The 141,931-nt window shown below is 49.2% G+C and overlaps 1 protein-coding gene across 1 annotated transcript; it reads left to right on the top strand.

The window, feature by feature from the left end:
• The first annotated feature begins 74,139 nt into the window (after nucleotides 1-74,139).
• On the top strand, nucleotides 74,140-141,259 carry MYT1 (myelin transcription factor 1). The gene is made up of 24 exons (XM_075166751.1): nucleotides 74,140-74,259; nucleotides 98,349-98,449; nucleotides 106,416-106,470; nucleotides 108,342-108,372; nucleotides 111,738-111,800; nucleotides 112,589-112,836; nucleotides 113,875-113,922; nucleotides 113,995-114,741; nucleotides 115,367-115,501; nucleotides 116,917-117,007; nucleotides 118,599-118,712; nucleotides 120,146-120,360; nucleotides 122,907-123,112; nucleotides 123,815-124,084; nucleotides 124,827-124,981; nucleotides 127,421-127,483; nucleotides 127,707-127,775; nucleotides 131,924-131,986; nucleotides 132,562-132,645; nucleotides 136,547-136,768; nucleotides 137,353-137,444; nucleotides 138,374-138,477; nucleotides 138,592-138,735; nucleotides 140,191-141,259. Exons 1-24 carry the CDS (start codon nucleotides 74,235-74,237, stop codon nucleotides 140,329-140,331), a joined length of 3,486 nt encoding a protein of 1,161 aa, XP_075022852.1. The 5' UTR covers nucleotides 74,140-74,234; the 3' UTR covers nucleotides 140,332-141,259.
• The last annotated feature ends 672 nt before the right edge of the window (nucleotides 141,260-141,931 follow it).

Raw genomic sequence — 141,931 nt, 5'->3', positions numbered from 1 at the left:
GGACCCGGGGAGCAGCTCCTGGCAGCTTTGCTACTTGGTTGCCTTAGATGTGTATTTCACTGGTCCGTGCCTCAGTTTCCCCATGTGCAAAACAGAGGTAATTTGCTGCCTTCCTTATCCACGCACTTTGACATTTACTGGAGAAAATAACTGTAAAGGCAAAGGAATGATCGTTTCCTGGAATACACCCGGGTCTTTTCAAGTCTCTTCTCTGTATTGCCTTGGTATCACACAGATACGATCCTCACTGTAGAAAATTGCCGTAGACCCACTGAAGTCATCGGAGCTGTGCTGGTTCACAGGGGCAGAGGAACCAGCCTGTCTCCGCTTGGTGGTTTATCCAGTGTCTGCTCAATGCATCCTGCGTGAGAGCTGGTCCTGCCCGACTCCAGGTGACACATGTCATGGCTGGAGCTGCATTTCCTCTTCAAATTAAGCTGGGGCACGCTAAAGGCACATGGAGCTGTGCCCAGGTCCGTTCCAGGACAACCTCCCAGGGCTGGGGTTTAGGAAGAGGCAAGCACAGAAGGGCAGGAATGGGAAAGGAGAAATAACTGGTAGAAAAGGTGCAGGGGCAAGTATTACATATTTGCAGGCTGCACGGCCTCAGGTAGAGCATCATTTGCTAATCCTCCCAGCCATGGGAGAGCACAAAGCCGTGCCGTGATGCTCCACTCCCGCTCCCCCTACACCAGGGCGGCAGCCCCGATGTCAGCCAAGCTCTACGTCCTCATCAGCTGGCCCGACGGCAGCCGGGTGATCAACATCGAGAACATCAAGGAGCCCCGCAAGCCCTTCCACCTCTACACGGTGGGTGAGCAGGTGCTGGCCCGCTGCCCCGGCTTCAGCGGGCTCTACTGGGGGATGGTGGAAGGCATAAGTGGTGAGTGACACCCCTCTGTCCTGGGCTTTGCAATTTGGGGCTGCTCAGGAGCAACCTTTAGAGAACTGAAAAGTCCTCTCTTCCTACAGAGCATAAAGATATTTTAGAGAAGAAGCTGCTGGAGGATAGAGAGCTCCTGGAGAAATTAAGTGAGTAGGGTCTTTTGAAGATTGCACCTTTCTACCTCTATTGGGCTTTTGGGATGGGAGGATGCTGAGACCACTGTAGTCCTGGCATAAATTTCTCAGCCCTACGACCAGGGTAAAAAGCACTGTGCGGGAGGTGGGAGATACACGACATTGATACCCTGTTGCACATCTTGAGTATCCGCTTTGCTTTCAGAAGAAGAACCAGCCGTTCACAGCATGATGCCACCACAGCCAAAAAAATCCAGGAAAACCTTCCCAAAATGGGCCCCGGGGAATGCACCCAGGAAATACCATGGTGACAGGACTTACCCTGCCAAGCCACTGCTGAGGGTGGCCGAGGCCAGCCTGCCCCAGGACGCTGGCAGCTCCTCCATCATCAAGGAGAGACGTGCCCTGGGCAACACGGCAGGAACTCCCCGCTCACTGGCAGGGCCCCCCCACCCAGCCAGCGCCTTCACACCCCCATCCACGTTTGTCACCATGGCCATGCCGGGCACTTCCCAGGGTGAAGAGGACAGGGCTGGTCCAGCTACCAGAGGTAATCGTGGTTGTAAATTAGGACATTGGCTTTTAGCTGTCTCCTGTCTCATGCTGAATGGCAGGTTGGGATGGGGACCTTCAGAGCTGCCGGGAGACCTCTGCTTTGCTCCAGGGCTGTGTGTGCTTTCTCCCAGGGCTACAAAGGTTAGAGACAAAATTTTCTGGTCCTTTCCACGTGGGAGATCTCCTCCAGGAGGGCTGTCTAAAAGGAGATGCCTGTATGATAGCATATGGTGTCTGCTCTACCAGGTACCAACTCTTTCTCCTGGGCTAGGAGTTCTTTCTTCACAAGCCAAAAAACAATCCAACCTGCCTGAATAACTGTGAAATACCCAAATCCTTGTGTCTCAATAAGCCAAACCTTCTCAGATTTGCCTATTTTCCTGCTTTTCCATCCACTACTACATACATTAAATGCACTTATAAAAATACACTAGCGCATTATTTACCTGCTGACTACTAGCAGTGTCCAGAGACACATTGGCTCTGCTTGCCTTGCCCACTATGTCTTTTGTGATGGAAACAGAAGAAGCCCTTAAGATACCACCTTTTTTAATAACAAAATCCCTGTTGTTCAATCCTGGAAAGAATGTCTGGATCACTCTGTTTATGCAAAGAGAATAACATGTTGTCATGCAATCTACCAGGAGTGCTTAGATAATCTGTTCTGGAGACAGAGGGATTCAGGACCTTTCCACAATCTGTTCAGCTTGTCTCCCATCCCTGCCTGTAGATTACATTGCCCTGCCAATGAAGAGGAAGTCAGATGGCATCTTGTCCCAATGCCAGCAACACATCTGTCTGAACAGGTAACACTTGAAAGCGCAGGGAGGACCCCGAATGTGTCACACCATACATATTCATTTCATAGTGTGGGTCTGTCCGCTCTGTTTCCGTGCCCTGGTGGTGCTCACTTTGAATAGATGCTAATGTAGATTTAAACCCAAAGCGCAAAAGAGAACGGGAGTTTGCGTGGGTACATACTGCAGAGCAACTGAGTCCCTTGTGCTCTGGAGCCTTGATCCCTTGCTGGGTCAAATGGCAGGTCCCCCATCTCTGTGTGCCAGGGCTTGCTCTGCGTGGAAAGGGGGGTGCACAGGAGGTTGTCCACATGAAGAATCATTGATATTTCCTTTCAATCCATTTTCTTCTTGCTGTAAATGAAAACAGAATTGACTTTGCTTTGAATTACAGATAATTCTCATCAGGAATGAATATGAATATGGACACGAAGCTTCTTGTGGCAGTGCTTTTTAGCTTGCTTGTTTCTTCCAGCTGTGAAGAGCGAAAGCTTGACACTTTGCAAGAGACGGATGACTTCGAGAGAGTTCAGAAAAATTTTGGTCCTGGTGAAATGGAAAGGTAATTAGCAAAAGAAGGCACTTGTTCTTAATTGTATTTTTCCTCCTCACTACAAGAAAGAGCAGTGAGACCACAGCTGGGTGACAAAATGGTGCAATTTTAGAACGAAGAGCTGCTGAATCTCTGTATAATCAGTCAGGTGTTTCTTTCTGATTGAAGGGCTTGAAGTCAGAGATGCAAGGAAGGCTCTAAAACTGCAGAAACCGCAAAGCTCTTGCCTATAACAATCAAAATGACATCTATCCTGTTTGAACGTGGTTGTGTGTCGCTTGCTTTATTGTCTGTTACTTTGATGACAAGTATCCAGTGATGAAGTAGCTGCTAAGGACAGTTTTCCTGCAAAGAAATGGGTGCCAAAAAATCATGTAATAGTACTTGCGTTGTCATTTCCCACGTGTCTGTTGTTTCATACCAGAAATATGTGCCTCCTGGGACTTGCAGGACAGGGCTTTTATCTTTCCTTGAAACTGAAAAGAAAATTAAGCATCAAAGTCTCCATGCATGCATGACAAGGTGGGATTGAGGGTTAAACTCCGAACATTCCTGAGCTACTGAAAAGTCCAGACCATGTCATTCTTCTCGCCTGCCTTGCTCCTCAACCCAGGCATAGCTGGATGGGCTGACACTCCGGCAGAGAACTTGTCCTGCCTCTGCTTGCAGGAGGCATGTAATCACTGCTTGGGTGGAGGTGCTACATCCTTGAGCAGTACCCATGGTGTGGCCATGGCGTCTTCTTGCCTTTACGTGTAATCTTAATTTTTCAGGGTGGAGAAGATAGAGCAGCTGGAGAGGATGGTGTTGGACCTCCAACAGGATGTCCTCTCTCTGAAGAAGAAGGTGCAGAGGCTGGAATCCCTGTCCTTCCAGGAGGAACCCCACCGGCAGCCATGCGAGGTGGTGGAGCTCTTCAACGGCTACACCAAGGAACAGCTCAAAGAGACCATCCGGTTTGACCAGAAAATCAGCACCGCCTGCAAGACACTGCTCTACAAGCTCTTCACGTCCGACTACATCCAGAGCCACTCCATCACGGGGCGGAGGGGCAATACTTTCCGAGAGGCGAAGCCCATGATGGATGAACGCTGCATCAAAATCATTAGGGTGCTGTTGAAACAGAAGTTTGGAGATCACCTCAGTGACACAGTGATCACGGAGAAGATACAAAACGTGCAGAAAGCCTTGAGGCAGAAGTTTAAGACAGAATGTCTCTGATGCATGGGGGACTTGGTGTCTCTTCCTACCACGCTCATCGATGTACCTGAGCAGCCTTCCCAGAAAAGACGAGTCTGATTTGCCGCTGTTGAGCTGATTCCCCCGCCCAGAGCCAACCCAAGTGAACCACGCACTAAACACAACACAGACCTTTCACTGCCAAACCTCTCCCGGCATTAATCAAGCGGGAAGTTTGCCCAGCTTGGCTAGGTTTTTGCACATCTGCTAGCACTTTACAAGTTCCTTTCCATCCAGTCTGTGTGCAAACCTCACTGCGGGGTGCATGTCATGATCTCTGGGCCGTTTTGATGGACATGCTCAAAAGCTTGAGGGTTCCTGTTAGGTCCAAGTATGGGTCAGTAAGTCAGCTTTGTTCCACCTTGCGGTGGGTTAGGGAGAAAGATTGGTTCTGGGGTAGGGAGCCCAGCTGCAGATGGGCTTTGTGTCACCCAACACGACTTCTCTCTGCATGCCTGTGGTTGCCTCCTTCTGCCTGCGGCACAATATTTGCTCTCTTTGCTCCCAGTGAATGTGTTTTACAACGTCCTGCAGTAACAGAAAGGCAGACTCATTAAAACAATGCCATAAAATCTTCAGAGAAGGATAATTTCATTTTTTCTTCTGTTTTAATGTAGCTGTATGGAAGAAATGTCTGCACTAACAAAAATCTGCTGAACAAGAGAAGAAGTGGTCGCCCATGGAAATTACTTTACATTAATTTTCCTTTCAAACCCAGATTATTTCATGGAGAAATCCTGTACATTTTCATGACATAAGAGTGGGGGATGGAGGCAAAATGTGGCCCACTGTAGCTACACCTTTCCTTCAAAGACCAGACATATTATGAACACAGTCACTATAATTTAAACACAGTATTTATATCTTAGTTAAGAAATTTCAGGTACAACCAGGGATTTTGCTGTGTGAGAGGCTATAGAGAAGGGCTAGAAAGACACGTCTTCCCCTACATAGTTTAGAGCTGGAGTTGGAGTGGGTTAAAAGTGTTTTTAAAACACTTACTAAACCCACTTATATTAATTATTAATATTATTATTAAAAGAATAAGATGCTGACACCGGTCCACCTAATAGAAGTGTTGCAAAATACCAAACATTCCCTTTTAAAGAGGCTTCTCAGACAAGAAATTGGTTTTCCAAGTTTAATTTTTAAATTATTCAGGAGAGGAAATGTCAGGTTCTTTGCATTAATCAAAACAATTGTTTCAATTTATATGTTTTGTTCTGTTTTCAAGTATTTAATTTCTTCACAGCTACAGGAGAAATAATAATGCAAAATAAATGTATTGAAAAACAAGGAGCTGTTTTGAAAGAGAAAAAAAAAGGAAATGTGTTATTTTCAGAATTTTCCTCCCCCCTCTGCCTTTTTTCTAGTTGAAAAACAAAATCATTAAACTAGGGTTAATGTTATGAAGCATTTTGATTTTGGTGGGAGATATGCTTGCCAGCATTTTTGGCACTATTCTCATCAGATGTATTTAACAGTCATGCTAAATTGCTGTAGCCAATAACTAAAGATAGTCCTTCTGTTTTCCCAGTGCAAATGCTTTTCCTAGCTCTATTATGCAAACATGCCAGTGATGATTTCTTGTTTGTATGGACCTTGTCTTCAGCAGCAGCTGGAGCAGGTCTACTGTGATCACTCGGAGCCAAGAGTGAAGCCAGTCCTTGAAAATACACTCAAACTGAGCAGAACTGCCCCAAAACATCCTCAGCGCAGAAACACCCCTTAAAATACAGCTGCCTTGACAGAAACGTTACCTTCCCGCTGCAGGCAAGACCTTAGGTTGGTATCACTGCTCAAGGAAACACCCCAGGAGATGTTTTTAATGTTGACTTACCAAAGAGAAGATGGAGGAGGCACCAATAGCCTTATTCCGTGGGCGCTTGCTTTGGCATCAGCCCTTGGGGCTTTTGCACGCCTTCCCTGCAGATTCTGCTTCTCATTCCCCCAGCGACATCGTGCGCCCTGCAGCCAGCAGCACGGCAGCAGGGAGGGATGGAGAGGATGGGTGCCTCGGACCCACTCCAGCGAGGGACCACCGTCACCTCCTGCGTGACCGGGGCTGAGTCCAAGCTGTTTCCCTGGGCACTCATTTTCGCCTTAATCTTCCCTCCTGGTGCTTCATCAGATCCCTCGCCAAGCTGCAGCCTTGAAAGCCAGCTCACAAAAGTTATTTATTAAAATACGTGCTGCTGCTGTCCTCTCCCGCCGAGTCCCCTCCGACGAGCTGCAGATCATTACTGCAAACGGAGGGAGAATAAAGTCCGAGAGGATGAACTTGCTGCGGGGAGCGACGGCTCCTGAAACAAGTCGTCTCTAATCAGCTCCTCTGGAAGCAGATGAGCCGGGTGACCTTTCTGCTTGAAAGGCCCTTTGGTGGCTCCCTCGGAGGCAAACTTCACAGTCTAACACGCTTACTGGTATTCAGCGAACGGTCCCGGGAAGCGGGGCCGGCGGCGTGGGCTGATGGATGCTCCCCGGCTCTGTGCACAGCACAGCCACCGCGTTAACGAGCCAACACTCCAACAGGCCCTTCTCGGCAATAAAAGTTGTCCTTAGCTGCTCTCGAATGCTTTGATTCGGCGGAGCGGGCTGAAGAAAGGCAACGCAGGCGGCTTTTCGTTAAACTTCGTTTTTAAGGTATTTGTGAACAGGAGGCAGCATTTCCAGGCTAATTGGGAGCACTCGCAGACACCGACGATCAAACGTCACCGCGAGGATGCCGATGCTCTCACCTCCCCGAACTCCAGCTCCGGCTAATCAGCCTCGAGAGGGAAGATCACACAGTGCTGAGATGTGGCATCCCTTCGGGGATGAAGGGGTCAGGGAAAATAGAGGAGGAGGGTTTATGCCACAACCACTTCACTTGGGGATGTTCAAAGCCCCTGTCTCTCTCTAAGTGACGAAGGGCAGCTCCATTGAATTGCGTTAACCTCCCGCTTTAAAAGAATTACTGGGAGAAGCCGGACAGGTCTTTCTGTTGAGATGAATCGCTCAGCTGAATCTGCAGCATCTTGTTAAAAATGATGCTCTTGTTCAGCTTCCGGGCTCCCTGGGTGCAGGAGGACGTGGGCAGCAAAAACTAGAGTCAAAACTCAGGGTGGTCTTCAAGGAAGTTTTGCAGTTGGTTCAAAAGCAAGCGGAAATGGGACTTGTCAACCTTTGCAAACACAGGACAGACCTGAAGCATCCAGTCCTCCCTCCTTTCAGCAGGAGCCAGAGCAGCAAGGCTGTCCTCAGTGGTTTGCCCGATTCAACCAGGCTGTGCAGCAGCTGAGCGTGGACCTTACAGGGCTCGGGGGCTCTCTGAGGGTCCTTGGTCCCCAGCACCCCAAAACACCGCAATGGGGCACTGCCACCCACCGCGTGGTTACACCTCATTTCCTTAAGAGGCGGCTGAAAGCTGTGCATTACTCACTGGCAGCAATGCTGCCGGCAATACACAGGTTTTTAGGGAAAAACGGGAGCCCTCCCAGCCTGCTGTGTATCAGCCTTTACACTTCAGCTGGGCCACAGCTTGAGACTTCTGCGATTTCCACTTGCGGAGGTGCTGCTGACGGGATTGCTGACTTCAGGTGGGAAAAAAACCAGCCAAAACAAAAGGGAAATTCTCTGGTGCTTAACCCCATTTATTTCAATTTTAGCTCCTTGACTCTGCCAGGGGGATTCCAGCGTCCAGCACAGGCAGATTTTAATTTGCCTGTTTCTTGGCTCATAAGAAACGCACACCGCTAAGTCTCTCAAGATCCGCACCGTGTGCATCCCTTAGAAACTGTAACATATTAGTTTAAGGAAATCATGCAAACTGTGAGTATCTGTTAAAGAAATAAGGTTAAAATGTAACTAAATCCCTTCTTGGGTTTTAATCAAGGCTTACAAAGCCTGCCTGCCTTTACATGAGTCCCAGGCAGCCGCCGCCGAGGCTATCCAATGCTCTGAGCTTGCTCGATGCGCTTGGAAAAATCTGATGCAGAATTAGTGGTGCGGCGGGTGGTGGAAGTGTCTCGTGCTCGTGGCTTCATTTGGTTGGAGATCCTCTGTCACACAGCTGGAGGAATGGGGATGCGACCTATAGACAGCTCAGCTGGGGGGAATTCATTCCCAGATGAATATTAAAAGGACAAGCCTTGGTCTGTACGAGCTTGAAGCTGTGTGCCACCTCCTACTGACATTCAACACGCAACTACTCGGTTTCACGAGATGTTTTTTGTTCTGGTAAGTCTTTATCTTATTTGGCTTCAAAAAGACAGTGAAAGAGAGAAAACACACATAGAGATGTGGCCACAGAGCTATATGTGTGTATTGCATTTGCACTTCTGGAACATTTTTTGACAAAAGTAATTTTTTAATCATTTTACATTTTTCTTGAAAGCATAACTGCATGTTTTTTTGAGAGTGCATACACATACCTGGTAGGTGTGCAAATATATCAGATTTTATAACTTTAAGCAATCTTTCACATCTCTACTTCAGTCACATATTCATTACACATAATTTTTACGTATTTCTCTGCCTGCAGTACATGATTACATTATTCCGACTCATATCTCTCTGTCTCCCCCATCTATTCAGAGTCAGATGGAACTGGGGAGATTGTTATTAAAATACAGAAAGCGTAGAAATAAAATTAACCACAGCACCAGTTCTCTGTGTCCTGAATACACTAAGGAAATAAAAGGGCCTTCCACTTCTAATGAAATCTGGATATGAATTGCCTCATAAGAACTTAAATGAATTATATTCAGAGGCCAAAAAGAGAGAAAAGAGAGAGCTCGGAGCCCACTGGCTGCAGGATGACTGCTCTCGTTGCCTTGATGCGCAGCACATGAAAGCTTCGGAACCAGGTGTGATGTTCTGCTCAGAAAGTGAGCTTCAGGACTTGATGAAACATTTGAGTCACAGGTCCACAGGTGGTTAAAGCCCCTCCCAATGAAATATTAATCCCTGAGGTTGCCGGAGCTCTTCCTGCCACCTCCTGAGGGCTCAACCATCGCTTGGGTTCTTGCCCAAGCCTCTTCGTGGTGGAGGAAGGACCCTGCAGTGGAGCAGTGGCTTCTCAACCCCCTGCTTGCCCCACTCTGATCCTCCCAGGGGTATGGACATGGTTCCTCAGCTTTTTTGCCTTGATTCTGGAAGATGAGGGCTGGTGAGGAGCATGCCCCAATTCATCTTCCTTGTAAAGCCCCAGTGTCCCCTTGTCAACATGTACTTGCTGTCCCAGGACATCACTGTCCTCGTGAGGTGCAGTTTGGAGACGTATTTTCTTTTAATCATATGTTTTATTGGGTGGGGTTTTTTGTTTGGCACAGGGAGTTAGCCGGAGTGAAGGGGACTGTGTGCCTAACTCAGTAACGGAGAAATTAGCACCCCACAAGCCTAGGACTGCATGGTGCTTATTGATTGTTTCTCTTAAATATAAGCATTGTAGCTCAGTGTCAGGCATCTGAAGGAAGAGGAGACTGCAGAACCGATGTACTCCTGGTAATGAATAATTGTTAAACTCCAAAGGAGTTTATTATTATTACTATTAATTCTAGTTGTACCCTGTCCAGAGACATGGAATGTGGAGATAGATGAGTTCATGACCTACATATTACAGGCTAGATTTTATCCTGCTAATATGAGAAAATCGACCATTTCTAAGTGAGAAGACTGATAAAATCACTGATTTCAGTGGAGCAACATCATTGCTATTATTTGTTCAACAAGCTCACTGGAATTGTGCTGGAGAAGGGTCGAATCCCTCTGCTGTGTATCTTAAATTCAGGAGTTTGCCCTCTGCTTCCCGGAGGCAGGAGGGAAACACTTAACACCGTCCAGCATTCACCTTTGCTTGTGGTCAGGATTTCCCCTTCGTGCTAACCTGCTCCGGCACAGGTTGGACATCTCCCCACCCCATTTGTTGTCCCCCTGAGGTTTTTCATACCCTGAAGTCAGGAGCAATTGCCAAAAGTGAAGGAAAGCCATAGAAACCCCCCTCCAGCCATAGCACGGGTGGGCCAACAGTCAGAGGTTTAATGTCCTTCCTTTAAAGTGGTTTGGACCAAGAGTAAAATACTGTCATGATGTGGGAATCCCACTTTTCGTCACACTCCCAAAATCACTCGAGCGTGTTCCTTTGTAACTCGCCGTGTTATGGAAATGCCCTGAGCAAGAGGACTCATTCCTCTCCTGGAAAATAAAAAGCAAAACTCGCTATAAAACACCCACAAAAAACGTCTGCCATAATTTGTGCAGACCAAAAGGGAGGTGCAAACTGCTCTCTGCTTTTTGGGTCTTTGTGCAGCATATTTCCTAATTCTTTCTTGAGCTGAACCAAGAAGAAGTTGAGTTTGCTTTCTACAGAAGTACTGCCTTTCCGCTTGGAGATGTTTCTGTATTTCTTGGCTCAGAGTGCAAGAAATGAATATGAATGTATTCATGACCCTTCCAATGAGACCATTAGGATGAAAAATGCAATCAGTCAGTTTAATGGCTTGTTTTGGTAGAGGAATTTTACAGCTTATTGTAGTCTTGCTGTTAATCCAGCTAATTCCTATTTATATAATACACACTGCTGGTTTAGTTTTTGCTCTGAGGAGTGGGCTAGGAACGTTTATTTTCAGGAGGGAAAGCCATTCCTGAGAGACCCAGCAGCCCCAGGGGCAGACCTGCTTTCTGGTGAATGATTTGAGAGCTGAGACGGTCTGTCCTGTATTTTTTCTGTAATTCTGCAGGCCGTGACTCGCTCTCTTGTGCTTGCACAGCTTGGAGGGCTGCCTTTACGAGGTCACTCGCGAGCCAGCAATGCCAACCCGAGTACGGTGGGCATTTCCAAGGCACTGAAAGAGGGTAGGGACCTAACAGCACCTGCAAAGCTCACCGATGTCTATATTGTTTCATATGTTTTCAAATACTTTTGAAAACCCCGTGGTTCTGAGAGCCAAGTCCACACTGCTGATACAAGAAAATGATCGTTTGCAGATTCTGATGTTCAGATTCACCCACTTTTATCAGGAACTCGCAGCAGGCTCAGATCTGGTCCCATGTTCATTAAGTGAATGTAGAGAGTAAGGAGGGATGGAGAAGAAACAATCAATAGTGAAAAACCTTGTTTGCAGACAGCTCCAGGGGTGAAGGTTTATTTCCACGCTCTCTGCAGTTGAAGGCTGATGTTCAGAAGTGCTCAGGGGTAACACGGAGCTGCCTCTGACCTGAGCAGCTACCGGTGAACTGTATTTTGCAGCTCCTGGATGCTCCAACTTTCCCGGGGTCCGGTGCAAAGTTGGTAAAGTCAATGTCAGCAACGTTAAGTATCTTCTGCTGGTAGAGTTTAACTGGATTTGAACCTGGACCAAGAGAGCAATTCAAAGTCATATCTACACACTGTTCTCTAGGAAAAATAACCCACTAACCCTGCCTGCCCCTGCAAAACTGTATCATAAATCTGGAGTAATCTTTGACGACAAGTGGCCTGGAAAGTGGGAAAGGAGGAAGCCCATGTTCTCTTGTGAGAAGAAAAATAACTTAATTCTTGATTAGGAAAGACAGCAAATGGAGGCACTTCCAGCTGCACGGACATTATCCTGGCATTGCCTATTAAAGTTAAATGCCTAATAATGACAGTTACCATGAATTAGCTACAGAATATGTTTTATTGTGTTTCGTCGCCCCTAGGGCCAACATGCCAGAAACTTCTAAAGAGAATAAAAACACAGAAGGGGAGGTCTCTATACAGGCTCATTTTGAGTTTGTAATGCCTGGTTATTAAGAATATCACACAGTCAAAAAATCACACATGATACCCGTATGGTACAGGTTAAACTTCAGCATGCTCTGGCTTTATAAATAAAAACATGGACAAGTGGATGGGTCCCCAAATGACAGACTGAAACTTACCTGAGCACAGGAATTGGTTTTTTCATTTTCTAGGCTGAAAACTGGGATGATGATTTCGGTTAGCCACTGAACTGTCAGCTCTTCCCATCTCTCTCGCAGAATGCCAATGCAAGGTCCGATTTTCATTGCTGAAGTCAGTGTGAGTTTTGCTCAATACCTTCAGCCACCAGTTCAGATCCAAGGAAAAAAAGTTATCAGAACTCAGCAGGATTCAATTTTCAGTCCCCGGATTTCAGTTTGACAACAACAATCCATAGGAAAAATGCAAATATGATTTTTCCTGCAGACAGAAATGAGAGAGGGTGCTGAGAGCTCTTGTGTCGTTTGATCTCTTTAAAGCCTTGCCTGCAGAAAGTGAATTGGTGACATTCTGCTTGAAATGTGCTGGATGCATTTACAGGCAAGGAGATGAGATGAGTAAACCTTCCTCAGCATGGAATAGCCTCCCCCAGACCTTCGTTTTTATCCCCTTAAATACAAGGGTGAGATTTTTTCCTGGCTCATCTGTGGATTCACTCTGTGTACTTCTTGTTTAGCGATCCACTTCACCACAGAAAAAAGAATCAAAGAGGTTTCAGCTCTTTCCCTTACCTCAGCCGTATCTGTCTTATAATGTTAATGAGTGATAATGCTTCATGATTTTTTTCACAGGCTATTGCTGCTGAAAATTGCTTTGGTGCATTGGGACTCTTATTCACTGGGTATATCAAGAGCTTTCTGCAAAGCAGAGGAATAAAGACCAAGGAAACGTTGTGGCTAGAAATCCTATAATGGTCTGACCTTTATCTTGTCTCAGAATCAACTTTTAAGGAGCAGGTCCTGTCCCCCCTCGCCAGGCGCGTTAGGGATGAGCAGCACAGCTCGCTCCCTCCCTCTCTTACCCAGCGCACGATAACTCACACATCCAAAAGGCAACGCTTTCCATCCAAATTGAGGAGTTGTTGGGAACTGGACAAAGCTTTTGCTTATCATGATTAACTAAGCTTAGATCTATAAAATAAAAGACTGAAGAGCATATTACCTGGGGTGAAATTAATTGTGAAGAGAGGCTGGGGCAGCTCTGTGGCTCCATCCTGCAACCTCCTCACTGCTGCTGTGTCTGGCTCTGGCTAGGGGAGGGATCTCTGGGATTTGGGTAACGGATATTTCTTTGGAAATGGTGGTAGCTGAGGCATGAGTGCAGCCAGGAGAAATGGGAAGGACTCTCTGGTGTACCAAATCATTTGTCTGGAATGAGTCTGCAACAGAGCAAACCCTCCCCTCAAGGCTCTAGTGAAGAAGATGTTTTGTATGCGGCAGCGTTATCCCCAGCACGGGCGTCACCGTGGCAGGGAGACGACGGCCAGAGCCTGTGCAGGGAGAAGAGGGGAGATCATTTCTGCAATCCTCTTGCCTTTCAATACAAACCCAGCAAGTCCTCCACACCCCCCCTCATTGCCCCCACAGCACTGGCACGTGCATATATACATAGGGACACTGGGATTTCTGTCCCAGAATCTTTGGCTCCTTTCAGTTACTTCAAGTCCCCAGTTTTTGTAGTCCCATGGGGGACTTGAAATAGCAGTGACTGCACAAGTGAGGCTCTACGGCCAGATTCAAACCCATCATGGTAACCGGTGTCCTGTAGGTGTTGTCAAAGCAGTGAGAAACAGAGATGGCATCACCGAGTGCTGACTTTTTTGTCTTCCCATTTTGGCACTGAGAAAATGGTTTTGGCCTCTCCTGTCCTTCAGCGTCTCCCGAGGGGGCTGGACGCAGCACTGCAAAAACAAAATGAGAGCTGTCTAATCCGTGGGCGAGGTGTAATATCTTCACTGTCGATGTCCATTTGGAAGGACACTTTAAGGCAGCTTTATCCCAAGCTTGCGGGGGCACTGGCTGGGCTGGGAGGCAGGGTGTGGGTGGCACCGGGGATTTCTAGACTCACAGTGTACTGTTTCTGAAGAGATAGCAGCTCTGGGTATTAAATAGCCTTTAAAGGAACAGGAGCAGCTGCAAAACATTTTTGTAGACCAAAGGTGCAGCTCTGGCAGCACTAAATCTGAAAAGTCAACAAGCAGATTAAACAGTACGGTTTAGCTCTTAGAGCGGAGCTATCCAGCCTGAGGCTTGCCACTGAAATTGGATATGAGAGACCATAATTGAAAGGAAATCTGGTATTTCTAAATCTCACAAGGTTTGGAAGCTGCGGGTGAACGCAGACTGGGTGATGGTGTGCATATGTTGGTGTGTGTGTGTCCATCCTACAATGAACCACTTAACCTTTCTTGTAAGCATCCACGGATCATCTTGTTCAATATTACCACAGTAATTAGCACTTGCTTGCATCAAAATCTAGAATAAGCTTATTAATTATTTACTACATCTACTTTCCTTTACTTTGCCCGTTTGTCTGCGTGGAGAAGGGTGAGTGTGTGTCTGGTTTGGGTTTTTGGTTACTATTTTTTTATTATCTCATGCAATGAGTTCTTACATCCTACAGGTGACCAGCTTTTACATCCCATACTTGGAGAAACGGTGCTTTGAAGTGTCTCTCCTCCATCATCTTTTACCAGATTTGGAGTCTGGCCTTGGTCAGCACCGTCTAAGGTTCAGTTTAGCCTCTGAATATTGAAATACTCTCACCGAGGTTTGGGTTTCTGTGGAAAGTCCCAGCCCTGCTGTGCAGGCTGTGTTTAACAAAGTGGATTCCAGCACTTCTTGCCCACAGTGGTTTTCGATACCACATAGCCCTGCACGCGTCGAGGTGGATGGATTTCTGGATGAAAAAGCACAGCTATGAACCGAAGAGGTAGAGCTGGAACCAAACCCCCGTGGCTAACTGAGCTGCTGGCTGCCAGCTGGACAGGAGATCAGCGGAGAGATACACCACAATAATTGTACAAAGAATGGAGACACTTGTTGCATGTGGAAATATGATTGGAAATGTCACTGCATACCCATTCTTCAGGGAAACGGCAGGGCAACAGCGAATGCTCTCCCTTTTCATCTACCCAGAATAGAACAGATTTTGCTCAAGGTGCCAATCTTTATTTCTCAGAAGCAATTTTACTCCTCCTTTTTTCCCTGGACATGAATGCATCTGTTTTCTTTTGTTATTCAGAAAAAAATGAGGAAACAAACCCTCACTTATTCCCACTGTTCAACTTTGATAAAACTATAGCTTAGAAAACTCTACATATTAATGGTGTGAATCACTTAAGTGAGGTACATTATGTTTTCAATTTCCATGATGCTTTTAGTGTAGGCAACTTATCAGGGGCTGCCGTTTAATCTGTTGTAGCAATCTTGAACATTAAAGCCAGGTTATTTCACAAAGGGATGTATTCCTTTCACTGGGGAGGTTAATATCACCCATGATTATATTTGACATTTGGGCCTGGCATATTATTTTTCATACCGTGTCTGAACGTAACTACCCGCTCTTCGCATGAACAGTGTTTGAAGTGGGTACATTTCAAATATCTGCACACATCCATAAGTGTCATCCTAACAGCCTCATCGCTGTAAATAAGAAAAGACAATTTAATGAACAAAATGGGGAGGGTGAATTCAGGAAATGAAATTTTCTGTAGCGGGTAAGCAAGCAAAGGATAAATATCATTGTTGTGCACGCCTGCTGAAGAAGCTACAAAAGAGGAGCGGGTGCCGTGCTCCTTGGAGGAGCATCTCCAGAGCATCGTCACTCGAAATCATCCCTGAACAAACACTACTGAAATACAGCTGATGTGCAGCTGGGCCTCCCAGCTTCTTGCAGAGGTTCCTTTCATAATACGACCCACAACGTGGCTTAGAGGTCCGCTCTCACCGAGAAACAAGGATGTATTTGAAGAGACAGGTCCAGAAGCTGATGTCTCTGAGCAAAGTTTCACGTCCTTCAAAGGCAATGGACTCCGTCTGGCTGTCAGCGCAGGGCTGCTTGAGTATGAGCCTAAGAGGACTCTTCAGAGCTGAAGATGGAAAAATTACCTTGAATCTCAGTGCTGGCTTGGTGAAGATGGTAATTTTCAGATAGGGTAGCTGCCTTTTATTTAGCAGTCAAGGGAGCCTGTGTTATGGACATCAATGACTCATCCATGTCTCTACATGAATAGATCTGCCAACTTCAGCTGTTAATTCTCTGTTTGAACCCCACTTGCTCCCTTTTGTCTTTGGTAAGAACAGGCTATTGAAGGTGAGGATCTAAATGCCATTCTTGGACACAAATAACTTGGGGAACTTTCTGCCACAAGATCTTGGCAAGACCTAGAGCTGAGCAAGATCTTAACAAAACCAGGGCCTTTCTACTTAAAATGGCCCTCGCTCTTTGGTCCCGTTGCTGTCATTAACTAACTGTTTGTAATGTGTGGAAGCCAGCAGGGCCTTGATGTAGCCTTTGGATATCTTTTTTAAAAAAACAACCTTTGGTTGTTTTTTTTAAATCACTGCTGTCCTATTTCTGGCTTTGTTTGTTCAGCCTTAGAGCCTTAGTTATGTCTTAATGAACTGTGAAAACAGAGCAGTGGACTGAAAGGGAAGAATAGGACATGAGGAGGCAGCAGTTCAGGAGAGGGGAAGAGTAAGTGGAATTAAATTACCACCGATTTCTGAGGCATGACAATGCATTAGTGGATTTCATGGAGGATTCAAACAACTGATCTTGAAAAAATTCTCTTCCCAAAAGTCCACGTCATCAAACGTCATTTCCACAGTCCCTTCCTTTGATTTATGTTCAAAGCTAGCTGATAATGCTCCCATAATGTTTTCTGCCTTCCTCCTTTATCTGTTCCTAACATTGAGATTATAGTGGAGGAAAGACCCCAAACAGCAATGGCAGCAACTCTACCCTTCATTTAATGCAGTGCAGGTAATTTGAGACAAATGCGACTCTGCAGGACCACAATGTCAGACCTAAGCACCAACAAAAGAAAGAATACCCAGTTTCCAGGCTCTCTGAGCACTGCCTGGGTAAAGACACCAATACACGGGATCAGAGCCAACTGCCCTTTGCTACCTAGCATAGCCCAGTGCTCCTGGGGGAGACTGTTGGATAACAGAGGGTCTCCTGCAAGTGGAAGCCCAACTTGACAAATCTGAGTAGAGCTAATCAAAACGTAGAGCTTCATCAAAATGAAGCCATTTGGATTAATTGCAAAACTCCCTGAATTCAACAGGGCTAGGATTTCAGCCTGAAATTCCCCTGTTACTCTTAGATATATATAAATACAGTCACAGAGTCGTAGAAAATGGGGCTGGGAGAGGGCATCAGGATATCACAGAAATCCACTCCTCCACCTACCTATATCTGATCTATCATTTCCCATCTCTTTTCAAAATCTCATAAACTTGGAGACTTCACCGTTCCCCACGCAATTGGCTCCATCGCTTCAGTGTCCGTACTACTAGGGAGGTTTCTCCAATACCTAACTCCTACCTAGTATGGGTTAGGGGAGCTCGAGAGGTGAGTTCAGGGTACAGATAACCTTGCCTATCATTTCAGAAATAGTAGAGTGGAATATTTTATGTTTTATGAGACATATCTTTGGGCTACCTGATGGCTTTCTATGCATCAGCCCAAAATTTTTAAATACACCTGTCTTCACCTGTGACACAGCATTGCCCAAACAGAGCTGCTCATAGAGGAGACCAGCTCCAGTCAGGGGAAGCCCCTTTGTGAAATGCCCCTCTGGACCCCCTCTCCCCTCCTCTTGTTCCCAAAAACATACGCATCTGCATTCAGACCTGGTTCCAATGGGGATTAGTGTACTTATATTGTGGGTTTTTTTATGATTGCAATTTTGTTTAACATTGCCCCTGAAGAGCTCTGTAGTGTTTTTCAGAGCTCCAAATACAAGAGCTCCTTGAATCTTTACCCTAAGTGTTCCTATTGCTGTCGGGAAAGAATATTAGAAGAGCGTGGTCCTGACTTCCACTCTCTCATTTGGAGTCTGTGATTCATGTTTTATAGCATCCCGCTCCCATTACCGCCAGCTCTGCTTTCCTGGGGTTCGTTCTGCAGCATCTCATACAGTGGGAGGACTAATGAGTTTTTATGTCCCATGGGTTTGTATCCTTTATCCAATATCTGTCTCCTTTTATTTTGGTAACCTCGATCCTGTATCCTGCCCTTTGGCCATCCTGTCTGGATGAGACAGGGCAGCGGGAGGCTGCTCTCCAGCTGCACGGGTGCAGACTGGTCCACCAGCATATGCTGACTGGCCAGGAGCACGTTGCCAGCAGAACATGCAAGGGATGAAATTTTCTGGATCGTTTCATTTGCTTTACTCAGGCCATATCTTTCATAAAACTTATATCTGAGACCCTTCCTTCCTCTCTTCTAGCCATCCTTCCACCCATAACTGAATTATTTTAAACATTGGTAGTCAACCGAACATGAGAAGCAACCAGATCAACCAGCATGGTTGCATAGACCTCATTTCGTTTGGAAATCAGGATAAAAATCCAGTTGCAAGGATTTTGGAAGTGCAGGGAGGGGATTCACCAGCAAATGATGCTACAAATAATTCCTACCAGGGGATGCTTTGTGAATGCCATTTGATTAGAGCTTGTCAGCATTGTGGGGTGGAACAGCTGGGCTTGTTAATGAAATGCCTTTTCTATCAACATGCAACTATTTTGCAAGGCAGGATTATTTTAAACAAAATAATTATTTGTGAAAAAAAGAAAAGATTTCTCTAATACCACAACATCTGATTGTGCTATTAGGGAGTGAAATGTCATTTTGAATGGACTTTTCGGAAGGAAACTGGTTATTTATGAGCATACTTCTTAAAAAGAGGTCAGAACAATTGTATGAATTGAAGAGAAACTCATTAATTTTTTCTCTCCCTTCTTTCTGCCAGGGCAAACAGCTGCTCTCAGGCTGTGCTCAGCATGGACCTCTCTGCAGACCGGCAGTGCCATTGCACTGGTTGCAGGCTACACAGATGAAAGCTGCCATCGCTCTCCTCGTTAAGGATGGTCCCCAGAGGAGAATGAGCCCTCCAGCCTCAAAGGCAAGGATGGGACTTTCCAGTAGGTGGCAAAACCATCAACTGGATAAGGCCATTATTTCATTTCAAACTTACTTGGTTAGAGGAGGAGACTCTTGAGGTGGTAGTGAGCTAGGAACATCTGAGAGTCTCCAGTGCTGGTGACTTCCCTGGGTTTCTGTGCTAGAGCTGGGGGGCTGGCATTTCCATCTAGGGGGTCCAACACAGGAGCTTTCCACCCATTCATTTCCAACTGGTGCCACTAGCAAACTCTGTCATGCTCCACCACTCCTGCTGCAAGGATGAGCTGGTTCCCCGTGGATCCGTGCCGAGTCCAGTGCTGCAGGGGCACAGCCTCCTCCTCGGGCATCCTGCCCCCCCTCTAGCTGCTGATCTCAAAGCAGGTCGCTATTTTTCGAAGTGCTTTGGTGAGCTTTGCGATAGTCATGGGCTGAATTATCGAGAGGCCGGACTCTGCTTGACTGAGCCTTCCATATTCTGGGAAATGAGATGAACACTGGCATAGGCTTTGCTTTGCTAATTAGCACACAGTAAATGAGCTGGCATCCTGTGCAACAGGCACTGATGATGCGCTAACGACACTGGCTGGTTTTGCCTAACGATAACTGGGATCAGGGCAGGGATAACTGGGATCAATTTTATCAAACATCTCTCCTGCATAAAACTGTCTGGCATGGAGGGGGCATGGTGGTGAAGCGGGACATCACCGCCTCGTGAAACCACTTCTGAATAGTGCACTCCAACCTCATTCCCAGGCCAAGAAGCTGTAGGATATTTTTACCATGGACATGTGCAACAGGAACGGACACTTTCAGGCTGTGGTGTGGCCTCTGCTTGTTTTCTCCCAAGCCGGCCCCAAAACCACCCCAGAGTCCTGATTGCTCCCACCTCTACCAAACAGATTTGTGCTCAGCTGCTGGGGCTGGAAAGCGTTCAGAATCATGCCTGCAACTCATCTTGCAGCACGAGTGAAGCCAAAAAGTCTAGTTAAAGCATGATGGAGGAGAATGGTCCTCACAATTCAATTAATGCAAGGATTGGAGATAAAAATCCAGCATAAAATGTTATGTACATTTGTACAGATGGTAGTTACTAGGTAGAAAAATAGCGTAATGATGGCACTTTCTCTGAGAATTAATATAAGCCCGTTTAATTGCCCAGGGAGAGTTGAGGGTGAGCGCGTGTGCTTAGATCTTCACACTGGCTTTTATTTTCAACTGTTCAAACCCAGCCCCACTTTAAACTGTTTTTTGTACAAATAAGAGTGAAAACAACAAGTCCTTCATCATGAAGTACAGAAACATTATTCTTCTCTCAGGCTTCTTTGTAAGTCATCACATATTACGGCTGCAAAAGCAAACACTAGTCTACCTGTGTGCGCGCTAAATCATATTAAGCTCCTATAAAATACAATTCTTTCCCCACGGACATGAAGTACTTGCTGAGAAGCTCAAGGATACCATGAATTGACCAAAGAAGTGAAGGACTTTACATTTTGTTTTAAATCTTTCCTTTTTAAATCCACCAAATTGAAGCCCTGTCACTCCCTGCTCAGAGCCATCTGCTTCCTATTGCTGGTAACGAAGGCCAGGCTATTTAGCTTGAGCCTCCAATTTTGCTGTTCATTATTTGCTGGCTAATCAGAGCTGCTTCGCTTGGGAAAATAACTGTTTCCATGTGCAAGCCTGGCCACAATGTGCTTCGCTCCGGCTGCTTGGCTGCTGTGTGTGCATGACCGCATCCGTGTGCCAGATGCAAACAGCTGTGAAACCTGCGCTGCACAAATGCAAGTGTTTTCCTTTTGGTTATTCCCTTCCTTAATCCTGGCAGTTTGGGTCTTTGGTCATCTGTGAGATGTTCCCTGTGTCGGGTCCTTGGGGCTGTGCGAAGGAAGCTGGGTTGAGTGACCCTGTGGACGCAGCGGGGTGGGGTGAGCTGTTCCCCGAGGTGAGAGCTGGGGTTGCTTGGGGTAAGAGAGGCAAAGCCCAGGCTGGGTTTTTCCTATGGGGAGAAAAGTGTGAGCAAGCCACATATCAGGCTTTCTCTTCCAGCATCTGGCAGTGCAGCCCCATCTGAAAGCTTGCTGGGGTCTGGTAAGCAGATAAGGCAGATGGAGAAAGGGAGATGGAAGTTCCCAAGGGAGCAGTACCTCAGGAAAAAAATTGTCTGTGCTCAAAAACTTAAGCTTCCTCAGTATTTCAGGGAGGTGATGGGCTTTGCTTTATACACAACTGGAAATCCAAGCCAGAGCCAGGGTCCTGCCTGTTTGCTGCCAGGCACCACAACTTCAGTACAGACAAGACTGATATCTCCTCATCCCACCTTCACCGACCAAAGAGGAATGGTCCAAAGTCTTCAGGGCATCTGTGCTAGCAGCGCTGAGGGGAAACTGAGCCTTGGATCCTGCCCTCCTCCTGCCAGGGCATGGCTAAGCTGGGCTCTTCCCAAAGCGGAGCTGGTCCCCGAGCTCCTGCCTCCATCACCTTCTTCTCTGGAGGGCTGGATGGTTCCCCATTCTCCCAACACTGACCCCAAGGGCTGGATACACAATTTCAGTCTCTCCCTTCTTCTTTCCTCCCACCTTTGGCCACCACTTCTTCCCCAAATGCTGGGGCAGAATGTTAGGATTATAGATTTCTCCAAGAGAAGAACAATATTTTATAGGTGTAATTTTCACCATTTAAAGTCATGCTGCCACAGGATCAATAATTACCTAGAAGCAGAAATAGTTATAATCTGACACGCTAAGGTTTTATTCAGCTAAAGGAAAGCAAAGATGTTTGTTTTGGGGATTGGTGGGTGTTTACTGGGGGGTGGTGGCGTTGGTTTTGGTATTTTGTTTGTTTGTTTTTGGGTTTTTTTTGTTTGTTTGTGGTTTTTTTTTTTTTTTTTTTAAGATCTCATCTCTCTGGGCAGGGACCAGAGAAGCTTATCTGGATCTCTCAGTGTTTCTCTCCCCTTGCTTAAGGACCTTGTAATGACTACACATGAACAGTCTCTGCTGGAGGATTTTGTAGCTGCATTCAATCAGCACTAATAATTATTACAGCATCTATTACTTCTATTTAGGTGGAAATCTAAAAAAACCTAGTGCTATAACTCAGACTATGTCCCCTCTTTTCCTCTGAAGCCTTGTACGGTCCCTAAGGCAATGAGGACAAGTGCATCCCAAGATCTGTCTGGGTGGTGGTGGGGCCTGAAAGGGAAATAAATACTTGAGGCTTGTGTAGGAGTTACCAAAACCACCATTTGGTACTTTTTTTAACGAGGCTTTGAGATGAGAGGCAGCTGAAGCACAGTTTGGGAGCCTCTTTTCAAGGCACGTTTGGGTGGGTTGCGTGATGGCTGCCTGCCTCAGCTTCTCCTTTGGGAGAAAAAGTGCTACTAAAAAGTTATTTCACATGAAGTAGGGGGTGAGATATGTCAGTCTCCTCGTCCTGGTTCAGAAGCCTTATTTGTTGGCGATGACAGCTTTGTTTTGCGCGGACGAGCGTTTATTGACTGTATCAGACAAATTCAAGCAGGAGAGTCCTTGGAGGCATCACACCCAGCAAGGAGGGCAGATATCATTTTTTTTCCTCTTGTGTTATTCTTAATCCCATCAAGTCCTAGGAAGGGATAGAAGCAGATAAAACTTTTTCTGTATGCAGCAAATAGACGTTATTAGAGCAAGCTGGAAATGGTACCTTCTCGCATGTCAATATTTGACTGGAGGTGATGTGGGGGCGGCATCGATTGTGCTTCGGCTTTGATGCATTGTCACTTCAAAGCACAAAACTCCCCGAATAGTTCAGGCTCTGTGCAGATGTTGGCAGGTGATTATAAATCCATGCAGAGATAGGAAAAACCAGTCTTTGGGGAGAGCTTCAAAGCTGAAGCTGAGAATATTGCAAATGTTATGAAATATTTCAAAATCTGTCAAATAGGAGCTCTGCTTTCAAATTAGGTTAAGGAACACGTGGGCTAACTTTGTAAGACTCTCCAGCTCTTCTTGTGGATTATGGATTCTCTTTTAATCTTTAAATAGCTGCGGAGTTCTTTTTGTTTTCAATAAAAACACCACACCTCTAAGAAACCTGACAAAAGCAAGTGTTTCACCATCCGTTTAGTCTGAAGACAACTCCCAAATGACTGCATTTAGTGAATTACACAGAGTCTTTTACTAACACAAATGGGCAAATAGGTCTAAGGAGGGGTTCTCAGCTTGCCCGCATGGATCCTGCATCACTCCTTGTACAGGGAAGGAATTGGTCCCAGGAGATGGCTGCAGGGAGACCACAGCCTGCTCACTACTGTTGTCCTCTCCATCACCTCCTGTTTTGCTCCTCTTGCTTATTCACCTTCATATTTTCAGCTCGAAGTTTTCCCAGGCAGGAGAAGCATGCTCCTGCAGGAATGCTGTGCTCATGTGGGATTACTGGACACGGAGCCAGTCATGGGTAGACATTTTTTGCAAATTTGTTTGCAAATTTGGCAGCTTCAGAGAATTAATTATTTTTAAAAATTAGATTTGAATGGGAGATTTTAATTCTTGTAAAACAATCAAACCCCTGTTATACGTTCACAGTCCCAGGATAGTTTTGGACAAAGTTGCTGAATCACCACACTCATCAGCCTCACAGGAGCAGCGGAGACCTTAGAGGAGCCTGGACCTTCTTGACCGATGCATCTTCAGCAGAGCTTCTTCCTTACTTCAGCTGCAAATCACCCACCTTCCAACATTACCCACCTTCCCCAAAATATATTCCAAGTGGCCTATTTCTTGCCGTGAGTCACACCTATTAACGCTGCTTTTTTTAATTGCCTCTGCCCTCCAGCCAGATGCAGCACCCATCGAATTTTAGTCCTATGAGTCAGACCACAGATTTTTGACAGGGAAATATTTATTGCCTCTTAGCCGGCGTGGACGCCCGCTCCACGCGTCCCAAGGACCAACACGTCTGCTTCTGCTCTAGCTTCATTAGTGGTGTCAGTGTAAAGATATGAACAGCTTTGGACTTGCAGGGAAAGACTTTAGGCAGCGTGCATGACCACAGCCAACAGCTCCACTAATTAAAGCGTAGGGAAGGACCGACTGCTAATGGAGTGCCAAGTCAAACACTTCTGTAGCGTTTTTTTTTTCCTCCTTTTCCTTTCTGTACACAGAAAAAAAATGAGTGGGCTTCTTGAACCTCCTCGTTGTAAGCTACTGTGTAAATTGCTTAAAAACCTGTCAAAATCAAGAGGAAAGAATAATAATTTTGATGTTCAACTGCATGATTTTTTCCTTTTAAACCAAAGCATTGTTTTAAATTATTTCAACCATCAAAGCTTATTTAGCAGAGATTAAAATTCAGAACGAGTTTAAGAAAAGAAAAAGAACCATTTAGATTGTTTTAATTTCAGTTGTCTTTGTGGGAGTTAGTGCAAATGAAACAGAAACATTCATTTGGGTATCAGTGGTGCTAGAGAGCAGAAAACTAGAATTTGAGCCTAAAAATCAACACGTACTTATAGAGCCATGATATTTTGTTTTGCAGGAATCCTTTATTTAAAATACTTATAAAGCCCAAGACATTACAGAAATAATGAAAAAAGAAATATCCTGCTTTATAGCAGATCTAGGCCTGTGGAAGTAGATACTGCTTCTTCTGAAGGCAGTTTGCAGCATGGGAACTTTAGTTTGATCTTTGCATTAGCTTGTAAACCTGATCTTCTCTAGGTACCTTCTGTGTATTTAGGCATCTACAGATGGTAAGCAAGGGTCATTGTGCAGAAGTGAATGAAAAAGCTCATTCGGGATTTCATTTTGCAATAGTTGCTGGATTTCTTTTCAGTTTCTCACAGCAGTGAGTCTTGCACTTTTCCTGGGTTTCCAAAATGAGTTCATGAGACTTCAATATGGGAAACCATGTGAATCGCTAAAATATAATATTTGCTGATGAGTTTCTGTTGTAAAGCTTGCTCGCAGGCTGCGAGATGGACAGAAACTCTGAAACAACATTTTCCCCTGATGGCTGGTTGCAAACAGAGAGGTAATAAGGGTCAGCCTTATTGCTTTCCCTGCCTTCCCTCTGCCTGCTGCTTGGAGAGGTGGGGAGGAGGTCCTCAGAAAGAGCCTCTTAAATCTCACTCGCAACCAACAGGTTCAGGAGATCTGCAACAGGTTGGTTGATGCTGGTACATGAAATGACATTTCCTCGGCCCCAGAGGGGAATTGGCTGTGTGAGAGGGTGCGGTGTTTGTTCAGCAGCATCAGAAGGTTTCTCCTGAAAGCCCCTCGAGGAGGGTTTACAGCTCTTCCCTAGGGATTTCCAACAGAAAGAGTCATTCCCATCTCACCTTAGCCAAAAGCAAGCAGCACTAATGCTCGTATTTCTGTTTAAATTTCATACTCTCTGTGCAACCAAGGACACACTTCAGCGATGCACGGCGGCTCCGCTCCCCAAACACCCTTGGCTGGGATCCTGGGAGCAGAAACAGAAAACCAGTCACGGTCCTCTCTGCATCTGTGCAGCAAGGAGCTCACAGCTAAGATATACCATCCGCAGACATTCAAGTGTTAAGATGCACAGGAGTTAAGGCAATATTTACAGTGTAAGTAAAGTATGCAAATGTACTGGTGTTCATGCGAGTATGCTAACAAGGCTATGCAGAATGCAAATCTGCAGTGGGTAACATTAACATATCATGTATTTATACTACAGAGAAACCCCAGCAAGCATTTCCCTCCACTTAAAAATTAAAGCCTTATAAAGGGGTAAAGGAGAAGAAGAGCTCAGCAGGAGGATGGGACTCAGCCTCCTCTTCCTCAGCCTGCCTTGAGCATAGAAACCTGCACTGTGGGAGCTGGGGAAAGAAAGAAGGCTGGATCAGGTACAGGTAATTAATGAACGAACTCTCCTCTCCCTCCTCCTTCCCCACCCTATAAGTGGCAGAGGCCTGGGAGGGAGCAGAGCTGCTTCTAGAAGGGGTCGGGGTGATGGTGAAGCTGGTTATTTTGTAGAGATTTTAGCCAGGGCTCATTTAAGTGAATACAAGTCAGGGTCTAAGGGACAGAAGGTTTTTATTACTGCTTTTTCTGTCTTGAAGTGCTGCCTTTAAGCCACCAGGAAGGGCTCTAAAAGCCTCCATGGGACAATAGGGAAAGCAAAGCCTCTTCTCTTCTGAGCAGTGGTAGGGTGTTATTGTGCAATCAGGTAACGCTTTAAAGGGTTACTTGGTGTTAAAAGTCAATATTCTGTGCAGTTTTCTGCTGGGGAAAAAGCATTTTATGGGTTGTTGCTACAGACTACTACAGACAAAGCCCTGCATTCGCATCTGGAGTTGGGAAGGTTTACCACTTCTTCTCTTGTCCTTTGTCCTACAAAAGGAAAAAGAAAATTAAATAGGGACTATTCATCCTAGTGGAGAAAAGTGAAAGGGTCCCTGTTTTTCCTTAGGGTTTCTCTGGAGTTAATCATGGGATTAGCTAATCCAATTGCTCTCGGAAGGAGCAGTAATTTGGGTCTATGCAGCCCATTTGCACAATACTTGTTGCTAATATTTGTTAGAGGGCAGTGTCTTTAAAAAGATGGTTTTGGCTTTGGTTCTGTTGATGCTGACCGGTGTTTGATATCTTCCCAGACTGTCCAGATGCAGAGATCCCTGAAAAAAATAGGTCTTTATCTGAGAAGAGCTTGATTTCTCATCAAACAAAAAATGGTCCTGAGATGAGCGTTCCCACTCCCGGCAAAATGCAATGCCACCTCTTTGAATTTTGTGTCAAGGCACAGCTCTTGGGGGGGCTGTACGAGGAAAATTTCCCTGAGAGTAAGCTGGAAAAGTTTTTCATCCAGAATTCCATAGAAAAGTATTCACTATTTTATTCAGTGCTAAAATTTTTGCTTCTTAAAATCTAATTTGATGGGTGCATGCATTGTCCCAGCAGTGAAAAAGCTTAATTCTCTTAAATTCCTTCATTTCTCCAAATAATTCTTCTGTGCTTTGCGTGTTTTCTAACAGCCCCTACTTTACCAGCCTTTCCAAACAGCTCAATGAATAGGTCAGAGCCCCTGTAAAGCAGGTGATGGAGATTACAAGGACAACTTCACCGTCACTGAGACACAGGTAGCTCAGAGAAGGAATGCAGCATCCCTTCAGCCATGCACCGCCAGGATGCCTCGGCTGCATGGGACCGCAGACTGAAAAACATTGATGCAAACAGAGTTTTGGGGCTAGGGGAGATGTGAGCAAGGTGGGAGGCAAGTGAGTGGACTGCAAGTTGGCAGGAGTCTGGGTACAAATGTTGCCATGGAGCTTATAAAGAATCCAGTGATCCACCTACTTGCTATGGAAACCAGAAGCTGGATTCGGAGGATGCACGGGGCGGCTGTACCTGAAACCCGCGCCCAGGCAGCATACAGCTGGGGAAGGGCTCCCGGAGCCGGGCTTACAAGGCTCGTCGGGTTGAAATTACAGATCTCTGCTCCCTGCGAGCAGAGCACAGAGACCTGAAGGAGCCTCCTGTGCAGGGAAAATGAATAAATCCACCAGACTGAAGTCCCCATTGTAAAATATTCTTTTCCACCTGGGTATATTGACAGCCAGAGCCCACAGGGTCTGTGAGCAGCCCGAGGATGACAACCAACAAGAAACGGGGGAGCAAAATGAGGGAAGAAAAACCCAGTAGTATTTTCTTGATAAAACTTAGTGCGGATGCTGCATGGGAGTCAAGAGAAATAAAACAAGCAAATATAAGGTGCCATGGGAGGGTAGGGAGAATTGAGCATTTTTCTAATCCCTGAATTTGACAGCCAGTTTATATGAAATAAGCTCTGAAGGCTCCTGCCTTCCCCAAGGTATTTTCTTTCTAAATAGATCTATAGATACACTAATTAGCCAAAGGAGAAGCACAGGAGTTAATCCCTAATCATGTAAATATGTTGTTTCAATTAATTAATGCACGTGGCACTTGTGCTTTAGTGATAGGCACCCTAAGGAAAGACAGACATGAACGAGAATAATCACATTTAACAGTCTACTCCCATTTGTTCCTCCAAACATTAATGGTGTCAAACCTTCCCATAATCTTTCTCCATAATTCATTGTTGCTTGGCAGTGCCGTGTTATAAATTAGCTGGAATCACAGGCTGGAAATGATAGTTTTGGAAAAAAAAAAGAAAGCGTTTACTTGATGACTCAGTGAAGGGATGTAAACAAGGGAGAAGAGAAGCACTGTTTTCTGGGTTGGCTCTCGCCCCACGTGTTTGGGAATCTCTGCCCTCTGGGAGGGTGCTGGAACCAGCACCCTGTGGATGGGTGTGGGCTGGAGCCGGGCATCTACTGTTTGGGTGCTGATGGGGCTTTGCCAGTCTACGTGCTCAGCCATGCAGGGGGATTGCTAGAGCAAGTGGAGAGACTGGGAGGAAGAAAACAAGTCACCAAAGAGTCTATTTTCAGCCATTAAAAAATTCTGCCCTTAATCAGAACCTTATCGACCTTCTTAAAACAGCTCCCCAAGCCACGTCCCAGCCTCGTGTGAGCGTGGTAAAAGAAAGATCCAATTTCTGCTGTTTTTACCAAAGGGTAGCGTTTCAGCTCAGACAGTCACCGCGGAGGACAATAAACAGGACATGTTTATATAAACCTGAGGGGACTGTAATGTCCTTTCCATGCTGTTTCTGAGAACTGGAAGCACCGCATCAGAATTAAAAGCCACTTTGTTAAGGAAAAGGCACAAAAGGAGTGTGGAGCAAGGCAGGCGAGGCCGTTCGTGGTGTGGTGAGGCGTGGATGAGCCCCGCAGAGCAGCCAGCATGGAAAGGGGCTCGCAGGCAAGTTCTGGCTCCTTGGAACAAGCTGGGTTTTCTATTGGCAAGATAAAAATATCCACAAATGGTACGACAGAGGCATCTGCGGAGCCAGCAATTACCTCTTGGACTAGGCGAAGGCTGCTTTTATTAAAAGACAGGACACTGCCGGGTTTGTCTGACGTCTCTTTGGAGAGGTGGGATGTTCGCAGAGGTTGTTCTTATGTGGCTTTTTAGAGATTTTTACTGACCAGCAGCAAACATGCCTTTATCGCAGGCTGTCTTGTTGGGGTTTGGACTCCAAGGTGAGGGATGATGCTCAGGGTGGAGGATGCACAGGTTGCACAGAGATGCAGGAGCAAAGCCCTTGAGGTGATGGTGGGACCTGCAGTGCTCGTGGTCCACAAAATCCTTCCTGCTTGTCCTGACAGCAACAGCATCCTCTGCCATGAACACCCCCAGTCTGATGGTACTTCTCCAGCATAAATGCAATTATTTGAAAGAGTTGAAGAAGAAATTAGAGAAGAAGCAGGAGTCGATTAAATAGCAGTGGCCAGTGCGTGGCACAGCTGTGAAAGTGGGGTTTTTTTGTCCTTTCTATCACATGTAGCTGGTGGACAGGGCTGAGAGCTCCTGAGGAGCCCTGGGGCAGTGGTAGCCCCGGGAAACTGAGGTACATTTGCTTTTGGCTGCTGCATACCCGACTGCAAGGTACTGCACAGCTCAAGAACGGATCAGCACAGCTGTTGAATTCTGGTTTTGGAAAGCTCTTTGGAAACACGCTGCCCGAGGCTTGGGGGCAGCGCTGGGGGCAAACGCACTTGGAGCTCTTTGGCTCCATGGGCCAAATCCATCTATTATAAATCACAATTTGATTTTTTTGACCCTGTTTTCCCTTCCTTTCCTGGGGCACTCGCACTGCTGCTTCCTCGAAGGCTTTCTTCTCCTCCTAGAAAGCAGGCAAACAAAGCTCTTCACAAATCGGTCAGAGGTTCACAGCATTTCTCAGGCTGGTGAAGAGGAAGGGTTTGCAATAACAAATCGTGAACTTTGCCCTGGCTCCGCAGCATCGCAGTGTAAACCCTTGGCCACAACCCGCGTTGGCCGAGCTGCTGCGGCTGCCTTGCCACCGACACCCGCGGTGGTGCTCACTGCAATTAGAGGTTGATTTTCTCAATTCATCAGGGGAAAAAAAAAGAATTCTGTGTTTTCTGTGACTTTTTTCCCCTCCGGTTGCTACGGTAACTGTTTTGTCAGGCTGTCAGTTTGGGTGTTTGAGTGAGGGAAGTTTTAATTTTGCCTCAGCAAATTAACCCGTTCCTTTGAGTGCGATTTCCTTCAGTGGAAAATTCCTGCTGTAGCTTCCTATTGCTTTGGAGAACATCCTTAGTAAAGATCGCATCACTCTGATTTCAACTCAGAGCATGAAACCTTTCATCTGTCCATTTACTGGACTGACTGCGATTCATTTCTCTCTTTTGAAGACCCATCTCCAAGCTTGTGCCCTGGTGGTTATTTAAAACCACAGTCAGCTCTGAAACAAGTCCTTAGTGATAAAAAAGACTTAAGACCTATTGAAAGTAAGTGGATTGCACGGGAAAAAAACCACAGGTCTGCTCTGAAGTCCAAGGACATCAGTGAAAAACCACGTGCAGGAATGTGCTGCTTTACCCAAACGAAACCGAACTTGTCTCTGCCCAGCAGTGAGCAATGGTTAACCTCACTGGCAGCGTAGGACCACAAAGGACTTGTAGTTGCAATTACTTTGCAGCTCTTCCTAAAGTGATCAAGAACTACATCAAAATAGGCTGCCTTATTTTTTTTTTCTGGCTTGTGCTTCCTCCTTTCAGACTGTTTTGAGCGTTTAATTGCTCTGAAGCTTAGAAGCTTAGTGTTAGTCTCCTGCTGAGGTGTATTCACGGCCAGTTTATTGCCATTTGTTTAACTGGACTGTGGCAGGGCGGCTCTAGTGAGGACAGGAAGAAATTGCCTGTTTCTGAACAGATTGGGAAGGAATCTGAAAACCTAATATTAGATGCTGAAAAGAGAGGATTTCACTCCTTGGCCTCTCCGAGGAGCCCTCCTCACTGCGATCCCTCGCAGCCACGGTACTTCCCAGCCACCTGCCCAGTTCTCCGTCTTTATCAGAGAAGTTTTCAGAGGAAAAAGTGGTGAAGGTATGAGCCCAGCGAGAGAAGGCATTTTTATTCACAGAGTAGCAAAGCTGAAAGTCAGGAATTCTGCTCTTGTGGGGCATTGCATGCTCAGCCTCAGGGCTGAAATCCCAGCAAAATCTCCCCCTCAGCTCTGGAGCACTGTTATAATTTATTACAGCAACTCTTGCCTGTTTGAGAGTTTGCATTTTCTTTCCCAGTTGACAATTCCCTTGAGTGGGTTAAGAATGTCCTAATTCTTTCCCAACAAAACTTTCTTAGAAACCTCAGTGCAGACAAAAAATGTGGAGTTTTTGTCTTTTCTTTCCCCCTACCTGTGCCAAAAGCCCCAAGGACTATTTCTCCTGCTTTCTGAGCAGCCGCACACCTAATTTACACCCAGTTTCCAACTGGGAAAAGCTGAAGCAGCAAAGCAAGGAGCCCCTTGCCATCACCAGTATTTCGCAGGGCTCCCCCCGGGTGCAGAGCACCCAGGACCCGCGCGTTTTCCAGGAGAGCTTGGTGCATCCTCTCGCACGGCGTTTCGGCAGCCACCGATGAGCGATGGAGCTCTGCCACCTTGTGGGACTGTAACCCTGTCGCTTCACCGCCTGGCACCCAGCGGGTTTCATACCCAAAGGGTCCCTTTCCTTACCTTATACCTTATAGAAAGTTCAAAAAAAAAAAAAAAAGATGCGACACATTGGAAAACATCACTACAAATCCTTTGATTGTGGCTCAAAGATCACGGGGAATATGCCTGATGCTGGAAAGGTACAATTTCAGTGCAACCTCTTGGAAGAAATGTGACATTGGTATTCACCCCGGGGCTCTTCCCTGATGGGTTTGTAGTACTCTCGGTGTTCCTGTGCAGGATCCCAGGGGATGTGAGAAGCGCAGGGCAGGGTCTGCAGATCAGGACTGGAGGGTATGTGGTATCTTGAGGTGCTTGCTGGTTTTGGGAGGTGGCTGCTGGCCAGCCGAACCCCACGCTGATGCAATGCTGTGGCATCGTGGGGGGTACCTGTGTGCTGACCTGGAGCTCACACCGCCCGTGGGCAGGTCTAGCAGTTGCCTGCCTGTATCTCCCTCTGCTTCTTCTCCAATGGCAGAGGCAAAAATGAAGATAGCTCCTGCTGTGAAATGCTGCCCTTCTCAGGGGTGCAGCCAGCAGCAAGTGCTGCCCAGCATGATCCTGCCCTGGAGGTGCTGAAATGAAGGTAGGGTGAAGATGGGGGAGATGGATGGGGTCCTGCACTGGATGTGAGGATTGACAGAAAAATGGGGCAGGGAGTCCCGTCCTTGGGGCTCACATTGTGGGGAATGACGGGGCTGGGAAGGACCCTCGCGTGAGCTGTGGGCTTTGCAGGCAGGTGGCCGTGGTGGATCTGGCTGCTGGAGGGGGCTGGAAGCCGGGTTCAACCCCCGTCCCCCAGCGCTGCCGGGGCTGCCATCGGCCAGCGATGCCACTGCGCGGCCCTGGAGGAGCCGGGCAACCCTCAGCCTCACCCCCCTTCCCTGCCCACAGCACCCCCCTGCAAGCAACAATTAGCATTAATATTCAGATTGCCTTTTTGAGCCTTGAAAAGACAAATAAAGGGGAAAGAACTAGCAGGGCTGCTGAGATTCACTAATTGGCACTTCCTTCCCTTGCCCGTCTGCTCACTTACAGACCGACAGCGCTTTGAACACCAGTATAATTGAATTGTCAAGTGGCAGGAGATACTTAGGTGGCCGTGCCTGGCTCTGCCGTTGTTCGTTGTAACTTTAGTTACACGAGTGTGCTGCTGGCTCCAAGCTCCACAGACGTGGCAAGTTGTTGGTCACTGCTAGCACCAAGCACCACTGCTGCAGCCCTGCAAGGGACAGGCTGCCACTCAGCCATGTCCCCGAGGCGTGAACTTGTCGGAGCTGTGCTAACTGTGCGTGGGAAGCAACGCCGGTGCGATGAAGTTTCATTTCAAGGTTCAAGTCACTATTGTGTATTTTGATCTGATGCTTAATCCGTGGGTCCGAGCTCCCACTTGAAACTCTGAAATCTCTTGCTGCTGGAAGGTGGGAGGACCCTGGGCAGGAGATGGAGGTACAGAAGCAGGACGTCAGGCTTGCTGATATCTCCAGTTTGGTTTGTCTTATGTCTTTATGTACTGATTCTTTTTGCCAAGGTAGTTTTGCGATAAACATCTGCTAAAATCTCTCTAAGAGCACCAAAGACAGTTTTGCCTCATAAATGCCACTGAACTGCACGTTCAGGAAAGCACACGAGCTCTTCCTTGGAGCCATCTCTAGCCTTCTCCAGCAGAATTTAGGCAAGTGCTTAAAAGTACATGTGCACGTTCTAAATCAGGGCCAGAGAGGCTAACATTTCCAGTGAGTGTGCAGAATATGCCGCCTTCTGCCTTCGCAGGCTGATGGAGAGGGGCGAGCTGGAGCTCCCTGTGCCCACCTCGGTCACGGGTGGATTTTTAGAAGTCCTCAAATTCCAGCAACCCCTCAGAAGTCCCTCAGGCTTTGAAGATTCCTTCATCCCACATATAGGATGCTTCTGATGATCTGTTAGGGAGTTTTATGAATCTGATCTATTGGGCAGCAAACAAATACTCTGTGGCAATTATTCTGAGATAAAACCGTATTTCAGGAGCAGCCTATCTGCCCTGGGAATGACAGAGATATTCTCCCATTTCGTCAAGTTCACCACCTGTGAAACTTTTCAGCAATAAATAGTCATGAGCTGCTATTCTGGATGCATATGGTTGGTTTCAGAACCATGTGACAGGTTAAAAACAAATAAAAATAACCTTTCATATCAAAGAATATGTTTCTGATCTCTGCTGCCTTCCGCCTACAGGACTTGCAGGAGAATAAACTCCTACAGACTTGATTTGCTTTAAAAGAATATAGTTGCTAGATTTGGAAGAAAGCAAGCTGTTCTGATTTTGTTTAGGTGGTTGCTGTTGTTTGCTCTGCTTTTTTGGAAAAGGGATGAGTCACCACCTGAAATCGGTATGTTCTCATAAAATGTTCCCATTTGACCAAAAAGTCAACAAAATTAATTTCCAACCAACTGTAGACAATTTGTGATATCAAGTCTCATTTGTGGCAATACGGAATATAAAAACACTTCCCTCCCCCCACCCCTGAAGGAACTGTAATTCATAAAGGAAATAAAGCAAACGAGAGCTTGAGCTAACGCCACCAAACTGTAGGATAATCTGCAGGATTATCCTTTCCGTATTGATCTCAAGAAAAAGAGGAGCAGCTGCAGAATCCTCTCAGGGCAAAATAATTGTGTCTGAAAGCTTGTTTGCCAACTGATCTGTATCCAGAGCAAAGGAATTATTTTGGCCTTTTGGGGGGGGGCGGGGAGGGGAGATGTCAGACATGATAATTTAGTTTGCTGCTGGGATGATGCTGGGAAAGCCTTGCAGCCTGCTGAGCTCTGCCTACCTGTACATTGCTGAAAAACAGCTGGTTTCTCTGCAAAAAAAGCTTTTTTTTTTTTTTTCTTTTTTAGCCCTTGGCAAAGCCATACTGTCCTGTTGCCTCCTTAGCTGTTTCTTGGAGGGAACAGATTTTGCTCTATAAAATCCTCCTGACACTGCTGGAAAGGACAAGGACAGCGCTCACACCCCTCCGCTCCTGCATTCAGCTGTGGCAGGGGGGAAGGTGTCCCCTCCCCGGGGTGGGGGGACATTGGGGTGACAGACAGTCTCTGTGAAGCATGAAGGATGCTCCAGGGCTCAGAGGAGTCGGGGCAGAGCATAGATGTGGGTGATGCTGCCTGTCGGGCTAAACTGAGCTGATATTTGGGCTGGAACTGGGAAATTGGTGTTTTATGCTCTGTGTAACCGAAATGAGGAGGAGCAGAACAGGGCTGCGAGCGGGGGCAGCTGGAGGAGGGCTGCACTCGGGCTCGCATGTGTGGGAGATGCTGTGTGGTCCCTTTGTGCCGTCCAACAAACCTGGCTCTGTTGTGGCCCCGGGGCTGGAGGAAGACTGAGCAGGAAGGAATATTGCCTGTCCTGGAAGTGGGAGCACCACAAAGCCTGCATTGAGGGAGGGGGCTGAGCTGAGAGGGTCCTTTTTGTCCTTGGAAACCTTCCCAAGCAAGTCCGAGGCACTTTAGAGTTGTCTTTGCTTGCTGAGGGATTCATTCACGGAGCCTGACCTCATTTCCCCCGTAGCACACACCAGCGTGTATTCTCTCCGCTTTATTAATCCGAAAGTGTTATCGCGCTCACATTTGTTTGAACAAGTTCCCCACAGATCTTTCCCAGACGGGGGCTGTACTGCTCTCTTTCCTCATGTGTCCCAAAAATAAACCAGCTCAAAATTAACTTCGGAGTCATTTATTACTGTTCTTTTCACCCCCCCCGGATTAGAAGCGCAGGTTGGACCCCTGTGAGCACCATGCCTTCAGCCCTGCAGCACTAATCCTGTTGCCTGCGGCTGGTTTTGTTGCAGTCCTTCCCTGGGCAGCAGCTCCGGTCACCCTGGTCTGTGTGACTCCTTGTCATCACGGCTTGGCTGGAACAGCTCTGCCCTGGCCTTTCAGTGTGGTTTGAATTCCTCTCTCCCCTCTCCTGAAATGGGTCTGGCCAGGGGACCCTCTCCATCCAGCCAAGGAGCACAAGGAAGGAAGAACAGCAGATGCAAATCTAAAAGCTCTCTTGGGAGGATGAATATGCAACATAACCATGCAGAAGAAGCCAAAGATATACAGAACAGAATTTTTTGAGACCAAGCCATGAAGTTACTCAACCATCCTCTCTCCTCTCCTGCTGTGAAAGCTCTGCATGGTGCCTGAGGAGACGCAGGTGTAGGGATTTGTTTGCCATCAGCGAGCCCTGGAAGAGTCTTTGCATGAGGCTAAAAATGTCAGTGTTCCTGGAGGAGGAAGAGAGTTAAAATCCCATCTGGACCTTGTGGAGCAGCAGCATTCAGAATTCAGGTGGTGGCACCGAGAGGACACTGTCCCCTCATGTCATCACATCTGACCAGGGCAGGGGAGCTGGAGACCAACCTGGCTCAAAAACGCTGTGCGAGAGTGAGCTCACAGCTCCGGGGGAGTTTTAGGTAGGAAAAGGGAAAGGCAGGTATCTTCCTGGCCACCCAGCCCTGGATGTGCACTGGGGCTTGTCTCTGGCTTCCCAGGGGAAGCTTTGGGGAAAACTTCTGCTGGGGACTCAAAAGAGCATGTTGGAGTGGTGTGGCGATGGGGACCGCAGTCACTGCCTGGGGTTCATGGTCTTCCTCACGGAGGGGGGAAGGACTTTCTGCAGTGACAAGTTAATGCTGAAAAATCCAGCTCAGAGAAGCACGGAGGAGGCTGCCTGAAGCCACTGTCCTCTATCTTCAGGCAGAGGAGAAACCACCGAACAGGACATACTTTGCGGCACATCAGGCTTGAGGCCAGCTTTGGGCCTCTTTAAAGAGTGAAGCTTTTTAGAGCGGGGTTCAAACCGTGTGTCCCAGGCTCTTGGGTCTGTGCAGCCCATCGGACCTCCTATTCAATGAAGTTATTTCCATCCTTTCTGTTGGGCTGCTGCTGAGAGCATCCCAGTGCCGGACGCCGTGTCCCTTGCATCAATAGATGGCAGCAACTTCCCGGGTGCTGGTGGAGGAGCCTTCACTCAGAAGAGCTGGAACAGTTATCTGGAGTTCAGCCTTCCTCTCGCTTGCCTTTCCCCCTGGTTCTCAGCCCAGCCTCTTGCCACAACCCAAACTGTAGATGGCAGCAGGAAAAAGATTTTCCTATTTCTTTGACTTCTGTTCTGGATAGTATTTTCCTGCTAATGGCTGCTGGGGGAAGGAGCCCGTGGGCTCTGGTGTTTCTGACCAGCTCACAGCCCTGTCTTGACTTCAGGCCAGTTTGCAGGCTTTGCTGAACCGGGTCGAGAGAGTTTTCCGTGTGTTCTCCAGCTCCGAGCGACCTGCGTGGTGCGTGCATGGGAGACCTGTAGGTGCCTGTGGGGGAGTGGAGGGGGATGCTCCCACCAAACTTCACATCAGGGCAGTCCAAAAGTGTTGGTACAAACTGGTGCATCAGCCAGAAGGGAAAAGAGTTTAAGCAATAGTTGTGCTGGCAGAGAGGTTGTGGCATCTCCATCCTTGGAGATTTTCAAAACTCGACTGGACAAGGCTCTGACATCCTGAGTTAACCTTGAACTTAGCCCTGTTGGGAGCAGGAGGTTGGATCAGGGATCTCCAGAGGTTTTCTGTGCTGATCTCTGACTCTCTGCTCTGCGTGTGCTAACCATGCTCACCTGGGTTAACGTAACGTGTTTTTCTCTGTGGTGTAACCAATTGCACAGAGTCTGTTACCCCTTTTTGAGCCGGGATAGATGAGTTTACTGAGCACCATCCAGGCTGTTTGACACCTTGCAAACAACTGTCAGTGTGTCCTATATGTGTCAGCAGGACCCTGAGGTCACATCTGTATGTGTCTCCCAGGTACAGCTACGCCGAGGCTTCTTGAAGTGTTTTTTGAGGCTCTGTTTGGTGAATTGGTTTAAAGCTTCACTCTTGGTTGATGTAACGGGAGCTTAGCAAGCTGACGTCCTAAGGAACATGGGTCATTTGAAGTACATATCGCTCAGTGGAGGAGGAAATTTTAACATGGTACATGCTGGCTATGAAGAAAAATCAAGATTAAGGTGAATCATAGCAAAAGCTTCCTCAAAACAAGAGCTATTAGCTACTAGAGTAACTCGTGGGGACGGCATATTTAGGCTATTTAATGCACCATAAATTACATAGGGAATTCTCATACTTTAACTCAGTAGTCACTTGATTTAAATCTGCTTCTCTCCCTGGCTTCCTATAATTACAGCGTAGCTATCAGCCACATCCCCAGCCACCTGCAGCGCCTGCTCCCCGTGAAAGGGACTCCCAGATGTTCGACACCTCTCGGCGCCGGGTCCCACATCTATGGGGTCTCTGTCGTGGAGCCGCCGATCCCCGCTCCCACCCCGCCAGCGGCTCTTGAACCGCCCGGCTGCTTTTCACACTACGGCTCTCTTTGTGGAGCTGGGAAAGGATCCAGAGCAGCTGTGTTAGGACCTGTCAATCTCAAATTGCAAAGTCATAAGGAGGGAAAATAATCATCGTAATAATAATAATAAAGTCATCAACTTGTCTTACTCTCCAACAGAAAAAAGGTTTTGGTTGGAGGTTTGCATTAGTTATAATTTTCTCCAAGCTGATTTCTCCCTGTGATGCCACTATACAGCCTATAAACGATACTCAGGCAAAATCTCCTCTGACATTCATCTCTGTTTACAGAGCTCATCCAAAAACAAGAGGCCTTTTCTTCACTTTATTCAGCATCACCACGGCTCGGTTGCCAAGGCACCAGCCTTTGATTCCTGCAGTTTGGCTCTAACCAGTGATGCCCGACACCTCCTGATCACCGTGAACGGCGAGCTCGGCCATCCCAGCACCGATCCTGCAGCCGAGCAGCACCGCATCCCTGTGGCGGGACATCCACCTCCACTGCCCAGCCTTGGTGGGCTCCTTCCCGAGCCTGACATAAGGACCTGCCTTCAAGCTTGATTTGTCAAGGGTAAAAAAGCAGGTGAAAAAGATGGGCAAAATGATGTTTTGTTAGAGCTCGTGCATATATATTGTTCAACGCAAATCACCCTCGCTCCCCTGCTGAATGGAAAGGGCTGGTCAAGAAGAACCTGAAACAGGGGCTCATGAAACCCTTGATGGGTCGGGAACAAAGCTGAGGCTATTGTTATCTCTTCTGCCTTGTTTGCTCTCCCACAACACCGCCACCTTCACCAGCTGATGCACATCTGTCCTCAAATACCCAGGGTTTTCTAGCAAGATCATTTCTAGCTGCAAAACCCACCACCCCAAGTCAATCATTCGCATGAGGGCTGAGCTGTTCCCGGACGAGGGGTCTGTTAGCAGCCCCTCCTAAGACCCCTGTCCATGCATTGCCGCTAAAGCTGCCAACATTTATAAATATCTCTGAATCCAAGTCTGATCAATGGAAAAAGATGTTTCTCCTTTTCTGGTTTTCCACCAAAAAAAGAAACATCCTCTAAGCTGCACAGCACAGTAAGGGGAAGGAGCGGAGAGAAGCGAGTTGGGAAGGGGACAGACAGTGCATCTTGATGCCTTTAAGTCACTCAGATGAAGTTCATTTCTCCTTGTCTGTACAAGGCTGGACTCTTTGCATTTTCATGGTAAATTTGTTTACCGAGCCGTTGTTGAAATTCTGGAAGCAGAGAAAATGCATTTGCTCCATAACCTTTCCGGATCTGACAAGTCCTATAAAATCTATTAAAGCCTTTAATGAAATCCCCGCTCAGAGCCAGCTCCCATGAATGAATGTGGAATCGGAATTTAAATTAAAATGTTGTTTTTGTAGTCTGTGGGCTTTAGCCTTGAAAGAAATTAAAGGGACAGTTCACATTTTGGGGTATGTTGCTTTCTCGCTTTAGTTTTGTACCACCACAAAATGCCTCTCCTTGCAGAAGATGGGTATTTGAATCTCTTTTCCTCTCACTGAGACTGTGGCCAGTTGGGAGCACTCAGCTGCAAGCACAAAACCTGGTATACTGGGTAATTTCAATTAGAAAAGAGTAAATTGCTTAATAGGCAGCACTGTCCTTTAAATAGGATGCAGAACTCTCGTTAGCAAATGGAAGGGTGTTGGGTCCAATCTCCTCCTCTGAGGTACACGGAGTTGGCCAGGCACAACGTGCCCTTGCTGCAGGGATAACCACCGTGCCAAAGGCACCATGGTTAAGGGCATCCTCAAGCACTTCCCGGTCCCTCTGCCATCAGCTGCCCAGGGACACGTCACGGTTTGGCCCCTGAGTCTTGGTGCTACAGAGACACTTCCAAGCAAGCCTCGGTAAGGAGCCTGACGGAAATCCATTGGATGTGCTTGGTTTTGCATACCCAAGGATTTAATTTCCATATATAAATACAGGTCTGCATATGCAGGGGGTGTGCAAGCAATTAATTATTTTTGATCTCTTCTGCACTGAGCAAAGCAAAATATCCCACAGTGAAACGTGTGTCTGAGGCTCAAAAATAAAAGGCTGCTCAGGGCTTTGATTGCCTTCTCCTAAGCTTGGACCCTGCGCCAGCCTAACGCAGCACAGTTCAGGGACAGGCAGGTCTCCAATACCTCTTTCCCCTGGGAAAACTTGCCAGGATTTGCTGGCTTTGGCTTCCCATGGAGTGACGCCACCAGCTGTCCCCACTGCCTCTTTGGGTGTGTGTTTTGCAACAAGAAGTGACAAAGGTGACAAAGTCTGCATTTGTTTCCTCATGCAGGTTCCTTTGGCATGTTTTGGGTTTACACGTTTGCTCACAACTGCATCAGCTCTTGCCATCCCCTGCAAGGAGTCAGCTCTTTACCTGGGAGAAGGAAACCATCCATCCTCCTTTCCTAGGAGCCAAAAGCTGCCCCAGCTTGAGACGTCCCCAGCTGCAGCTCATCCCTGGGCTGGGAGCCGACCAGAGGAGGCTGCAAAAGGTACCTGACTTGCTCCGTTTTGGGGATTTGAGCTTTCAGTTGCTCTTTTCACAGCTTGCAACTCCTCCTCTTTGTGTTTCTCCCTTTGCAAGGGTTATTTTTACCCAGAGAGGCCCTTGGCACCTCTGTTTCAGCCTGGATTTATGCCATGTGATGGGCTCCCTTGCCCCATGGTGATGGTGGGCTGAGGAGTCCCACCCCATGTCTGAAGACGTGTTGAGGGTGCCTGGTGCCCCATGGTCCTGACCTGGGGTCGAGGGTTATTCAGCTTCTTCTCTCTTTCCTTTTCACGAGGGCTGCTTCCAGAAATGCATCCCCAACTCCCCGAACCCGCACCGTTCGATGTTAGGCTACAGGGGCTCAGCACAGGGTAGGAACTATTATGAAGGAGGCATTACAAGAAGGGTTGCAGATCACAAATAACTGCATAATAAACACATGTAAACAACCATTTGGTTCATGGCTGATAAATTTCATGGTCCATTTTATCACTGTGTATGCAGAGGAGGAGGGCTCAGGATGCTGCTGGTCGGCCGTGGACCAGCGCTCAGCCCTCTGCCCTGCCAGAGGTTTGGGTGCAATCCTGAACCATGCACTCATTTGGTCTGTGCTCAGTTCCTCTGGGCTGGGAGGACAGCTCTGCCTCCAAAGTGCGGCAGGAGACCAAGGAAAAGGGCGATTTCTGACACTGGTGATACCGCAGAGAGAGGTTTCATTCTGCAGGATGCTCAGCACACAAGCAATAGAGGAGGCAGCTGCTCTCCAAGGTGGAGAAAGCAATTGTGCTTGCATTAAAACCTCTCTGGGGTAGGAGAGCTGCAGTGGGCTGAGCACACCCATGGGCTGAGGGATCTCAGGGATTTTCCCCCGCTTCATAGGAAGCCTCGCTCCTGCAGCAAGGCCAAGCTTCGGAAGAGTCTCTCCAGAAGGGAGGATCTTAGAAGCCAGGCGAAGGCGAGTCTGTTTTCAGTGCAGGAAAGCAGGGGAACTCATTAGTGCAATGTGAAGTGAAACAGAAAATGCTTAAATTTGTTGGCAAAATGGCAGGAGGAGGGAAGGAAATGCTCTTTCCATGTCAACGCGTCGCTGGAAGGATGGTGAAAAGTTTGTTTTGTTTTGGTGGCCGTCAAGCCTTTGCATTTTTCTCCTCTTTCCTCTTTCTTTAAGTCAGGTTATTACAAAGCAATCCATGCTGTTTCTAAAAAAAACCAAAAAATTATTAAGTTTCATTTTGAAAATGTCAAAACAAAATGTTTTGGCATTTCTGAAGTGAAACATTTCATTAAAAATGCTGCATCTGAGTGTTTTGACATTTTTTAAATCCGCTCTCCTCCTCCTCCTCCCATTTTCTCAACCTAAATTTGTTAATATTTTTAGTCCTTCTGAAACTTAATTTTCCAGCAAACATAGTAGTAGTTAAAACAAAATAAATTGCTGCCTTGTGTATTTTGAAAGCTATAAGCAATGGGAAACCTGGGCAGTTGAGGTCACCACTGTCTTATAACCTCAGTTGTCATTTCCATGGTGCAAACGAAATGTGTAATCATGTAATTTTGTAGTAAGAGCTTTATGCACTTTTTATTCACTTAGAATCATAGTGGCAAGAGTTCCCTAAATGCAAAAATCGACCCGGTGGCGGGGAGCAAAGCCGGAGCAGGTTGGGAGCTGGGTGATGATGCTGATGTCCCCTTGCCTTCCTCCTATTCCCTTGCTACACCCCTGGTTCAAACGCTGGCTGCACCGGAGCACCCAAACGGCTGCAGGGAATTGTCTTGGTGCTTCAGCAGGAGAGGTCGGGGAGGCTCGAGGGGGACGGGCTGCTCTGCAAGGCAACAGGGTGGGCTGCTCACACGGTGCTGGGTATTTCTCGCCTGCCAGCAGCCACCACCATGCTGCAAACCCTCCTGGTGTGCCCTGGGCATGCACTGGGGCCCCCCTCCAGCCAGAGCAAACTGCCAATGCTCGGAGGCTATTCAAATATTAGCTGACTCGAATGTGATCAAAAGCTGCCTTTAAAGTGATGCTTTTTGTGGGGCGGAGGGAATAGCTGGCAGGGCATGTCGCTTGTGGCTGAGTGTGATAGTCGCCTACAAAGGCTGGAGGTATTTGTCAAAGGGGACGGGGAAGCCTCTGAAGCCAAGAGATGCTTTCAAGAGGAGAGCGAGTGAGTGTGCGCTCCGGTCTGCGCCCCATCACTCGGAGATGAAAGGATGCGAGGCTCTGCTGTATTGCATGCTTCTTGCCACAGCCCCAGCATGCAGCAATTGCTCACCCTTCCCCTGCCAAAGCCTTAACACTGGCTAAATTAAAATGAAAAATGTAAGAAAATATGGAGACTTTATATTTGCTTTCAAATCTCCTGACTCCAGGAGTTCAGTTCTTGAGGAGCATAGCCAATACAGGCTCAAAATAGCACCACTTGCTCAGCTGGTGTCACTGGGTAAGGAGAAAAATGGAGTTTACACACCATTTACGCTCTTGTCGCAGTACCTCCCAGTTATCTGCTGGCAGACAAATCAGCACTCCCACCAAGAGGTCTGACCAGAGGAGAGGCTTAAACCAAGAAACACCACTTCTAGGTGGGGATGATGGAATAAGGCAGTTTTGCTGCTGAAACACAAAGGCAGGCTGGATCCTGCCTGCCCGTACATGCTGCAGCAGGCAGGACTGCGCTGGGGCTGCCCAGGTCTTGAGCTCTGTCTTTGCCAGTCCCTGCTTAGTTTGGTGCCATTTCAAGGATTTGGATGAAGCATGCAAGCCTGAGCAGGTTCAATTTGTGAACATTTGTTTCCTGGAAAAAATATCCTTACAAATGTCTATCTGGAGGTTTTCCCAGGACTTCAGGAAGACCCAGAAGCTGCCTCAGCAGTATAAAATGTTGACAATAATCCTAATCTGCTAAAGAAAGATTCAGTTTTTTTTAATCCAGATCAGCCAGTCATCTTCATGCAAAAAAAAAAAAAAACCACCAAAAAACCATGTTTGTGCTTGCTGGGAGAACTGCTGGTGGTCTGGCTTGCCTGAGGGCAGTGGTCCCAGCTCTCAGCTCTGGCTGGGCAAGCAGAGCACTGACCACAGACCTCCTTTTAAAGCTGGCTACTGGCAACTAGATCTAGGCAAAGGGGCAAACCTCTTTTTGGTTTAGAAAAAGCCTCTTTTTTTTTTCTCTTCCCACCACATTTAATTCCCATGTGGTGGGAGCAGATCTGGATCTTAACACTAGAGAGCTCCCTGAAAACACCCTGCACCGATGCTTCAGGGCAATGCGGTCACGCTGAAGGCTGAATTTTCCCAGCAAGCACAAACATTTTTGCACCAAGATAACCAGCTTGCAGGAGTGGTGAAACCCTCGTGGAGATGAAACACCGGTGGTTTTCGCAGGGGCAAGCTCAGGTGACAGATCCAGGCTGGGACAACCCAAAAGATGGGTTCATTCAAGGGGAAAAGGGGAAAAACTGCCTCTGGTCCCCTCATCCTTTGGGTGATTGCAATTTTTGAACAAATACAGTCACTCTTCCAGCCTTTTTGGTGACTAGTTGCCTTCTCAGGGCTGCGATGCCTTTGTCCCGCATCACTCTGCCCCAGACCTCTGCATAGATGACCTTTAAAGGTCCCTTCCAACCCAAGCCCTTCTTTAGCTGTGCTCATCCAGAGCCCGCAACTCTCCTCGGGGCCCTCTGCTTCTCCTCTTTTCTAAACAAACATTAAGAAAAAAGGGCGGAAGGGAGGTGGTGGTTCAGGAACATAAAGTCCCACAAAGAAAATTATCTTCCTTTCACTTGAGTTTTTTTGAAAGCTGCTGGGTTGCAAAGGCGGTTCTGTTGATTGCAGTTTCAGTCCCTGATTATGCAGTAATGGAAGCATCAGAAATCATCAAGCTTCCTTCCTCAATTTGAGTTTGCCCTTCATCCCGTGGTTTCAGGCTAAGGAGAAAATGGTCATTTGGAAGAGGAAGGGGGGAAAAAAACACAATATTGTTTATCTCCCTTAAAGTCACAGCTCTTTATTTGCCATTCCCATTTTACAGCTTGGCCATTCGAAAGATCACTTAGCGACTGCCTCATACGCGAGCAATAAAACCTTTCACACAGAAACTTTTCCTCAGGCTGAAAAGTACTTTTCTGTCCTTCTTACTGAAAGAGAAAAGGCCAGGTGGTTCCTAAACCAGGAATTCCCAGGTAAGAAGATGACAGAGGCTGTGAAGAGGCTTTCAGAAGGGCTGTCAGACCCCGCTCAGCAGGGGGTTGGCATCAGTGAGCAAGAAATGAGTTTTTTGGGGAAAAGCCAGCAGGTTGTTGGGCTGGGGACATACTGAACTCTCTCCTCATCAGAAGCCTCAAACAGAGGGGGAAAGCACCTCTTGCAGTGGAGGGTTTGGTGATCAAGATGAACTTGCCCACCCTCTCCCTTTCACTGTGCTCATCCTCTAATAGTTGGGATCACTTCGGAGGGGACTAAGCAGTTAGAATAACTGCTTTATGTTTATTCTCTCTGGGGCAAAACTACAGTCTCTATTTTAAAGTTTTATAATACGTGTGCATATCTATATACCCACAAGGATTTATAGACGTTGTGTAGATAAGGCTGATCAAAAATTCACAAAGCAGGGGCAAAATAACTGCAAAACCCAATTTTAGGGCATTGCAACTAAGCAAACCCTGGGATTTTGGGGCACTGGAGTTGCAAAGGGTGACCCTGCTACCTTGGCACCTCATTCTTGGGGGAAAGGCAAAGCTTTGGCCATTCTAACGTGCCTGGGACGCTGCTCCTGCTCTCCCTGGTGCCCTGGGCCACCGATGTGGCTGCACCTCTCGCAGGGGCTGAGCACTTTTCTTTTCTCTTTCTTTTTTTTTTTTTTTTTAAAAAAATTCCAATCTGTTTGCACTTCTCCCCCCTCCCCATCGCCATCCCTTAGGCCTTCTGGGGAAAGAAAGAAACAGCCTCTCTGTTTTTAATCAACCTAATTAGTGTATCTTTAATACAATTAGAGGGAAATTTTACCGCTCCCCCCCTCCTCGTGTATCAATTAAAGCCCCACAGTTGCAGGGTAAATTTCTAATCCATTTAGGACTGTCTCCCCCAGCCTTACATCCCCCTCCTCCTCCTCCTCCTCCTCCTCCTGCCTGGCAGAGTGTTGCTTCCTCCTCCGTTTTCTTTAGGAGTCTGTTCAAACAGCACATTGTAAGGAGTAAATAAATTACTCTCTGCCCCCTTGCCCTCTCCTCCGCGGCAGCCGGCCCCGTTCCAGGCAGCTGCCCTGATTGTACGGGCAGGCGCGGGGGGAAGGGGCTCGCACAAAGCCGGGGCTGCGGGGCTGCACGCTCCGGGTCAGGGGGGGTCGCGTTGTTCATCCCTCCTTTCTTCTATTCTTCGTTCCCTCTTCTGCATCTTGCTGGGTTGGTTTTTTTTTTTCAGGTGCGGGGGTGTTTGGGTTGGTTAGTGTCTATTTTTGTGGCATGTAGGGGTTTATTCCGGGAGACCCTTCCGGGTTGGTTTTTCTCCCCTTGGGGGTCTGAGAGGAGTGGCGGTGGGTTATGGGATGCTGCGTGGGGAGCGGGGGGGCCCCACCGTGCCTGGCTGCCTCCCCTTCACACCGCGATTCCCATGTGGAAAAAGCCTTGGGTTTGCCTAAACCCAGAGGGAACAGCCCTGCCCTGTGCCAGCATCCTACAGACCATCCAGGCTCAGCACCAGTGGGCCCAATCCTGCCCTACACACTGCCACAGCAGCTTGGGGAGTGCGAGGTACCAGCTGGTGGAGCAGCACCTAAATAGCGAGAGCATTTTCTTGGGGTTTTGGTTTTTTTCCTTGTAGTAAAGACAGACGGCTGCTGGATCTCCAAAACCTGACTGAATGCCACAAAACGAATGCCCAGCCCAGAGACCTGCTTAATTAGTGCACGTTCGTTTGCAAACTCCTGAGAGGGGTTGAGGGCTCTGGGCTGGGATACCCGGAGTGGGAGGGAGCCAGGAAAGAGGAGACAGGACCCGACCTTCTCCCCCTCTTTTTGCACGTGGGTGTAAGAGCTTGCTCGCAGAGGTGCAGAGCGAAGCGGTGGGTGCCGTGGGGCCATGTGCTGACCCTGCATGGGGCCTGGCCGGTGTTCCCGGGAACCCCACTGCAGCCGGCAACTGAGCTGTGCTCCAAAAAGTCCTGCCAGTGGCTCGTTATCATCAGCGCAAACACAATTAGTAGCTTTGCTGCTGCCTTTTCGATGTAGACTTCCCCTCTCTGCATTTCTCCCCGGCTGGCCCACGACTACAAGGTCCTGCCTTTATGGATCACCGAGTCCCTGTGCTTTCTTAATGAACCTGTGTTTAATGCTTGACTTCTCTGTGTCATGTTTAATTACAGCAGCTGTAACTTCCTCGTTGGTTGGCTTGAAATAATATCTAAGTGCTTCTGAGCTTTAGAGCCTTGTTATTCTTCTATAATTAGAGTTTTAAGGCTGGTGTGAGCCATCTCCATAAAACAGGCAGCCATTTGCCATGCATGCTTATTGCAAGGCTTCAGGTTTCCCAGAGATGGGAAAGAGATGCTGTTATTGAAAATCTGGCAGGTTTAGGTGGAAGAAAAGGTGAGCCCAGGGTGCAAGAGGTGGCAGCTGCACTCCGCAGATTGATGGCAGTGGAGCATCTTGCCGAGCATTTCAAAACACAAATATCACCAAGAAATAGATACAAAAAAGTTCCTCAGGGTGTATCTGACATAAGAGTGTGGTCTTTCTTTTGCTTAAGGTTGAATTTGCCTCCTTTTATCTCTGAATACACTGCTTTTCCCCTGAGAAGGGCTGGGGTTGGGAGGATTTGGGGTTCTCGCTGCCTCTTCATGTTCCCTCTGCTTTGGTCTGTGGCTGGGGACCCTCCTGGGAACGGGAAACAAGAGCAAGATGGGGACGAGGATGAGCACTGGCCAGTGTGAATGATGTTAGAAACCTGAGGTGACACGGTGCCTCCCCGGGAGATGACGGGCGAGACAGCAGCCAACTTGCAAAACAAGTGGCCTTTTAGGACCTGCCAACTCGGGAGAGAAGGGGGCTTTGAGAGGGTAGAGATCGCCCCATTTATATCACATCTGCACTCCCGGCGGAGGGGCCGCGAATGTTCCTCCTCTCAATCTCCCCCTCTATATTCGCTGCCTTTTAAAGAAAGGGTTTTATTCCAGCAAAAGTGAAGGGATTGATGTCTTTTTCTTAACTTATGTTCGGGTACCTGTGTCGTCCGGGCAGCTGCGGTAGGAGCTCGAGCAGGCGGACCCGCAGCCCAGCTGGAGGGCTTTGTGCCGGCCGTGGTGGGGGATTGAGCCACGGTGACCCCCCAGCTCTGTCCTTGCTCTGCCTGGGGGTCTGGGGGGGACACGGGGACTGCTCAGCTCGGGGACGGCTCCTGCCCATGTGGGTACGGTGCGTTCCCAGGCAATGGCGTTGCAGAGCCAGTGCCAGCAGAGGCAAGGTGAGAAGAAGAGCAATAACATTTCTAGTTTTTATTAAACTTATGCACTTCTTAAATTGCCTACAGCTGGAGGTCTCATTGCCCCAAACTAGGCAGAAAAAGCCACAGCCTGTGATGGATGTTGAGCTGCTGCTGGGTATGGTCTCAGCTGTGGGAACATGTGAGACTCGAGCCCCAGGGCAACCCAGATCCCATGGTATGGGACACAAACCTGGGACAAGGCTGGGCTGGAGACATCAGGGTAGCGCTGAGCTCACAGGGTCTGGGGCAGCTGGAGACAGGACACCCCATGGGTCAAAATACAGCATCTCCTCAACGTGGCTTAGGACCATCCCCTTGTTCCTTTGAAAAGCAGTTCCTTAGAAGAAAAGGGCAGCATACTGATCCATCCCTAAACTGGGATTAGTCGAAACAGGCCAAAGGGCCCTGATACATCAATTTACACTGTAAACTTTTCCCTGAAGCATCTGCCACGGGCCGTATTTGGAGGCAAGACCCCAAATCCAGCAGAGCTCAGGCTGAGCCCATGGCGTGGGACACAGCACTCACAGCCGTGGAGAAGCTCATCTCCTCCCAAGATCCCCACCGTACTACTTGTGCGGAGCATTAAGAGGGCTTTTTCCAGCGAGAAGGGGATGGCGAGGAGTGACAGTCTCTGAATTGCAATTTGAAACGTTTACAGCCCAGTCAATCCTAATTCATTATTAGCTGTAATTGTTTCAAAGAAAGTGTCCACTGTTATGTAAAATGCAGTCCCAGATGCTCCTAATGGTTCAGGCTCTCTGATTGCTGTAATTTGCAAAGCTTTTGCCTTTTTTTTTCTTTTTTTTCCTCCCCTCCCTCTGTAGTTATGATGTGCCTTTTATGAGCTAGTGAGGAAGAAAGACAGAAAAGCACGCCATTAGAGGAAAATAATAATGTTGTACCTGAAAGGCCATTAGTGAGTCTTATATGAAAGTATGCATCTGGTCTGTGCCCAGCCTGGCCCGGATGCTCCCCAGCACCCCGACACCGGGGGACGGCTCTCCTTGCAGGGAGAAGGGCTACAAACTTGGGTGTGCAGCCCAAAGCAACGCTGCACTAATCCAGGCATCAGGATATGTAAATAACCAGCACGTTTCACAATTAATTTTCACAATTAGACGTGGGCTCTGCACGGATGAGAAATCAGCTGGGGTGGAGCAGCTTTTGGCTGGCAAACTTAATGGGGGGTGATTTTGCTGGTGAGGGGGGGTTTGTCTCTTTTTTTGACATGAAGAAACATCCATTTCCCACTTCCATCTTCTGACGGTGCTTTGTATAAAGGCAGAACTGCAGGGATGTCTCTCGCTGGGGTACTCAAGCTGTGCGCTACGGGGCATTTCAAAGCTCTTACTGCTTGCTGTCTTTCGCCTCCACCTCTGTTTTCAGCTCAGGTGTCTGTTTTAGCCTGTCTGTGTCGATCCTGTCACTAGGAGCTTCTTAAGTCCATAATATCAACCTAATTTAAGGAAGGCTTTACTTGATGAGACAGGTTTCGGCCCCTGCTGTGTGCAGAGGAAAGAAATGAAGGTTGGTTCGGTGTTTCCATCACACCCTGCCCAAGGCTGAGCTCCCACGGGACGAGGCACGGTCCTTGGGCTGAGTTTCTCGGTGCAGTTTGCCTGGATGAACCGCACTAGACTTATGATTGGGGTCAGACAAAGAGGCACTTTTAGTGCTTTTTTGGGGTTCTTTTAGGCAAAACAAAAAATAATACCCAAACTCATTGTGAAAGGGGCTAGAGGACATGAAAGCCGAGATTAAGTACAGTGTCTCCTGTGTCTGGCAGATGCTGCGTCCGTAAATTATCTGGGAGTGAAATACTCGATGAATTGCACTGGGGTTTCCCTCTTTCCGAGGCCAGGCAGGGGGGAGCAGCAAGGTGGAGGAGCAAAGGCCAGGAGGAGCGAGCCAGGGCGGTGGGGAGGGAGGGAGGGCTGCCCTTTCACCTCTGCTCTCCCGCTTCTCCTCCAAAACTATCTGCCGTGCGACCCAGCCTCGCCGCTTCCCACCAGACAGCCCTGCCCTGGCCCCCTCCCCAGGACCCGCTCCCCCGAGACAGGCTTTGTCTGGGGAAGATTGAGAGGGCTGATGGAGCGGGGCGGCCGCCTTACCCTTCACCTCCGAGGAGGGTGGTCCTCCGGGGTCATTGCCGGGGGCACGCAGGGCAGTGCGCGATGGTATTGTCTGCTCAGGAGCCTCAGGAAGGGCTTTTAAAGGGTGAGAAAGGCACACAGCACCCATCCCCATCCCTTGCATTTTGCAGCACTCATCCCAATACCTTGCATTTCGCAGCACCCATCCCCATCCCTTGCATTTCACAGCACCCATCCCAACACCTTGCATTGCGCAGCACCCATCCCAACACCTTGCATTTCTCCCCCTGTCCCAGTGCTGGAGGTCTCCCAGTGGTGGGAATACAGGGGATAACTCTTATCATGGGAAGGGTTTAATACGGGTTAACTCAGGAGCCCTGGGCTGTGGGTCCAGCTCTGGCAATTAGCAACATGCACAGGCTTGGAAGTGTCAATTAGGCTCTTGAGCCATTGTTTACTCGTTAATACAAGGTCTCCAATTACCCTGACCTGATGCTATGGGGATGCTGAGGTTGGCTAATCAAACATGTACATCCTTCAAAACACAGTTAGGGCTCAATATTGAGTGAAAATGCCTTTTCCACAGCCAAGCCCATGTTGTTTGGGGATTTACAGCAACATCACACTCTCCATCCCTGCGGCGGGATGGGGAGGAGGGAGCGAGCGGCCGGGCTGTCCAGGTGTCTCGCACACTGCCGGAGCAGCCGGCGGGGCTGAGATTGCTTTATTGCCTCCCGTGTCTGCGGCGGCGCGGGGCCGGCAGCCCTGGCTCCTGCGGATGTGTTAATGCAGGTCGCGGCGTGGCCGGACTCGCCGGCCCTGGCAGGAGCGGGGACGGGTGCGGTGACAGCAGACAGACAGCTCACCCGCGTCAGGCAGGGCTGCCCGGGGAGGTGGGGGTGCTGTGGTTGGAGAGCTTAGCTTTGCAATCCACCGAAATGATGATTTTTGGGGGTGAGGGGAAACACTCTGAACTCCCCAAATCAGAGCTAGAAAACGGATACCACAATCATGAGCACAATGGTCACACAGGAACCAAAGCAGCCTTTCTTCTTTGATTTATTTTTTTTCCCTCCGTCTCAATTAACTCTCTTTATTATTTCATCACGGAAATTGTTTGTGCCTTTAACGAATGGGTGGAACATTTGCAAATGCCTTTTTGTCTGAAGGCAAAGCTGCTTGGTGTTACTGAACTTCAAGGGATCATTCCCTGTTTCCGCTCCTCTCCCTTTCTCTGCTGAGGCAGAACGTAGCATAACTTAAAAGTCAGTGATTCAGACTGCAATTATAACCTAAAAGCACAAATAAAAGATAAGCTGGCATCCTACTGTTCCCCATTTGCATCTGTGTCACAGGGGATGAAGGGAAAAATAAAATCTGCTTTTATAAAGTGTTGAGCCAGAGAATCTCGTCCAGCAGAAAGAAGAAAATAAACAGATCCCCTGAGGCACTGGCTGTTTGAGTTGCAAATGACAGCTCAGTTGGAAGATGGTACCATGAGAGGCACGAGGAGTTTGCACACAGGTTGGCCACCCCAGCCGTGCACGGAGCCGTACCATCAGCTTGATACTGGTAAAAAGCCGCCTTGTACTGTTTTTTTCCTGTCCCCTGAGCACCACGCACCCCAATGGGGGCGTTTCCCATTGCTCCCCCAATACCTGCCATGATTTCCAATGGCGAGGAGGGGCGGTGGTGGCTGCCCGGGTGCAGGAGGACTTGGTGGGGCCGTGGGGCTGCCGTGGTTTGTCCATCCCCCATCAGACAACCATCCCACCTGGTCCTCAGGGCCAGCACCTCCAACGTTATCCTCTATTTTGGGGAGCAATGGCTCATTTTAGCATCAGCAGAGATTTCTAGTGCTCCTGTCTTGGTAGATTGAAAAATCACCTCCCAGGGTGTTTCAGGTTTCTCTGTTTGCAGAAATGGTTGGGAACTCACTGGGGCCCTGTAAACGATTCTTGCTGAAAACAAACAGGTTTTTGAGACAATGGGATTTTTTTTTCAGAATGTGATAGGTTTCTAACAGAAAAAAAAATCCAAGAAGGAGGCAGAAGGAGGATGATTTTGGCTGAAATACTGAAGAAAACCAAGGCTATCAGATTTGGGAGCAGGGCAGGCTGTGCTTTGTATCTCTTGGGCTAGAGGGGAACTGAAGCACTGCAACCAAGTCTCAGCTGCAAGAATTTGTCTTCCAGCCTGGGAGCAGATCATTTCCCAGCCAGGCGCTGAGCTGGACACAAGGAGCCACATTAATACAGAAAATGCTCTAGGCTGGTCTCTCAAACTTGGCTGTCCTTTGCTATCTCCTGCCTCCCCAGAGGTCTACCCTGATGCTTTATAAAAGCATTGCGTATACTGGTGGCAGACCATGGCTGTGGGACGGGCAGCACTTGGGGTCTTTCCCTCCAATTGTGCAATGCTTTACTTGGTGTTTCCATGTGCCCAAGCCCCGCGGTGCAGTCGGCCGGAGGGGCTCCTGCCAGCCTGCCCGGCCCCGGGAAGCGGAGCAGCTGTGCCGGGGATGCTCTGAACAAAGTGCCTCTCCCGGTGCCGGCAGCCTGTCATTTGCATACAGATGCGTAGGAAATCCTGGCGGGTCCCGGCGTCAAGGGGGAAGGGGACCACTGGTGCGGGCAAAGAGGCGAGGCTAGCCAATGTGCGACCCGCGAAATCTCCACCTCGTCGTGCCAGGCTGGGGGGGCCATCAGCGAGGCTGTCCCCACGGCCACCCCGGTGTGCGTGCGATCAGGAGCAGCCTCCAGCCCAGTGAGCCAGGGAGATGCGGGATGTTCCTCGCGATGCATCACCATCCTGCCCGGTCTGTCTGTCCTTTCTCCATTTCTTGTCACTTCTCTTGTTCCTCCTCATCCCTTCTTCATCAGCCTGTCCTCACGTTTTTCTCCTCCAGCTGTCTTTTGTTGAAGATCCAGGGTAATACTTTAAAATGATGTTTAGATCCTGTTCATTTGCTCTGGGTGCTCTGCACTATCTCACCAAGAGCACAACCCCACCCGACTGCAAATGGTGTAAAACCCCATCCCTACCACCCCTGCACCTCAAGTCCCCGTCCCATGCCAAAGGTGGGCATTCACCAAAAGCAGTGGATTTTGCAGGCTAAGGAGGGTTGAACAAACCATCCATCGGCAAGCGGGGAAAAACTACAGCCTGTGATCCTTTCACCCCCACGCAGCAGAGGAACTCCAACCAGAGACTGCCACTGTCCATAAACAGTCTGTTTGCTTTATTTTAAAGAAAAGTTATCCATCAAATCTGTTTGAATAGCAAATAAAGGCAGGGAAGCTGTGAGCGGCCGTGGAGGGTCCTTGGGCAGAAGGAGAGGATGAATTTGTCAAACCCGCTGTTTGTACAGCTGGATCCCTCAGCGTTTTGCAGCATTGAGAAAGCTGAGGTTGCATATGAATGAAACACTGAATTCATTGCCCGCTTTTTGCGTGCCCTTCCCTGGATGCCGATGGCTCTGAGTTGCCTTTGCTGTTGGACCCCAAACCCCACTTGATGTGAGGCTGGCGATGGAGGGACTAGCAATGGAGGGACACATGGCACACATCGACTTTCCAAGTTTTGCAAAGGGCTGGGAGACGTAAAACACCGGAGCCACAAGCATTGCGTCTCAATGAGGAGCTGAGCAACCCCCTCTCCTACCAACGTGCAATTAAAGAGAACAAAACCCCAACACCGTGGAGGTGCTGGAAATGAGACAGCTTCTTCGCTGTCCTTGTAGCTCCTGTTATCAAATATCGTCCACAGCATCCCGAATGCATGACCTCGGCAAACAGCAAATTGAGTCTGTTTATCACGTGGCTCCTTAAGAGGTGCTTGCCTGGTGAATGGCCTTGGCATACATTAAGTGAATAAACCACCCCATTGTTCGGCTCCTTCAGCCGCTCTGCTCAGTTGACCCATTCAATAACTGTTTGTTTGCACAGATTTCCCTGTACAAGTGCAACAAGCTGAACCCTGGATCTGAGCAGATGTGTTTGGAGTAGGCTCTCTCTCTTCGCTTCCTTCCCATCAAGGTGTATTGTTGCGTCTTTTGAGAGCTCAAGCTCTCACCACCGTGACTCATTCAGGCAAAATTTCTGTCCTGTTTTCAGGGACCCTCAAGGGTTTCCAGGCATGATTTACCTCTTCTGTGGCCATATTTTGAGCCTCAAGCTAACCCAAAACTTCCTCCTAAGAGGTCTCTTTATGTTTTATCACAGCATATCCATGCATGAGAAAACAGGGAATGCAATGGGGCACAGGAAAGGTGTGCCACTGCTGTTTGAAGCCAGAATTGAATCAGATGTGTCCGCATCTCTGCTTGGCTCCAGAGGAGGTGCCCTGAAGTCCTCTGGGACTGTGTCTATTGCGGACATCCTTTGCCTTGACCTCGCAGCACTGCACATCCCAGCCCTTCCCTGCAGCCTGGAGCTCTGCCAGGGGAGTTAGAGATAGAAAAGCCCCGACCTGTACTCCTGGGATGCTGGGAGACCAAACTGTCCCTGTGGCTTGAACTTCTAATTGGCAAAAAGAGAAATGATGTTAAACCCTCCAGGTAAACCCTTGTGCAAGGGCAGATCCCCGCAAGCGCCTTTGTTTCAGGAACCCCATTTTTCAGACACGGGATCTGGAGGATTTTCTCAAAGATAACACTTCTCCTTTTGAAAGCCATCGATAGTTTGGCCCCTAAATTGTCTGATATACAGATCCCACTGTTTGTAGCTCATGTCTTCTACCCAGAACTGGCAAAGCGCTGTGTAAATGTCGTGAGTTCAGGCTGATCAGGCACAATCTTTCCTTGATGCAGAGACCAAATGGCTCAAAGATTCATGGAAAAATAGACTCCAGCAGTAAAAGTGAAGGGATGTCCCCAAATACTTAAGAATGTGGGTAACTTTAGGAATGGAGTAAGAGCACATCCCTCAAAACAAAGAAACAGTGGCAAGCTCTGGAGTGTGTGATGCTGCTGCCTGAAATCAAAGTCAGCTCGAGGTTAGCTAAAAATACAGCAGGCACGTTCTGCGGGACTCTGGATGCCAAGACCCAATAAGCTATTAAAAGTTCTGGAGATTTTAAATCCTTTTTTCCATTGATGTATCACATGAATCACAAATACCCTCAAACGAGCCATTTGTGCGTCTCCCTCCAGACGGAGCTGACGGGGATAAACCAAGCGCATGCAAATATTATTTCAGGGCAGGCTGAGATTGGATGGGGTGAAAGAGAAAAGTTAAACATAGAAGCATATTTATTTCTGCATAATTTTGTAAGCTTTCTGCTGGCAGCGAGAGACTGAACTTCGGGGGAGCCTGACCTCCTGATTATCCGAGGGAAGACGTGCTCGCTGTTTCGGAGTCACCATCTGTGAGGGAGATTTCGGGGAGCGAAGACGCGTGGCAGGGAAACGGCTGCATCAGCCCAGCCCGGAGAGGGACCGCCGGGACCCTCAATTCCTGAGCATCCTCCAGCCCTGCCCGTGCATTTATCACCGCAATGAGTTTCTGCTTGACGGGGGAGCTCTTCAGCTTTTCTATTTCTTCCCCACTAACCCTCCAGCCCAGCTCCGGGGGACTTTCCCCCCTCCTGCAATCAGCCCTGGCGGGTCCATTTGCTTTTGTCTCCCATTAATTGCTTGCTACTTTTCATTGCCTGCTCCTCCCCCTTTTAAAGATAAATTTTAAAGCCCGAGCGGGGTGGAGAATGGCTGAGCCCGCTGTTATTTTTGACATTCGCCCCAGTGACAGCTGGACCTTGCAAGGCTGGGGCCGTTCGCACACAAAGCCTATTAGCTGTGCCCACTCACTTAATGAGGCCTGAAGTCTGGAAGGAAAATTTCCTCCCCGAAGTGTGGCAGAGCCCTTTGTCATTGTAAACAGGCGCTGCTTGCCGAGCCCTGCCTTGCCTTTCTCCTTCCTGCACCGTGGCTTTTCTATTTACTCAGGAAACAAAAGCGAAGCCGTGTCGGCGTGCAGGGAAGAAAATGCACCCAGCTACCCGGGTTCACACGCATGCACGGACACACGCGCCCGCCTCTGCCACCCACCTACCTCGGCCGGGGCTCCCTGGTGTTACTGACGTGAAGGGGACACCCGGGCACGGGCTGTGGGACGGGCAGGGAGGGATGCACCTGGGATTTCCAGATCCATAGGTACCGCTCCCTATAGGAACCGGCTGTACAGGTCAGAACAGCAGTGGGAAGAAGAGTGGAATGCTTCCTCCAAAATCCTTTGCTGAACCATAGTGACTTAGGGCTCCAGAAATTCCTGCATTAGCCACAAAGTTGGTTTTGAGGGATATTTTCTTCCATAAATCTGTCCAGTAATTTTTTAAATTTGAGTAATCTTTTTCTCGTGCAAGGAGCTTTCTTCCCAGCTCTACAAATAATCCACAAAGGAATATTTCCTTCTGCCTCTTTTGAACTTGCAGCCTGCCTGGGTTTGTTGCATTGTAAGCCCCAACATGTCCCATTTTATGCCCATTTACAACGGGAGTCACTACCCAACAAAATAAAACTGTAAGTGCCTACAAAGCATTTTAGAAATGGAAACACTCTTGCTGTAACTGGTAGCACATGTTTATTGAGACTATTAGCAATATGCAAGCAAAGAGCAAGGAAAGTGAAAAAAAAAAACCCAACTGCTTTCCCTGAGCAAGGCCACCTTGCAGATGGTCCTTCCTTGGGCTGAGGGTGACCAGTCACTTGATATAGTCCCTGTCACCAAGGGCAAGCAAAGTTACTAGGATGAAAGCTTTGGAATATAGGTCTCGATTTGATTAAGAAGATGAAATCTCCAGGTCTCATGATTTGCAACATAACCTTCAATGTCAGCCAGTGTAAATAAGAGCTGGAATATCTGCCCGGTCTTCATCCAGGCTGGGAAAGAGCTGAGAGTGCGAGCTGTCCCTTCTTTGTAGTATCGCTACCGAAGCCTAAAGAGCATTTAAATATCCTGCTTGAAGAGCGTGCGAGGGCAGGCTGAGGCTGCTGCAAACATCACAGCCTGCGTGGCGGTGATTTGCTTTTCTGGTTCAAGTGGGCAGAGGATGGCTTGAGAGCTGGACCTTGGAGGACGCCCTTGTGCCATTGCTTTTCTGGGCTGGCCCTGGCTAAAACTCCCAGCCTGCAGTGTCTCTGTATCTGCTGGCACCCCTTCCCCCGCTTCTTTTTTGTTCCTTCTTCTGCAGGGATTTGCTTGCTAGTTTTTAAATATTTGCATATTTCAGTGCTTTATTTCTGTTGGTAACCAATGCTGTTTGGTAAAAGCTGAGACATTCTTTAAATGTAAGTCAGGCAAAAAATTACCTTTTTTGTGTGCTTTGCAATTATCACAGCAAAATGATTCCTTTCTTCCTTCCGTAGTCAGTAATTTATTTTTTAACAGAAAAACTAAAACGTTACTTCAAAAACGCCTGGTTAATGCCGTTCCTGTTTTCCCTGTGAAGTTAAGCTGGCTTCGTGACTGAAGTGTTTGTCTTCGATTTATCAAATTGCTTGTGGGTATGTCCCACTTTGGGAAGACACAAGAGGCATTCACAAGTGAGAAAATTTCAGGTTCCAAATTGGTTGTTTAGTAACAAAGGGAGGGAAAAGACCAATCTTTATCCTGTGTTTTAAACTTGCCTTTGCCAGTGTTTCTAAAGTGGCTTTTCCCTGTTTGCTTCATAAATCCTAAGGCGTAAAACCGACTGTCTCAGGACATACACAGCAATCTTTGATCTCCTGCTTGCTCCTCTGGTTCCCTGCGCTGACGCCAGCCCACGAGCACAAGGACTCCTGCACCCACCTTGTGACAGCCTCTCCTGAGCAATGCTTCGTCAAGGGATGATGGAGAGGGAAACAGAATAAATAATGTTGATGTGAAGTCACCAAGTCCTTCCCTTCCCCCAAGCCGTGATTGCCCTTTTGGACCATTTAAATTTCAGCCTGTTCTGGGGATCAGGGAAAGAGATTTTCTACTCTCACATGGCTTTGTGTGAACTGCTCCGACTGCAGCAGCTTTGGTGGAGCTCCTTATTGACCATCCCAACTCCTGCTAGCTTGGGCCAAGACCACCTGTTTGCAGCAGCTTAGTCTATCTGACGGGTAGTCAGGTCTTGAGAGACAATGATGATTTGGCAATCCAAGACTCCTGGTTTAATGAATGTCCGGTTCAGGGAAATGTGTGTAAATGCTGATTGCAGGGTAGGAATGTAAAGACCTGGGCTGTAAGAGCGATGCTAATGCTGTAGCAGTTGTAACGTGCTACGTAGATTTACCCACCATTTGAGCAAGCTTTCCAGGTACTCTGTTTGACAGCTCCTGCATGTCCAGCACACGTGAAAGCCTCTCAGTCACATTTCTCCATAAATCCTCGAAAATTTTCCTTAATGGCAATGGAGAACCTTCCTGTTGCACATAGTCACCTTGTGTAGGGCTGCTCTGGAAAGCACAGAGCCTGCTGTCATCCCCTTTTCCTCTTGTGGTTCTGTGTACTTTGGGGGCTGGATTTTGACACAGAGAAGTCTGCAGAAGCCCCTCTTCCCCCTGGTGCCAGCTTCTCCCCAGCAGGCTCCGTGCATGGGGATTAGGACACGGCAAAGGAGCCGCAGAGGTTGGGGAGGAGGTTGTGCTACAAACCAAGGTGGGAGCCAGGAGCCTTTCTCCATCACTGTGGCCTCTTCATCTCAATGTCCTTCTAATATCTGCTAATCGGCTTTTCATTTGTAGGCTCCGTTTTAATTCACCAGTGTTCATACCTCCGACATTAAGTTGGCAAGCTTGCGCCTGTGTAAAAGCTGTAAGTCAGGACTGGGCAAACGGCTCCAGGAGTGCCTGTGAGCTTGGCGTGTGTCAAGGGGATTTGCATTTTGAAGACGGAGCTAATCCCTTTTCTATGGTCCGCACTTGTAGGCAGCTGCCCCAGAAGCGTTTTGCCTGTCCTCTCCTCCACCCTCTCTATTGATGGGGATTTCAGAACAAAGAGGGTGGCGGGTCAGGGGTGGAAGCACCAACCGGGTGCGCAGAAGACCTGGCTCCAGCCCTCTGCTCTCACACAGCTTCCCAAGGTGACCCTGGATAAGTCTCGCAGACTACATCTACAAGGGTGCCAGAGCAGGCTTACGCATGCTAACACCCAACCCATCCACCATGCTGGCCTTCAGCCCAGCTCCGGCTCCGGTGGCCAGCCCAGGTCAGAAGAGCTGCTGGGGGACACGGCTGGAAATGAGTGGATGCATAAACACCTTACCAGCACTTCCAACCAGGTTTTAAAAATTTGAACTGCATCTACTCAGCATTGCTGTATTTTGAGAGCTCTGTGAAAATCTGGGCACGTGTTTCTGCTCCTTTGGTCTGCAGAGCTTTCTAAAGAGCTGATATTGAGCAAGGGTTAGATTTCATATCATCTCGGCTTAAAGATGCATGTACTGCAGAAGTTGCTGCGAGGCCAGCAGCTGACAGGGGAGATGTCCAGAGTCCCTGGATGAGACCATGATTTTCAAAGCCAACTGCAGGATGTAGATACTCAGCACTCACCAAAATGAACAGGAATGTTAAATCTAAATGTTCAGTTGGCTTTGCCAAGTGAACAAAATTCTTCTGAACTTCCCTTTTGCCGCTATTTCATTAAGAATATTAACCTCAAGATGAAGAAGGTAGGAGACTTGAATGCCAAGAAATTTGGCTGGATTTGACTTTTGTGTTTCATTTACGGAGTCCAGGATGATCTTTCCCAAGTACAGGTGATTGTTTGCACCAACCCTGTGCAATGACTGTCTTTTATGCAATTGTGACATGGAGTTTGGAAGATGAAGAGGAGTTTTTAGACCATTTCCAGCCTTTTCTGCGTGACTCTGCAGTTACCTGCCAAGATGCCCCAGGACTCAAAGAGGCCAAGCTCCCTGCTTACCTCTCGTGGAAGAAGGAAGACCTGCAACCCCAATTTCTGGCCCATGAATGCTTCCCTTTCCAACAAATCAACATTTTCTAATGATGGGGGGAAAATGTTTCCCTTAGAAAATCTCCCATCAACTTTACAGCTATAGACCACATCAAGTCCATCACTAGGTCACGGAGCTATTTGCAGGTGTTGGGTCTTTGACCGCTCCTCTCGGAGTGGGAAGACTTGCACCAAATCAAGCAATCCTGACCTCCACGTTAGTCCTAGGGAAAAAAATCCAGTGCTAACAATCTTTGGTGTGATTATTTCATATCACAAGGTTGGCTGGGCAGGTAGATGCTGCCAGAGCAGGGAAAGCACCCAGCACAGCACGGGCAGGTAGGCTTTTGTTGGCCATGCAGGAATGCAAATTCCCCCCAAGCAGGGAAGAAAATAGAGTTGGGTTGCATTTGAAATAAGGCTCATGCAAAAATTTGCATAATAACATGTAAAAAAATGTGATGTGAAACTAAATATAGTGCAGTGCTATTTTACCAACCTCTGGTTAATCAAAGTTAACTGCATTATAATGTAACATGCGTTGTCTCACTGCATATCAAATTCCCATTCTTCCAAACCATCGGCGTGTTTCTGAAAGGCGGCTCCACAAAGAAGTACAGTGGAAAAAAAATTGCAATCATACTGCACTTTAAATCGTCAGTAAACTTGCTTTTATACTGATAAAAAAGTTTTAATTCTTTATTTTAAGTCTCACCACATCATCTGAAGCAAACCTGGGTGGAAGGGTTGGGTGGAAGGGCTAGCAGGAGGAAACACCCGTTTCCAGTTCTCTGGAAAAAGCCAGATTTGTCTGTCATGTCTGGAACAGACATATAAATATTTACTTGAACCAAAACAACAGTTTTGTGTAGAAAGAAAGAAAGTTTTCAGGTAAAGCCTTTCAGCCTGCTCTATTTAATCTGCAATGTCTTGAGTCCCTCAGAGGAGCGTTGTCACTATGTGAGCGTCAGCCGAGACGGGTCAGAAAAGAAGGGTGCACCAATCTTATCTTTGATTTTTTGTTTCTTTCTCTTTTTTAAGAAACTTGTCCTCTAAATCTCAAATCTTTCCATTTTCTCCTCCTGCAATTTCTATCATGAACCGTGATCTCTGTCCTGCCAAGTTCTTGCTATGGCTCCAAGGCAGTATAGTACATACTTCTATGTTATCCTGATGTAAAAAGCAGGCGTTATATTGCAAATCAGACACCGGACTGTTACCCAGGCAAGCCTCAGTGGCCCGGTGAATCCCAAACTCTTGTTAATATTCATATCGGCGCTAACGGCTGTGTTGGAGGCTCCGATGGGCTCCGTTGTGTGAGGTCCCGTACAAACATGGGTGAGAATCGCAGGTCCCTGCGTGCCGAGCAGAGCTCTCCCCTTTTTGAGCCGATAGTTGATCGACTGCCTTCACTTGGGGTTTTTTATGCCACGAGGACCGCTGGCGTTCGGCACGTTCCTGGAAACACCCCGCTCTCCCCGTTCAAAGCCCCTGTGGGTTGAACTCCTCCACGGCTGCTGTTAATAGGTTAATGAGACCCTCGTCTGGCGGAGTTAGAGTGCCTGGCTTTCTAAGATAAAACTATCCAGCGACATTAGGAGGTTGGGCCTCTTTATGACTGAACGCCATTCATCCTGAGTACACAAGAGCTCGCAAATTTAATAAGCAGAATCCATTTCAGCCCCGTGGCCTGCCATGGCAACAGGAGAGAGGGGCTCCAGCCTCCGCTGCTCAGGCATCATTATCTCCAGGGCCATCTGCTCCAGAGAAGCACAATCCCAAACTCATTTAAATAGAGCCAGCCTGAAATATGTGATGATTTTTCCCAGTCTCCCCCTCCCCGCCGGCTTCCCCCCCTCCCCGCGCACAGCTACACCTCCGCACACAAGCGGGAGGAGATGTAATATTCAAAGGGTGAGGAGAGGGTACGGGAGATAAGATTATAGCGATAAAGCACTGAGGGAAGGCGAACGGGGGAGGGAGGAACTTTCCTCCTTTGGCTGCCATTCCCTAAGAAAGCAAGAGGTTGCAATAAATTATAAATGTATTTTTCAAATCATCTTCTTGGAAGAAATATTTCATAAACAATGATTCATCACCCTCCCCAGAACTCAGCCTCTCTGGAACAATTAAGCGGTGAAGAAAACTAACCCAACGAATTCATTTCTTTCCCTGCTTTCTGACTGACGGTGCACTGTCCTCGTCATAAAAGGATACAATAAGTTACCGTATCCCTAAAAGTGTTCACCCCTCCTAACCGGGGACGTTTTGGAAAGCAAATGGGAGGGGTTAGTGGGAAGGGGACTCAGTCCTTGTGGGGCTCAGATGATTTGCACCCATGCACGTGCTGCCTCTCGTGTTTAGGGGCTCCCAAGCCAGGATTTGGGGTGGGGACCCATAACAGCTCGCTGAGATGAGTGGCCTTAAGTGCATCCCCAAAGGGGACAGGGAGGGACATGGGCTTTGACAGAGGGACATAAACGAGAGCGTGCAAAGTTGCACCATGTCTCTGCTTCTGCATTTTTAATGCATCTGTTTTATTTCGGATGTAATTCTCTGCTTGCAGGCGCGGCGGTTGCAGGAGCTGTAAGGAGCGGCGTGAGCCAAAGCAGGGGCAACAGGGGATGCCGGCGGGTGGTTTTACGAATCATTACCCCAACAGGGTGTAAAGTTTGAGGAGCACTTCAGGCTGTAGCCGGGAGGCCATGGCCAAGAGCAAGCACCGGGGAGCCCCAGGGAGCCATCCCAGTTGGCACCCAGGCTGGGAAGGGTGTTCCTCTGGCCGGCCCCTCCGCCACAGCTCTGCACGGTGGGAGAGGTGTCACGGCCGGAGGGGAAAGAAGTTACTGCAGGAATTTCTGAAAGATGTCATTTCTTATTTGTTTTCTGCCAGGGTCTTCTGACCTCCACTCGCTGGGTCACAGGAGTAAATCCGTCATGGGCTAAAAGATGGGTTTCCTCTGCCGAGGTGGAGGCGGCGCGCGTCCGCTGAGCATCCCTGACCCTCCTGAGGCAGTGAATGTGTCTGGAAACACTTGCCCTGCCTGGTCTTGTGTTTCTGGGTCTGCGTCCGTGCAGCACCCACACACCACACGGCATCAGCATTCACGTACATGCACAGAGGTGTCGAGGCTGTGGATGGGATGCTGCAGCCCCGTTGGCTTTCGGGGCAGGTGTGCAGTAGGATGTACCACTTTGCCGGCTGCCTGTTCATGCACACGCGGTGCCGGGGTCTCTTTCGCCTGAAGCTCCTACCTGCCAAGTTTCCCGGCTCCACTCCGAGGCGTGTGGAGTTCATGTGGGTTATGAGGAGCGAGGCTGCAGTATGTCAACGAGATCAAATTAAAGTGTAGAAATGCATCTGGGGGTGTGTGAAATGAAATCATATATATTCATTACATTTATTTAGTGATGTTAAGCCTCCCAGTGCCCATAACACCCTGTATACACCGATATCATTCACCTGCAGCGGAGGCAGCCACCTCTGGGAGCGAGCGTGGCAGATGGCCATAAAGCCAGCGCAGCATCGCCGAGGAGGGGACGTGATGAATGCCTGCAAGGATGGATATCACTGCCCTGGCCCCGGGGAGAGTTGAAGGAGGCAGAATGGAATTATACCTCTTGGAAATAGGGGGTTTTCCACCATCAGCTGAGTCCTGGGGTATTTCAGCGTCTGCTGCTGCGCATTTTTGCAAGAGTAGTGCTTGCTCAGGTGAGGAAATCGTGGTTACCATTGGTGCACATCCCTGGGCAATGCAACCAACGCATGTGCAAGACATCTTGGGCGACCAAGGTGCCCAGTGTCCCCTCCTGGAGGCTGAAACTGCTTTGGTCACATCCCTTACTTTGCACAGATGTAATCTTTTAGTGTTCACTAACTCAAGTTGTCAAGTCATTGATTAGGAACGCAGACTCAGCAAACCCTGGGTGATAAATAGCGTATGACATATTAACTTATATAGAAAGCCTCTATTGCTTTGAAATCTTTTTCGATTGATAAATTGGAGGATCTACCACAAAATCCATAATAATGTGTTCTTCTCTGTAGCTCAGTTAGAAATGATAAGGTACCAAGTGTTATCAGAGATGAATAAGCTTCAAAGTATTTGCAGAAGCATTTTAATTTATTAAATCTGCAGAAAGGTTGAAAAATTCGTAAGAACAGTTTCTCTGCAAGTTTCTCAGCTTTTTCTTTTCCTGGACTGGGTAGCACCACATGAAGACCTGAATCTAACCAGGCCTTTGAGTTCTCATCCTAGACAGAGATTTGGCCAACAAACAAACAAACAAAAACCCCTTATGAAGACACAAGTTCAGCTCCTGTTTTCTTATTTAGAAGAAAAACTATTTCCTCTAAAGAAATTTCAGACCTTTTTATCTCCTCATGTAAATCCTTGTCAGAAATGTCCCAGGAACTGATATTCACAGTAACACGCAGCGTCCACTCCAGATGAAAGGAAAACCAGATGTCTTCGCAGACAGACTGATACTGCAAACTCCATCTGATCTTCTGTGAAATCTCAGCCTGGAGTTTCATGGACCTCCTTTCACCAGCCAACCTAGAATCTTGCCTTAAGCACATGCATTCAATTAGTTAGCAAGGAAAATGGGCTCCTGTAACTAATAAAATATCTGATTTAGCCCCTTAATCCCATTCTAACATCTTTAAACCAGTGCCAACACAGGTGAGACCTCTGGGAGAGGAAAGCTAAATATTGCTCTCTGCCTCATGGCTTGCTTTCAAACGCACATTTAATTCCACCTCTGTTGTTCAGAATTAATGTTGCAAGGAGAGCAGCGGAGAGCTTTTCTAGGAAGGCATGGCAAATGCCCAGCTCCAGCAGAAACCAGCCTACCACCGTGCAGATCCGCTGTAACACGGGTAATTCATCCCGGATGGCAAAGGCTGGGCTTGTTTTTTTGAAACGCTCAGCTGTTAGCAACATGAGAAAATCAACTCATGGGTCAAAGCTCTCGGAGCAAATCTTTCTGCCTTATTTTTCAAGTTTTAAGAGATAAAGCCCAGCAGGTGGGAAGGAAGAGATTGAACAGGGCAGTTTTTCATTCTTCCATAAGCAAATTCTTGGCTGCAATCTCTCCAGCTCCTGGTGCGGTGGCCTAACATAACTAGACAGCACAGACCAAAATCTTTCCTGCATAATTGTGTGCTTCACTGGACTGACACCGGGAATGAATTTAGCTCACCCGAGGCTCAGCTGGAGATGGGGTGGCTTTCAAGGAGCTTACGGTCTGTCCCAGCGCATCACCCCTCATTGATTGATAACCTTTTCGACGGGCTCTGACAAGAGGTATGAAATTATCATTAAGGTGTCCCTCAGAAAGGCTCTACGCTGTTTTCTGATCAGATTTACACTGTATTGGGAGGAGTGAGGCAACTGCCATCTTCCCAGTCTAATTCTGCAGCTGATGGAGCTGGCTGGGGCTAAAGGGATGGCACGGAGGAAAACCTGTGCTGTGAACAAGGGCTGGGCAAGCCTGGGAGATCAGCAGATACCAGTGATTTGGCTTTAGTCTGATACAACTCAGATCTCAGTTTTGATCACGTTAGCAAGAGTTAAAAAAAAAAGCAGGAAAATTTGACATTTTCCGACAAAAAAACCCCACATTTGGAGTGCTTGTAGTGAAGAAGCGTCAGGTTAAAATTCTGGGAAAATTTGGAGCAGGCTAGAGTTATAAATGTACCTAGCATCCTTCCCGGTATCTATCTCACATGCAGCCTCGTTTCTTGCGTATTTTCTATTTTTATTTTATTTAATGGCTTTCAGCCGTGATATTTTTAAGAGCGCTTTTCCATGCGTAGCAGCTGCCATTGCCATGCTGTCAGCCCGGTTGCCATGGCTGATAGGCAGGGCTTGTGCCAGCATTTTGTTGGTCAACAAGCCACTGTCAGCGCTGTTGGGCAGCGTGTTTCCATAGCTATCGGTGGAGAGGGGCATCTTCAGGTGATGTGATGCTGAATCTCCTTTTTAAAGGACTCGCAGGTTCTTTAAAATGCACTCGCAGGTCTGTAGTCTTTAATGTGACTATTTAGCCCCTAACAGCTGAACTCTCTCCAAACGAGCCGGAAAAGCAAGTGCGACGATTTTTAACGCAGCGCCGGTAGAGCAGCTCGTTTGTGCTAATCAAAAGGGAGTGATCAGCTTGAAAATGTCCCCTCTTAATTTAATTCATGGACTTCAAAAATAAGTTTCTTCAGATGCAGGTGCCTTGAGAACATCCGTTTTTAACTCATTTGAAGTAGTGAATTCCTCTCACCGGACTTAATTAGGGACAGGTATTAAAACAAATCGAGGAAGAAGATCTTAGAAGAAAAGTGGTTTTATTAGGAAAGGACTGTAGGGCTTTTTAATTAATGCCAGAACAGCTGTCCTTAAACTGTTTCTCTCTTATGAGCAGATTATCCCAGCGAAGGCTAAGAGGCCGTGGAAAACAAGAGGCAAGTTCTGTTCAGAGCTTCTGGTCCCCGTCTGCACCGCTGTCATCAGAAACCACGGAGCATTTGTCTGGTCCTCCCTTGGATTGCAGCATATTTCTGTTTCCTTACAATATAGACTCATCCCAGTTTGTTTCTAAGCGAATTGCTTTTTTGTTCATGTTGCATATTCCCTAAACAGTCGTATTAGTGGTGACAGCATGTCATTTTGATGGTGTTATGACAGTATGACGCCAAACTAGTATTAACATAACATTTCTTTTTAAATCTTGTCTGAAAACATATTGTTCTCCCTTGCCAGCGCTTCTCTGTTTCTTTCACCCTTTACCGTGGGTTCTGGGTTGCCTTTTTTGGTTTAACTCAGTTGTTGCAAGGGGGCTGATATGCAGCATATACGGAGGCATTTTGCTGATCATTCAGGTGCTGAGATGAAGGGAGAGAAGAATGAACCCGTTTGCCCAAGGCTGTCCAGAAGCCTTTGCTGGGGGAAAGCCCCTAGCCCACGATTCCCTGGCTAACATCCTCTTTTCTCTTATGCTTCATCTTGCTCAGATTTATTAAGTTTAGATTTACGAAGTTTAGGTTTCAAGATCCCCATTGCTACCATGGAATTATTTATATTTCTTCTACATTTTCTTCTACAACCTCAATTAAAAAGTGGACTCTGATGTCCCCCAAATGGTGAAGTCCTCTTAAATTCAGAAAGCTGATGAAGTCCCCCCTCCTCGGGGGACGAGGAGCTCTCTGTGTGCACGAGGGGGGTGAGCAGATGCTCTTACTTGTTTGAACGTCCTGCTTTTCTGATGTGAGGTCTGTGGGATGCTCGCTCAGAGATTGAGCTAGTTTGGCTGGGAAATCAAAATTGTTTGCTAAATAACAGACATTTTTTAGAAGGAAAGTAGAATGGAGCTTTTTTTTTCCTGAGAAAGAGGTTTTTATGTTAAAAGTGAGCAGTGTAGAAATTACTTCCAGTCCCTGTGACACGCAGGCAGCGAGATGCACACTCCTGGGCAAACACCTGCATCCGAGGGAACCCAAATTGCCAAGGAGGAGCTGCAGTCATTGAAACAGAGAAAAATACGAACGGCCTTTCCTGCAGTCCCCCCACTTGAGGCAGAAACCTGGCAGGCAGACACCGGCCGACCCAGGGTCCCGTCGAGCAAAGTGCTTTTCCCTTGCTGGTCGAGAGGACTGGGAGAAGACGACACCGAGAACTGCAGCTCTGCACTGGGAGCTGCCGAGGCCGGAGGCATTGCTGAGCCTCCCCGTGCGACCGAGCTGGCAAAACCTGGGGACATCTTCGCCCGACCCCTCTCACCTGCCCAGGGGGGCAAATATGCTCTGGTCCAGATTGGCTCAGCGTGTCGCTGGCTGCAGGGTTTTCCTGGCTCCCAGCCCGTTAGTGATGAAGGGAGGACGAGAGGGGTCCTGTGATACGGTGCACGGTAAAGCTCCCCAACAGCCCACCGATGGGGGTGAAACACCCACTTTCCTCTCCAACAGCCTGTGGATAAGCACAGACCCCATCCCCATCGCCCTGGACATCTGCACCCCACAGCTTCTCCTGCCCCCTCACCTCCAGCCCCTTCCTCACAGCAAACATTTTCTCAGGTTTTATTTTTGCCTATTTGCTTTCCCATCCCTCCTTCTGCTCCCTGACCTGACAAGCGCTCCTTTTAGCGGAGTATTAATTATCATTGCAGTGCTGGGACTAGTAATTATCCCTCCCTTGTGCTTTATGGGCTTCCCAGCAAGGCTTGCAACGAGGACAGGGTGAAATGGCTCAGCTGGCAAGGGGCTTGTGGTGTGTGTCTTGGAGCTGTGGTAATTGTCCTGTGCCAGAGAGGAGGGAATGAGGGGAAGAAGAAGGAAAAGGAGAAAATCGTCTCTTTGGAGTGAATGGTGAATCAGAGAACTTGGCTTCTAGCCTTTAACCAGGGTGTTTTCTTCCCAGTGGCTCCCAGAGTTTATAATCGAGAAGAAAAATAGGATTAACCTTAGGCTATCCAGCAGGAGATGGAGAAGCCCAGGAGGGCTGAGAAGACGATAATGATGTTTGCCAGTGCTGAGAAACTCCCTTGTAACAAGAAGCATGAGAAAAAATCCCAAGAGAGACGTATACAGAGAGGTCATAGGGAGAAGATTTCAAGGATGTGGGTACACCTGCATGTTCCTCTGTGGGTATTTGTATGGGGCAACTGCAGCAGGCTTTGCTTTCGATGGGGGATCACTCACGTCTCCTCGCAGGGCTGGCGTGGGCTGGCCAGGCACAACTGGGCACAGCAGCACCCGTTTAGTTATCTCAGTGATATTAATTACCATGTTAGTGCCCAGTTTACAAGGTCTGCCCAAAATAATTCATACTCATTTAGTGCATTGCACTTCACCGAGCATTTTAAATGGAAAACTCTGTATGTAACTCTGCCCCCTCACACCAGCAGAGTACTTCTGTAGTACCTTGCTGTACTTCTGTGCCAAAACTGCACGGTGACGGGCCAGCCAAGGCTGCTGCTCCGAGGTGCTCATCACCCCAGCGCTGCCCGGCTGATGGGACCTGCACTGGGAGGCGATGGCCATGGCGAGCCCAGCGAGGAGGCACCCGCGGGTCGGCAGAGCCGGAGAGCATGGAGGTGGGAGCCCAGATGCCTTCCAAGGCGCAGTGCTACTGCCACTGCCAGAAATGCAACAGCTCTCTGTCATGAATAGGGTAAAAAAAAAAAAAAAAATACTCCTCTTTGGCCAAAACTGTGAATTTTTCTTCGGCAAAATGACAACGCTCTGCTAGTGAAAATTGCCTTTCATTACAGCAGGGAGGGGAGAGGGAGATAAAAATGAAATAAGCTGTGCTTTTCTTCCCTTTATGTCCTTTTCGCAAACCTGTAAGGATTCTTTCTGTCTTTTTTCCCCCCAGTTTCCCGCAGCAGTGAGAAGTTTTATTACAATTTACTGTGTATTTGTCTAGGAATTTAGGGATCTCAAGCAAATCACAGCCGCAGTCTGGCAAGCGCTGCTAATAGACATAGTAAGAGGCAGGGTGTGCTCTGAGCACCTTTTACTTGAAATAGAGAAGCCAAGTGTCAGAGGGAAAATGGATGAAGACACTTTCCCATGGCCGCCCTCAAAAATCAGTGGCAGGAGTAGAAATGAAATCCCCATCTCCTACCTCCTAGGTCCTTGTGAAAAGCTCTCCACTTGGGGATTCTTTTTCCGGCATCAAGGATTCCATAGCAATGGAGCTGGGATGCTGAAGTCCTAAGCTAGAAAGCTGCATCCCACCCTTGCTGCTGCTCTGCCCCATTCCCGACGTTGGGACCTGAGGCCATGCAGGTGTGCACTGACCCACTCGCTGGGGATGGACATTCCCACATGCAGCATCTTGGAAGTTGTGGGATCGAATTCTGCAGCTTTTCCCTGTGCTGGTGCAGAACGCAGGAGGTGCTCGACTTTGGTAGGCCAGCGCAGGTCGGAGGACAGAGACGCATCTTGGAGGACAGAGATGCATCTTATTCCACAGAGACGCACTGGGCAAGTAAATCCTCCCAGTCCAGGCTGGAAACCCTGTTCCTGGGGAATTAGGCAGAGCTCATTTGCCTGCCATTAATGGGAACAGACAAAAATATGCCCACCAAAGTGGTGATCATCCCTGCAAATATAGTTGTCCTGAGAAACTTAATCCTCAAACACATAAGCATTGCATCTCTGCCTTTGCAGCAAGGGAACTTTGAGCATCTTCTCTGATACACTGGAGCCAGCTGAGCTTTTGGATGCTGGGCTAAGGAGGAAGGTACTTCACTCTTAGCTTTGCCAGCGACTCTCTATGTAACCTCGGTCAAATCACTTGCCGCTTTGAAGAGGGTGGAAGAAGATCCAGTGCAGCAGCTCCTGAGGGTGGGCAGCCCCAGATTTCCATGAGCTCAGAGGAGGGGAGCAGCTGCAGCACCAAACCGAGCTGCTGCGAGTGCCAGCACGGCTTCAGCCTCCTCCGGCTGCTGGTTTGGGGCAGCCCTGGAGAAGAGGCAGTCTGCACTGACTGTCACTTTCTTGGCTGCTCCCTCTCTGGCTCAGCAAAGACAGTCCAAATACAGTCTCGAATCACCACGTGCCTCAATTTCCCTGTCCGTTAAATGAGGCTAATCATCGCTTTCAGTTTTGCATTGTCAGCATCGCACTGCCATGCAGAACCTAACAGAAAAGGGCTTTCTCGATGAGGGTGAGCAACATTCTGGAGCTGAGCAGCTCCCCTGGTCGGGCATCCCCCATCCACGCTGGCTCTGCTGATTTTGGGCACACGCGGGTCCCTCCCGCACACCAGATAACAAACTGGCTCGGGAAACCGCATCCATCCTCCATCTCGTCTGAAGGCAGATTGCTCACGGGCGGAGGAAAGCTCCTGGAGAGTGAACCTTGTCAGCAAAAATGCAAATATTTGGAGACAAAGTGTTCATTACAGCAGAATTTGATTTCAGGGTCAACCCTTTTTGCAGCAAATTGTTAGCCAGCTAAAATGTTTATTGTCACCACACTCTGGCAGTTTTGACAGTACCTATCAAGTTGAGCTTGACAATATCTGCATACTGCTTCTCCGGCTTTCCTCGCGCAGAGATGAGAGAGGTGCTGGAGGAAGAGATTTAAGACAGAAGCAAACAGTCAACAGATAATTGGAACTATCCCCTTCTTTGTGAAAAAGCCAGGGCTGTTGTGGACCGGGGGAGCTGTTTAAGAGGAGGAAAGTATAACACAGGCTGTGGGTAAGATGGTGGTGGGGTACACAGAGAAACGTCTTGGTGATTTTTTTTTTTTTCAGATGCAAAACTGCACACATGGAACTACAAACTCCCCCCAGTCTGGCACTGCATCAGCAGAAATCACAGACTGCAAAAGGATGGTAATTCCTTTGGTTTTTTTTCTATGCGAGCCACGTGGCTTCCCAGGACCCACGGCAGGGAACCATCCGGGTATCAGTGGAGTTTCTGTAATTTTCCTCCATTCCCATTTGTGCTCTCTTCTGCTCCCCTTAACACCTGCACAGGACTAAGGCCAGTGGCACCTGGGAAGAGGATCACACCGCTGGCCCAAAGGCATAAGCTCCATGTCTTTGCAATGTGCTCCAAGACCAGAGGATGGAGGGAGCCAGGGCCAGCTCCGCCTCGCTGGTGAAGGGGGGGAAAGGGGAGGCAGCAGCAGGAATTTGGGGGAAAACAAGATCCAGGGTGAGATGCTGATGAAAACACCCAGCAGGAGTGGACAAGGCAGCTGCAGCCACAAGACCTGCTCATAACATTTTGGGGTCCCTCTGCTAGACAAAAGACAGCAGCTTCCAGCTCAAGGATGGACTAATTTTACTCTGCTTTTCACTCCTCCATGTCTTTGCCTTTTCCCCAGCTAAAGCACAGGGAGGGTGGGCCAGTCTGGGGCCACTGTGAATGGGCTTCGTTTCCTTGCTTGCTGGAGCTGAGTGAAGGCTGTTTCATCTCAACAGGCTGCTCCCAACACCCCTTAATTTGAGATCTCCTGCACGCAGGAAGCAATGGAGTTAAGTGACCTTGCTGAATCCTGGCCGCTGCAGCTGCAGGAGAACAGGGAAGGAAAAGAAAAGAGGGGAGGAGGAAGAGGCACTTTGCTATCTCCCATTAAAGCCCCAAGAGGCTGAAGATGAGAGAGTGAAAGTTTCAAATTGCCAGAACGTAATTCTGAAAGTCATTTTCCAAGCGCAGAGCTCTCTGCAATGTCACCTCTCATCTTCCAAGGTGGGGATTGAAGGGACAATAAAGCACAGAATATTCTGCAAAGACAGAGCTGCTAATTCAAAGTCAGAAGAGGTGCCAGTCCCCAAACAGGCTGTCTCACACCCCCTTCTGCCGGGAGATCTGTGCAGTCAGATGTAGCTGTACAGGGGGGCCAGTTCCAGCTCCTTTGCTGAGCCATATCCAGCCCAGACGAGTGATCCGGCTGAGCTAAGCATGGTTTATCCAGGTCCTTCTAAGAGTAAGGATCTCAAAAAAGCCCACCTATTCAACAGTTACACCTTTAATTTGACTCAAACTCCTGACTTTCAATTCAATCCAATGATGATGATAAAGGTTATTACTATTATTATTTTCGTAGACCTCTCTGAGACCAGCAGAAGACCACGATGGATGTGCGGAAGAAAAGGTGCACTTCGGTATTCACACACCCCCTGCCCCAACCCAGCAAAGCTGTTCCTCCCCGCTCCCTCTTCCAGCTCTCTGCCTTCAAAGAAATCTGGATTAAGGAGTTAGACGTATTCAACAAAGAGTTCAGCCCGGGATCTTGCACCAAAGAGTGAATTAGCTTCTTGTTCTACATTCTTTGCTGACCTTTATTCCAAGTGCATCCCCCCCTTATGTTTATAAAATAAAAAATTACCCAAATATATAAGCATGCCCTGCTGAGATAAATTGCATTCAGCTCTCCTTCAGTTAATATCAGCTTTGTCCCAGGCTCCTTATTACTGGTGCCACCTGTCCCTCCAAGCGCAGGCTTTTCCCCTTTCCCTTTCCCAAATTACCTGAGCTGAGGCTTGGGTGGGCTCGCCCTCTCTGCAAATGCATTTATTTGCCCACCCAGGTCAGGGTGCTGAGTTTTCACATTGACAATCAGGCTTTTTGCCAGGCATTTCCTCCTCACCCCGGCTTTCAGAAATGGCACTTCCCCCTCTCTGCAGGCCAGGGCTGACCCACGGAAGGAGCTGGCCTTGTTTTTATCTAGGGTAATGAGCAGAGCGTGGTGGGTCACACAACCTAGAGAAGGCACTTTGCCCTCCAAGCCAACGGGGTAAGAAAGTTCAGTGCTATCACACATGTTAATCACAATCCTGGTTAGTTTTCTATTATTATTATTATTATTATTATTATTATTATTATTATTATTATTATTATTATTATTATTATTATTATTATTATTATTATTTCCTGCTAACTATTTCCCTGCTTTTCCATCTGGGAGGCCAGTGAGAGTGCTCCTCACTGGCCTGTAGCCAGTTTTCTCCAGCTGGGATCAGTCCAGTCCAATGTTGCCATCTGTCCTTTGAGGCAGAGGGACATTCTTTTCCATTTCGGATCTCTCCCAGAAGCAATTCCCCCTTTCCCTTCCCCCATGCACCCTGGACTCGACCAAAGCATCCAACGAGCTGTGTGTGGCCATCATTAGACTTGTGCATTTCTAAATGGACTCGGGTATGCAAAAGGGCCAGTGGCCTGGCGGCTGGGCTGCCCAGAGCCCTGCCAGCCCATGGACTGCCCGCATGGCTGTGGGCACGTCCCCTGCCCGCCCCGGGGTGAGCTGGGGGGACTGTCACTCCGCAAGCAGATTCGGTGTCTTTTGGGGTCTCCCTGCAATAGTGGAGGTGGATGGGGCTCCCTAGGGATGCTTGGCCTGGAAGGGGGTGTGTGTGGGATTCTACGCCCCCCACCCCTCCATTGGGATGTGAAGTTGTCACTTCATCTCTCATCTAATTAAAGGCAGAAATGAGGTGCTGAGACCCCGACCACTGGGGAGGACGGGTCCCCTTCCCCAGCTTCTCCCCCCCTACCCAGCCGGGGGGGGTGGGGGGAAGCCGCATCCCCGGGGAGGGAGAGGGGGGAGTGGGGGGGGACACCAGAGCCATTGTGCGGGGCCCCCGCTGATTGGCCGCCGAGTGCGCTGCAGTGATTTTGCGGCGAGGTCCCATTGGCCGCCGCCGCGCATAAGTTTTGCCCCGGACGGCAACTTTTCCCAGGGATGATGGAGTAACCCCGCGGCCGCTCCGCTCCCTCCCTCCCGGCTCCCCCCCACCGCCCCGGGCGAAGGCAGCCACCGCCACCCGGCAAGGATGAAGCTCTGCGGGACTTTCCTCGGTTCGTAGCCGTTTGCTGGCGGGGGTGGGGTGGGGTGCGAGTGTAGGGGAGTCCTGAGTGTGTGTCCCTCCCCTTGTTTCTCCTCTAAAGCTCGAGCAGCTTAATTCTGCCTAAGCCACGCCTTGGCAAAGGGGGTCGGTCGGCATCACGGACCCACAAACTACCCCGTTCCCCCTTGTTTTATGATGTTTTTCCCCCACAATGGCATGGTGGAAAGAGGTTCCCGAGGGTATTTCAGAGCGCAGGTTTCCCGTGTTTGCGTTTAGCAAGCGAGGTCCTGGGCTCGTTCGTCGTCCCCCCGCCCCGCTTTGCTCCGGGCTCAGCTGTGAAGGGCTACAGGTGCGGGGGGTGCGCGGCCCCCGGTGCTGCTGCTCCGAGGCACCAGCGGGGCTTTGTCCCCGCTGCCGCCGGTTTCACCTAATTACAAAGGGTGAGGAGGGAAGGGGAGGGGGGTGAGGAGAAAATCCTGTTTTCTGCCGCTTCTGGTCACAGTTCTGCTGGGGGGGGGGTGGTGGTGGTGTTTGGTTTTGCGGTTTTTTCTCCTCTTGCACGTTGCTGGATAATAAAGGGGCGAGGGGGTGTTATTAAATATAAAGTTAGTTCGTGCCTGTTCAGCTGGGTGTGTTTCAGTGCCTGCATTAACCGAGGCACAAAGGAGAAAGTTTTGGGATAATGCGAGGTGCTTTTTGTAAAACATGGTGATCGCTCCAATTGTTGTTCTTCAGGGAGAAAAGAGCTCTAGATTTGGGTTAGACAAAGGCATTGCCTCTTCGGGAAGGAACCGCCCAAATCGGGGAGAAGGGGCGCGCCGGAGAGCGAGCAAAGGGTTATTAAAAGTTTTTTTGTGCCTGTGCATGTTGTTCCATCTGCCAGGGGCCTGTAGTGGGCAGGTTTCTTCGCAACCCTTCAGCTGTTCCATATACAATATTAATGCTGGCCATTTCTATTCGGCGTACAACAGCACTAATTGTAGTCTGAGGCATTAAGGCAGCCAGCCCATCTGCATAGAAGCTTTCAGAAAGAAACAAGGAAAAAAATCTTTCACCCCCAGCTGGTAACCGGAGAAGTTGGTGCCAATTACAAATGCATGAAGTTTGAGATCTAATTTACTTTGAAACAGACTCAAAGAAGCCAATGAAATGCAGTGCGGTGTTTTTATGTCTGTGTTTACACAAGCAAATGCAGTTTTATTTTAAATAATCTCAAACTTGAAACGCTTGATCTGAAAACATGAGCATAGTAAGACATAAAAAAACCCCAAACCAAAACAAAAAAAACCAACAACACCCCCCCCCCCAACAAATTGCATGGGGCAGGGGGAGCTTGAAGGGAATCTACTTTTAAAAATCCTTTTGGCATTCGCTTCTGCAGGCGTCAGGCAGGTAGGGACCCTCGGAGCACCCGTCTCAAACAACGCTCCGAAGGCGAAAATACTTGAACATTTATTTTATAGCTCTCTGCTGTACGGCTCCCTTTAGGGAAGCGGCAGCTCTTTCAGACCTGAGAACACACGGGAATGATCTCCTCCCCGAAAACAGCTATAAAGTGACTCTGTAGAGCTTGAAAAGAAAAAAAATCCCCCCCCAAAAGGTTGAAAAATGCTCAAAAGGGTGGAAAACGCTTTAAAGCGGGAGCGGGCGGGGCGGCCGGAGCTGTCCGCCGCCGTGGTGCTGACCCGCCGCCGCGCCGGAGCCCATGCGTGGCCCCGCTTCCCCCGCGGGCTCCTCCAGCGTGGGGTGTGGGGGGGAAGCTGGGGCTGGCGGCTGGTCTGACCCGGAGATCTTCAGGGGGTGGGGAGGGATTTGGGGGCCGTGAGGTGGGAATTCCTGCCGGCTGCTGAAGTTGGTGGGAAGTAGAAACTCCGGGTCAGGCGCTGCTCGTTTGCAGCGTTTTGGGAGCTTTTGAGGGGAGGGGAAGGGGAAGTCTGGGGAGTTTGGGAACAAAGAAAAGCCAAACACCCTCTCGCAACCCAGAGCTTAGTAGAACGGTATCAAAGCTGTCAGCTGCCTTCAGGCTCCTAGGTGCGTCGCATGTTAATAAATGCAACAACAGCAATAATAAAATTTATCTGCTCTAATACTCAGAGAGGCACAGGTATGTTTGCACGTGTGTGTATGTTCGTATACATGCAGTGTGTGTACACGAATTTATGTGGAAACACATGCAAGTAAACATATTCCCCTCCTGCCTTCTAGCCTATCTATTGTGCTTTTGTTTCTCGAGTTTTAGCATTACGTCTCTAAATGAAATAGCGGTAGAGAGGACCAGGCAGCATTGTGAGCAGAGAGGAGCGGAGTCCTCCCGTCCCTCCCTTTGATTCTATCGCGGGTACAGAACAATGGAGATGCAGTGTAGCACCAGGCCTGCTGCCTGCAGATAAGAGTTTAATAGAATTTCTGAATGCCAAAGGTTTAGGATGTAAAATATCCCTGTCTTCGTGGTGTGTCCAAAGGAGATAGAAAACGGCTTTTCAGGAGTACTCTCTGCTGAATACCTCCTTTATGTTAATGGTTTAGGAGCACACCAGGCTTGCAAGCCATGGAAATGGGTATCGTAAGAATCTCCAAAGCGGCCTCAACAGTTTAAAATTAGTATTTCTGTCACCCTCTCCTCAATAAAACACCTGAAATGGGAAATCAAATCACTCTCCCCTGCCATGCACCCTGTAATGGTCCGTGGCTGAGATGGGGTTGCATACAGCACCCATTCAAGCCCATGCTGCCAGGCAGGTGTCTGGCAGAGCTAGTAACGGGCATGGGCTGAAACCTCGGGCAGCGTGTGAGGCTTTTCCCTCTCCCTGCCTGCACTGAACCTGAGTGGGGTGGTGGGGAGCTGGAGAGGGGCTCCCACAACTCTGGAGCTGGAGCTTCCAGCAGGATTCAACTTTCCCTGCCAGGCTCTGCCTCTGCTCTCTCAGCTCTCTAAAGGCTCCTGGGGTTTCTGTCCATTTGTGAGCTCCCGCATCTTTTCGGAAGTCTTCATTAAGATGACAGTAAAGTCTTAATTGTCTTGCTGATGCTGGGGATGGTGTGAGAATGCAGGAAAAAGGGCTGGGTAGAAAGGTGACCCCCTCACCCCACGGAGCTGCAGCACGCCTGTTTTCCCCCCCACTATTTCCGAAAAGTTGCAATCCAAGTGCTAATGCTCCTGTCTGGAGGCGGGGGCATGGACAGGACGTACTAATGCCCTTCCTGCCGCACGGTGCCGGGGTCTCTCCGCAGAGCCTCCCTCCCTCCAGCTCGGCGAGGGCTTTCTCCTCCCGGGATGGCCAGATCTCCGCCGAACGGAAGTATTTTCAAGGAAAGATGATGCTAGCTTCTGGAAAGTGCGGCTGGGAGGAAAACACACGTAATGGAAGAACACGCACTTTTCTCACTTAGTAACAATCCCCAAACTATTTTAGTCACTGTTTTCTTTTAGGATTTATCCTTATGTTATTCTCTTTCCCATCACGAAGCCCAAAATGCAACTGCCTGAGCCATGGTCTGTCCTTCCCGGGGTGAGGCGATGTCTGCTGGGAATACGTTGTGTCATTTTTTTTTTTTAAGAGGTGGAAAAAAAAAATATTTATACACCTTTTAACCACTCGCTTTTGAATATGTATATCAGCTAATATGCAATACTTCCAGGTTCATAGAGGCAATAAATTTCCCAGTCTGTTCTTTATGGTGATAGGTCATCTTCCTAACCACCAATAAATATTGTAAAGTACTTTCGCTGGAGCTGTGCTAACCCAGGGCATCTGTCACTCGCTGCTTGCTGCTATTAGGAATTATTGGGCCGTACCACGCGTTGGGATGCGCGGGGGGGGACACGGCACGGCGCTTGTCGCGCTCGCCGTCCTTTTGTGTTGCTGCTATCAAAGGAGCCCCGAGCCTCGTGCATATTAATTATGAATCGACTCGGGTAAAATCACTCACCTTCTGCTGGGTCTCAGGGAGGGGGGGGTGCAAGGCGAGAGGGGCTGGCGGGGCTGGGAGAGCCCCAACTCTCCGTGCACTCAAGTCAGCAGCTCCATCTCTCTCTCTTTTTGATGCTATACTGTAAATTTATTTCACCTCAGAGAGTAAACAGATATATTGCAACCCCAAGGGTTCATGGGTAGTGTATTTACAAAGGGAAGGCGCAGCAAGCCCCCTCTGTGCCATTTCCATTAATGAGAGCGGTCATTAAGTAAATGAGACATTGCCTTTAGCAGGCTTAAGAGTTCACACACTAAGGAGTATCAGATATTTAATTGAAACCAACAACCCGTCTTACACGCGTGTTACTGGTGTAGGGAAGTGGGCTGCCCTCCAAGAACTCTCCCCCCACAACCTCCCCCATGCAAATTTCATGATTGGTTTCCGTGATGTCATTTTGCAAAGGGGCAGACAATAGCTGTGGGGAAAGGTAAGTCAATATTATGTTCTTTCGCTGACAAAGGCAGATAATGCTGGCTTTTTTCTTTTCTTTTTTTTTCCTCTTCTTTTTTTTTTTTCTTTTTTTTTTTTTCCCCTCCCTGGGATTGAGACAGAGGGGAAAGGCTTTCGGAGCACACAGTTGATGTAAACAGACGCAGGCGTTTCGCCTTTAGAGCACGAAGGCTGGGTTGTTGTTTTGAAAATTGCACTGGAGAACCGAGGGGATTTTTACGATGATCATCATGCTCCTAGGTCCATCTTTGCTCGCTCGCTCTCTCGCTGGCTGCGAGACGCTAGTGGACATGTTATGCTTCTGACTGAAAAGAGGTTGAATAAGACGAGAAAGGAGGAGATTTATTAAAAAAAAAAAAAAGCACAACATCGCATTCAGCCGGGAAACTTTCTGAATATTTCTGGAAGAGGATGCTTGCCGGGTTTGTGGACCGCGAGATCGGCGGATGTTTATCCGGAGGGAAGCGTGCGCGGTGTTAGCAGAAGACGCTCCCGGGAGGAGTTTGCGCCGCCGGCGGCCTCCGCGGCCGCGGAGCTCTCGGAGGTGCTGATGGCGGTGCGCGCCCGCGGTGCGGGGGCCGGGGCTCCGCGCGTCCGTCTCCGGGCTCTACCCCCACCCCACCCCAGCCCCCTTACTACAAAAACTCCAGCCCAAGTCTGCAGTTTCTTACTCCTGGGTCTGCAGGGAGCTCCGCGCTCCGGCGGGGGGGCCGCGCTTTGCTGGCCGATGGACGCGTGTGCGGAGGGCTGGCGTTTGCCCGCTCAAGTCGCCGGCCGGGTGCTCGCTCTTGCCACTGGCAGACTTTTTTTTCCTCTTCCCCCCCCCCCCTTCCCCAATATTGACTACTTTAGAGTTCTCTATTTATAGCAGCGAGGAACAAGGGAAGTGTGCCATGTTTGTGGATTTCTCTCTATACGTTGACCACGACAGAAATCTGCGGGTTCTTATTTTTAGCTAGCTCGGAAGAGGCTTTGCTTGGCTAATCTCTTTATCAATTTCAGCAAAGTTGTTTTTGTTGTTGTTGTTCTGTAGGTAATTTGGGGGGAGGGCGAAGGGAGGGGGGCTGGTGCCTGAGGATATGCTTGAGCTTCGATCGACCCCCGGCGAGTTAGGCTGAGTTTGGGGCGCAGTTTGCCGGCGGGTAGGACCAACCCTCCCCGGGGAGGCGGCCCCAAAGCGGAGCTCAGCACCCTCCGAGGCTCGCCCACACAAAGGGGCAGGTCGTGCGGATGAGCCCCCTCGGAGCAGGAGGCCTGGGGTGTGCGAGCCCCCCCATCCCCTGGAGCCGGGCTGCCGGGGCAGGGAAGGGGGCAGGCTGCCCTCCGCTCCCCCCGACCCGGCCGGGCAGCGGTGCGAGGGGCAGCCCGGCGCCCGCCGCTCCGCTCTCCTCCCGCTATTGTTGAGCCCCCATCGCTCCGAGCAGCCGCTGAAAACAAGTGCAAAAAGCCCAGGCTAAATCCTCGCCATCGCCCTACCGCTACTTTTAGTTGTGGGGTTTTTGGTTTTGTTTTTTTTTTTCTTTCCCTTTCCCTCTCTCTCGTTGGCTCATCTGCTGTTATTATCAGTCTTTTCCATATGGCCACTTTAATTAATGGCAGACAAAAGCGGGTTTGGGGAGGGGGGGGGGGGAGGAGGAATCCAGGAATTAGAGTTTATAGTTGGTTTGTCTCTGATGCTGTCATAGAAACCAGAAGCAAAGATGCCGCCTTTCCACTTCTTTGTATGATCCTGTTTATTGTTCCCGAGCAGCGCAGATTGGAGCAGGCGCATGTTGCAAAGCGCAAACCATCGCCTGCTGCTGCGGCCCGAGAAACCCGGGCGCGACTTGTCCCCTTCAGCTCTTTCCCTCTTAAAGCTGCCTGCCCTCTTCCCTTCCTTTCCCTCTTTTTCCTGCCTCGGGAAGACCAAGGATAACTTATTTTTGCTTGGGTTTTTTTTTTTTTCCTTTTTTTTTTTTTCCCCTCCCCCCGCAAGTGGTTTCGGGGTCTGTGGGATCCCCGCCGCACAAAGCCGAGAAAAGTAGGAAAACTCCAGAAAGTTGGCTTTATCCCTTCCCAGAAAACAGACGGAAGCTGCCCCTTGTATCCCGGCGGAGTTGGGGTCCCTGTACCCCGGAGCGGCGGGTCCGGGTCTGTCCCGGGGTGCCGTTACGGCGGAGGGCACCGTCCCCCGGTGGTGGGCGGTCGCGGGCGGGGGTGGCAACTTCCCGGGGGTCCCGTCGAGGAGGGGTCTGGGCGGGCAGAGCCGCTTGTCCCCTGTGCAGCCCCGGGCAAAGGGCCGTGAATTCCTCCCCCCCCCGCAGGGTCGCCGTCGCCCCGCGGGGGCAGCGGGGACAGCTCGTACTGCCAGAAATGCAGCCCCCCCCAGGAGCCCCTGCAAAGGGGATCCCCCGAGCTTGGCCCGGCTGGAGGGGTGTCCCGCTGCGGGACGGTGCTTAAAGTCACTGCCAAGGGTGGCGTTGGTGGCTTTGGGACGGGAGTGCCCCCTCCTCTTCGGGCAAACCCTGGGCTGGAAGCGGGGGAGAACCCCATCCCCTGAAGAGCCCAGACCTCCCCCTTTCTCCTCCCCGGCTGTGCTGCTACTCGGTGCCCGGTCCCTTTTCCCCCGGGCTCATCCTTGTCCCCAAAGCAGGGGGGACGCGGAGCAGGGGAAGAGCCGCCCCCCACCTCCACCGGCTTTTCTTTTGTAGAGCCGGGCTGTGTCGGTTTAATGGCCCCGGGCTGGGGTGGGAGAGGAACGGGGCGGGGGGGGGGGGAGGCACAGGGAGCCCAGGTGCCTTCCAGCCGCGGGCTGGGGCAAGTCATTAGGCCGGGGACTAACCCAGCTGGGCCGGGACTTTCCCCAACAACCCGAAGCCGTAAACTGCGGGTAGGCAGGGGCAGGCGAAGGTCCGGCTCTGCGCCCCCCGCCCCGTCCCGCAGAGCCCCCCGGGGGAGCCGGCAGCGGAGCGGCCCCGGTTCCTGGCAATCAGATGATGAGGGCAGGGCTGACTTTGCAAGACGTAGCTCGGCGTCAGAGCAGCTGCCATTTTAGCAGACAGTGCTAAACTCCCTCCCCCCCCGCCCCCCCCTCCTCCCCGTAAGCCGAGGCTTTGGGGTGCTGCCTCCAAACTTAGTTTCTCGATGGGGCATGCAGCAGCTTCTTGGGCTTTGGGGGGAACAGTGAACCCTAAGTCAGCAATACACCCTAAACAGGCTGAATTGCACAGCTTTTGGAGCTCAGGAATAGAAACTCTTCTCCCTCCAAATCCCAACGTGATTCTGCATCAGGCCTTGAGGAGGGCAGGTGAGTTTATACTCCTGAGCCCCAAAAATCAGTCGGTGCAATGCAAAATGGTCCCTAGCTCCCTCTCCGGTGAGGGATAGTGCCTCCATTTGCAACCTGGGGGTGCTTATTTTGCAAGGGGTGCTGGCATCTGCCCCACTCAAAGGTTTGGGGGGGACCCTTTGCCCCCTGAGAGCTGAGTGGCGGGGAGAAGCGGCAGGTTTACAGTAAAGGCCGGAGCATGCGGGGGAAATTGCCACGGCTGGGCTGGGCTTCCCAGAAGACATGAAATCAGCCGTGGGAAGGGGAGGGAGACGCGGGGGAAGCATCGTGTTACCGCTGGGAAGTCAGACGTGAGAGTTTAATGGCAAAGTGGGGGGCAAGACCCGGTCTCCCCTTTGCTTTGTGTGTGGCAGTGTGTAAATGGAAGGACTTAGTTTTACAGCCGTGAACTGTACGGCTTGGTTGCTAGAGCTCTTTCCTTACTGACAAAGAACATCTCCTGCTGTCACTTTATAACTGTTCCCCTTTCTCGTACACGGGCGCTGAAGGTGGAGGATCCACATTGTAAACTTAGCGCTAGGAATACATCACCATGTGTTACTCTTCTTTCCCCAAGAAATCCCCTCTTTGAGTTATTTGTTGTGCAAATGCTGTGTACTCCCTAGCTGTGCAGGCAAGGATGCTGACACCCAGGAGGGAGGCTGAGGAGGCTCCAGACCAGGTTTATTTGTCTTTTTGGGAGGTAGCAGCTGTGAAAGGGACTAGCAGGCTGGGTTCCCAGGTATTTCTAGAGATTTGACGGGGCAGAAGTTGCTGTCAGGAAACCTCGCTCTTCCCACCTTTCTTTCCACCTTTCTCCTGGGTTTTGCTGGTGTCTACAAAGAGTAACTCCACCACCTACATACCAGTGCTGGTCTCCCTGGCTGTGCGGAGTTCCCAGGTGTCTCTAACATCCTTAAGGCTGGCTTGTGTGAAACCTCCCATCCTAAAATATTCTGTATCGCTTCTAAGCCTGTTCACCTTTGCAAAGTAGAAACTTGACCCACCACCTAGTCCTTAGAGAGGACATCATGGTGTGAATAGAGAAGCGTGGTGATAAGCACATGCTATGAAAAGCTTCTGGGGTGGGAGAAATGCCTCGAACCACCTTGCTTTTTAGAGTGAAATGAATTTACATGAGATTTCTGCTCTGGGATCTGGGAGCAAGGTCAAGAGTAATGGTAAAGAGCAGAGCTGGGGCATCCCTTCTGCTCCTTTCAGAGATGGGAGGGAAATCTGCCACCCCCCTTCTCCCCCCATATATTTTCACCAAGGAGAAAAGGGCTTTGTGTGTGTATGTTTGGAGGAAGCGAGTTTCTCTTCTTGGCAGGTTAATCTGTGGAAGGGAATTTCTGAAAGAGCAGCGTTTACCCTTGCAGAGCTCGGGAGCTGCTTCGCTGTGAGCAGTTGCGCGGTGTCCTGGCCCTTTGGGACAGGACCGAGCCACAGAAGGTGAAGAGCAGTTTCCAAGGGCCTCCTCCCCGGGCAGATTCACTGGGCTTCCCCTGCGCGAGAGCAGCAGCGCGGGAGGGCATCCCTCAACTTCTCGGAGCTGCTTTGCCGCAGCATCGTGCATGGAGGGGAGGTTGTTTCTGCCCTGGGAATAGCTGGAGGTGGGCACCGAGGTGAGGACGCCTCGAAGGCATGAACGTGTGTTGAACACTTATATTTAAAGCATGTAAATATTAAAAATCACCTGAATGGAGCAACTCCTTGAGAACTTGAAATATTTTGCAGATTTTCTGTGGACTCTTTTATAGAAGGCACAAGCTGGAGTTTTAAGGAAAAATGGCTAAATACTCAACACAAAACTAGTGTTTTTCTGTTGTTGAGCATATTCATCCCTACAATAGTCCTGTGAGGCCTTGCTGTGGTTTTGCAGGTGGGCATGGGGAGGCAGAGAAAGTTTCTGGGCCAGGAAGGTCCAGACTAACAGCCTGGGACCTTAGCGTGAAATCTTGGTCCCTTTAAGCAGGAGCTTGCCCTTTTGAGGACTGTATTTTGAACATCACTGGTTGCTTTTTAAAGCAATGCCTCCGCCTGTGCTACAGGAGCCTTTGGTGAGGCAATGCCTGTATGAAACTGGTCCAGTGGTGCCGTGGAGGGACCCAGCACTGGGAGCCGTGGCCGTTTTCGGGCAGACCCAAGATGGCAAAGGCACATGTGGCTCTGGCTTGTTTATGGATGACTGTGGGGAGAGGAGACGGGCTGCGAGCACGGTCGGGGCTCCATCCCGCCTCCCTGCTCCTCCGCCGATCCCACCAGAGCATCCTGGTGTATCGATCGCCACGCGCACGTTCATGCGTGACTCAATGCCAGTGTGTTTTCTAGCAGCGCGGAAATGAAGTTAGCTGTGAAAGCTTGTCCAGGGCAGGGTGGTCTGGTGTGAAAGGAGGTCAGGGAAGGAAACAGGGAATTTCTGGGCACAGTTTGGTTGGGGAAAGGGTGGCTGAGATCACCTCGTCCTCCCAGCCGGGCTGTTCCCAGTGTCAGTCTTATAGCAGAATAATGAAGTGACACAGTCTGTAATACTCTGCTTTTCATTTTGGTTTGGTTTAAAAAAAAAAAAAGATTAAAAAAAAATATTTTTCACCTGAATTAAAATGCTTTTGATCTTTGTCTTTCATTGAACTTTTTGCTTCAGAGAGAATAGATTAATAAACACTTTCAAATGGAAAAACATAGTTTGGAAAGGTCCCCCTTTTATCTTTAACACAGAGCTTTAATGCTAACCTGGGCATGGGCTGGCTGTCCCTCAGTTCCTTTTGTCTTGCTTTTTTATCTTAGCAACAATGAATTTGCTTTTATTGTGATCATGCTGGCCTTTACTGGTCACTTTTTATTCTTTCCTTTTTTATTTTGAAGTCAGCACATTAAAAAAATTGCAATGTTATTTTAATCAGACCAAATGAAAGAGCAAATCAGAGCGAGAATTTTAATCTGCCCCAAGCAAAACTGCCTTGTACATCTGTCATGTTGGGATTAGTGGAACTCTTTAAAGAAGCTGAAGACTTTTTAAACAAAGTATTAAACATTTGTGACCTGATTTCCATTCTTACAATATTCTCACTAATAAGACTGCAGGCTGAAAGACATCTGTTAGGTCCTATTTGTTTTAAGAATATTAAAGAGTAATAAGAATATTGGAAGGGGGGGGGGGGTGAAACCTAAATGTAATATTTAGAGCCAAATCTCCAAGCTGCAGTTTTCCAAAGAGATTCTGTGTCTAACTTGGGGCAGGGTGGGGGGAAACACAAGTCTTGGTAAGGCCCATCAAGTTGGATGCTCCGTATCGTTGGTCTTGCTTGGCCAGTTTAGGCTGTTAGAGCTTGGGTGAGGCTTCGCGGCGGGCCGTGAGCTTTGCCTGGTGCTCCATCCCTGCTTCAGTAGTGGAGAAGAGGCAACCCTGTCTTCCTGAGATATCTATCTAGTCTGAAACGAAAAACAAGCAGAGATGCAGCCTTAAACTGTGCACAAATCCCACTTGTATGTGGGGGCACCTGCACACATCCAGTGCTGCCTTGGACCAGCCAGAAAACGGAGTAGGAAGGGAGTGAAAATGTCGTTCTTAGGTTCGCTGCTTGTGTTTTGTTTGATGCTAACGCAGTTAAAGTAAATGGCCCAGCTTGGACCCCTAAGAAAAAAAAAAAAGCCAGGCATGTGTTCAGTAAGCTATGTGCTGAAAGAAGCCTTCACTATTAACACGGGTATATGGTTTAAGAGAAGGTTGCTGTCGACTGCAATCTTTGCATCTTGTTTATGCTTGCTGGGTAAAATATTAACTAAAGCATCTGAACATAAAGTTCTGGTGTGAAAGAATATCAGCAGGGGAGAGCCATATGGTGCCAGCCTGCTAACAAAATACCAAACGCTGGAGATTCCTTTTTGCAGAAGACTGAAAACTCTCGTTCCCATACATAATACATGAGTTCACGCCTTTGATTACTCTAAACATTAGTCCAAGCGGTACAGGCGTCTCTCTGGAGCTAACACAACTTAGGGCATGCAGTTCTCTTCCCCCCTCTTCCTTTACATAAAAGAAATCGATGTCGAGCTGTTAAGATACAAATATCCAATATGCTGTAAGACAATATGTTTCCGAAACTGCTGCGTAAGCTGCCTTTCCTCTAATTAAATATAAACTGCAGTAGAGACTCGGGTTTCTTCGTTCCTTTGCTTGAAACCATTTGGCAAGCGCATGGCTCTCCCTAGGACAGCATCTGCAAGCCAGGTCTGTGCCCGTTTTGGGGAAGCTTCTCGCGGTGTGCGATCAGACCTTTCTGATCGATACTGAGGGCCGCAATCATCTCTCCGAGCAGCAGCTCGCAGGCGTGTTTACCTGAACGCTCTCTGCGAGCCAAGGAGTCAGGTGTATTCAACAGCAATGGATTCAAACCAAACCCCACATTAGGAGGATCCCCTGGTGAATATTATTATAAGGTACAAGAGATGGCTCTGGGGGAGCTTTCATGCTCACGGTATTTAAAAACCAAGGTATTGCTGGCAAAATCTGTAGGTGACACTCTGAGCACTTTTGAATTTCTTTTTTAAACAGTCCCTCGAAACCAACAATTTGATGTTGAATAACTCTGCCTTGTGCTCGTCGCTGGGCTCCCCGAGTGCGGCTTGTTAAGTTTTGCGATGAGTACCCAATTACCTGGGCGTAGAGACACCCACGTAGTGCAGAGAAACCTCCCCAGCAGCTGCCTTTGGTTAACCCGTGTGGCCTCAGGTGTTTCAGAGCCGGAGTCTGGCACCTTTCCCTGCCCCTGCTGCTCTCCAGCCCGGGGGGGGGCAGCTCTGGGGGGCAGACGGCGATGTCTGTCTGGCAGCCATGGGTTTGGGGCCAAAGCTTGCATTTGAGTCACCTGTTTCAGCTCTTGGACATCCAAACCCTCTTGGAAGAACGTCAGGTTTAGCACCTAAATGCAGAATTGGGCTTTCCTCTTTCGGCACTGGCTTTTCCCATTCTGGCTGCAGGGGCAAGGCGGGGTGATGGGTTGGAAATGAAGTCAAAGCCCGAGCCCTGTTGGCTGAATGTCCGGTGAAAGTTTTGGGGCAGGGAAGGGTCTGGTCTGCCAAGCCGTGTCCCAAGGGGAGGCTGCTGCTAAGTGAAGGTGCCAGATGGGCTTTGAGAGAAGTTGCTTGATTTCAGCCAAGAACTTTTGAAAACCTTCTCGTACTGGGGCTTGAAACCCAAGCAAGAGCCTTCCTTCGGGTACGTGAATCCAGTCCTTGCTCTGTACCGAAAACCCAAGCGCCTGCATAGGAATGAGAGAAAATAAATTAATTCCCTTCCCTGGTAAAGGCAAAAAATCTTTATTTGTAAGAAATCAAAAGTCTTGGGTGGGGAATATTCTGGGTAAAGTTGTCTTGGGCAAAGCTAGCCCGACTCGAGTGGCTCTGCAGAGAGGAAAGAAGGTTCATGCCTCTGAAAGCTGATGTGGCCATGAGCGTGTCTGGAGTCCCAGCTTCTCCTGCTGATGCATATGTTTCTCCTCCATAATTCTGAAGCTTTGCATCTAACGAGCTTCTGGCAAGTGGAGTTAAAGGTTTGTTTGTTGCCCTCAATATTTTGATGTAATTAGTCATCGAGCAACTAGCTGTTTTTGCCCAGAGAAATGCTCTCTCCAAGAACACAAGTGACAGGAGAGGATTAATAGCCTTCTGGAGGGAGCTGCTCTGGTTTTTTATTAAAAAAAAAAAAGAAGAAAAAAAAAAAGGAAAATAAAAGTGCCTGGGAGCCATGTCGTTGCTTTAAAAAAACATGACAGTCTAAACAGTTAACTTTGCCTGCAGTGTCTCAGAGGAGCACGGAGTTGTCAGCTCCTCTCGCGCATTCCCTAGAAACTTTCGGCTCCCTCCTGTCACGGAGCGGCTTTCCTGGCTGCCGGGGAGGCCGGTCGCTGTCGTGCCGGCAGAGCAGCTCTGGCAGGTTGGCTGCTTCCCCGCTGCGCTCCCCCGCCAAGCAGGGAGCATTGCTGAGGAGAGCAAGGACACCCCATCAGAAAGGAGAAGATTGGGAAAAGAAGGGTTTGGAGGAGAGGTAAACTTCCCAGTTAGAGGATATGAGCTAATCCTTGGCTGTGGGCTCTGGGGAGCGAGCGCACTGCTGGGGTCTTGGGGTTTCCCTGCTCCTGGTCGGGCTGGAGCTCAGCATCGGGGCAAAACTGATGCAGCACAGCGGGCTCAGCCCGTGCGAGCGGCTGGAAGGGGGATGAAAGCTGCTCCGAGAGCGCTGCCCACGGGCACCCAGCTGCTGCCCCATCCCTCCTCCTCGTTGTCCCCACTCCATATTCACAAGCAAGCGCAGGCTGCCGTGGGAAGGACAGAAAGGTATCACTCGCCTCTATTTAATTTCAATTACACGGGGTCCGCAGGAGCGCTAACAGCGGTGCCAGCAGGGCTATAAACTTAACATATTTGATGATTCTCCTTCTTTTCAAGCAAGTGGCGCACAGCGGCCGCCCCATTCAGCAGTGATGATCCTGGGGGGCCGTGACATTACGGCTGGCAGAGCCACGCGCTGCGGCGGAGGCTCCTTTTTAATAAAGCCGTTTGAAGGGTCAGCTTAATCACCTCGTTTCGTGGTAGGCAACATGGCACGCTGTGTGTGCCCCTGGTCTGGGAGGTTTGGCGTGGAAATGGGTTTTGGTTTGAGCGTGCCAAGCCCGTGCCACAAGAAGGGATGCTGGTGGGGGACGTGGGGGGCTGAGCCAGCGGGCGCTGTGCAGTGCTGCCTCTTACCCCAGGGAGCTGTTGCTGCACGATGATATCACCTCCTTTTATGCCTTATTGCTTCTGTCTATCTGACTCGGTATGACACATGCTTACGTGTCAACTTTTCACTTCTTATATGGCAGCAGAGAGGAAAGGCTTAGTATCATAAAGACAAGCTGGCAGCTGGGAAGTAGCCCACTTAGTCATCTAACTTTGCGTCAGAGGTGCTGCCAGCCTCTCCCCCGGCTCTTCCAGGCAGCTTCTCCCTCCTCTGCCTGACCTGGTGTCACACGTGGTAGAAGTCCCCATCCAGAAAATCAACATCGTTTGTTCAAGCGGGTGGTGGACCCCAGTCCTGTGCTGGGGAAAAAAGGGTTTGCGTCCCTCAGACACCTCAGTGTGCCCAGCTTGGGGCAGCAGCAATGTGGGGTTTTGCAGCTTTTTTTCCCCAGAACTCACGGGGCCAAGGGTAAGGTCCCAGAGCAGATTCAAATTCACTTGGGCTGTGGCAGTCAACAGTGAGGCATCTCTGGAGGTTTGGAGTCGGGAAGGAACTAAAGAGTCATTGACAGCTAAATCTATAGATGATTAAAATGATAGAGGAAAGATCAGTTCATATCTCACCTGTTTCTTCTACTCTTTCCCTACATACTGGGGAAATCTGTGTTTGCTGCTCAGAAGCAGGTACTGAGCTGAACAACGCGTTGCCCTGTCCCAGGAAGGCCGTCTGTAGCTGGCTCTTCTCACTTGCTGTTTCTGTATGCGAAGAACCTCATTTATTACCTTTGCTTTTTACATTTGGCTTCCCCTCAGCGTGCAGCCCTGCATCCCCCTCTGCAAGCACATCACTTAAGCTCGCTCTTCCTCTTCCAATTTCCAAACTGATGGTGCAGCAGCTTGGACACAGGGTGTCAAACCCCCGAGCTGGGTCGGTGCATCCAGCTCGGTCTGTTTGACATCCATCCATGCTGGGGGTACCTCCCTGGGCGGGTGTGGAGCCGTCGTGAGGAAGGGGGAGCTTTGGTTGCAGCAATTGCTGATGCCTCCTTTCACCCCTCAACCTGTTGGGGTGGGCTCGTGCTCCCGGTGTGGGGGGACAGCCCCGTCCCCATCCCCATCGGCGAGGAGATGTGAGCCGAGGGCAGTCTGGCATGCGGCTGCTGGCACTGGGACCACTGCCAGGATGGAGATGGAAGCAGCATTATGCTGTTCTCCCTGGAGGTTAACCCCTCTCTCAACGGCTGGGAGAAGGAGAGGTGAACTAGGGGGGGTCTTGGAGCTGAAATCCCCCAATCTCATTTGTTCCTCCGCATCCATCATCTCATTGTGGCCACTTCCCCACCGGCCCCTTCTTCAACCACCCTTCTCACTATTCATCTTCAGCCCCAGGAGCCTCAACGCTGCCCCGGAGCCCCTTTGTACAGCACAGATGCACCGTGCACACACACACGCAACCCCAAAGGTCTTCCCAGCCCGCCTCAGGTGAGGAAGGACATCCGTGTCCAACACCAGCAGTGCCGGTGGACTTGCTCCTTGTGTCCACTGTGCTCACCCCATGCAAACCTCCCCAGCTTACGCAGGTTGTTTTCCCCTTCCCGAGGGCTTCTGCATGTCAGCAGCACCATGGGAAGGGTTTTACAAGACAGAAGATGCTCTTGTAACCTCACCCTGAGCCGTCAGGTCATTCCCTTCGGCAGCAATGCATCTTGGAGCTGCTTCCTTCCTCCTGGCCCAAGACACGCTTATCCAAAACTGTCTCTAAAAATTCATCTGCGCTGAATTCTCCTGCTGGTGTTTCGACACATCGGCTCCATGGAGGCTTTCGATTTGGTATGAAAAGTAATTATTACTGGGGTGCAGTTTAGCAGTTGTGTTTTACAGCGCTGGTAAGGTTAAAAGAAATAATAATAATAATATAAGAAAGACTCAGCCAGAGTAACTGCCTGCAACATGCTATTTGCATTTTTAAGGAAATACTTCTTTGAGACAGCTTGGGTGAAAGGTCAGCATTTGCATATAAATGGAAAAGAAAGTGTGTGATGCTGGAAGTTACATCTATATTATTTTCTCAGCAGTGAGCTGCTGTTTCGGAGATTAAGGGACGTGGTTTGCATTTGGCTTTTATTGAATAGAAAAGGTACCAGGAAAGCCAAATTAGAACAAAATAATGAGGGAAACGTGCAAGAAGAAAGAAGCAACATCCTGTTTCTTGGAGGTGCTCTCCCGCATGTCTGACACGTTACACGCCTGTTTGCACACGCGCTGGGCACAAGCAGATGAGCACTGCTGAGCAGGGCTCCCTCTGCGTGCACAAAAGGATGGATGCTGGAGACGAAGCCGGTGGCAGGAGCGGTCTGTGCTGTGGATAAGCCTGGCAGAGGAGGGGATGCTGGCACTCGTTGTTTGGAAGTGATAAGCCAGGGTTTGCTTGATTTTTTTTTTTTTTTAAGTATTTTTTTTTTTGTTCAGGCGCAGGTATGTTTGGAGAGGAATTAATCAGCAGGCTCATACGAAGTTCCTGCTATTGCAGTAGGAAAAGGCACACTTTGGGCAACTCTTAGTGACTGGCAGGGTGAAGGCAGGAGGCAGAGATGCCTGTGGCTCAGGTCTTGCTCTCATCTTGGAGGGGGTCAGCGTCTACTGAGAGCTTTTCGAGGCCCTGCTGTTGCCCTGGGCCTTGGAAACCCCAAAGGGATTCTCCAGGGGAGAACCTCATTGCTTTGTTTTCCATGTTGTTGGTGGCCTTGCTCACCATGCTCGGAGCAGCTTTGCGTTTTGACAGCTCCCCCAAGGAGCCGAGGGAAGATAGGACGTTGAACAATGTTCGCTCTTTAATCTTTTTGATCAATATACTTAAGAACAATGCACAGACAGCAGTGCTGCTGTGGGCACGCAGCATTTATTCCTCTCTTGAAGAGTACACAAGTGATACAAGGATGGAAGGTGAAAACCACCTTCTTTTATATCTTCTGCAGCGCTGTGTAGTCTGCTTCTGCCACTTTGTAGAAAAAGAAAGACAACTCTAATAAAAAGTCTTATTAACTGCCCATGAACACTGGAGCATGAATATTGCTCTTAATGAGGAGAGACTGTAGCCTCATTTGCTTCCTTTGCATCGTTGGTGCGCTAAGGGCTTCAGCTCCTGTAGCGCTGGGTGAGGCAGAGAAACAGGATGAAATGCTGGCCCTTCCCCAGAGCACTTCATGGCTCGGTGTGCAGAGCTGCTGGGCAGGGATGGAGAAGGGTCCCGGGTGAAGGACGGCCGTGCAGCCATGGCAGGGGCCTGGGGATGCTGTGTCCCATGGCAAGGTGATGTCTGTGCCTTGCTCCTGGGGGGTCTTTAACCCGCTGCTGAACCCCACTGCTGAGGGCTTTGCTCCCTCTCCAAGGAGTGGGTTTCGGTGCTTCTTCCCTTCCTACTGCAACACGTCCTCGTGTTTGGGAAATCTGAATCTTCTTGCGATTAAGCCAGTTTCTCCTTGTCCTGTCCCAGGGCCATGGGAAAGGGATGATTCCCTTTTCCCATCAAGGACCTGGCAAAGAGAGTTCAAAAGCATCCAAACTGCCAGGTATCATGGGGCAAAGCACGAGGTGGCCACAGGGGCTGACGTAGCCGCCTGGGCAGCGGTGGCCACTGGTGGCACCAAAAGCAGGATGAGCCGAGAGGTGAGGCGGCGTGGGGCCGGGAAGCAGGACGTGAGTCACTTCTGCTTTGTGCGGTGCTGGAGGAGGGAGCTGAGGCGGGGGGTGCTCCCTGGGCTGCTGGCTGGCCCCTGGGCGCTACAGCAGGAATCGCTGGAAGGAGGGTGGCAGGTTCCTGCAGACGGAGATGGAAAAATAGTGGCATCGCGCTAGCGATGACCTGTCTGCTTCCCCTTTGCATAGCCAGGTGGAAATCCTGGTGCTCCCCTCCTCTCCCCTGTGCCCCCAGGACCTGCGGAGCTGGGCAGGGCTGTACTTGGCTGTCAGCAGCGAACACCTCGGAGCCGTGCTGGTGCTGAGCCGGTCGCTTAGCGGGTTAGCAACGCATGCCATGCTGCAGGCGTCCGTTTAGCAGTGAAAGCACTAGAAAGGTTTGATCCTACTGAAATCAAAACCCTCCCTTTCCTTTGAGAAAGGGGAAAATAAAAGATCAGAGTGTGCGTCACAAATTTCATAACCTGTGATGCCTTTGCAGCCTGTGGTTTGGTAGTACAGTGGGTTAAGCCAGCGTTACGTATTTGTCAGGGCCGTGGGATCAAAAATGCAGCTCACTGGTACGATGAGTTGTTGGGTCTCCAAACAGCCACTCAGTGCAGCAAGGCACCGTCCGGCTCTGCGCTTCGGCGAGAGGGGCCACGGCTGGGAGTGACGTGGGGACGAGGAGCAGCGAGCCCCGGGCTGCGGGAGCGGGATCTGCTGGGTCAACGCGATGATGGAGCCAGGGGACAGGAGCAGCGGGAGACCGAGCGCGCGGGTGAACTGCCCCAGAGACCAGCCCCGTGCGTACGGGCTGGGATGTACGTATCCCTCGTCAAGGGCAATGACGTTTGTCAACTTGCTTTAAATAAGAGTAACTATTAGAGAATACAGGGTGGTCGTGACTCTTGCACAGAGTGGAAGGGGTTCCCCAGGTGCTGGGGGAGGATGACCAGCATTTGCTCTCCATCCACCGGGGTTCACTGGTTCCCTGCTTTGCTGTTGGTGCAAACACAGTCGTGGGGCCAGGACCCTGCAGCTTGGCCCCAGCTTTGTAGGAGGAAACTGCTCACGGCTCCCCCATTTCTCCTTTTATAGAGATTATAAACTCTTTGGGGCTTGTCCAGGTAAGCTCCCCAGGTGAGAGCATCAAAGCTCAACATCTGCGTGGTGATTGCCAAGCTTCTTTCCAAACATGCTAAGGAAAAGTGTCTTTAGGTCAGCAAATGAACAACAAAGAACAACCTGCAATCTAGGTGGCCACGCTACGTCTCGATCCATACATCCCGACCTAACTGATTATTAAATCATATTGCTGATAAGTATGAGATGTAGTATCTATTACACAGCTGTTAAACCTCAATTAATATGTTTTAATGATCAGTCATTTACTGTGCAATATACAATTAACATCCGGTATTAAATCTTAAATTAAATGCATGTTTGGGAAGCTAAATTTGAAGCACTGAACATAGCTGTGCCGCAGTAAACAGCGATAATTGCATTGAATAGACAGTATTTCTGTGCCCTGAAAGGGGGTTAAACCAACACTCCTGGCATCAGAGAAGAATGGAGAAGAATTGCTAAAGTAGCGGGGTTCTACTTTTTCAGTGTATTTTGATACCTATGGAGGTTTTAATTCATCTCCCTTGAAAAAAGCACCCTGATGCATCGCTGCTGCACTGCTGCATGCGTGAAGGCTGAACTGGCAGGCGCTCGCGCAGGGTATCGGCTCCGAGGAGCCTTTTCTTAGGGCAGGAGCGTGGGGCAGGTCGTCGTGCTGCAGGCTGGGTTGGGCTGTGCTGCATCCTGGGGGCTGTGCAAGGGGCTGCAGTGGTGCAGCTAGGATCTGAGACTGAAGCCTGAAATCCAGGATAAGACTCACATTGCCTGCTGGAAGAGAAGCCCTCACTGCACCGTGGGTTTGGGGCCACACAGGAAAGCAAATTCAATTATCGGTGTTCTCCAGGCAGTGGCCAGTGGCCATGGAGAGCAGCGTGTGTGGGCGATGCGCTGCAAAATGCAGGGGTGTTAGCCAGCATGGAGTGCAGAGGGGCTGGAGGGGGCCATGGCCGGCTTTTGCAGCTTAGAGAAGACGTAAAATTTGGATTTGAGATTTTTTTTTTTTTTTTTTAATTCCTATGAAAGATGGGGTCCAAAGGGTCCCCTCCGATCCCTGACACTGCTGCTGTATTTCCTCTGAGAAGTGAGCCCGCGTTGTCTGGTGGGACGCCGAAGACCCAGCCTGTTCTCAGCACATTGCTGCCTTGTTAACACAGGGTTCACCTTTCCCATGAAAAATGTGTCTGAACAAAGATGAAGAAAAATCTTACTCTCTTCCTTTTTCTTTTCTCGCACTTGGGGGAGCAAATGAAGACTGATATGTTTTTCTTCTAGTCTTTCAGTTTAAATATGCAGTGATACATCTTACGAGGAAACGAAGCCTTCACCCCCCATCTTTTCTCTAAGGAACCTGTCTCTCGCCCCATCACTTTGCTATATCAGATGTAACCTCTGCATAGATTTGGAGACAGGGTGGTGCTGCTCTACCACGCGGGGCTCGCCCCTCCTGCAGCGTCCTGCCTCGTTTTCTATTCACCTTCTGCACGCCAAAGCTTCCTATGAGGTTTGTTGGGTTTATTTTGGAGGGTTTAATTTTTTTCTGGCAAATCAATGCTTGCTTCTCTCTTTGGAAATGGAAAGTAGAACACACCCAAGTCAGATTAACACTCTGAATTGCATGTGGTCTTCCTCCCAGGTTTCCAGATCTTCTTGTCTGGAGTTGATGAGGGTGACCCAAAGGTTTCACAGAACTTGCTCTTTCGTGCCAGGATTCTGCACAACTCGCAATGCTTCAGTTCACAGCTGACCTTTCTCTGTAGATATTTTGAAGGAGAGTAGGGGACAAATAGATTCAAGGTTTGGGAGAGAACCTCATTTGGAAGAGGGCACGCTGATATTTTGGTGGTGGGTTGCCATAAATGTTGATGGAGGAAAGCAGCCTGTCTAATGAGGGACCCCAGCGTGTGCTCCAGTCCTGACTGAGGATGGAGCGGGTGGAGGAAAGCTGGAGATTTCCTTTGGGATGTGAACATCAGGCAGTGATCTATCGGACCAGCTGAGCATCTAGGTTGTTTTTCAAGGGGGAGTGGATGTAAGTGCTCCCGGCTGTGAGCTTTGGCTATTCCAGCTCGGTGCCAGGAGGGGACCCCAGAATGTGCTGTTCCCTCCGGGGTCTGCTTCCCACGGGCAAAAACTTGCATTTAAGGCATATCCCACATCTCCTCTTGGGGTCCAGGTAGGGGTTAAAAGAAGTGTCCTTCACATAACCAGTGAGCTGCGTTTCTGCTGAACCAGGGTCTGGAGATGAGGTGGAAAGGGCACAGGCAGCAGTGCAAGCTGATCCTCTCTGGAGACCAGATGCATTTAAGCAGCAGGGAGTAGAGGAAATCGGATTCGTGTGTTGACGGAGTGGCCTTGGCCATCTGAACCGGGCTGGGCAGAGGGACGGGGGCAGGCAGGAGGGTGCTGAGCTGGTGCGACCAACGCACCTTCAGCCTGGCTGAGGCTCCTCGTCCCAACACGCAGCCCCTTCCCCTCCTCTTCCTCACAGGGACAAAGGCATGGGAGGTTGGGACAGGGCCTGTAGCAAGGACAAGCTGGCATCTTGGGCCAGATTTACCGCGGCAGCTTCCAGAGCTCACCCTTAGCCTACGACTTAGGCACATGTGAGCAAAACAGGCCCAGAGAGGATAAGTGTGTGTGTGTGTCTTGCTATTTTTTCCTCCTCGGGGTTGAATCTCATGGCCCCTCAACCTTTCAAAAATCTTCTAAGCTACCTTTAGGGTTATCTTGCATCCAGGATCCATTGTTTCTACAGTTTAACCCACTCTCTGTTCCTGCCCCCACTGCATCCCAGAGAGGATGCTCCTGCTTTAAAACTTGCTGCTTGGGAGAAGGATGCTCTGGGAAATGCTTCAGATAAGCAGGCTGTACTGTCCTATGAATGTGCCATAGAAACATCTTTATTTCTTCTTATTTGATGTTTTTTTTCCCCCTCTGCTCTCCTTTCTTCTGTCCCTTTCTAGCTTCTTTCCCACATTTTGCTTGGTTTGCATCATCTGCCTGGCCATCTGTGCCTCCCTGTTCCCTTTCCTCGGAGCTTCTCCAAAGCAGAATAATGTTTCAGCAACTCTTGGATTTTGTTTCCAAGCCCTGTGCCCTTCCTGTGGGTCCAGGCTGGAACACAGTGCTTCAGACAGGGCTTGGAGTGGAGTCTCCAGTGCAGATATTTCTCCTGTGAAACTTAGAAAAGTCCCCCCAGCTGCTCTCCTGGCTTCAGAACAGCTCTGTTTTAGGACAAATACATGAAGGTGACTTTCACGGTCATTTATCTTAGGCATTAACTTGGATTGTACATCACCGTGGGATCAAATTATCCCAGACTTTCAATGTACTCATTCTTGCAAGAGCACCGTGGGCCATACTGGTTGTTCCTTAATGTCTTGTAGGTAGAGAACAGACACAGGCAGGGAAGGAATAAATTCTCTACCTATTTTCTGTGTGTTCTCCTAAAAGGTGCTTTGTGGCAGAGCAGATCCAAAGTTGCTTGGCCAGTGTTCTACACAGCCAGCAACTATCCATTGCTGGAAACACCCACCTTCCACAGGTTTCCTTTAGCGTGTGTGAGCCCTCTCCCTGCTTTTGCTGTCTTTGAGATCACCCCAATAATAGAAATATCAAGTCAAGGAAGCATGGGAGCCTGTTCCAGCAGAGGAAACGAAGGCTCTGCCCTGAGCTCTTCCCCAGGCTATTAGCAGCCTGAGATGAATGAGCGTGCCGGCGCACGTGTAGCTCCTCACGTGCCTCCTTCTGGGGGATGCTCTCCTTTTTCCTTTGCATTGGTGGTAGAAGATGAATGGAGCAAGACTTGGAGAACAGGCAGTAAATTATTCAGTACTCAATGCCAGAGGGAGCCGCAATTAAGATGCAAGGGGAAGGCTTGCGGCAGCGGCGCCCAAAGCGACAACGGTTTGCCAAGGTGAGCTGTGATGCTGGGGGCCCGGAGGCCAGAGTCTGGGGGCAAACGCTTCTGATCTCATTACTGCGAGCAATAACTGCGTGGGAGGGTGAGCTGTGCCATGCGACTCCTGCTCCACGGCAGCTCCTCCGCGCTGGCCCAGCTACTGCAGATCCGTCTGTGTGCGGCAGGGCTGGTGCCGGCCCCTTGAAGATGTTTGAAGTTGTACCAGATGAAGGGAAAGTACCAAGAATCCACTTGTAAGGCATGTATTTCCCATAATCTTTCCCTTCACTGCCTATCGCTGTAATGACCCTCTCCCAAAACGCTGCTGTCACAGAAACCTGCGTGGGGACCCCACTCGGCTCTCAGTGATGTCCAGCTAATGGGTCCCATCCACTGCTTTAGATGTGCAAATTTTTGTAAAAGATTAAAAATTAACTTCATCTCTGGAAAGAGAAGAGGGCGTAAGGGTGGAGCAAGTGCGAAGGGCAGAGAAGCCCTTTGCCAGCTGCCACGGGCACTGCGAGGCTCCGGGGCCGGTGCTGGTGGCTGCCTTGCCCACCAGTGACACTCACTGTTAATACTGTGTTTTCCAACTGAGCACCAAGCTGAGCAGCGTTGCACAGTGTTTGGGGTGGGCTGAGGGTGCACATGGGCTGCTCCTGCAGCTCGGCTGATGCATGGGAGCCCATTAGGTCTCTGAGCCTTCATTTACCCCAATTGCAAATCAGGGGTCTTGGCCTTGGAGTGGCACCATTGGGCGTGGAGACCTGCTTGGGGCATGGAGACCTGCTTGGGGCGTGGAGACCCTCAGGCAGGGTTTGAATGGACATTAAAGGAAGCAGGCAGGGAATAAATATTGCATTTTCGCCTCCGGTTGATGCTGCTGATGGGGTGCCAGGCTGACTCTGCGTCCTGACCCCGTGTTCCTCTTCCGCCCCTCCAGAAAATGAGTTTCGGGGTGAGCTGCTGAATCAGAGGTGGACCTGCGGAGAGAAGATCAGCAGCTGCGAGGGAGCCGCCAGCCTGCACGGCACACGCATCAAGGTGAGCAGAAAGCCCTCGGTCCTTCACGAGTGTGTGCTTTTTTTGGTACGGTGACCCCCCCCCCGCCCTGTGTTGGCCATAGGACGAGGGCCACGTGCTGCTCCAGCCCTTATGGACCAGGTGGTCCTGGGGGGATGGAGCCTTTCCGGTACCCAAAGCGATGGGCAGGACTTGAAAGTCTCTGTCTCCTTGTTACAGCTGAACCTCCTGTATGGTGAATCCGGGCAGAGGGGGCTTCCAGCTGTCAAGATTTGGCTTTGGGTCCAGATATTTAAATCCTTCCCTTCCTCTCCAGTCCTGTCCTTCAAGGATGGCTCAGATCTGGATATTTAGGTCAGTCCCAAGCCTGTTAAAATAGGCCCTTTCTCCAAGGCGCCGGCTGGTCGGAAGAAGCCCCTTGTACGCCAGGTGAAGCCGTGGTGCCTTTGGAGGAGACAAGCGAGGCATTCATCCCCAGCGGGACCCTGGGCAGCTCCTGGGGGCTCAACAGAGCCGCTCATTTACTGCTGCAGCTGTGGCTGATGAAAGAGGTCCAGCCAAGGCTGTCAAACCTCCTGGCAGATTCACTGCCAGCAGATTAGGAAGCTTTAATTAAGCATAGAACTGGGCTGCTCATTACGCAAATGGCACTTCCTGTCCCATTTTGGCCTCTCGGTAACGAGGCACCATCTCAGATGGGTGGATGGACCCACCTGGGCGGTGGAGGAAGCCCTCCTTGGGTGGCTGATGTTACGGACTCTTCCTGTATCCCCAAATAAACCGAGCCCTGGGAAAAGCCCAAACCAGCAAAAATCCACCCTTAAAAAACATCCTTCTTCACTAACAAGCTGTCAGCTGCACGCAGGTGTCACCAGGAAAGCTCACACCTTCTTAGAAAGCAGGGTAAGCAGTTGTTGCTATATTTAAAACGAGCTCAATTAAGGCTTTTCTATTGAACCTGCCAAATAAGCACTTAGATTAGATTTAATAAGATTGTTGTATGTTAATAAAGCCATGATTACAAAAGGTAATATTCCTAGTACCTGGTGCTCATCTAGCGCTCTGCCTCTGCCAAGTCCATTACTAATATTAACTGTTTCTTGCGACGCCCAGCTCTGCTTATCTGTGTTTTAACAGAGTGACTGGTCTGGGGGCAAGAGGAGGAGGGAGGAGGTGGGAGGGGACATCTGAAGTGGGAGCAGGATTTGGGGAGCTGCGGCTTTTGAAGCATGTGCCTGGAGGTGGTGGTGCTGGTCCTGCAAGAGACGTCCAGGTCCACGAAGAGTCACGCCGTGGGATGTCGAGGGTACACAAGGGCCTAATCCTGCCCATCTCTGGCTGCAAGACTGAGCCTGTCGGCCTGAGGTGTGTGAGCGAGCAATAGATGAATTCTGGTCCTTTGTTATAAAAGCCAAATTAAACTTGAATAGCAAGGGGTGGAGGAGGCTGGCTTTGATAAGGCTATTGCTGGTTCCCTCTGAGCAGCTTTCCCCATACGTTACTTTAAATCCATTTAGGCAAATTTAAAAAATATTTCTTTGCATATCAGTGCAGTAGCATATTTATGTTCTGCTATATTTTCCTAAAATCCAGGTGGAACATAGGATAGTTTAGGCCTGGATATTGTGTGTGTGTGCAGCCCTCTTATCTCACAGGGGGGAGAGGTCTCAATCCCTTTGGATCTGCACCGTGTGCGCATGCTTGCACTTGCACGTGTGCTCATAAATACATATTGTATTTAAATGTAGTTTTTCGTGCCAGTTACAGCTTGTAATCCACAGGATGCACAGCGGTGAAGGACAATGGGATGTGGAGCACGTTTACTTATTTATTTTTGCCTCTAAAGAAGTCCAGGTGCAGGATAAAATTTCCCATGACAGGTCTGAAATGAGATCTCGGAGGAGCGCTGGGAGAGGTGCTCTCTGCACGGAGCCAGCTGAGACCTCCCGCTTGCGCTCATCCTGGACCATGGTGGCTGATGGAGAAATGAATCTTCTCCCAAACCTTCTCTACTCTCCTGTGCCATGGTGAGCTAGCTGGGGGCACCGCTGAATAGCGGGCAGGCTGTTGCTGCAGGTGGGCTGCTCTTAGGACAGGTAGGGCTGACGCTGACGGGGCCACCAGAGCCCAGCCCCTGCCACGAGCACCGGCTGCCGCAGTCCTCTTTGGAGATGTGCACGTAGCTCACTTCAGCCATCGCCGCGCATTGTGCCACTCGAGGATAATCTTATGAGAAAGGCAGCTTATTACCGAGCTTGAAAACAATGGGGTTGAAGAACTGTGATATTTCTTTTCCTCCCCTACCCCTCCTCTTCTGGCGTAAGAGCTGTTTGCACGTACGGAGCCACTTAGGTCTCTCTGCGCATGAAATGGCGTTTGGATTGCGTGTTGTAACACTTTCAAACAGTCAAGAGGAAAGTATATGTCAACTTAAACTACTGCATCTGAAATCACCCCAGCCTGCGCTGCGGAGGCACACGATACAGCTGCGGCTGTGTCAAATGTGATGCTCGGGAGCATCTTTTCTGGTCCGCTTCACTTGTGCGGAGGATGCCTCTGCTAACGCTACAGAGCATTAGCGCTCGGTAAGCGTTTCATTTGCAGCGTTGGGGTTTTTTTTGGGTGGGGCTTGGACCCTTTCTGCAAATGAAAACTGACCGTATGGCTTCAGGAGGATGTTTGTGACACAGCTGTAATTTTTAATTTGAGGTGGGTACAAGCTGCAGTTTTGCATCTAAAGATGTCAAAGCAAAATCCTCCCCCCAACTCCAAGCCCGAGAACATCGCACAGGGTGTCCTTTCCTGGAAGCAGCGCGAGAGCAAGAGGCAGACGGTAGTTTATTCAGCCGAGGACAGGACTCACAATAGGTGGAATGTCAGGAGGATCTAAATCAAGCAGCACGGAAGACCAAGACCCTAAGGGAAGAAGGGAACCCCCCCTAACCTCAGAGTGTGGTTATAAAACAGCAGCTGGGAGCTACTATTGAGCCTTTTTTAAAAGTAGAGGGAGACTCTTGATCAAGAGGTATTTCTTCCTCCATCACCCCTTCCTTATTTATTTTTTTAAAAATTAACAGCTAGAGAAGGTCCAGCGTGATGAAGCCCTCTTCATTTCCTGCAATGCCCGATGATGCCATGGCACTTTGCAGAGGGCAGGGGGGAGAGATTTGGAGACCCAGGTCTGTCCACCCGTGTTCAGCCTGCAGCAGCCAAGGGGGGGATTCCTCACAGGGTGAAAAATAAAAACCCTCCAAAGGAAATGAGGACGGCCATTCAAACCCATCCTCACTGCTTGGTGGGTGCTGAGGGGCAGTTTTTCTGCCTGGGTGTGATTTGCCCCATAGCCCGTGTCCAGCTGGACCTTGGGGTTTGCTCCCTTCATTGGCTCGCGCTGATAAGAGGATCCTTGTGTAGGAAAGAAGCAGCAAACAAGTGCAAGTTAACCAGCAAATTAATCTTCCCTGGTGAGAGCTTGAAGGAGTTTGCTGGGACAAGGCTGGTGATGGTGGAGGTTTCCCACACAGCATCCTTCTCCCTTCCCTTCCCTCATCCTGGCTTTGAACCCAGCCCTGAAACAGGGTTGCGGGAGCTGGACACCTCTGTGCATGGCCAGGGTAGAGCGAGGAATAGCGGGGCCCTCGTTAGGGCGGATGGTACTGTCTTTTCCTTTGAGGAGCTAAAGAAGGGGCTCCCTAGATCTGGAAGAGGGGAAGGACCTGCTAGAAAACCATTTTTCAACACTTCTGTAGGAAAAATGTAATTTCCTCTGGTATTTTCCTCCTCCTGCTTCACCTGCTGCTAGGCAAATGTAGGTTTTGGTTTTTTAACTAAAAATAGAGGCTCTGTCTGTCCGTCTGTCCCTCTAAAGCTCGGACACAGCTTCTTGCAAATGGCATTTTGCTATATCCACAAATAAGCACTGACGGAAGCTCAGCTGCTTTCAGAGTAAAATAAATATTCCCACTGAATCCTCACCTCCCTTTGTCCAGCTGAAGGCTTTTTCAGCGTGTTTATTTTCTCTGAGCTCCATGGTGCTCTTGAATACATATAAAGTATTACCACTGACTGTGGGGAATTTCAGCATGGCCCTTAATGGCATATTTGCATAGAGCTGTCGAAGCCCAGGCACACCTGGGCATCAGTGCACGGGAGGCTCCAGCGGTTTTATGTTAACACCTCGGTCTTCCATCAGAAAAGAAATGTGTATTAAGATAAGAAAGAAGAAGAAAATATCAACCCTGTAGGTACTCCGTAAAATTAAACTTCAAATCCGTGCTGCTCTTCCCGCCCTGTATTGTTGTAGTCTTGGCAGCAGAGCAAGACCATTACCATAGAAGTAGGCTGTTAAAATTCACATTGTACTCAGGTTAAACTGTCTTTCAAGCTTATCTGTCTGAACCTCATTGACTTAGATTTGCAGCACTGGGACATCATCAGTATAGCTTGTATTATGGTCGTGTCGGGAAGCTCCTTAGTGCGGGGCAAACACATGGTGAGAAATAGCCCCCGCACCAGGCATAGAGAGAAGAGGGGAAAAAGGGGCACCCAGAGATGAAGTGGTGTTCTCAAGGTTACCCTGACTGTCAGTGGCAGAGCATGGAGCTGAATCCTGAAGCGAGTGCCCTGAGACCCAGCGCAGGGTCCTTTCCACTGTGTTGTCTCCTGGCGTTGGGTTAGGAAATCTGCGAGATGCTTATTTTGGTTTAATATGTGAGAGAATCCAGCGATAAGGTGAGGAGGAGCGGTGTAAACCTCTGTCTTGTTCTAGCTGGACTAACACGCTCTGGGGCTGGCATCTGGTAGCAATAATCTATTTGCAGGTTTCCTTTCAGATTGCTTTGTTTTGCATTCGGAGTTAAAATAGTAAGAATGAAATCCAGATAGCTTCTCAGCCTGGCTATTATGCGAACAAGAGGGAGAACAAATGAAAATATCCCGTCGGTCTCCAAGGCTGCAAACATGCACTATGTGACCTGAAATTTTGCGTTAAAACGATCTGTCTAGAGGGCTTCTCGCTGAGGAGGTGAACAATAAAGGACAGTGGTTTCATGTAACCTTCATGCATCCGAGCCCGATAACCACGGAGGCTCCAGAAGCACAGTAATGGCCACGTCAGTTAATTTAAGTTGCCTTGGAGGAGCAGGGGCTGAGCTCAGAAATGGATCTTTTTCCTGGTGTTTCTGCACTTTGGTGGGAAATGAAGATTTTTGAGGACGATGCTGCTGTTGATTTAAGCTGAGAAAAGGAGCCTGATGGTAGAAAACAAAGTCTGGGTGTGCAAAGCCCACCCCATCCCTCTGGTGCTGTAAGTGAAACATTTCAAATACACAGCGCTGGAGCTGTGTGAAGTTCTCTAACCAAGTAACGGGGTCTTCCCTATGGGGAAAAATCCTAATTTTTTTTTTTTTTTTTTAAGAAAAAAAAAAAGGCTGCTTTGTGCAGTAGGCCAGGCAAGGCAGCCTATTTGGCCTTTCCATCCTTTGGTCCTCAGCAAGGTTGGGTCCATCCCTGCCTTAGGTGGCTCCTGTCCCCTCTGCCCATGCGGTGACCGAGTGTGCTCCCGTCTTCCCAGGGCGTTCGATCCTGGCTTGAAAGAGATGTCGAAGGCAACGGGAGGAATTGCTTTATGAGGTGCCATGGTGTAGAGAGGAGCCTGTGTGTTAGCTCAGAGGCAATACCTAATTTTTTTGAAGACAAATGTGACATGAAATTGGATCTCCCCCGTTTATAGGCAAGCAGCTTGTCCTTGAAGGGCAGGTTTAAGAAAACTGAAGTTTTGCTCTGCCTTTCCCCCACTGCCCCTGCAGGGTCCCAGCCCTTCCTCTTTTTTGACCGGCGCTGGCACGGTGCAGGTGGTGCCTGTTACGCTTCCCGCAGCCTTCCCTCCTCTGCCGCTTTCAATAATTTATCTGCAGGAAACCCATATTGCCAAGGCACCAGCCCAACACGTGCCAATTCCCTCGGAAAACTGTCAAAAAAAAAAAAAAAAGAAAAGAAAGAAAGAAAAAGCCCTCTTTGAAATTCATTTTGGTTGGAGGCAGGCTCTCAGCAATCAAACGTATTAGTCGTATTATCGGCGTGCGGCGGCATTAGCTAGCTCGCTCAGCGCACGCCGACGTTGAAAGGCTCATAAATGTAATGAAGTCCCTTTGACACCTGCTCCTCTCCACACTTTAAACGTGAGCCATTGGCCTGCAGGGAACTGGGGCTTTAAAAATAGAAATTATAGTAATTGTCTGCTGTGTTATTGGGAAGATTGTAATAAACGTGGAGCACAACACCGCGGTGCCACGAGCTGAATGCTGACAGGATGCATAAATTGCTCCAGGTTTTGATTTTTTTTCCCTCTCCCCCCCAGTCTCTCCATCTAACAAATCACATAAATCATTGTGTGTTAATGCTGCGTTTCCAGAGGGTGGCAGTGGGAGGGAGAGAGGCACTCGGGGAAATTTCATCCCTCCCCTTTGAAGTGTTTTCAGCTGCGGTGCCCCATCGGCTGGGGACCTCCATCCCTTCTCTGCTCCTGCCCAACAGCCTCCCTCCCTTCTCACCGCCCAACCCTCAGGGGGGACAAGAGAAGCCCAAACCAAGCAGTGCATCCTTTGAGGGTGATGGGTGACGACCCCCGGCCCCTTCTGCTGGGGACTGCAAGCAGCAGCCGTCAAAAAAGAGTTTTGAGGCGCAGACGGGGATGCGGTGGCACATAACGTGTCCATCGTCCCCACCGCCAGCGGAGCAGCACGTGCTCTCCATGTGTGTCCCTTCCTGCTCCTCGCCCAGGGGGAGCAGCTGCTCGTGTCCCCCCTTCTTTCGGGGTGCCAGAGGGTTAGCTGTGGAGCCTGCTCATTTTGGGGTGGCACAGGAGCTGGTTGCATCCCTCTCCAGCTGGGACTTGTAGAGGATGCTTCAAAGGGAGTTTGTTGTTATTGTGTCAAATCCCACTTGGAAATGGTCCTTTCCCCCGCTTTTCTCTCTCCTTCTCGCTATCCCAGGAGGAAACGTTCCAGACGGTAACACTGCAATAAACCCCAAATCGTCTTGTCCCCAACCTACCAGGCTACAATCCAGCCCCCTGCTCGCACCCCGATCCTGCGTACCCCCTTGGCATTCGCTGCCAAACGCACCTGCCCGCAGACAGAGCGCCTGTGTCAAGGGCGAGATGTAAAACCGGCTCTTTGACCACTTCAGCAACTTCATTGACAAGTTTCATGAAATCCCATTTCTATTATTCTCGCCGTATCTTCTTGCCCCACCGTGCAGGTCCCCTGGTCTCGCTGCTCCCACCTCGGGCCCAGCCTGATTTCAAAGCTCCCCGGGGCGCGGGTGCAGAGCCCGCGCTGCACCCCAGAGGTGGCTGCACTTCAGCCTTCCGCTACCTTGTGGCATGTTGTGATGTTTAATTAATATCAAGCACTTTGAAGTCCCCGATGTTACTTATTCATGCCCGTATTCCCCGCAGACCCTCCTGTTTGATGTCCATGTTGCAGGGGTTTTTTAGATTCAGCCCTCTGAGTCAAATTTAAGCAGAGAGGAGAGGTTGCTCTTGAGGGCACTACAGGAAAAGTTGCCCTTCCTGGGCACGAGATCAGCTCGGCTGCATATTCAGAGATTTCTGAATACGTGTCGGCTACTCACCTAAGTGCTTGCAGCACTTCTGCGGTGTAAATTCAGAGAAATCAGCTCTGCCCTTAACAAGTGATATTTCAGACGCAGCCGTTTTCCATCACGGGCCATCACATCTGGGGGTTCATCCCTCTGTGGTACTCAGCCAGCAGAGAGTCCTTGTTGTGTCCCAGGATGTGGAAATTAATTTAAGGTTGCTAAATTTGGGCACTGTGGGTTGAAGAATAAAATCACGTCTTGAAAACGTGGGAAAGCTTTCCCTGCCACTCAGGTATTTACACAGAGCAACACCCACATGGGAGGTTGGCCTTTAACAATCATTTTCGTGTTATCTTTCAACAATTATCTTTTCTTTCCATTCCAGATGAGTTTAGAAAATGACGATAAGAGAGCACGCACGCGATCGAAGTCTATCAGAGGTGAGCAGCTGGTTATCCCGCAGCGCGGGGATGTATAGGCCTGAGCGCCCTGCGCTTTGCTTGTTCCAAATAGGCTTTGATTTTTCAGGTCCAGGCTTAACTCTTTAAGTTATGCTCACTGCTCCCCCTCCAACCCCACCAAAATTTGTCTACAAATCTGGAAAACTCCCAACCACAAACCTTTACAGGTCCTCGTAATATTTAACCCTCATCCCCTACACCCAGGAGAAGAGAAAAAAAAAAAAAAAAAGCAAAAAGAAAAAGCCCCTTTGCATGCTTCGCTTTAGGGGGATCACAATCACTGGAGCTTCAGATCAGCTCCTGGGGCTTTCATCACGCACTCTCTGCCAGCGGCTTTGAAGTTGCACTTCTGAGAGTGCCTGGCAGAAGTAGCGCACGCTGGAGAAGCAAAGGGGCCGTCCCCGGCAGGGACGTGAGGACAAACGACTTGTTAATGCAAAGCTTGATTGTTATTTATTTTTGCTATTGGTCTTTCTTTGCGTGCTTTCTCTCTGGGAGAAGGCGAGGTGCTCTGATACAGAGCACAGGGCGTCACCTCGGGTGGTCCCGTGGCCACGTGTGATGGTTACAGACCGGCCTCTCCTTTTTGGTTCTTTTTTGTGGCCGTGGGTTTGATGAATTGCAAAGGTGTCTGGAAGCCAGGGATGAACGGGGCTGGCTGAAAAAGTGTGATGGCTGCAGGACTGCAGCTTCACCCACACAGCTGTGCCGGACCACCTTCCTCCTTCCTCTTCTCAGCATCCGCATCTTTTTAAAAACAAAACCAAAGCCAGATGCTGCCAATTGTGCTGAATCGAGCTCAGATCTTGGGGTTTCATTGCTTTCTTGCACGTATGTAAAGGTGCTTGCTCAGGTTGCTAATGAGAGTGCCCTGATTCTATTTATTTTCTTGCACCCTGCCTTCCCCACACTCGAATCTGGGTTTCTTGATGTGAAAAGGTAATTTATTGCATACACCCTGGGACTTGCCACTGCCTCCAGTTTGTTGAAGCTTGTGAGTCACCCCACCGGGAGCCAGATCCCAGGAAATCCAATTAGCTCAAACAAATTGAGCAAACGTGTTATGGTTTTTAGCCTGGGCAAATTTAGACTTGTGTTGTGGGTTTTTTTTTTTTCCTTCTGATTATTTGGATTCCTGGCTGGATGTAAGGTTTCAGCAGCGATGCCATGTTGTTGTATGTTGTTATTGTAAGCAGTGGGATGTCCTCTTATTCACAAGAGGGGAATAATCCCTAAAAACCCTACAAGCTATTGTTTACCCTAAAAGCCAAGTAGCACATCCCCTACTATGTGTCTGAGCGTAGGCAGGGGCTCCCACATCAGTCCGGTGTGACAAGGGGAGGAGAAAAATGTGCCTGTTGATAGGTAGAGGGTAAATGTGGCCGTTGCAGCAAAACAGTAGTGAACTGTGCAAAAAGTAACCAAGGAGCGTATTTTAAAGGCAAACATAGAGAAGATGGCATGAGAAAACTCGGTCTTTACTTAAAAGCGTTTCAAGTCATATCCACATATACCGGTATAGCTCCATTGACTTTAAAGTCGTCATGTATTTAGAGAAAGACGTAGCCCCTGATGCCGCAAGCATGCACTCACGTGCTTGAAATTAAGCACAGGCATGAGGATTTACAAGGCAGGATTATGATTTACTACAGGCTGGCATGCAGTAAATGATGGCAGGATAGATTTGCCCTTTCTTTCCCAAACGGGATGCCCGAGGAGGCAATAGAAACCCAGCGGCAGGCAGGATCGGATCCCCCGGAGAAGGGGGATGTCTCGGGGGGGCTCGGCATCCCTGTTGTGTTTTTGACCTTGTGTTTGTTTCCATTGCTGCATCCTGCCCCTTCGCCCAGTGCCCACGGAGCTCATCGGCCAGGAGGTGAGGTAAGGACCCTGCTCCTCCTCGGCGGTGGGAGGGAGGGGAGGCCCCATGCTGGGACTGGCTTGGGCAAAGCCCCGCAGCTCCTTACAGGCTTGGCAACCTGGGTGAGGGGAGCAAACCCATGGGACTAATGGGGTGGAGGTCTTGCTGGGCGGCTTATATTGGTGGGCACCTCGTTGCGTCGAAGTCCTCAGGCCACCACTTGACAACACACATCAGAGGAACCACAGGAGCTAAAGGGATGAAAACACAAGTTCTGGATGGGTCACATTAGACTGAAGACCCTCCAGCCACCCTCTGTCCCACCCCAGATCTAAACCCTAGCAAAACCTAATGCCCACGTTTTGTGTTGCAGGATCATTAGGGACAACATTCTACTAACCAGAGTTTCTTTTCCATGTGTTTTACATCCTCTTATTGCCCCCAATGTTGTGTCACATCACTTCTCGTGCCAGATGCTCCTCCTTTGGCTCTATGTCCCCTGTTGAGTCACCGAGGTCCTGTTGTCACTCATTTAGCAGCGCTGGCATGCCAACAGCAGCAGCCAAAAGAGCCGGAGCAAGCCTCTGCAGCCCTACAGAGCTTCTCATTATAAATAACAGCCTCCCCCATCTCTAAGCTCCCTTTAAACCTTGCACAAGCGCTTATGCAAGAGGTAGGAGTCTTTAACCTGGACAGGCGCTAATAGCAGGGGCTGCCTCTCCTAGCAGCCTCTGTTAGAAAGCCGTGTGTGTCAAAGAGTAATTGGACCTTAACCAACCCAATTTCAGAGCATTTCTGCTCCTCCACTCTCCTATTACTCCGGAGAGACAGGAGGAGCGAGCAGCGAGCATGCCACTTCTCCAACTTTTATTGCTGAACACTTGAGTGGAGGTGGTAATTGGAGCAGGTGACATATATAAGGGGCAGGACAGAGTGCTCCACAAAGCCATCTCTGCAGCTGTCACCTAATTGCCTGATTAACTGGACGATTAATCGACTAATTGGAAGCAGGGCATCGTCTGCATAACAATAAGAGGCCCTTTTGTCAAGCATATGAAGGCTTCAGAGAGGGGGAGAGCAGGTCGGTGCGGTGGCTGTTGCGGGGAAGGAGAGCAGCTTTAATAGACCTCGAAGTCCCTTTCCCCTTCTGGGACTCCTGCCAAAATACATGAAACCTCCCCGGAGGGGAGCGGGCAAGAGAGAGCCTGGCCCAGAGCATGCCGAGCATCACCTCTGCGCTGGTGCTTTTTAAAGGGATTAAATTAACCCACGGAAGCCAGAGACATCCCAAATCGCCACCTGCTTCGGAAAACCTCGATGCTGAACCACTTGGCTCTTTCCTACTTACTTTTTACTGAAGGCTTCATTTCACCACATCAAAAATGGGGTGGGGGGAAATCAGCTTTAATTGATGCAGGAAAGCTTATAAAAGCCTGTAACATCTTCATCAGAGCTGCTCTTGTTTCCCACTGAAAAAGGCCTTTTTCAGGCAAGTCACTGGTAACATAAACACCGCTCTGTCTTTCAGCGTGCAGTCACTTGAAGCGTGTCTGGGGCTGCTCAGTACAGAGCAGCCTCACTCATGACTGAGGGCAATTACAATTAAATAGACTTTCAGATCATCAGCAGAGGGAGCAGCGAAGGGGGGAGCTCCCGCTTCCAATTACGCCCGTTAGCGGGACGAGATCTTTTTACGTATGACCTCGAGCGTTTTGCTCGGGAAGGGATGCCTCGCTGGCAGGCAAGACCCCAGGCACGGCGGGGCTCAGGCTGCGTGTGCACGCCGAAGAAGCTGGGAGCCGTCCCCCGAGTGATGACGTTGGAGGATGCTCAGCATCTCGGGTTGAAATTGGGCCACGAGCAAAGGGGACGGCAGAAAGGAGGGACGACTTCTTGGAGGGGCCAGGAGGTGCAGCTTACACCCACGGCCACACATCCGCCTCATCTAGAACGCCGTGTCCCCTTAGGGGACACGCTGCCGTCACTTGCCCTCTTAGCATTAGCTTTGCTAAGCTAAAGCAAGCCGATCTCCCCGAAGGAAGGATTCCTACTCCCCTGACAGTTCAGTAGCCCTTTCCTGTCCCGGTTTTGGGTTGAATTATATCTCTGAACACAGTGATCGGACTTGTACAGGGTGTTCTGGGGAGTTGAGCCATTAATAACCCGCCGGTGCACCCAGAGCTGCTGCATCCATTAGCGCACTCAGATCCTCCTTATCCTTAGCTTTCTGCAAGGGCTGAGCTCTCTGCTGAGAGCAGAAATTCTGAGTCCCTAAAGCCTGACTTGGCACTTGGTACTATTTAATGTTGTCCCGTGTCTTTTACTCCAAGAATAACAGGCTGGCCAGATCCCCTCTGGGCTGGCGATGCCTTCTCCCTTTGCAGTGTCATCAAGAGATTTCATTAGCGCTTCCAACTTCCTGGGCCGAGGGTGATACGGTGCTAAATGAGGTTATTAATCCTACACGACTCCAGAATTCCTCAGACGTCAGGCGAGTCACTTGGGCATCCTCTAATCAATGCCATAATCTGGTTTTGCCAGAAAATGTTTGCTTTAATGCTTCTTATCTGGAGCCCTTATAGCTCCTGGAGCTGGGACTAATTACTCCTGCAGGGGAGGCGCAGCCCCGCGCCGAGGGATGCAGCAGACAGGCTGCATCGCTGCAGCCCATGGCAAAGGCAGCAGCGGCTGCGAGCGTTGCCCAGAGCTCCCTGGAAGTCTTTAACTCATCCCCTTCTGCAGAGCCCTGCTCCTGCAGAGCAGGAGCAAATGCAGGGATTTAAGAGATCTGATCACCTAAATCCCATCCCTTCCCCCAAAAGTGAGGCTCTGAGGTGCTTTTGAGAATTTCTGTCCTGGTGATCTCCACCCAACGTGCTCTGGCTAAAACCTCCTCGATCCGCTCCCAGCCTGCTCTCTCCAAAAAGCCACCCATTTCTTACTGCTAGGAACCCCAGTTCCCTGATAAGCCATCAAATAAGTGAAAAGCCCATGTTTTCCTGCTGCACCGATGAAAAAGAGAAGTGGAGAGTGGCAGGGGGGAGGCAGAGTGCAGTAGTTGTCTGCTTTTTAAAAGCTTGCTCTTACACATGCAAATCTTTAATTAAACATACTCATAAAACTATAATGAGCCGTTCATCTAATTAAATGGGGTGAGTGATTTCATTAATTTTTAGCAAACTGCAAGGCTTCTCTCCTGCCCTCCTCACTTGGAATTCAAAGGGACAAGCTGAACCATTGGAGGGAAATTATCTTTCCGTTTGCGGTTATTTTGTTCCTTGTGCACAGGACCTGTTTAACTCACCATAGTTTATACACTTCTAATTAAAAACGAATTCTCCGAGTCCTATTGCTGTTCTTGATGGTTGCTTGTTTCCCTCTCAAGCTGTCCAACCCCAGGCTGTAACGGCTCAGGACACATCCGTGGAAAGTATGCAAGACACAGAAGGTGAGGCTGGGTCGGAGGTAGTGGGGGTGGAAAAATGCCAGCAAAAAACCCAAAGACAGACGTTTACTGGAGAGAGGCTGGCTGAGAGCAGCAACCCAACTCACCTGCCCCAAATCTGCCTACCAAAGAGCCAATTTGCTGTCTCTCCATCAGTCTGTGAGGGGTCCTGGGGGATCTGCTTCACCAGCCTAACAGTAGCCTTCCCACAGACCCCAAACCAAGGCAGAAGTACCGGGCTCAGGCACCTGGGGTTGATGGGAGCCATCGGCAGGCAGAGATTTTGGTCTGCTCGGTGCCTCTATGGACGGGGAGGGGACATGAGAGCACGCTGGCTGCCTTCGAGGCCAGGCCAGCCTTAACTGACGGCTTTCATCACCCTATAATGGTGAAATCGGAGCGGTTGGTGGACATGCCCCAGGGGCTGGTTCTGCATCCCCTGCCTGGTTTCGTGGTGGCACTGGTGGCCATCACCAAGAGCAGTGCTGGGAGGTGTTGGTCCTGCTGCTCCGTGGACAACAACTGCCCACGGGCCAGACTGCTGGAGCGAGCCCAGCATCCTTGCGTTGACTTCTGACTAAAGTTGACAAAGTTGCATGAAGTCAAGGTCTGAGAGCAGCTCTTCTGGCCACGAAAACAGCTAAAAATCTGGGCTGCTGGATGATTTTCTTTTTTTTTTTTTAGTATTTTTGTGTTTGTCCCACTTGCCTTTGCCTAAGCGGTTCAGATGCCATAACCATGCCTTTCTCACGGGGCAATGCCTCCTCTCTGCTCCTTGATCCCACCTGCAGTTTACAAAGCTGCCCTCTAGCAAAGAAGAGGAAACTTCAGGATGCGGAGTCCGAACATCTGGTATCGAAGAGAAAATCCCATCCGCTCAAGCTGGCCTTGGATGAAGGCTACAACGTCGACAGCGACGGCAGCGAGGAGGCCGAGGCGAAGGAGGAGTCCGGCTCCGACGAGTCGGAGGGGACGCTGGAGGAGGACGAGGCGGAGGCGGTGGAGCAGGAGGAGACCCACAGCCCCGAGCCAGCAGAAGGTGCTTTGTCATTATTGATTGCAGAGCTGTGTTCTGCAGATGAATAAAGGGCAGGGAGTGTTAATAACCAGGAGTTATAGCTCCTCTGAATTATGTACAGGATGGGTCCTTCAATTATTACATTCGGTGGAAGCACAACGGCAAAGTTCTGGTTAAGCTGAGGGGATGTGCACAGATTGTCTCCGGTGTCTTAAAAATGAGAGCTTTTCCATCAGGGATGCTCCCTGGGGAAAGACCCATGGAAAGCACAGAGGAGCTCGCCACGTGGCTCAGACGGCGGCGGGGAAGGCAGCCGGGGTCCCGCGTCGGTGCCTGGCAGGGCTCGGCTGCCTTCCCCGGTGCAGGAGCCGTCCCCCTGGCCGGATCCGGCCGCTCTCCGAGAGGAGTGACGGGCAAACAAGCCGGGTGTCCAGCCGGGGTCCTGGCACTGTGTCGCCCCCCGGTTTGGAGCCCCTGGCTTGGGGAGCACTGGAGCGAGGGGGCCAGATGGCTGCTGGCAGCGGGGGGCTGGAAGCCGCGCGCATCTGAGCCCCGCGAAAGCTTCCAATGGAAATCCCCCTTCTACCTGCCATTCCTAAATGCAATAAATTAGGCTGCTGCAGGGGTGTAACAGCCAGGCTCTGGTTTCAATTAAGCTTAACTAAGACAAAGAGATGTTTATGAGCTTACACAATTACTTTCTTTTCCTCCTTTTTTTTTCTTTTCCTCCTCTTTTTTCTTTTCCTCCTTTTTTTCTTTTCCTCCTTTTTTTCTTTTCCTCCTTTTTTTCTTTTCCTCCTTTTTTCTTTTCCTCCTTTTTTCATTTTCTTTTCTTTTTCCTCTATTTTCTTTTCCTTTTCCTCTATTTTCTTTTCCTTTTCCTCTATTTTCTTTTTCTTTTCCTCCTTTTTTCTTTTTCTTTTCCTCCTTTTTTCTTTTTCTTTTCCTCCTTTTTTCTTTTTCTTTTCCTCCTCCTTTTTCTTTTTCTTTTTTCTTTTTCTTTTCCTTCTTTTCTTTCTTTTTGCCTTTTCTTTCTTTTCCTTCTTTTCCCCCCTTCAGAGAGAAGCCCAGGAAAACCGACCCATTATGGACAAAACACAGCAACAAGTACGTCTGGGCCCAGCAAGGCCAACTATAGCAGCTATCAAGAAATAATCGCCAACTCTCTCCTCAACCTAGGCCAAATAGCGGAGGAAACCCTCGCCATCGAAGGGCAGCTGCCTGAAGCTGAGCTGCAGGTCTCCAAGCCGCCGTCCAACGTTGTGCACCTGGTCCACGAGGATGCGGGAGAGGAGCTAGTGGAGGAGGAGTGCGACAAGGAGATCATCATCCAGACGGAGGATGCGGAGGAGGTCATCGAGGTCACCAGCGAACGCAGCAGCGAGTTGTGTCCGGAGCACCGGGACGATGCGAACTGCGAGGAGTCCTGCAAATTGCAAAAGGCTGAAGCAGAAGAAGAGGATGAGGAGGATGAGGAGGAAGATGAAGATGAGGAGGAGGAAGAAGAGGAGGAAGAGGAGGAGGAAGAGGAAGAAGAAGAGGAGGATGAAGAGGAGGAGGAGATGGCTCCTGAAGTGATCTGTGAAGAAGCTCCTCACACTTCTCAGGACACGCAGAAAAGCCACTGTGAAGGGCAGTTCAGCCCGAAGCCCGAGTACTCGGTCATCGTGGAGGTCCGGTCGGATGACGACAAAGACGACGACGCCCGCTCCCAGAAATCGGCGGTGACCGACGAGTCAGAGATGTATGACATGATGACGAGGGGGAACCTGGGGCTGCTGGAACAAGCCATCGCACTGAAAGCCGAGCAGGTGAAAATTGTGCGGGAGCCCAGCCGGCTGCCAGGAGAGCACGTAAAGCACTTCCAGGTGGACGAGAAACAGAGCAAACCGCTGGACAGCATCCGAAAGAGCTACTATGGCAAAGGTATGGGGACGAGCCTTTGTGTGTCTCCTTTCTTCCCATCTCCAGCTGAATTTGTCTGCTCAGCACCCCATGAAAACTAGGCTGCTGGGGAGTTTCAAAGCCCACAGAGGGAATTTAGCCACGAATCCTCAGTGCCCAGCGGGACGGGGACATTCTAGAGGTCAACAGTGAATGCACAAAATGATGGTGTCCTCTACATCCCAGCAGGGGAATTGCCTGGCTAAATTGCCCGTTGGCCTTGAAAATCTCAGCCTGAGCAGTAGAGCTGGTTTAAAATCCAAGTGGGTTTTAAAGCAGTGGTAGGAGTCTGGCCACAGCAACACGAGGGACTTGGCAGGGGCTGCAGAGTCCCCCGGGTGCTGAGCCGGGCTGCCTGCTCGGTCGCTGTGAGCAGCTCCATGCTCCCAGCCGGGTTAGTTACTCAAATTGCTTTGCTGATTTTAATGTTTGAAACTTCCAGTGTTACAATTCCACTGTCAGGAAAAAACCTCCAAACCCAAAAGTTTCTCCCTGTTTGACTGGAAAAGTGGTGGGAAGCATCCTCAGCAATTTTTCCCTGCTCTCCGTCTCTTCCCCTCCAAATCTGCTAACCTGCTTCCCACCGCCCTTTCCCCACAATCCCTAGATCCCTCAAGACCCGAGAAGCGAGAAATCAAATGTCCGACTCCTGGCTGCGATGGGACCGGCCATGTCACGGGACTCTACCCTCACCATCGCAGCCTCTCTGGTTGTCCGCACAAAGACAGGATCCCTCCCGAGAGTGAGTACATGGTGGGATAACAAGGGTTGCTTAAATTAGTCTGAAGCCTTATTTCCTAGGGGGAATTTTCACACCTGATGGGTAGAGCTGTCTCAAGGCCAACTCCAAATAGTCCCAAATGATGTGAATTTTATGACTGAGCCCCTAGCACAAGCCTGATGTTAATCCTTGGAGTATAACAGTGTTTCTGGCAGAGTTTCTGGCATGGGATGATGCTTTTCCAAGTTGTTTGGGATGCTTCTATCCACCAAAGTGTTATTGCTCTTCATGGGAAACGCTATGGAGATTACTAGAAAGTCCTACCCGTCTTAAGGATTTTTAGCACCATCCTGTGGAGAATGAGGTCCCTTCTCTGCAAATCAAAGAGGTTCTTTAAAAATGATGTTCACCTCCAGAGGTGTGTTAAGCCATTCCCATCTTTACATTGATTGTCACACATTTTTCTCTATTTGGGATATCACGTTGGGAAGAAGGGGAAGCTCTTCTTTCCTGCTGTCCAAATGTGCTGAAGGTGTTGCCGTACAGCAAAGGAGAGGAGTCGTTCAGGACGTGCAGGATAGCCGAGTCTCCTACACTCTCATCACTGTAAAATTCACACGGTGCTGTATCGAGATTCATCTATTCCACAGAAAATATTTATCATCATCATAACAGATTTTTATATATATATATACACATAGAGAGATATTTTATTTCTACCTCTCTATCAGCATCCTAAATAGCTTTCCCTGTGCATATACATAAAAATCAATGTTGTATGTTTGTGATAATGGCATAATAGACCAAGGAAAAAAAAAAGGAGCCCTTCCTTATCAGTAATTTCAAAGGTTGCAGACCCATCATAAACACAGAACTGCAGGAAACAAGGAGAAAGTACAGCTATCTTCACACAAGCTTGAACGCAAGAAAAAATATTAATAAATAACTAACACAAGCTGTGTGCTTTAGAAAAGCCTGCAAATCAAATTATTTTCTTTACCTTTAAGGTCAGCGCTACAGGAAGCAATAATCCTGACGATTAAAATTTTAAAAAAAATCAAACAAAGAGTAGTCCTAAGGATAAAAGCAGAGATACAACTTCAATCACTTAAAACTACCTGAAATTGGGAGACCTGGCTCCAAAACAGTGGTGGGTGGGAGGGGCTAGATGGGAGAAACCAGATTGCAATCAGCAAATGAGGAGAAAGCCCAAGCTGTGTGCAGAGATGCTAATCTAGTGCTGACCTGAGCACTGCTGCCTTGTAAATCTTTTTTGCCCTACGCAGACAAATTCTAATTACAGCATTTCACGTTCCCTGATTTCTAGGAAACCAGCGTACAAGACTTGATGATTTTGTCTTTTTTTTTTCCCTCTGATTTTTATCAAGTTGTTTTTGCTTCCCTTCCCCTCTCCCCTTCCCCTTCTCGCTCTGAAGTCTTGGCGATGCACGAGAACGTGTTGAAATGCCCCACACCAGGCTGCACAGGACAGGGTCACGTCAACAGCAACCGCAACACGCACAGGAGGTACCAGCTTTGACTTCTCCTCCATAACAGCCGGGGCAAGGATGGCAGCAGGGCAACCATCCCCAAAAGCCTTGGCTTTACTCTTGTACTGAGAGATGGCGCAACTAAGATGGGTGACGTAGGGATGACCTCTAAGACAAAGAATAATATGAGAAAGCAAGTCAGGGCAGTGATTTCTGGCTGGGCAACAGAGCAGAGCAATGCTTCCAGGCTCGCAGGTGGGACTATGGAGGGAGGTTCATGGAAGCTCATGAGGTGGGGGTTCGTGGAAGAGGTGTTTGGCACTAGGGAGGGAGAGGGTGCCTGGTGAGGCTGACTGGAGGGTGATGTTTGTGTTTGGTGGTGTGGCACTTAGCAGGATTTCTAGGAATTTCCACAATATTTAGGCTGAAATTATTGATGAGCTGGTAATTTAGGTCCTCTTGCTGTAGGACCTCAGCCCAGATGTGGTCAGAGGGGACAGAGCTGCGCTTTGGGACATACTAAAACACTTTTACAAATGGGAAGGCTGCAAGTGGAGGGGATGGTGCACTTAAAAGCTAGAAACCTTCCAAAATGCCAGACTAGCTTGTGCTACAGGGACGCGCTCGTGAATTTATGATTTACCATTCATCGCACTTGAGCTCAATTGGCAGAGAGTGACGGCTCTGCGAATGTTGATGCGTTTGCAGGCGTGAGGTGAGTTTGTGTCGTTACTCGTTCAGCCGTGGAGGAAGCCGGTGGATGCTTCGTTGTAGCTGAAGCTGCTAGAGGAAAATCAGGGAAATCTGCTTGGTTAACTGAGAAGTTCGGTTTGGTGCAGGCAGCAAGCGATCGCAGTGAGATTGAGGTGACCCACTGGTGTTAGTGGGTTACGGAGCAAGCTTTGGGCACAGCGGTTTGGGCTGAGACCCAGCAGGGTCGGAGCCCTGAATTTCACGCGGAGCTGGGCTGGGGTTCCCTCGGTGCTAGTTACTCCAGCGATGAAAGTGCTCGTGATGGCTTGGAGCGTGTGGGCTCTGCTTGTGAGGGTTTTTTACCTTCCCTGAGCAATCGCCGTAAGAGCCAAGCTGGTCCCAAAGAGGCAGAGCCAGGCTCACAAGTAGGACACGTGCAAGCAAAAGCCATGACAGCCCCCGACCTCCCCCAGCACCGGCGCGCAGGCAGCCGTGCACATCAGAAGTGCAAACGTTTCCCCGCAAGTGCCCCTCAGAAGGCTCCCTTCAAACGGCTGCTGCAAAAGATCCAAACAAATACAAGTAAAAAATGCCATTTAACTGCTAAAACCACTCAAAGAAACCCGCCCGTCCCCTTCTGCCTCTGCTGGGCTCAGCCCGGGGGAGCTGCCGCCTTCATCCACCTCCGGGCCCTGGGGATGCTCCGGGGCTCATCCTGGAGAGATTGGGCACTTGATGTTTGGCTGCTTTGCTGCTTGCCAAGACTAAAAGTAAACTAGGATAATGATAATAAAAAAAAACCTTAAATGCAAACACTTTTCCTGTGGGCCCAGTGCAGCTCTGGGTCCCTGAAATGAGTGAAGATGTTGATGCTCATCCCTCACGCTTCATTTCCTTCTCTTTTTTTTCCTTCTTTAAAAAAAAAACTCCCACAGTTTATCTGGGTGCCCCATTGCTGCTGCTGAAAAATTAGCCAAATCGCATGAAAAGCAACAAACCCAGTCTGGTGATCCTTCGAAGACCAGCTCCAATTCTGACCGGATACTCAGGTAAATGGGACCGCGAAGCCCAGCGCCGCGTCACCGCGCTGCCCCAGCCCTCCCCGCGATGCCACGCTCGCAAGAGCAGCCGTCACGGCTCCCTCCGGCTGTATCTTGATACTGCTGAGTCCTCTTATTATGATCATAGGTCTCGCCAAGGTGGGGAGATATTTAATTGATGATCCCAGGGAGGGCATTGAGGACAATGAATTGCTTCTGTAGCATCAATTAATGCTGAGGCTACAGGCCAAAGGGTTTTACCAGTGCAGCAGAAGGCATTTGTGCCGATTGCTCTGCAATGCAAACTGCCAGAGAATGATGGCTATTATATTAGCATTATAAGTAGGGTGGGCTCGGGGCGGGGGAGGAGGAGATTTAGGCTACATATAAATCACTCGATGGCAGTTTCGTGTAAGTCCACCCGCTTTTCTTCCTTAGCCCGCACGGTTCAGAGGAGAGAAACCTGCCACTCATTTCCAAACCAGTCACATTTATTTTGTTATTTCACCCGTCTCTATCTTCCCGGGAGAAAGGGCTGTCTCACATTCAGGATGTCCCTGATAGATGCTGGCTTCCGTAGCTGATGTGATTCATGAGGCTACAGATGGATTGTAATATGGTTAGTTATTTTGCAATGAGAGCAGGATAAAAACGGCAGTCCGAGCCCTGAAGAGCACTCCCACAAAGGCATTGAGGTCTGATTAATTTATTTATTTGCTCCCCAGGACTGCTGAGCACCCTGGTGCACCAGCGCTTGGTGCTTTGGAAAGGCCATTTAGGGCGATTACTTATTTATTTGCAGCGGAGCCCGCGCCGGGCGCAGAGCGCTCTGAGCGCATCACGAGGACGGTCCATGCTCCAAGGAGCTCCCGCTCCGAGGACTCGCTGGTGGAAAGAGGTCACGGGAAGGAGAATAACAATAGGCCATTTATATACAATTTATATGCAAGACAAATTGATTCATGATAGGCAGCCCAGCAGAAGCGGGTTTTTAAGAGGGATTCTGCAGGCAGGGGAGCTTTTGCAATGAATCCGCAGGGCAGAGTGGAGCTAAACTGGGGTCCTCGTGCCTTCGCGTGCCATCCTGTGTCACGGGTCCCACAAATGAGTAATTGCCCAAGTTTCTACTGCTGTTGGAAAATGCTGCCACACCACAGCAGCCTGCAAGAATATTGTTTTGCACGAGATCGACACTTTTGCCTAAAAAGAGAAAAAGAAAAAACAAAAGGAAAAAAAGGGGAAAAAATAAAAAAGGAATAAAGAGACCCAAGCCAGATGCAGACTTGCTGAGAGAGAGCAAAAGGGCTGTTGCTGCCTCCTCTTCCCCAGTAACCCCTTGGGGACAAGGTGCAGCTACACATCCCCATCATGTCTGGTCCCCTCCCAACAACCATCTCGTGGAGGAAAAGAGAAATTACTGTTGCTCATTGTTTCATCCTCAGGCCTATGTGCTTTGTGAAGCAACTGGAGATCCCTCAGTACGGAAGCTACCGGCCCAACATGGTCCCAGCAACCCCCCGGGCCAACCTGGCCAAGGAGCTGGAGAAGTACTCCAAGGTCACCTTCGATTATGCAAGTTTTGATGCTCAGGTTTTTGGCAAACGCATGCTTGCCCCAAAGATTCAGACTAGCGAAACCTCACCTAAAGCCTTTAAATGTAAGTTGGGAGCAGGGATGGGCTGGGTTTTGCATTTTCTGCCTTTCTCAGCGTGTTGCAAGGCTCTTGGGATCGTGGCTTTGGGGTGATGGGAGACTTGGGGCGAAGCAGGGGGAGAAATGGGGATGGGGGAGGCTGAGATGGGTCCTGTGGCATGTACACGGTGGAGAGAGGAGCCTGTGGCTGCCGGTAAAGCTTTGCTTGGGGGAGAGTCACTTTGGGAAGAAGTGCATCGAGTGGTGGGAACATTAATCTGAGCGATGTCTCTAGGTGGGATAAGTTACACAGTTGTCCTCAGTCGGTCCCCGCTGCTTTGCAGTTCATATCTATTGATCTGTCTTTCCTCATCTAGCTAAATGGATTATAGTTTTCTTCTCTTCCATCTTATATATGACCCACTCCACCCATTTGTCTTCTCTGCTGTGCTCTGCTCTCCAGCTCTGCTACCTATCGATCACCCACCTCCTATCTCCCAGCTCTTTCCTATCGTAGCCACCCACCTCTGCTCTGTACCGAGGACCTGGCGCTGGTTACAACACTGTGAAACGAAAGTGTGGGTGAAAATGAAATGGCTAAATAAACCCTCAGGGGCTGGGCTGTCAGGAGCAGGAGGGAAGCTGCACGGGGAGCCAGCCTGCCGCAGACTGATGTTAAACCTCCTTCTTCCCTCTGACACCAAACGTGCACCTGAAGACATCTTTTTAAGAAAAAAAAAAAAAAAGGTTTAGGAGCCCAGTTTGCAGAAGTCAGCAGCCTCAAGAGGGCTTTCTGTCTGGCTAATCCCACTTCCACAATCCTGTTTAATCCTGATGCAGCTGCTCTCTAAAAAGTGCTCGTACTTGAAAGCATCCCGGTTGTTGCACTACAATGGAAGCGCCCTTTATTACAGTACTAAATCTGTAAAGGATCAGACAATGAAATTGGATGGAGGCCAGAGAGCACAACTGCCTCTGTCATCCTGGGTTAGGGCTGATGGAAAAGTAATTTGTTTCCCAGCACAAGTGATTCTCTTGCTGAATAGATTGTGTTATTTGCAATATTAGCAAAGAATTTTCAGGGTAATTGTACTGACAAAAATAATTCCAGCAGACCCACTAGGATAATCCTTTCTATTTTTTCTCATCACTTATTTTACTAATTTGCTGATTGCGAGTCTATTAGTGGTAGAAATACTTATGAAATGGAAAAGCATCACTGAGCCTACGGTGTGAAATTGAAATTGGCATCTCACGATCCTGGATATTGTCAGGTTGGGCTGGCAAATACCCACACCCCGCTGCAAAGACATGGATTAAACCAGACTCAAAACCAAGAATAACCATTTGGGCAAACCTCCAATGAGTTAATCAAAGCGACAAGATGAATATGATTGCCAATCATAGCAGGGAAATCTGTTCCTTTCACTGAGAACTTATTTTAAAGAGATCTTCATCCAGAGGGATTTATATTCCCCTGCATGTGTGTGCATAACTCCCATTAATGTCAATATGCATTATATACGCACACTACGAGGAAGAAAGCAGTCCTCGGGAAGATTAGCATTTTATAGTGTCTTATATTACAGGTTTGTAATGGGAAGAATGAAATCGCTTTGCTCTGTAGCTGCATCAACCAAGGTTGTCTTGCTGCTTCGCCATCGTGGGGCCAAAGCTTACGAGTCTTCCCTGGGTGAGACTCCCACTGAAGGGGGGGATGTTTTCCCCCAAAAAGGGCATAGTGAAATTAATTAAAAATTTGAAGATTTTGCTAATTGATTCAGAATACAATCCCGTGACTGTGGAAAATCAGATGATCCCCTGTTTGCACCCACTGAAACTACTGACTTCAGAGGGACTCTGTGTGGGTCAGGGCCCTCCAAAACGGGTCCAGGTTCAAGATTAGGGCAAGTTTTATTGCGGGTCAACCCTGGGAAATACTCACTTTCGTTTCATAGGGTGTGAAGAGAAATCGCATCTCCAGGATTGCTCTGCTGCATGCTGTGACACACAGTAACAGTGCGGCGGCGTGGCTGTGTAATAAATCCTGTTATTCAGGCATATTTAAATGATATGTCAGCTGTCAGAAAATCCATATTTCACTGGTGTCATCATCGGAAGCTCGTATTTCATGGCCATGGTTTTGCTATTAATGTAATTTTTAAATTGTAAGTTTTCAAATGTGCTACAAGAAATCTCCCCGTAAGTCAGCTCTGCAGATAAGTCACGAACAACAAAAAAAAAGAGCCAGGAAGCTTCTTTAAGCTTTCTTCTTTAACTGCTTCCACCGAGGAGTAGCTTTAATGAAGAAAAGCACTCGTGTTTTGGGGACTTGATGGCAGAGTCAGTTAATGAATTCAGTTTTCACACCGAGAGACCGTTGCACAAGCCGCAGCCAGCGCTGCTCCTATTGCACACCCCAGGCAACAAAATAGCCCGTGGATTGGTAATAACCACCGGTTGCCACTGGAACTGCTAATACATTAGCTGTGTCAGACTGACCTAACCTCTCACCGCTGCCCGTGCTGGTTATACATTAGCCTTGTGTTGTTCCTTCTCTTTTTATTCCAGCCAAACCTTTTCCAAAGGCCTCTTCCCCCAGCCACAGCCCCTCCAGCAGTTACGTGAAGAGCACTTCATCTTCCTCCACAGGCTTCGACTACTCCCACGACGCCGAGGCTGCGCACATGGCCGCCACTGCCATCCTCAACCTCTCCACCCGCTGCTGGGAAATGCCGGAGAATCTCAGCACGAAGCAACAAGAGGCCCCCGGCAAGGTGAGCCGCGCGTGCCCGGGGACCACCGTACCACCACACAGCTGCGGGGGTTAAAACTTGAAGTTTGGGATGGGCGAAATACCTTTTTTTTTTATTTACCCTTCCTTTCATTTTAATCTTTAAATATAGCGGGAATGCAGAGACTCATCACATATCACCCTTTCACTGCCTGCTTTGGGTGATGCAGTTTGGAGGAGGTAATCTTGGCTCTCAGTGTGTTATGGAGATGCATCGTGGTTCAAATTACCTGAGACGAGCATCGTTCCCAAGCAGAGTCTCAGAGGTGGTTTCAGTTGCTCTCTGGTCTGTATCTGATGCCATTTGAGATTCCCCAGTTGTGTCCAGGTTGACCTCCAGCTATATTTCAGAAGAACACAGCCCTTCCAGAAGTCCCATGTTGCACCCCCAGCCTTGGGCAGATGTCTTGGACGCCATGGGGCATCTTAAATGGCACTAGATGCCTGTGTTCAAGCAACTGAGTCAAAATGCCACGTTGCTGGTAGTAGAGGAGTGCATTTGCATGGCATGTTTCTGAAAATATTTATGAAAGAGCATCCCTTCCATACAGTTCCTTCTTACTGACTGTGGAGAGGACAGGACATGAATAACCTGCCCCCCGCACTGCAAAAGACAAATGGGGGCAAGATCCCCACAGGGAATTGCTGGCAGCTGCTAACGTTGGGCGTGTTTCCAACCTTTCAGTCCATGGACATTGAGGTGGATGAAAATGGGACTCTGGACTTGAGTATGAACAAGCACCGCAAACGGGAGAGCACCTTTCCCAGCAGCAGCAGCTGCAGCAGTAGTCCCAGCATGAAGTCCCCAGATGTGTCCCAGCGCCAAAACAGCACCAGTGCCACGAGCAGCACCATGACCTCCCCCCAGTCCAGCCAGACCTCCCGCCAGGATGAATGGGATGGGCCCATTGACTACACTAAACCAAACCGTCAGCGGGAAGAGGAGCCAGAAGAGGTGAGCGGTGACTCTTGATGCTTAAATAACACCTCATGGGGGATTGAATGCCATGTTTGCTTGCGCAGTTGTCCTATTTTCCCCCAGAACCCCTAGTTTGCCCTTTGAGCCTAGGAGAGAAGTATTATTAGCGTCGTCAGTGCTACCAGATACCAGCAGCGGACAATCAGGCAGGAGGCAGGTGCTCTTGGATCTGTTGGGGTGCTCTTGCCAAGGGAGAACCCACCACTTGCGTTGTCTTGGGTCTGCAGTGCTTTCTTCCTTGTAAATCCTTTCAGCTCATTTGCACCAGTGGTGCTGCTGGTGACGTTCCCCAGGATGATTTATGTCTGCCATTAGCAGATCTGGCCCTGCGTTAATCCTTGCAGGTGGGGGAGCCCAGCCATTACCTCCTGGCTGGGGTGAGCGTCCTGGCCCTGGAAGCAGCACGCTGCTTCTCTGCCCGTGGGGAGGCAGGTGCTGCTGAGGATGAGTGCGGGGGGATTGTACTGATCTTCATCCCTTCAGGACCTTAGGAGAGCCAGGTGTAAATCCCTGTACAGACGTGTTTTACACATTTCTCCTATAAAAAGGGGAAATTGCAGACTATTTGATCTCTGGTTTGGGTACTTCAAGGCACTTGCAAAGGGTCAGGAGTGTTGGCTATGCTGCACTAACTGGGATGAGCCTGGGATCCTTTCCCACCACGGCTCAGCATCAATGCCCGCCACTACAACCACTTTTCCTGGCTGTTTTCTTGCAGTCAGAGCCTGCCGCCCACTCTTTTGCTTCCTCGGAAGCTGATGAGCAAGAAGTGTCGGAGGAAAACTTTGAAGAACGAAAATACCCAGGGGAAGTTACTTTAACCAACTTCAAACTTAAATTCCTCTCTAAGGACATCAAGAAAGAGCTGCTCACGTAAGTCCTGCCCTCTTGTCTCTTCCTCCAAAATGTATAAAATATGTACGTGGGACAGCCAGGCTGGTAGGAGACAAAATCTGTTCGCAAATACATTTTAAAAATTAGAAGCGTAGTTCCCTTTCTTACTGTGATTGGTCTTATCGCATCTAAGCGGTTCAAATGAAAGCTCAGAGGGAAACCCTATCCTCATACAACTGCTGATCAATGAGGCATTCAGCCTTGAAACTCTGCAGTGATGAAGGGATCTTTCTGGGGGGCTCAGTGCTCTCAGGATTCACAGATGTGGACATGGAAACCTCCCTGCAGGGCCTGTTTTCCCTGGTGTTTTCCTGCAAGAGTGTTTCTGGCACAGTGATGGAGCCTGTCCAGTCTCCTGCCCCCTCGTTTTGGGACACTGGGTGATGCTGTGGAGCCAGGAGCACCCAAGGGATCTCAGTACCTTCTGAATGGGGGTGTTGAACCACAAGGTGCCCTGTTGGGAGGCAATGAGTCCCATCACCACGATACTGCAAGGCCACAAAATGTGAACTAGGGCTACGGCAAGATTGCATCTTAGATTGGAGAGAGATCTTAACCAAACTGACATCTGCATGTTCATGGCATTGGGTGGGTGGAAATACAGACCCAGGTCTGTTCTATTAGATGGAGTATTGCTCTGCATCCACACTGATCCCCCAAACTAATGTTAATGTTTAGAGCCTGACTCAAATGCTGCAGCTTGGACCTGGCTCTGATCTAATGGCAGGTCGGGATCACTCTGGAGGTTGTGCTGAGGAGGTCTCACCTCTCAGGCATCCCAGCAGATCTGCTGGGCTTGGGCCTCTTTCCTGTGCATCTGACCTTCCCATATGTTAAACAGGGAAGAGTCAGCGGCCATCGTTTTGCTGACCTTGTACAATGTAGCTCGTTATTTGGCTACGCAAGCAGGAGGCTGAGGGAGCAGACAGGCAGGAGGAGATCCGTGGGGGTAGAGCAGCAGCAGCATCTTCCTTAAAGGAGCAAAGCACAGACCAGCTGCCCTATGCAAGCTCTAAAGGCTTTGTGAAAACCCAGCAGCGATATGAATAGCAATTTCTGAGGTAGAGCCCTGAAGTCCTCCTGTGCTATAATTGTATTATGAGGGTAGAGAAATTTCCTAAATGGAAACAGCCCTGGAATAAATAAATGGTGTCGTGGGCAGCCCTGAGCCTTCTCTCCCCATTTAGCATCCTTGTTCCTTTCTGGCCCAAGGGCTGTAATGAATTAGCTGTAGTTAACTCAGGAGCAGACTTGCCCTCTGCGTCTGTCTGATGCTCCGTGTCTGGGCGCAGTTCTTGGGCCATCTCCAGGCGCTGACGGCAGTCGCTGCGAAGGTGCTCCTCACCTCTGCCTTCTCGCTGCCCTGCTGTCGGCACACGCCTGGGTACCACATAGCAATCCATCACTGCTGCTCGAACATCTTCATAGCAGTGCTGGCTTTAGGGCTCACGGTGTTGGTGTGGGTGTGAAAAGGACTCAAGGGTGAGCAGGGAATAGCTGCATCCCCAAGACTCAACCTGCCAGGCCAAACTGTCCCAGGACATCCCTGCAGTGTGCCAGGACATGCCTGCGCTGTCCCAGGACATCCCTGCTCTCCCGCATACCCTCTGGCCTCGGGCAGGCAGGGCACGACTCTGCCAGAGCCTCACTGCTCATGCACAAACTGGATTTTATTCCCTGGACACCGAGAAGGGATGACACCTTTTCCCATTGCCCGTGCAAGTGCAATTCTCTGGGGAGACAGCGGGGAGGGACGGGTGGGAAATGCAGCGAAGGCAGCGGGCGAGATACGGCAGCTTCTGCCTGTCCTCAATTTAGGAGCCCCCAGGCACATGAGTCAGAGGTTACTTTTATTCCCTTTGTGGAGTGAACAGTGTTTTCAAGCTTTTCTTTGCAGCTACAGGGGTTGGGGAAAAAAAAAAAAACATTTCAGAAAGCTGAAACCTGGCGCTTTCAGGGAATAAGCTGGTTCCCGCAGCTAGAGCTTCAGTATTGCAAAAATCATCCAAATTGGCAGCACCAAGGCAGTGGTGTTCATGTCTGTTTGTTCATGCCACCCAGCAGGCTGCTTTAAGCCTTCCACTGCCACTGAGCAAACCAAGCAACTAAGTATTTTGAACACTTCCTTCACATCTGCCACAAATTTTTTCCATTTTTTCAGGATCCTTGTGATCTTTTGGGAACAAAAAAGGGAGGAAGGGGAGCTGAAAGGGAAACAGCTGGTTTATTTGCATGCAAACATATAAACACATGGCGAGGTCCGATGGAAGGAGCTGGTGTAAGGGGTCTGGCACCGGGGCCGGGCAGAGCCGCCCCGCAGACAGACCTCGAGGAGGGCTCAGCTGGTTTTGCAGATCCGTGGCTCTCGGGTGAATTCCTGCCTTTCCAGCACTTACACTCGTTGTTGTTGTTGCCCAGTTGCCCAACCCCAGGCTGTGACGGCAGCGGACACATAACGGGAAACTATGCCTCTCACCGCAGGTGGGTTGACCTTTTTCTCATGGTTCGGACTCTAAAGACAACTTTTTTTTTCTTTTAGTATATTTTTTGACCATGTGGATAGTTTGGTTCTGTTTCCTCCCCACCTTCTGTTGCCCCTCTCCCTCCCCCCACCCTGGCCCTTTTTCTTTTTCCTTTTTTCCTTTTTTTTTTTTTTTTTTTTTTTTTTTTTGCTTATCCAGATATTCCATCTCTTCTCTTTCAGCCTTTCTGGTTGTCCTCTTGCTGACAAGAGCCTCAGAAACCTCATGGCTGCCCACTCTGCTGACCTCAAGTATGTTTGCGCTCAACTTGGAACTCCTTTTTTTTCTTTTTTTTCCACCCTTTTTTCTCTCTTCCTCCTCCCTGCCCTCCCCCTCCTTTTGCTCTGCTTTTGCTTTTCCATCCCCTCCCTTCTCCTTTCAAAGAGCCGATCAAAATCCACCTGCGAGGAGCTCTGGTGGAGCCCAGCCTCCAGCTGCCGCGTTGGGAAGAGTCAGCATCACGGAGCAAGGCTTATTTTGGGAGGGGGGATCACAGCAGCGATCAGAAATAACCCGGACCCCTGGCAGGTTTCCTTTGGGCACTGTAGACTTATGCTACTTTCTTTTTCATTTGGCGTCTTTTCCCAAGCTCTTGTTTCCCTAGTTTGTGCCATAACCCTTTTCATTCAACATTTTTTTATAGCTCTCAAATAATCCAAAGCCTCGATAGAGGCACATGCTTTATTTTTGGGTAGAGACACAGCTGAGAAAATGCCACCAGGACATAGCGAAAAGAAGCCAACTCTTTTGGAGAACCTGGGATGCTAATTTTATGCTAAATTTTAGGGGTTGTTTGGGATGCAATGACAGAGGTTCCTATCCATTTCCATGGGAGTTTGATTTGTGAGGGAATGAAAGAGGGGGCAAGCAAACGCTTGGTGAGGCCGGATCCTGAGCCAGTGGCAAAGGACTCACAGGCACACAAATTTCTTTGTTCCCATTTCTGCTTCTGATGGGAGGAACCCGGTCTTCATGTTTTCATTCAAATATCTTCCTCTGAATCCTGTTTTCAGCTTTGCTGCTGTCTTCCCAAAGCTCCTCATTTTCACTAGGAGCTTATTCTTCGTAAGAGGGTTTCCCAAATTCTCTCTTAGGTTACCTCCTCTAAAGAAAGGTTTGATAGAAATTGTATTTAAAGTAGATGGAGACACTGGGGGCACCCAAACCCTCTTCCACCCAACCTACATCTTTGGGGAAAAGCTAATTGTGATTTTTTTTCCAACATCACTTCCACAGAGCCAGCCTATTTTTGGAGTCTGATTCTCCTCTGAGCTCCCTGCTTTGCTGAATCCAGTTTCAGTATTATTTAGACACTGAGATATTCATAACTGTAACTGAAGAGCCTCTACCGAGAATAAAACCTCATGGGGGGACTTCACGTTGCACAGGCTCATCATAAAAAAAATAAATATGTCCTGTGTCCTGTATGCAATCAGTGATGTTTGGAGCCAGGGTAAGAATAGTCAAGTCAGGTGGGAGCCCCTTTGGTCATTAAGGTGGTCAGTAAAGCCCCAAATCCCTTTTTGGTGGCCCGGAGGGCAGCGTGGGTCTGGGACTGCTCCACACCCCACCACCGATGCGGGTGCTGGTGCAAGGAAAAATGTTCGTTAAGCACCTGCTCCTTATCACAGAGGTGGAAAAAGTAGCTGGATTAGTTGATATTAATAGAATATCTTAGTGGAGGGAAAGGATTGCATGATTAGCGCTAAGTACACTTAATCATGCATTATAGACGATACACATTTTGAAAGAACCTCTTAAGAGAGCTTTGCTGAACTGGTGTTTCTCCAACAGCCTTAAAGAATAGCCCAGTGATCAGGCAATTAGTGTTAAAGATATTAAAAGCTCTCAGGAACAGTGCCCATTCCAGTAAGGGCCCGGAGAAAAAGCAAACGGGGTCGTCCCTGAGACGGAGCATCGCACCGAGCCTTGCTGTGCAGCATCCCCGGCTGCCCTTCGGCATCCGATGTCAGCGCTTTTTATCAAAATACTATATAAAACAGGAGACTTCTGGCCAAAACAAAGCTTTTTAATGTTATTTCCCAAGTACTGCTTTTTTTCTATGTCCTGGTGAGGATGGGAGCGGAGGAGGGAGGAGGGGAAGAGGACTTGGAGATATTACAGATAGCGCAGTCATCGCTTTTCACAACTTCAGATAAGGCCATGTCAGTGTTTCTATTATAAATTCTATTTCAGGGGTTAATATCCCTGATATAAAAAAAATAGCTCCAGGCTGGAACATGCAATAAAAGGTCTCTGTCGGTATGATTTGTCTCCAGATAATTAAAAATAAAACTCAAATCACTTCTCTCCCTTTTTTAAAAGTCCCAAAAGGCAAAAGGAGTTCGGTGTTAGTGTTTTCGTAATTTCATCCCACCCTGAAGCTAGAACAACAAAGAAATAGTTTTGCTTTCTATTTTAACAGCATTCAACAGGGAAATGTCACAGTCATCTCCTAAACCTGTAATTTCTAAATGAGTTAGAGAATTTGCACCCTCATTGGGGTCCTGCAGAATGTGTCCCTTCTCTTACTGCACTGGACCTATGTGCATTTATGTTTTCTTGAGTCTGAGCAGGCTGAGCCTGGGTCCTCACTTAGTCTCCCTGTCACCCTTCTGGGACCAGGTTGTGTCCCTGCTCTCCCACCCTAGGTGAGGTGCCATTTTTTTTTGCCAATGGAGACTCTTCAATGACCCACAAATGCCAATCTCTCCCTCAGAGCTGGTGCAAAAAGGAGAATTTTGGTATTTTCTAACAACAAAAAAAAAGAGGACTTTTTAAAAGGCCATTTTCCAAGCTGCAGAACTAAAGGCATCTGTGGAAATCATTGCTCCATTGACTCTCAGGGGCCAGAGCACCTCAACGATACCATTGCCTGGGTCAGGCATGAGCTTTCCCAAAGACATTGGCCTCCGGGGCTGCCCGTGCACCGTCATGTGTTGCCCATCAGTTCACTGGGGCGTCCTGGAGACACATCAATCCCTGTTCTGCGGCCGGGTACCAACCAGTGCTACCAAACCAGGCACCGGTGGCTTTAAAAATGGGGATTGAGAAAGTGGGGCCACGGCAAAATCCTCCCTTGAAAAGAAAGGGCATTCTGCAAGCTTGCGGTCATCCCGTGAGCTTTGCTCGCGCCGGCGGCACCGTGGATTTCCTCCCGCCGGTGCTAATCACTTGACTCAAATAGCCCTGGCTAATTGGCAGGCTGGCGCGCACATCCTCGGCGAGCACTCCTCGCCTCTCTTCCTTGTCCCCATGACAACTTTTATGTCCGCCGCGTCACCTACAGCATTTGGAGCAGATCTTTGTGCTCGTGGTACTTCACATCCCCTCACCTTTCTCGCTTCTGCACCCTTAATGATACGGTGCTTAACTCGTGCCATTATCTTCGCTGCCGCTCGGTAAGGCTCGCAGCCTTTGTGCAGGTTTGTGTGATCACAGAACTATTCTCCAGGCTTTGCTTTCAATCATGTCCTGGAGTGCTGGATGCTTACCTTCAAACCCATGATCATGGCTGCATCTTCAAAGACCCCTTTGAAACGGCAGCGGCTGAGGACCGAGGGGCAGATTTTGCACCGAAGCACCAAAAGCTGCTGGCGCACCGTGCGTGGTGACCTGGTGATCCCCAGCCCAAGGCCCCGCAGGCAGCTGTCCCCTTGCAGACCCCCCTGTCCCTTGCCCAAGGTGTTACAGAAGGAGGAGACCCGAGGTTAACCTAACCTTGTCCCCCCTATTCCTCCATTACTTTCCATCAGAGGCATCAAATGGTTTTGGACTCTGAGGACCCTCCTGGGGTGGGGTGCCTGTTTGCTCTCATGAGATTAGCCCCTGCCAAATCACCCAGAACTGAGCCGAGACCTTCTGTTGGGCTTCCTCTTGGTGTTGGCTGAGGTGGCCCTGGAGGAGAAAGCTCGATGGCCAAGCTGTCCAGAGTTGTAGGCTATTTTTCTGGTTTCTTGTCTATGCTTGCATCCAGCCCAATGGCCCTGGGTGGTACCTGCCATCTCCTTATGTCATCCTCAGGAAGACAGACACTGTCCTGGAGGTCTTTTTTTGGCTCCTTTGTTATCATCTCCTGAGCTGTCCCCTTCACAAGGGGGGCGACAGAGGCTGGGACTCACCTCTCTCCGCTGGAGAGCAGCTACCTGCCGCACTCCCAACGTCCCCACCTCCTCCCATTGATGTTCTTCTCCAACGCCGACATCATGCAGCGATGCATCGACTTTGGTGTCGTGGATATTACAGACCAGACCTTGTTCTTACAGGGGGAGAAGGGGCAGGAGGAAAAACCTGCTTCTGTGTTGACAGTCCCTAGATTTCTCTTTGAAATGAGCTGTCGCAAAGCGCCGATCCCCTGCTCGCATCCCCAGGCTAATCTGAGCATCCCTTTCCTCCGCAGGTGCCCTACTCCTGGTTGTGATGGCTCTGGTCACATAACAGGAAATTATGCATCGCATAGAAGGTAAGATCCCCCTTAAATTATTTCCTCTGTAGCCTCTTTCTGGTTTGTTTTTTTTTTTTTTTTCCCCCTGCAGTGGGCAGAGCTGTAAAGTTCTGAATAAAACATTAATGTTACTGACAACTGAAGCCTATTTTCATCTCTTTAATCTGACTTCTCTTTTTTTTTTTGATGTTTTCAGCATCTGATTAGAAGCTCCCTTCAACAGAATAAAAGACAAAGGGTCAGATTTTAGCTGATGCAATGTTCCTGTTAATAATGATACCTATTTATGACTTCTATTATCACTTTAGAGCATTAATAGCAGAGATCTGAGCCTTCTGTTTCAACAATTCCATTAAACATCACAGGCTGTTAGCAGATATCTTCTTATCTAGACACCATTAATTACTGTCCATCTCCCTCAATTTTTTATTATTTTTTTTTTTCTCCTGACTTCTCCTCGTGATGTGAAGCTGCAAAACGAGAGAGATCAAAAACACTGTGCGAAATTCAAGGGAAAGATGACTGAAGCGGGGGAATAGCAAATGCAGTGATTCTGCCAGTGAGACAGGCCTTTCTTCTCTTTTTAACCACAGTCTGTCAGGCTGCCCTCGTGCCAAGAAAAGTGGGATCAAGATCACCCCGACAAAGGATGATAAAGAAGATCCAGAGCTGATGAAGTAAGTCTGGAGGAAACTCCCCAGCTTGATCCCCTTTGCCTCGCACAGATTTACGCGGGGGAACAGCATCCATCCTGCATCCCCCCTCGCTCGCGCTGCTCGGAGCATCGTCTGCCCGCGCTGGAGCGGGCGCTGCCAAAGCTCTTCCGCTGGTTTCTGGGGAATTTTTCCCTGATCCCAAAAATGGTCTTGCAATTTTGAAATTTGATTGGAAAATTGGGCGGCGGGGAGGTAACAGTGTATTTTTTCTTACTTGTTTTTGCAGATGTGAAAGGTAGGCTGGTAGGGCACAAACAGTTCCTCTCCTACCTGTGCTTTATATAATTCCTAAAAAACCCACCAGTGTTGTAAATGAGGGTAAGACCCCACAGTCAAGCAAAATGTTGCAGGTTTTCGGGCAGTAATGGGCAGGCGAGGAGTGCTGGAGGGCTTGCTTAGCCCCCAGGAACATGCTAGAAATAGAAACTATCCAGCACTGAGTCGGGTCAGGATCCGGTAACCCCAAATAAGACGTTTTGTCGAGTCTTTGCCACAGCTGAATATTCAAAGCAAACAGAAAAAGCCTTTCTCTGCTGCCTGGGGCTGAATTTTTCAAAACATCCCAGGGGGTTTACTCCTACTGGGAACCTAGATTTTAAATCTCTTAGTCTGCCTCTGGAGCTTTCATTTGCTGTGAAATCCATTTGTCCCGACTTTTAGCAAGCCCGAGCATCCCGGTCTCGGCGTCCAGGGCCTGATGCGAGGTTTGGGGTCTGTGTCTCGACCCCTCAGGCAGCTACAGGACATCAAAGCCTTTACAGCAGGGCTGGGGCCAGCACTGACTCCAGCATCCTATTTTTTGTTAACCCAGAGCATCCCCAGCCTTTCTGGAGCCTGTCCGCTCACCCAGCAAGTGCAGGTGGAGGGCGGTAAAAAGAAACATGGAAAAACTTATCACCCCCTCCAAGAGTTTCCGGATGCCCATAAGTGCTGGCATTTCTGGCCAAACCCCTTTGGCTCAGCAGACTGTCCCCAAACGCATCTTTTTTTCCCTATTTTAGCCCTCCGGCAGGTCTTGCCCTTGCAGAAGAGCAGAGGGGAAAACCTCCCTGTACCCGGGGTTTGCCCTGGAGCGGGGGCTGAGCCGGAGCGGGAACCGGTGGGTGTGGAAGAGCCCCGCGGGGGCTGCGGGAAACCGGGATGCGCGAGCTGGGGAAGGACCTTTAAGAACGATGATATTTGAGCCATCTGCTCTGTTCTTACTCCTCAGTCTACAGGAAGGAAAGCCTCCCAGTTAAATGAGCCGCGTGATAATTAGCAAGAGTTAGCGGAGTTTGTTAAAAATTAAGCAACTTACTCGAGAATCTGTGGGAAAAAAAAACTTTTTTGGTTCAAATATGCTAAATTGCTGGTGGCATTGTAATGCTGTGCCATTAACCAGCGGGAAGGACAGGCAGCAAATGCTGTCGTGCAACTGTCAGCTGTTGCACGTTTGCTTCTTCTCCCGCAGTCGGAGGCTCCGGCTGGGAGGCTGTCCCTCTCCACGTTTTCCCCACGGACACGTGCCCTGCGGGGCGGGGGAAGCCGTGGCTTTGCCCATCCTTGCCTGCCCCGTTCGGGGCTGGGAGCAGTCGGGGACATGCCAAGCGGCTCCCCCAGTGCGGTTTCTCTGCAAAGAGGTTGCTTCCCAGTGCAATCCCAGTGGAGGCTGGTTGTGGCTCTGCTGCTCCGTCGGCAGCGGGACCGTGGGCACGGGTGCAGGCAGCGCCGGTTGGGCACGAGCGTATGGCATGAGGGCATGAAGGCACTCCCCATGTCCCGTGGTTCAGGCAGCAACCCCCACCCCTCCAGCACGCCCAGGAGGAGCAGAAGCTCCTCTGAGCTGTGCAAAACAACACGGTACAATGATCCCTTCGCTGCCGCCTTCCCCCAGCCCTGGGAAAGCTCCCGCTCTGCCTCCCGCAGCAAGGAGCGCCCGGCGCGGCTTCGCGTTAAGGACCTTCAGCTCTAAATCCATCCTCTGTCTGCACCGAGCGCCGCTTGGAACCCGGCCGAGTTTTGCACATCGCCACCGAGGAGAAAGTCATTTAGTCCCTGTTGTTTTTGCTGTTCATCCTTCAAGTAATTTGCTACAGACTTGATTGAACAGATCACCTCAACCTTCAGCCCAGCCCTGGCATAAAACGGAAGCATCCACGGCTGCCTAATTGATCAAACACTACTGGTGCTTCCGTTAAATAATAATTAAAAAAAAAAAAAAAAATTAAAAAAATGTCCAAGCCAGCTGTTTTGCACAATAAGGCTGTGGTTTATTTTTTTAACAATGAAAATGTAATGAAAGTTAAATTAACAGCGTAAAATATGTAACGGTTGGGCCGTAACGGCTGCATACTAAATGCTGGGGTTTGTCTCTTTCTCTCTTGCTCTTTCCCCCCCCGCCTCCTTTTCCTCCTGAGGATTCAGTAATTTGCTTGTGATCATATAAAAGCAATGATGTTATGAATTTACTGAGGATCCTGCTGGCAGGGATATTATAAGTGAATTGTGCTGCATTTGCAGCTGATTAAAATCAAGATCAGCATTTTTCAAATTATCTTGGGAAAAGGCTGGGTGTACAGCTCCCCCCTTCTGCTGTCATCTCCCTTTTGTATGAAATATAAACAATCAGGGTAATCATTTCTGCGGTGAAACGCAGCTTGCGATTTTCAGGAGCAGCTCAGTGGATATTTTGCTGGGGAAACTTAAGTCCCTAATTGCTTTCAAACCGAGGACACGGGGTTATTTTTGCCATTTCTTACGTACTTTTCCTCCCACCCCTCCTTTTTTCAGAGTAACCTCCCTTGAGTAATAAACTTTTAACTCTATTTATAATTGACTAGCGTCTTTAAACAAATGCAAACCACAGCAGAAACCTTAATAGATACACCGGGCTGTGTCGAACGGCTGAATTTAGTGAGTATGCCATTAGGCAGGGAGTTTGCGAGCAGGGAGGAAGGAGATGCCTTTTAGAGAGGCACTCATCCTCTGGGCAATTAGCACAAGTCAGTGCTTCCATGACGCCCCTCGCAGCTCCCGCATGCTTTAACCAGCCATAAACGGCGGCAGAAGCACGGGAGCGGGAGGGCTCATGTGCCACCTTGACGGTAATTCCCACTTTTATCCCTTTGCGAGCGCAGGTTGATCTCTCGGTAGCCGCGGGATGCGAACCAGGAGGAGGAGGAGGAGGAGGCAAGCGAGGCGGTGCCGCGGCGGCAGGCGGAGGGGTGCCCCGTGGTTTATTTGTCCTGTCTGATGGGGTACGGGCTCAGAAACCCCTCGGACGCCCTCCTTGCGGGAGCAGGTTTGCAGCCTTTTCGGTGCACAGGTTGCAGCCTGATGGGCTCCCGGGTCAGGGACTGGTTCACGGGGAAGGGTTGTGTCCCCATGGGCACAGACAGTGCCCCTAGATCGCGTTGACCGTGGTAGTGTAGGGTGGTAAAGCTGATGACCCTGGGTTCCTCGGCAGCAACGCCGGGCAGAGCCAGCTGTAAATGTGTGATGGTTCGGTGCGAACGTGTCAGCCTTGGGGTAACGTCGGGATCCCACGTCAGGCGGCCCGACCCTTTGCCTTTGCCCTCAGTGAGGCACCAAACACACCACTGGGTCCTGCTTTCGGTGCAAGTGTGAGTGTGATGTGACCTCCACAGTCTTTCCCTCTTGCAGGATTTACCTTGGCTCGCTTTGGCTCTTTTGAAGGGGCAGTCATAGCTCTTAAGTTCCCATCTGCCATTCCCATCAACTAAGCATCTACCCCGTAAAGTCCAGATGAGATCCCCAAATGGGAATGCTTTCTTCCCAGGCTTCCTCGTTCCTGCTCATCCCTAATTTCCTTACGTCCCTCTTCATTCCCGTGCTATAATTTTTGGTAATTCCCTGTGCCCAGGTGTCCGGTTCCTGGCTGCGTTGGGCTCGGACACATCAGCGGGAAATACGCCTCTCACCGGAGCGCGTCAGGGTGCCCTCTCGCAGCCCGCAGGCAGAAGGAAGGATCGCTCAACGGCTCCTCATTTTCCTGGAAGTCGTTGAAAAACGAAGGCCCAACCTGCCCTACCCCGGGCTGCGATGGCTCCGGCCACGCCAACGGGAGCTTCCTCACTCACAGAAGGTAAATCACAGGGTTGAAATCACCGGGAGCGTGACAACGTTGCCATGGACTAACCTACCTGCCTGTGGATGCTGCTTGAGCATCGTTCAGCTCTTCATGCAAGGCTCAATAGCCGGTGCTTTTGATGCTGACTTCAGTCAGGTTGCTCCAAGGTTGGAGCTTTCTGCATGGAAGAAAATGCGTAGTTGTTTTAATATTGCAATGGTGAGATGTGGATTGGGCAAAACCATGAAAACTGATAATATAACGTCCTTCCATGAGCAAGCCAGAACAGGACTTGGGCACCCCAAACAGAGGGTTTGACACCCAAACCAGCCAGACTCGCCTCACCTTCCTCACCTGTCATGCCCTCGCTTTTAGGAAACAATGTGGTTTTTAATCTTTGTTCAGAGAAAAGTGCTCTCGCTTTATAACTGGGGAGTTTTGTGGCATTATTCATACAGCAATTTCCTCTGTACCATAAAAAGCTTTTAGAAGAACTGTCTCACAGCATGAACTCCACCAAATAGTATGTGCTCTTGTTGGGAACATAAGCACCTATAAATACCGAGAGTTTATGAAACCCCTTTTTACTTGCTTTTCAGTTTGTCAGGGTGTCCAAGAGCTACTTTTGCTGGGAAGAAAGGAAAACTCTCAGGGGATGAAATTCTCAACACAAAGTTCAAGACCAGCGATGGTAAGGATTTTCACTCCTTTTGCTCTGCAGGTGTGTCAGGGTTTTGAGCCTGTATATCTTTTTCTTTGCAGACTGGGGAGGTTTCAACACAGAAATCTGGCCTTAGATTTGCAAGCTTATCATGTGCTATGAACACCCATTTCTTGGGTTGCCTGGGTATTGGGGGTGGCGTGGTACCGGCACCGCTCCCCGAGTGACACACCGGGAGGGAGCGGGTAAAACGATAAAGAAGGAGTTTCCACAGTGAAATTCCAGGCAAAGAGAATTCATGCCAAAACTGATTTTTTTTTTTTTTTTAAATATTCACTGGCATTTTTACAAATCACTTGCAGTCGTTCAGGAATTTTCACCTATTCAGGCTTTTAATCCTGCAGTTATTTCTGGATCTGGAATTTTGTTATCGATGGCACTTTGCATTTCCAGTGCGATTACTGAGGTTTCTGTGGTATTTGACAAGGTTCAGGCATTTAACTTGAATACTTGTATAGTTCAGAATCTATAAATACCTGCACTCTTCTAGAAATATTGCTTTATCTTATGAACGTTGTAATTTCTAATCATGACATGCATTGGTTTTTTAAATGGCATCTTCCCAAACTCAGGACTGGACAGTGACCTGAGTTTGCAGGGCAATCAACCTTGCAGGGTGCGTGGAGGTGCTGGACTCCAACCGCTACGCTGTCGTTGGCTTTTGCATTTACATATTGACCCATAAAGTATCATTGAACCGTGATGCTAAAAACCTTACTAAAAAAATAAAAATAAAAATAAGCAGGTGAGATGTGCATCCCATTTAGAGGGTGTAAAAGCAAAGGCAAGGACTTTGTGAGTGGTGATGTCTATGCGACAGGATGGGCTCAGCAGAAAGCCCAACATTTTCGCTTATCCTGCAAGCGTTTGCTGATTGCCCTTGACCTTCCCTCCCGCAGTCCTGGAGAACGATGAAGAGATCAAGCAGCTGAACAAGGAGATCAGTGAGTTGAATGAGTCCAATTCAGAGATGGAAGCGGCCATGGTGAAACTGCAGTCACAGGTTTGTGTGCTTGGACGTGCGTCCAAGCCCACGGATGCATGGCCAAGCCCCTTGCATGGGTGGCAGTGCCGTCGCGTGAGGGTTGGTAACCCTGCCATGCGCCTTGCTCTGCAGATCTCCACCATGGAGAAGAACCTGAAGAACATTGAGGAGGAAAACAAAATCATAGAGGAGCAAAATGAAGCCCTGTTCCTGGAGCTCTCAGGGTTGAGCCAGGCTCTAATCCAAAGTCTTGCCAATATCCGCCTTCCGCACATGGTAAGAAACTTCGACAGCGCTCGCCCCAGCCGGCCTGATCGAGGGAGCTGTACCAAACCCAATTCACGATAAGGCTTAGGTACAATCAAGGAGCGGGAGAATTGCTTATATACACCTGCGTGTCCTTTATAAGATCAGTACTTTTGCCTTATCTCTGAAGCTTGCATTATATCTCCCTTTTGTTGTCATTTTCTGCTGATCTCCCTTTGTGTCTATTGTTCTGTCTCATTACATCTGGGAGCATTATCACAAAATAGGAAACTTTATCAAGGGCACCCAGCGCCTTTTAGGCTAAGGCAGCACAAGCAGAGATCAGGAGGGATTGGATTTCAACGTCAGAAAGATCTTACAGCTCCTATTATAATGCAGGTAGTTTCAATTCAGTTTTGAATAGCTGGCAGCCAAAGAATAGCATTCTTAAAGAGAGTGTATTTTGTTTAATTTAACAAGGTTTAACAGCCCACAGCATGTTACACAGAGTTACTGCAAACTGAAAAGACTGCATTAAAATAGTAAAACCACAAAAGGCTATTAATTACCTTCTCTCTATTCCCAGGAATGTAATTACTGTTGTCAAAACCAGGTGTGTGGAGGGGGGGCTCGTGTTGTTGGGGAAGCTGTCCTCTTACAACTTATAAAGACCATCGCAATGATCATAGGAATGAGCTTTTGATTTATTTTTTCTGCCATCATTTTTTTGGGGACTTCTTTTCATTGGGATTTGTATTTAATTTCAGGCTGGTTGGAGAGAAGCCATCCTCCAGCAGAGCAGTTTTGGATAGTATTCACCCAGCTGCCTTACTGGCAGAAAACCGCTCGCTGAGTGCTTTTCTGTAAAGTATTTGACACATAAAGGTCAAATAAACTGTTCAGCAAATATTTTTTCAAGGTTTCAGGCAACTCCAATTAAATAATGCCCACGAGACTTGTGTGCTCATTTTATTCCTGTTCTTTTTCTTCCTCCTCCCTTTCTTTTATCCCCATTAACTCCAAGTTAGATATTTGCAAGGTTTCCACAACGCCCCTCAAAATCAAAAGCTGTACCGCAGCAGCGTGCTGGTGTGGGCAGATGTGAGCGAAGGTGACCGGGCTCCTGTCCTAACTTTGCCTTTGATTCCTTCCGTGATGCTTCAGCAGTCCCTGCCTCCTCTCGTCCTCCAGCCCTTCATTTCCATGGCTTAATTCAGCCTCAAGCCCGTCAAACTGCCTGCACACGCTTAACCTGATGCTGTTAATAGTTCCATGAGGCCAATGCATAAAATTAAGGATCCAGTTAAGATCTGGCAGGATCAGGGGTTGCACGACGAGATTCCCATACGTACAACACCGCCCACAAAAAGGATCCGACATGGAGACCTTTGGCTGTTGGTACATACAGATGATTAATTGCAAAGAAACATCTCAGCCTCTTCCTGCTCTACTACTAACACTTTTATTTGGCTTTTTTGGCTGCAGGAGCCAATTAGTGAGCAGAACTTCGATGCGTATGTGAACACGCTGACCGACATGTACACCAACCAGGAGTGCTACCAGAACCCGGAGAACAAAGACCTGCTGGAGAGCATCAAGCAAGCCGTCAAGGGCATCCAGGTTTAGTGCCGCGGGACAGAGACGAGCAAGCGAACAGACTGTAAGATGGAACTTTCCCTCCAAGTATTCAGGTTTACAAGTTAGAAAACTTGTTTAATGAATGAAAAAAAAAAAAAAGAAAAAAAAAAGGACCAAAATGTAACCAAGAGGCCATTTCTGAGACGTGGAACTGATCGAACTCAATGTTCTCGTTTACTTAACTTTGGACCTTCTTGAGAAAAGTGGGATTTTTCTACCTGGACCACAAGGTAGATCAGGATGGAAGGTTAATTCCTCCAGTAGGCTGTGGGGCTTGGTAGCTGGTGAAGAGCAGGCGTCTTTCATGAGTTGCCATGCTCTTGCAGAGTTGATCCAAGAGTTAAAACGTTACAAGAACAGGGTCTTGTCTGATCCAAGACTAGTGTATGACTGGCTTAAACCCTCATGTTGTCTATGGTTGTATGTCCAGATCACCTACTCACACATGAATTATGTTCTATGTTGCTACAAGTGCTGGAGCTGCAAGCTACCTGTAAATCTGAACCTGTGCTGGGCCTCCCAACCCCGAGGTGTTCAGATATCCACTGGGCATGGGAACTCTGAAGTATTATAAAGTAGCTTATTTTTATTTTCTGAAAGAAATCTGAAGAGCAGTTCTGGATCTCCAGTGGAAAGCGCAATGGAAAAAAGGTTCTCAGGGAAGCTTTTGGAGTTTGCAACTACAGTATTCCTTTGTCTGTCTTAAATATGAGAATAGCTATTATGAATAGGCCAATACCAGATATTTCATACAGAAGAATTCTTAATGTGTCATGGTCCGGTGTATATGATTTTTTGGAAGTCTGTTTGATGACAGTTCTGGTTCTTTTCATTATTGTGATCATCCTTACAGTGGCGCAGTACTGCCAGTCCAGAGATCATACATCAATGCCAGAGAACGTTTGAGATTGCGATGAACAAAAAAAAAAAAAAAAGAAACAAAAACCAACAAAAAGAGAGATGTTAATTGATGGCCAGCAAAGTGCTTACCTACCGTGAATCAGTAGTTGATTTCTTACAGGTATCCACAGGGCAATGGGTATTTTTTGGTTTGGTGTTCTACATTTTTTGCAAAATCACAGTGCAAGGGCCATTCTGCAAAAAAAAAACAAAAAAAAAAAAAGAAGAAAAAAGAGTATTCAGGTATTGGGTATTCTTCCAAAGAAGCATTTTGTAAGCAGCTCGGTACACGCAGCCCACTGTGCACTTCAAGAACAACTCTATGAATGTCTCTGCGACGCTGCTCCCCAGCGCCTGCTCCGTCACGCGTGGAGCCGGCTGTCACCCCGCGGGTTCGCTCTCCCCACGTTCGCTCCCACCCGGAGCTCCCTGTCCCCCTGCTGCAAACGCTTTGGAAGCGGAGGGGGGCAAAACCCCCCGAGGGGTCCCAGCGCGGGGCGCATCCGCATCCTGCATCCCTCCCGGCGGCGGGGCGGGCAGAGCTGGGGAGGATTTTGCTACAGGCAAGAGTGTGCTGTCGTCTCGAGCCCAATCCTGCAGATATTTAGGGCATAATCTGCGATTCGGAGAAGTCAGTGGAAAGTTTTCCAGTGACTGCAGCGGCCCCTGGATCCGGCCTCGACGCTCA

Source organism: Calonectris borealis, chromosome 17 (assembly GCF_964195595.1).
Source record: "Calonectris borealis chromosome 17, bCalBor7.hap1.2, whole genome shotgun sequence".
In the NCBI taxonomy this organism is placed as follows: domain Eukaryota; kingdom Metazoa; phylum Chordata; class Aves; order Procellariiformes; family Procellariidae; genus Calonectris; species Calonectris borealis.
This window is presented reverse-complemented; position numbering and strand designations above follow the sequence as displayed.

What these genes read in the sequence shown, in the direction of transcription:
- MYT1 (XM_075166751.1), top strand. Translation starts at nt 74,235, where the DNA reads ATGAAGCTCTGCGGGACTTTCCTCG. An exon ending in AAGTATGCAAGACACAGAAG is followed by an intron (nt 111,801 to 112,588) that starts GTGAGGCTGGGT and finishes TCCCACCTGCAG; the next exon opens with TTTACAAAGCTGCCCTCTAG. An exon ending in AACCGCAACACGCACAGGAG is followed by an intron (nt 117,008 to 118,598) that starts GTACCAGCTTTG and finishes AAACTCCCACAG; the next exon opens with TTTATCTGGGTGCCCCATTG.